This window comes from Thamnophis sirtalis, unplaced genomic scaffold (assembly GCF_051295495.1).
Source record: "Thamnophis sirtalis isolate CommonGarterSnake01/CBP01778 unplaced genomic scaffold, rThaSir2_p1.2 scaffold_3, whole genome shotgun sequence".
NCBI classification, from domain to species: Eukaryota; Metazoa; Chordata; class Lepidosauria; order Squamata; family Natricidae; genus Thamnophis; species Thamnophis sirtalis.
Window position 1 is genome coordinate 133,992,256 of NW_028261383.1, and position 102,739 is coordinate 134,094,994.

The 102,739-nt window shown below is 40.5% G+C and overlaps 3 protein-coding genes and 1 pseudogene across 5 annotated transcripts; 1 reads left to right on the forward strand and 3 right to left on the reverse strand.

Annotated features, from left to right (window-relative positions):
- Window positions 1–4,676: 4,676 nt before the first annotated feature.
- FAAP100 (FA core complex associated protein 100) lies at window positions 4,677–37,825 on the reverse strand. Of its 3 annotated transcripts, none has more exons than XM_014072461.2 (10): window positions 37,706–37,825; window positions 37,136–37,316; window positions 29,347–29,465; window positions 25,844–26,763; window positions 19,059–19,212; window positions 16,943–17,733; window positions 15,083–15,219; window positions 12,572–12,688; window positions 11,090–11,176; window positions 4,677–5,587 (listed from the first exon to the last, which is right to left on the reverse strand). In XM_014072461.2, exons 2-10 carry the CDS (start codon window positions 37,298–37,300, stop codon window positions 5,462–5,464), a joined length of 2,616 nt encoding a protein of 871 aa, XP_013927936.2. In that variant the 5' UTR covers window positions 37,301–37,316; window positions 37,706–37,825; the 3' UTR covers window positions 4,677–5,461. The 3 variants fall into 3 exon arrangements, with proteins under 3 accessions (XP_013927936.2, XP_087566297.1, XP_013927937.2); XM_087710171.1 differs by lacking the exon at window positions 37,706–37,825 and adding an exon at window positions 37,540–37,663; XM_014072462.2 differs by lacking the exons at window positions 29,347–29,465; window positions 37,706–37,825 and having other exon boundaries at window positions 37,136–37,246.
- Window positions 37,826–41,817: 3,992 nt separating this feature from the next.
- LOC148048189 (uncharacterized) lies at window positions 41,818–46,891 on the reverse strand. Its single transcript, XM_087710172.1, has 3 exons — window positions 46,698–46,891; window positions 45,453–45,582; window positions 41,818–44,639 (listed from the first exon to the last, which is right to left on the reverse strand). The coding sequence occupies exons 1-3, from the start codon at window positions 46,795–46,797 to the stop codon at window positions 44,369–44,371; spliced, it is 501 nt and encodes a 166-aa protein (XP_087566298.1). The 5' UTR covers window positions 46,798–46,891; the 3' UTR covers window positions 41,818–44,368.
- Window positions 46,892–51,077: 4,186 nt separating this feature from the next.
- NPLOC4 (NPL4 homolog, ubiquitin recognition factor) lies at window positions 51,078–101,043 on the reverse strand. The gene is made up of 17 exons (XM_087710174.1): window positions 100,914–101,043; window positions 97,525–97,605; window positions 94,982–95,094; window positions 90,996–91,175; window positions 88,508–88,556; window positions 87,648–87,742; window positions 86,399–86,522; window positions 84,427–84,606; window positions 81,439–81,525; window positions 79,386–79,457; window positions 77,904–78,030; window positions 71,618–71,778; window positions 60,272–60,343; window positions 59,165–59,260; window positions 57,510–57,626; window positions 53,573–53,675; window positions 51,078–53,052 (listed from the first exon to the last, which is right to left on the reverse strand). Exons 1-17 carry the CDS (start codon window positions 100,926–100,928, stop codon window positions 52,895–52,897), a joined length of 1,830 nt encoding a protein of 609 aa, XP_087566300.1. The 5' UTR covers window positions 100,929–101,043; the 3' UTR covers window positions 51,078–52,894.
- Window positions 68,585–70,471, forward strand: LOC148048190 (cyclin-dependent kinase 11B pseudogene; annotated as a pseudogene).
- Window positions 101,044–102,739: the final 1,696 nt, after the last annotated feature.

Here is a 102,739-nt window from a genome sequence, read left to right on the forward strand (position 1 = left end):
TGTGCGGTGTCTTGGTGCCAGCATTTCATCTGGAGGGCAGCTGTGCTCCTGCGAGAGCTGCCATTTAAGTTTTCCACAGGGTCCCATAACAAGGCTCCATCATGGGGAATAAAATGGCCTCTCTCAAGTACCTGACAATAATTCAGGCAAGTAAGCAAAGCGGTCCCTGGAGCCAGGAAAAAAACCACCTGCCTTACAATGCAGCTGCCACTTTTGAGAGAGAAAGAGCAAGAGGGAGAGAAAGAGAATGAATGTGTGGAATAATTCATTGTCCTTTAGTCTCATTCAAAAGTCATATTGGGGGCAATGCTTCTATTGGGCCCAACGAGAAGGTTGCTGAAGTGGGTCAGTGCTAAGACACCGAGCTTATCAATCAGAAAGGTCAGCGGTTCGAATCCCTAGTACAGGTCTCCTGCCTGAGCAGGGGGTTGGACTAGATGACCTCCAAGGTACCTTCCAACTCTGTTACTGCTTACTGTTCACCTTCCTATCTTTCTGGGAAAATGTTACAAACACTTGATCGGGGAAAATGGGGTGGGGGGAGAACCTAGCCGATTTAGGATTTAAGGCAAGCCGGGCGTGCCGATTGGCTTCTCCAGCTTGAGGAATGTAGGCGGGGGCTGCAGACATTCAAATGATGGTCTAGCAGGTGATCGAGTACAAGACGCGGAAGGAAAAGTGGAAATCCTTTGTGCTGCAAAAGAAGGCGACGGCGAGATCTCCTCCTCCTCTTCCTCTCCCCCACCCCCGCTGTCCCCGGCCCTTATAAAGGCATTTTTTCTCCTGCCCTGAAGGGAAAGGAAACGGGCAGGGCAAGTTCGGACAGAGCCATATAAGGCAAACAGAGCGACAGACTTTAGACCCTAGATCCAGCTGCAGATTTTAGGAAATCGCACACGAGTAGCAATTACATGCAGTATCCGAATCTCGCTTATCTCGAACCGCCTCGCATCAAAGGCAAAAAGGACACAGCGTCCCTTAAAAAAAAAATCCAGCCTTTCCCCTGAGCAAACAGATCGAGGGACACAGGGGCGTCCAATCTGCCCTCTGGCCGGCAAAGCCAAGTTAGCGTTTAAATGGGGCGGGTGCGTGTGTGTGTGCAATCGGTGGGTGGAAAAAGTCACTCAGGTCGCTAAGCGTCGAATCGCGCAGGGCGAGGGGGTGGCCGCCTCTCTTGAACCCACGGCGAGCTGCTCTCCATGCCTGCGCTGCAGAGAGGACCAGCGACACCCACTGGGGACCGCGGCGCCGCCTGCCCTTGGCCGCTTTCTCGCCCCCTGTATCCACTCTGGGCAGCGGGGCGAGTCCCCGATCCAGAAAAGGGCATCGCTGGCAGACGGGGGACCTTTGCAAAGGGGAGTGCCACTGCCAGGCTGATCGTCTTCCGCCTGGGCGGGACCGGCTTCGTAAATCGCCGAAAGGATGAATGGGCGCTGGTGCTCCCCCTCCCGCCTGTGGGAGATGGGCAGGGAACGCCAGTTGAAGCTCGACGGCAAATGTCAATGAAAGGAAGAAAGAAGAAAAGCAGCCAACTCGGGCAAAAGTTACGACTGCTGAGCTAATGCAGGGTTAGGCCTCTGCCCATTTTTCTTTTTTGCCTGCGTGGGAAAGCTTGAAAGACCCGCCTAATTAGAGAGGAAAAATCGTGTAGGGACTCAAGATATAAATGGTTTAAACAACTTATTAAGCACTGCACGCTTTCATGTCGTTATGAAACCCCCTCCCTCCCCCCCATACAGTTGACATCTCTGTTAATTGCATTGGGAACAATACCCAAGTGATGTATTGATGCACCCATAGTAGGCATTCATCAAAAAGCCAGGACATCTCTCTGCAGCAGCCAGCCATCTTGACACCAGCAAAATGGTTGATCTGTGTATTATTCACAACCAATGCGGGGGCACTTGGGTGTTATCCAAGCTGCTGCAAACCAAGTGTATAAGTAGGTTCTGTCACTGTGTTGAGTCATATTGCTTAAAGTCAGTTGTAATTGTACTCTTGTAAACCATCCCTAGTTGGGGGGGGGGAGACACACATGCCTCTATGCAAGTGGGAGTTACTTAGCTTTAGTGTTGCAGATTTCATCAATGTGGGTCACTCTAGTTTGGAAATATAATAATAAAACTTGTCCTGTGAGCCCAGTTGTGAGAATTAATCCAAAAATCTTGGTGAAATAAGTCATGTTTAATGCAACGCGTGGACCGATCTGTATGTCCTTTGGGTTGGGCTTCAAACCAGACCCTTAATGTGACTTACAGGAAGGCACTATACATCCGTGTAACAAAAACACCCCTTCTTTTGTGAGTATGTTTTGAGCTGGGAGAGATTCTCATTTTTCAGGAAACAGGCATAATGTGTTTTGTGTTAGTCTTCATAGGAAAAAGATAGCAGAAGAAAGAAATGCATCTGTGCCACAGGGGAAATAACAGCTCTATCCCACTGTTAATTCTTCAGACACACAAAAGCAAGTGCTTGGTGTATTGCATTTGGACAGAAGGCGGCTTCAAAATTGCTCAGAGATCTTGGGCAAGGAGCAGCAGGTGAGCTTTTAAACTCCTGCTGATCCCAGCAGATTTGCTTGCTTGTGTGATGTTAGAGAGAGAGCACACTAGAATAAGGAAAAGACAGCTAAACGGTTTGGGTAGCTGTGATGTTGCTATCTCTGAGGAAAGAGAGCAGGGTTGAAAGAGACTGCCATAAAGTTACCAGATCCTGGGAGGATCAGCACAAGACATATTCGTGAGGATTAAACAGGGAATATACTGTGGATCTTGTGGCCCACTTGGCTAAGGACCTCTCAGTTTAGAGCCAAAATGCCATTTGCTCAGCTTCAGCCTCCATGGACCTCAGAGAAATCCCCTCCAAGCAACCCAGAGTTGATGGCATATTGACCTCTGCTGACGGCAAGAGGGTAGTGCAACTATATTCCTGATGCAGGACCAGCCCAGCGATTTTCAGCGGAATTATACACGATTATTCATAATGAGAAAACACAAGTGCATCTGCTCTACACATTTATCGCTCTAAAGGTATGTGTATAGTGGAGGGGAGGGCTATGGGATAAATCAGAACTCAGTTTGGTGAAAGTGTGACTGGCACTCTTGATGATAAACAAATAGGATACTTTCTAGGAAAGGAAATGAGGTGAGGAGTCATGTATTCTAACCAGGATCCTGAGATTATATTTTGAGTGCCAGGATAAATTCTGTGATGGACAGTCTGGAGACTTGATTTGTCTGGACTTGACTTCCTTTCTTTGAGCAAAACAATTCCAGCCGGGCCCTGGGAGTAGCTGCCTCTTCTTCTTCCTCGTCCTCCTCCTCGCAGTGACTAGGAATCTCTTGTTTCTCCTTAGGTTTTCCAGCTTCATTACCCACCAGCTATGATTTCTCCAAACAGAGATGGTCTCTCAAGCCAATTCCTGATCCTCGTGGAGCTGGGGGGAGGAGGGGGGCTGGACTCTCTCTGTACGTGTTCAGTGCTGAATGGCTGTTGGCCGGCATCCAATTAGGCTAGCACTGCAGGGAGGCTGAGACCCAGACCTGTCAAGTCTTCCACTCAGGACTTGCTGAGCAGGAGGCGAGGACACTGGAGCAGGGAATCGCAGTCCCCACAAGTGTTGTCACTAACTGAAACCTGAACTTTTCCAAAAGAGGGGCCCTGGGACCGTTTTCCATTTGGTTCCCTGCTTTTTCCCACTCCCCCCCCAATCCTTGCAAGTGCCGCTGGTGGAGCACTTCCATGATTACATGGGTTCAGGTGCAAGAGGAGCAGGGGTGTCTCCCTCCAATATATTAAGAGAAGTTAGAAAAGGCGGGACAGGGAAGCAGTAGCATATTTCCTCCTTTTGCTCAATATCTATTCCCAAGCCTTGAACAGCAAAGGTTCGTTTAACCTTCATTTTGGAAGGTTAATTACATAGATGCGTTATGAGTGTATTTATGGAGCCTGACACAGCTAGGTAAGCAGCTTCTGTGAAAAAAAAAATGGGGCTCCCTCAAGGAAGCTTCAGCTGCTGCTGTTTGGACAGCCCGGCCTTTGCCTCTATGGGGAAGGGGGGAGGTCAGGTGAGGGGCATCCTAAGATTCAAGAAACAGGGCTTTGGACAGCCTCCCAAATACAAAGCAGGCATTCCCCCTGTGGGTGGTAACAGCTCTCCCCCCACCCATTTTAAAATTTTCAGGCTGACCTGGTAACTACAAGGGAAAGGGCCGCATGGGGAGGGGAGGGCAGCCCCCATCTGCCTGGAAAGAGCTCCCGGGATTCGAGGTGAGGATTCTCACCCAGGGCAGAGGGCAGCCATGACATCAATTATTCCAGATTGGACAAGACGAAAGTGCACGGCAGCCTTCACCCCTGAGCGATGGTGTGTTTCCTAATGGCCTTTAGTGCCAGCCAGTGAGTGCCGGCGCTGGGGCTTTTCAATTATTCATCAGGAGGAGGCAGCTTTTAAAACAGATGCTGCATTAGCTCAGTGGGGAGGAAGCAGGCAAAGCCCCCAAGCTGCCAAGGGGCTGCCAGGGGGAGGGGAAGGGAGGGAAGACTGGACTTCCCAGCAAGGGAGGGCTATCGCAGGAGTTAACAGCTTGACAAAACGTTGGACATTTCCCCATCAATACAAGTCCCTTGAGAAGCAAAGAAGGGTTAGGACACACATACACACAAGTCTGCAGGAGTCTCTGCCTTGGAAATTGGCAAGCGAGTAGTTTATAGAAAGGAAACATATTGGAAAAAGGAGCAAAATGTCCCATTAGAAAAAGGGATGCCGTACTAAGAGCACCCCCTGAGTTACCTAGGTATGTGACAGCCTGTTTTTCCACAGTGTTTTCTGAACGTGACACAGCTAGAAGCATAGCCCTTGGATGGTGATAGTGGCGGCTGCTGCTGCTGCTGCTGCTGCTGGGAATGAACCCAAAGGCGTTGCATTTCCAACATCTCCCTTCCCCACCAATAACTCACCCGACTTGCCTGCCACAGCAACGCTAAGTGCCACCAAAAGCGAGAAAAGCTAAACTAACGACATCGAGGGTAATCCACAACACACCACCCTCAGCCACGGGAGCGTCTGGCTAGCCATCCAAATTACACACATGCACCTGGGCATCTCTGCACACACGTGCACACAAGGACTGGGCCACCTGCCTGCGTGTGAGAGCCGTCACAATGCAACCAGGCGCCCGTCCAGGGTGGGCATAAAATACGGAGCTTAGGGAGGGTGGGCAGGGGAGCTAGTTGTGTTCAAAGGGGAAAGAGGATTGGGGATTGCAGGGGAAAGCTTGGGCCCTGATCCTTCCGTCTCCAGAGGAGCCGCGGTCTGCCTGTTGGGACCCTCCACCCCTTCTCTGCCACGCCTCTGCTTCAGCCTCCTTTCCAGAAAGTGCACAGCCCGCTGCTCCCTTCATCCACCAGCTCTGGGCAGAGGCGGCAGTGGGATCCTCCGAGGGGTGCCGCTGCTTGACACTCACAGGACCACAAGGCTGGGGTTGCGTAGCTGCTGGTAAACATGAAGAAGCTTCTCCACTGTTGCATCTGAATCATTCCCCAGACACAAGTTATCCCGGAGGGACTGGGCTTCCTTTAACAGCATCTAACAAAAACAGAATAACAGAATTGGAAGGGACCATGGAGATCTTCAAGCCCAACCACCTGCTCAGGCAGGAAACCCATAATCCAATGTCATCAAGAGCAGCGCGTGGGAAAGTTCCTGATGTAATGGACGGAATAAATCAGGGGAAAAACCTTTACGTTTTGATAAAATGAAAGACTGAGCATTTCTGAAAGCACGGGAAAATTTAGGGGCAACGTGGGCTTCAAAACAAACAGTTCTCTGGAAGGCTAGAGCCTACATTTGACCTCTTTCCATCCATTCCATGCCAAAAAGATTCTTGTGGAGAATTATCATTTCTTGTGAACAGGACAGGACAGAACAATAGAGCTAGAACAGGCCACGCCCACCCCAGCTCCGTGAATGGGAAAAACATCATGAAATGTCACGTGATGACAATGTGACATGAGTTTGACACCAGTGATGTAATAGATCGGCTGGAAAATGTTGGTTTTATGCAAATGAACACTTTTTTATACATAGATAGCCCAGAAATCTGGAACTGGATCTGAACTGTGGACAAAATTTATGTATCCACAACATTCAGGAGGTATCAGGAAATGGGGCTTAATGAAAATGGTTGGAACAACTGTTCTTTCCATTTAACCATATTCTCCTCTAGAAGTAAAAGCACTCGTATGTATGTATGTATGTATGTATGTATGTATGTATGTATGTATGTATGTATGTATATATGTATCAACCTACCTACCTACCTACATACAGTGTGTGTGTGTGTGTGTGTGTGTGTGTGTGTGTGTGTATGTATGTATGTATGCTTTTTTTTTACAGCCCAGATTTTATTAGAGATGAAAATGGCCTTGTAGCTTCTTTTAAGTAAGGCAAGCAACACAGTGTAGAATAGAATAACAGAGTTGGAAGGGACCTTAGAGGTCTTCTAGTTCAACTCTCTGCTTAGGCAGGGAACCAACTTCAGACAAATGGTTATCCAACATCTTGAAAATTTCCAGAACTGGAGAATTCACAACTTCTGGAGGCAAGCTGTTCCACTGATTAATTGTTCTAACAGTCAGGAAATTTCTCCTTGGTTCTAAGTTGCTTCTCTCCTTGATTAGAACAGTGATTGATCAACAAGCTTCCCAGAAATGGCTGCCTTTGCCAGCAGGCTCATGCCCAACTAGAGAACATGCCATTCTAAGCCCTCCTTCCCCACACAGCCAGGCTTCTACAATGCACTTTATTTGGGCTGCCCTTCGAAGACACCTTGGAAGTGACAATGCAGTTTCTATTCTTCAGGCATTCTGTTAGTTACCCATAAAGCTTCTTATAACATTGTTCTATGCCCAGCAGGGGGCATGGTCTCCAAGTTTTTCCGGCCTGTCCTGTCAAGTCATCCAATGAGGGCTTATTCAAAATCTGGTAGCCCCATTACAGGTCTTTTGTGATGTATCGGGGGCGGGAGGCGCTACGGGTTCAACTGGGTTCGGGAGAACCCATGGCTAACGTTATGGCCAGTTCAGAGAACCTCCAAATCCCACCCTGGCTGGCCCTGCCCATCCCTCCACTCCCTTCCCCGGAGTCTCCACGTGACCTGTTTTGGGTCCATGCAGAGGCTCAGGGAGGTGGAAAAATGGGCCTCCGGAGCCTGGGGTAGGCAAACACACATACACCCGCCGTGGTGCAGGAGTCTGACTAGACCACGCCCACCGTGGCCACGCCCATCCAGCAATCTGGCAGAGAGCCCGTTGCTGAAATTTTTGAAGGCTACCCCTGGATGTATCCTACTCATTCTGCAACAAGTTGCCTCCGAAGATAGAACTGGCCCATTTGGGGCTAACATTTTGGAAGGCTGTGAAAATAATTTCATGCAGGTGGGCTTTCAAAGCTTAATGGTGGCTGGTCTGCCACTTTTTCTTCTTTTGTAGGTTTTGGCAGGGTGTGTGTGGGGAATTGTGTTTTTTGTTTTTGTTTTGGAGAGAAGAATGATACTGTTTTTTTATATGGCTACTTTTACGTTTTTATGCACTATCTAAATAGAATCTGGTGATAAAGATTGATTCATCATACCGATGGTCCTCACTTAATGATTGCTCCATTTAGTGACCACTTAAAATTATGACGGTGCCAAAAAATAACTTTGTAATTGGTCTTCGTTTATACAACCATCAAAGCATTTTGTGATGTGACAGCTGGCTTCCAACAAGCAGAGTCAACAGAGACGCCAGAAATAAAAAATAAAAATCATGGTTATGTGATGTCTTGCTTAATGCCCATGGTGGTTAGTGATGGAGTTGCTGGTCCCAACTGTGCTAGTTAAGTAATGACTGTACATATTCAATTCAAAAGAAGGATTTCCCATTAAATCTTTCTCCCTCCATAAGATTGCGTAGTTCTGCAGCTCTTCTGGGTTTCAGAATTGGCAGAATTTATAATGGTCAGGGCTTCTGGCCTTCATACAGGAAAATCCAAAGCACCTTCCCTCTCCCCCCCCCCCCCCCGAGCTGAGCTGAAAGCCTCGTTGGACAAACTAGGAGAGTCCAGAGTTTTGGCAGACCATCAGAGATGGTGGGGGAACCCAGACTCTGAGCTTATCGATTGGAAAGGTCATCAGTTCGGCGGTTCGAATCCCTAGTGCCATGTAACGGAATGAGCTCCCGTTACTTGTCCCAGCTTCTTTCAACCTAGCAGTTCAGAAGCATGTAAGAATGCAAGTAGAAAAATAGGAACCACCTTTGGTGGGAAGGTAACAGCGTTCCGTGCAGCTTTGGCGTTTAGTGATGCTGGCCACATGACCACGGAGATGTCTTCGGACAGCGCTGGCTCTTCAGCTTTGAAACAGATGAACATCACCCCTAGAATCAGGAACGACTAGCACATATGTGTGAGGGGAACCTTTACCTTTACCTCATCAGTTTATATTGGGGGTAGAGTGCTACAGTGTGTCCCCAAAAATAAGACAGGGTCTTATTTTCTTTTGACCCCCGAAATAGCGCATGTACTCAAAAGCCTGATTGGACTTATCATCAGGGGAGATCTTATTTTCAGGGAAACAGGGTATTTACTGGGTTTCTCTCCCTCCAGCTTTTCTGGATGAATATTAATTGGTTTAGAGTAAAAAGTTAAGAACATCTTCGAGCTGAGGACATTGATTCTAAAATCTGCTGCTAGGATTTAATGGCCTGGACAGAAATTAACTCAGTGGCTACACGTAGACCGCAGATGGCTCAGAATGAATACGTTATTCGCATAATTAATCTGTGAAATCTATTACAAGATGTGGTGAGGGTCACTAGGCTGGCAGTCTGTTACGCGAGAGGGTCAATTGATCGAAGGACAAATCTAAGGCTATTAGATCCAAAGAGTAGATACTGAGGAAAGCAGGCCTCAAAACGATCAACTGCAGAGGAATTTTAATCCAGTCAGCCATCGTCTTTCAGTCCAAACAACCTCACAGCTGTTGTTGTGAGGACAAAATACAGGTAGTCCCCAATTTACATTTAGTGACCAAAGTTACGGGAGCAGCGGAAAAAGTGATTTATGACCAGTCCTTGCACTCAAAATCCAGGTACTTGACAACCAGCATGTATTTACAATGGTTGCAGCATCCCAGGGCCACAGGACCATCATCAGCATTTCAACCTTTGCAATCATCTTCTGACAAGCAAAGTCAATCGGGGGAACTGGGTTTGCTTAATGGCCACGTGATTCACTTAATGACCACAGCAAAAATCTTGTAAAATGGTATGTGACTCATGTAATGACCTCCTCGCTTAGTGATGGGGGTCCCAGTCCGAATTGTTATCATAAACCAAGGACTGCCTCTATTTAGCAAGATGTAAATCTTTTGAGTTTGCATGGAGATAAAATGGTATTATCCATACATAATTATTATCCATACATAAGGTATTTTATCTATTATGTCCAGAGTCTCGCAAAGGGAAGTCTGGTAAACTGATCACCAACAACAGCAACAGCTACAAGAAGGGTGTAGCTCCCTCTCATGCCTGGGAGCCTTTCAGAGGCATTTTATTAGCTATTGTGGGGAACATAGTGCTGGATTAAAATGCACCTTGTCCTGAAGGAGAAGAGCTATTTGGATGCTCTACATGAGGGGTCAGCAACCCATGGCTCTGGAGCCGCATGTGGTTCTTTCATCCCTCTGCTGCAGCTCCCTGTGGCCAGTCGGTAAAAGGAAAAAGAATGCCATGCTAGGAGACGACTCTATGGTGGAGGAACCATACTTCCGGTTGGCAGATAAAAAAAGGACGTCGTGCTAGGAGGAGACTCTATGGTGGGATAACCGAACTTCCAGTTGGCTCCAGAATTAAAGGGGGGGGGGGGCTTCCAGTTAGGACCTTTGTGGCTCTTTAAGTGTTTAAGGTTGCTGACCCCTGCTCTATATAAACCCAGGGTGGTAGTGTGTATTTCCACAACTGGGGACTGGAAGAAAAGTGACAAGACAAAACTCAACCCTCAAGTGAAACCTTCAGTTGCCTGAAAGGCTCTGTTTCTGAAGTCACGGGTCATGCTTTATATGAACGTCTGCTTTTAGCTCTGAGCTAAGGCACGGAAGGAAAGAATGGTGTCACTAATCAAATTATGACACACAAAAACAGAATGAACACAGCTTATTCAAGACTGGGTGAGGCAGTCAAAAACCATGGAAGAAGCTGTAAATTCATTCCCTCATTGGCTCTGTCAAGTCAGATTTGGAAACTAAGATGTTCAGCCTCTCTAATTCCAATAGAGTCACTAAAAATAAATGTGGAAGTCCTTGCTTATTGACCATTCATTTAGCAATCATTCAAAGATGGAGTTGAACAAATGAAGAAATGGTAGTTACAACCAGCCCTTGAATTTGTAGCTGTCGTAGATCCCGCCACCCACAGTCACATAATCAAAATTCAGATATTTGGCAGCCTGCCTGCATTTACAACTGCAGTGTGCACTTCAACCCTCTCCAACTCCTATTTTCTGCCTCCCCCCTAAATCTCTTGGCTGCCCTGCACTCCACTATTGCCACCAACCCCTGATGATCTTCCTCCAGTGCCAAAAGGGTAGAGATGGAGGTGAGATAGATAGATGATAGAGATGATAGATAGATAGATGATAGATGATAGATGATAGATAGATAGATAGATAGATAGATAGATAGATAGATAGATAGATAGATAGATAGATAGATAGATAGATAGATAGATAGATATGGGGGAACTGAAACAGGTGAGCTAACAGGGCAAGAAAATGTTGTGGTCCTCTCCAAATGATTGCACAGTCCTTGCCTAACAACCAGAACTACCGGAACTGCCTTCACTAAGCAGTGTGGTCATAAGATGTTTCACCCAACACTTAGTGATAGAAATTTCAGTCACAGTAAGAGTCGTTAAGCAAGGATGACCTATATTATGAAATCATAGAGTTCAGCCAAAGACAGGTGGTTGAAGTTCTCCCACTACCAGCTTGAACGAAGCCTGCAATGCACCCTTGCTTCCTCCAGTGCCTGGAGTCTGGGTAGCTGCTTACCTCGTGGTTGGCTTGGATCTGTTGCAGATACTGTACTCGGATATCTGGGGGAGAAGAATCCTGGGCAGCTTGTTCCAAAATCAGGGCCTGTGTTAATCAGATCAAAAGAAACAGGACTGCTTAAACCCCTCCAGTTTGAAGCAATGGTTTTTTCCATATGGTCCCACCCAGGCTGTATGCTCTGAAGACAAGGGCCTTGTTTGTGTGCTACCCCCAAAGGAAGCCTGCCTGGAATTAAATAGGGAAAGCATTTACAGTCCTTGGTGGCGTTGTCAACACTCTAGAATTTCCTCCCCAAATCAGTCCATGCTTTGAGAAAAAATTTGAAGCATAGCCTTTTTTTCTTTCTTTCCTTTCCTAGTTGCCATGCTTTACTATTGACACCATTTATCTTTATGTATAGTTAAAGCATTTTTACTTCACTGTTTTGATGTTGTAATTTTATAATGCTCCTGGTCCTAATTGTTTTTTATTCATTCTCTTATTACTCATTGATGAATGAGCTGAATGAATGTAAATGAGTGAAATCAAGAAAATAAATGCCAGGGCAAGGTGGGAAATCCGACTAGGTCTTCAAATTCGACCCCCTGTGCTTTTCAAATGTGAAGTGCTGATGGCCTAGCAAACTCCTAAAGGATCAGGCCCAGCACCTCTGGGTTTCCTGGTCTCCCTCTTTGTCTGTAGGATACGCTGTCATTCCCACCTCCCCCAGGAAGCCTTAAGGAAACTCAAATGACACATCAAAGTTGATGTTTTCTTTATCACCCCCAAAAGCAAGATTTGTAAAGAGCAGTTCTTTAATAGGGTTTCACAGTAAGAACCCATAACACACTCCCAGCAGTAGAGAGACCTACATTAAAAAAAAACCACCTACTTCTGTTCCAGGGGTGAGCTCCTACCGGTTCAAACTGGTTTGGCTGAACTGGTAGTGATTTGGTGGCCTGGGTCGCTGGAACCGGGAACGACCAAGGCCTGTCACACCCCCAAACCGGTTCCTGGGGCAGCGCCATGGGGGCCACCATCTTGTTTTTCAGTTCTGCGCATGGGCAGAACAATTTTAATTGCATTGTGCATGAATGCGCAGCACGCACATGAGCGAATTGGCAGTAGTGCCTGCCAGAAACACCCCCCCCCCCTGTTTTGTTCCCTTGGCAACTTGATATTTCATTATTTTTTTTAATGCTGCCATCTCCTCATCAAGGCAGCTCTGGGTGGATGATGGGAGAAAACCCTCAAAAGCCTTTGTTTCTTAACATGAGGACCATGAAATATTCATTCCCTTCCTTACGAGAGAGAGAGGAACTGTAGGTGGCCTCAAAACTGTTTGACAAATCAGCCCAGATTTTGGGGTAGGGCAACAGGAAAAATACCATGTAACCCCACCTCCTGATAGACTGCAGCCCCTATCTTGTTTGTGCAGCCAAAGTTTTTCAGGATATAATAGGCAAAGTGTGCCTTCTTTCACTCTGCCACAGCACATACCTGAATGCGCCGAACCACAGCATGATGCAGCTGACACATATTTGCCAGTGGAGAGCCCTGGATGACAATCTCCACAGCTTGGATAGGACCTGCTGGGCTCAGGTCACTGACAGTTACCTGGGAGGAAAACAAGAATGTCACTGCCACCGGTTTCACAGTGAAACTGAGAGTAAGGAAGTGTCAATCATTTTTTTTTTAAATGGCTTTCATTTGACAGGGGGAAATAATCACTGTTCCACACCACTGACGCTCCAAGAGGAAAAAGAGGGAGGAAGAAAGTAGGGTTCCACCTTATATAAGAGCACAGAAGGTCAAGCAGCATTTTAAGCATGTTAACTATTATGGGCATTTTTTTTTCTTTCTTTCTTCCATGTTCTGAGCTATTTGGTCTGGAAGCACAATATCCCTTTCTCAAATTTATTTATTTATATGATTTATGCCCCCAATTTAAGCTAAGGTGGCATGCTTGGAGGGGCTGTGACTGGAATGAAAGGAGAGTCAATGGACTTCTCCCAAAGTGGTTTTTCCAGTTCATTGGAAAGGTTGCCTTGCATTTAAGCTCGCAGCATGCAGTTTGACCTGTAGCAAAAAATTAGAATGGAAATTTTATACAGGTAGTCCTGGACTCAGTTCATTTTGTGGACGTTTCAAGTGACAATGGCACGGGAAAAAGTGACTTCTGGCTGTTTTTCACACTTGCAACCACTGAAGCATCTCCATGGTCACATGGTCAAACTCTGGAGGTTTGGCAACTACCTCGTATTTATGACGGTTTCAGTGTCTTGGGGTCATGAGATCACTTTTTGTGACCTTCTGACAAGCAAAGTCAACAGGAAAGCCAGATTCCCTTAACAGCCATGTTACTAACTTAACAACTGCAGTGATCCACTTAACAATTATCACAAGGAAGGTTGTAAAATGGAGCAAAATTCACTTAACAACGGTCTTGCTTAGCAATGGAAATTTTGAGCTCTATCGTAGTTATAAGTCGAGGACTACCTGTATTTCAGGCAAACTCTACCCATTGCCAGGAGTTCGATCCTGACCAACTCAAGGTTGACTCAGCCTTCCATCCTGGTGAGGTCGGTAAAATGAGGATCCAGATTGTTGGGGGGACAATAGGCTTGCAGTGTAAACTGTCCAAGAGTGCTATTTGTCTGGAATGGTATAGGGCAGTGCTGGCGAACCTTTTCGATACTGAGTGCCGAAACAGGAGCGCGCATCCATGGGGGAGCACTGGAAACCGGAAGAGCAGTTCCCCGGTGAGCATGTGCGTGCCAGGAAGCTAAGCTTCTGGTTTCCGGCATGCACGCCAGGCAGCTGCTCTTCCAGTTTCCAGCACTCCCATACACACAAAGATCACACACATGCCGGAACCCGGAAGAGCAACGGGCAACAGCTGTTGTGCCTGGAGAGATAGCTTTGCATGCCACTTCTGGTACATGTACCATAGATTCACCATCACTGGTACAGGGTTTCCTGCAGGGGGTTGGACTAGAACAGGAGTCCCCAACCTCTGATCTGTGGCCCAGTACTGGGCCCTGGCCCGTTGGGAACCAGGCTGTACAAGTGATGTGTGCCCAGTGATCTGTACAAGTGATGTATGCCAGGCTGTACAAGTGTGTGTGCCAAGCTAGTGCCTCATGCAAGTGCCAGGTGAGTGCATGCACAAAGGTGCATTTGTGCAAGTAATGGGCATTGCATGCATGCAAAACTATCCCCCTCTCCCCCCACCTCCAGCTGTTGCCATTGCTGCCACCACTACTAGTCCACAGAACCAGAAAGATTGAGGACCGCTGGACTAGAAGACCTCCAAGATCCCTTCCAAACCTGTTATTCTATGTTCCATGTAGCAAGACAAGAGCCCATGTGGCCCATGAAAGGGGACAAGCAAGACGCAGAGAGCACTTGTAATCACTCAGGATTGCTAAATGGATCTTTGCAAACTGCATCATGCCTGGGGCCATGATGCTGATCGCCACACACTGAGTGAAATGCAGTTCTCCATCAGGAAGGTTCTCCTCTCCCCCACTTCCCTCTAATGCTGGCTCAATTGCAAGTTCCTAATTTATATTTGTTTAGCAAAATGTAAAGTGTATGTATGTATGTATGTATGTATGTATGTATGTATGTATGTATGTATGTATGTATGTTGGAGATGGTGACCCTTTGAGAGCTGTATGCAAGGAAATTTCATTTAACGCATGCCCATTAGTGTACATTTAAAGTGACAATAAAGTTATTCTGTCTAAGAAAATGAAAATAATGGAAAAAATGGGGAGGAAAAAGAGAAGAGGAAAAAGTGTAGGGGGAAAGGGGGAAAAAAGAAAAAAAACCATTATATCTCCATCTCTTTCTTTTTAGCGCAGTAGAATAATATAATAACAAACAGCCTCGACGTTTTACTTTGACATAAAATCTATATACAACCCGTTTCTATGACAACAAACCTATCTAACCAGCACAACCCAATGTCAAAGTTTCACAGCCCAATTACAACCCCTGCCTTGCCTCTCGGATGCTCAGCTGCACTTTGCCTCCGTCTGGCGCCAACCCTTGCATGATCGCCACCTCCTGGCTCCGAAGGGCATCCGCTTCAGCATTTTCAGCCAGCAGCCATCGCAGCACAACACAGCACAGCGACACTTCTGGGCAAAGATAACAAAAGAGGAAGGGAAAGAAGGGCAATCTTTGTGACCTGAAAAGCAGGAGGGTACCTGGGGATACCCAAATGACATTCCTCGATTCTCCTGCTGGTTTTCCAAACATACTTGGAGTCTGTAAGTCTAGGACGCTATTTTCAAAAGGCAACTGGACTTTGTTTTTTCCTTGAAGACTTTTTGCTTCTCACCCAAAGAAGCTTCTTCATTCTGACTGAATGGTGGAGGATGGAAGGATTTATATTCCTTGCATTCAAAGAGCAAGCATTCCTTCTGAGAGTCCTTGAGGTCACTTGGGAGGTTTATCTGTGCCCTCAGGGTCACCTGAATAGTGCAAAGGGGTGTTCCACTCTCAGAAAGACTGCTATTGATCAGATGACTGCAAGGAATATGAATCCTTCCATGCTCCATCATTCAATCAGAACTGAAGAAGCTTCTTGGATGAGAAGCCAAACATCTTCAAGGAAAAACAAAGTCCAGTTATCTTTTGAAAAAAGCACCTTTGGGACAACTGTGACCTGGATGACTGAGAATCTCCAAAGACATATGTAACATCATAATAAAGATTGAACTGATTGCCTTTTATCCTTTTGAGTGTAACGACCCACCTTTACGAATCTGAGGTTGTGATGGTGTAAATAAAAGAATCCCAAGGGACTTTTTAGAAAAAGATACACAATAATTTTATGCTTTCTGTTTTAATCGTAGCCTCCCCCTCCCCAACTTGTCTATGAATGAGATGGGCAGTCTCCAATTTTTTAATATATATTTTAACACAGAGATCTAAAAACCTATACTGCCGACAGATATTAGATCTCTGTTCCAGCGAGATGGACAAAGGAAATATCTACAATTCCTGTCTATTACTGCTTGCAATTCTTGCCAAATATTCCAAATCTCTCCGTCTTCCTCCCTGCAACACCACTTTGTTGAGAACCATTATGCAAATGTATACCCAGCATCATAGAAATATAAAATTTTAAGTATCCTTAGAAAACATTTTATTGCCCATTTTGGCAAAGTATCCACTCTAGCCTGGGCTGAAATTAATTCTCAGGATTAGACGGAGATGAGGATTTGCTCATGGGCATGGCGCACTACTTGCATTGTTTTTAATTTGCCAAGAGGAAAGATATCCAGCTTCCATCACTGGGTTTGGCTGCAACGCTGTCCCCCGCTAACTCAAAGGATCTGGGAGTCATTTGCAGGCTTTTTGATGGCGGAAAACTCATTAAAACTCAATGGTGGCCTATTGCTGGCTTTCAGTCTATTAATTTGACACTCTCTGAGTCTGGAAGAGATTATGTAAGACAGCAATGGGAAACCTGGACTTTGCAGATGCTACAGGACTGCAATTCCCAGCATCCCTCGTCACTGCCGTGTTGGCTGGCTATGTAGCAACATCTGCGGAGCCATGGAGCTCCAACTCTTGTTTTAGAATTCTGCTGTGTGTGTGTGAAAAACAAAACACAATTACAGGAAGTTCCATCATCACATAATTGGGCCAAGAACATTATTAACTGGTCCATTGACAAGCGAGGCCTCCCAAGTCTCTCACAACAGCTGCCTTGCAAATAAGAAACCCTGTTATTTTCAGGGCAAACAGGCCATGGGAGCTGTCAATGCAAGTGGGCCTTGGAGGTGCTAAACCTAATGAAAGGCAAGGAGAGGACAAAAGACAGGTTTAAAAGTATTCACAGGTAACACCCACCTTCACAAAAGTCCTTCAAGGATGTTCTCAGCAGTTCAGAGGATACCTTGATTGAAGCTACAGTTGGAGCCAAGTAATTTTCATCGATGATACTCAACCCCTTTGGGACAAGCGCATCGTTCTCTTCCATGCTCTTGAGAGATAACTTCAAGAAGTTTTCAACTGGATCCCCAGGAACAGAAATGGCCACAGCAGGTGGGCTAGCTTCAGACATTCCCTTGTTGTCATCCAAGCGAAGGCACTGCAGGAGGTCAATGGTATCTTCCCTCAAGGGCAGGCAGATGCCTTCTCTGTCCAGAGCAAGGCCAGGGGAATCATCTGAAAAGAGGTCATCCAGAAGCTCGGTGGAGTCAGAAACGGTGCCTAAGATCTCCTGCAAACTGTAGTAGAGGGAGCAGGAGACCGTGAAAGGCAGATTCAGTTTGGAGCCTTCGGCAGGGCTGACTGGAAGGGTCACCTCCGTCTTGTTCCCTGGAAGAAGCTGATCTATAGGGAAAGTATAGGTGGTGGCTGAATCTGAAGTGGTTTCCTCAAAGTCACAGGAGTTGGCGAAAAGCTGGACGCAGAAGGTCCAGCCCCGCTCCAGGCTGCATTCGCTTGAGTTTTCCAAGATGCAGGAGATTGTCAAGGTGTCCTGAACCAGCATGTGGCTCCAATGAGCAGCGATGGTGCAAGTGATGGGCTTGGGACCATTCTGGCTCGAAAGCAAAGCTGCACTCACGTTCATCACTTGGTTCAGGCATGTTAAAGCTTGGTTTTTTTGGTCCACGGCTTTTTTTAGGGAGGACACTCTGCAGGTATCGGAAGAGAAAGAAACACTGAACAATACTGATGGTAAAAAAAACTGCCTAAGAGATTCATATGCGAAAGACAGCTATGCAATGGAAAACCTATATGTCAGAAGATGTTGGAAACTGCTGGCCCTTTGCATGGCTTTGTTTGAAGGCTCAACCAAGTGACCGGAGGGCATGCAAGTAAGCTTTGTTGGCACTGGACTCACTTCCATCCCTCGCTGCAGCCTCCAGGCCAGTTCTCAAGGAGAGCATCCAATGAAAGCTGCAGAGCATATACAGGTAGTCCTCGACTTACAACAGTTGATTTAGTGACAGTTCAAAGTTACAATGGCACTGAAAAAAGTGACTTTTGATCATTTCCCACACTTATGACCGTTGCAGCATCCCCATGATCATGTGATTTACATTCCGATGCTTGACAACTGATTCATATTCAATGTCCCAGAGTCCTAGGATCACTTTTTGTGACCTTCTGACAAGCAAAGTCAAAGGGGAAGCCAGATTCACTTAACAACCATGCTACTAACTTAACAACTGCGGTGAGTCATTTAACAAATGTGGTAAGAAAATTTGTAAAAGGGGGCAAAACCTAACAAATTTCTCACTTTGCAACATAAACTTTGGGCTCAATTGTAGTTGTAAGTTGAGTACCACTCTTCCAGAAGCCCTTATGCTTGGGTGAAATCCACTTACCTTTGCTACCAGTTCGGTAGCAATGTGAGTGTGTGAACTTTACTTGCACACGCCACCTCCGTGCATGCACAGAGCGTCAAAAAGGTAAGGTAAGTGAACAGTGGTGGGGGGGAAATCCACTGTGCCGCGAGATTTATATTAGCTAGAAAGCAGAAAATCCTGCTTTCTAGCTAATATAAATTGTGCATCATAGCTGATCATCACAAAAACCAGTTTGCCTGAACCGGTTTCATTTATTTTATTACTGGTTCGGACAAACCCGTAGCATTTTTACTACTGGTTCAGGCGAACCAGTCTGAACTGGTAGCATTTCACCCCTGCCCTTAAGCCTCCACTTCTTCAAGTTCCACTGCCACCCCAAACAGAGTCTCCTGCATAGCTGTCACCTTCACCCATCAAGCCACTAGTGCCATGTTTCCTGCCTTGCCCATTAACTGAGCATATTGCTTCTCACCCTTCCATCCCCACTGCAGGATTTAGCATCAAATCTTCATGCCAGAAAAAACTGCTGAGGCAGGACAAATCCAGGTAGCATTAGCAAATGGTGAGCTTCCCAAGCCACACAGATAAAAATGCCACATTTGTACTCCACACACAGAGATGCTATTCACAGTGAGGTCAACTCTTACCTTTCAGAGACATGGCCTATCCCAGACAGCAGCTCTTTGATCCTCTGCCCAGCTTTGTCAGCGTTCATCTTGAGCGGCTGTGTATCATCTGGGCTGCACAAGCCACAGGTCATGAGACGGCCTTTGGCGGAGAGAGCCAGAAGTTCAGATTCTCCTGTGCATGGGGAGTAGAAGAGGAGGAGACAAGCAGAGGAGAGAGTTAACACCATGGGGAAGATTTCAGTCTGCCTCCCCAGCAATAGATCAGAGGAGCAGACCTAGAAGTGTGAAGGTTACATAGAGCCCTAAGGAGCCTTCACCAAGTGGCTCCCATATTACCATGTTTAGTGTGTCACCGGAGGACAAAATGATTAAACTCAATGGAAGGATAATTGTATAAAATTTAATTTTAAATTAATTCAAAAGTAAATCAAATCAGATTTAGTTTTTGTCCCAACCCACCTACTACAGAATCTCTTGCCGTCTTTCCTACAGGCTTCACCTTGTAGGGGAAGATGGGAGGCCTAGAAATTTAATAAATAAATATATGTCACACAAATGTTACTGCTTTTAAAACCTGTTTACTCCTTGTATTCGTGTATTCTAGTGTAGTGATTTTAAGGTGCTGGCCTAGAAATCAGGAGACTGTGAGTTCTAGTTCTGCCTTTGGCATGAAAGTCGCACTCTCTCTCAGCCCAACCTACCTCATAGGATGGTTGTTGTGGGAAAAATAAGAGGACAGAGTATTATGAATGCCTTAAGTTACTTATAAAGTAATAAAGGTGGGATAAAAAAATGAATCAATACAAAAAAAATCCTTGTTTTATAACCATATATTTAGTGACTGTCAGAAGTTACAATGGTGCTGCAAAGTGATTTGTGACCATTTTTCACACTTATGACTGTTGCAGTCACATGATCGAAATCAGATGTTTGACAACTGGCTCATGTTTATGACGGTTGCAGTGTCCTAGGGTCATGTGGTCACCTCTGAAAAGCAAAATGAATAGGGAAACCAGATTCACCTAGCAGCCATGTGACTAACTTAAGAACTGCAGTGATTCATTTAACAAAGATGGCAAGGATGGTCATAAAATGGGGCAAAACTCGCTCAACAGCTGTCTTGCTTAGCAAGAGGAATTTTGAGCTCAATTGTTGCTGGAACGAGGAAATAAACATTCAAACCATGAGGGATCTGTACTTCCCCATACAATATTCAAAACAAAAATATTTTCTTCAGCTTTTCCAAACAAACAAACATGCTGGCTGGGGAATTCTGGGAGTTGAAGTTCACACGTCTTAAAGCTGCCAAGTTTGAAAAACACTGTCCTAGAAACGTCTGACTATAAATGCTCTGGAACAACTATGCTGGTTTGGAGGGGATGGTTACACGGCCTTAGAGAGGGAAGGAATGGGCAATGTAACCAGCATTTGGAACACAGCTTTCAGGATGCAACAAAAAGCTGAAATTCCACAGTCTCTGTCTGTGCACATGCCTTTCAATATCCCTGCCGCACCAGATATTCAAAAGTCTTTCCTTTTCACAAAAGAGAGAAGAGAAGCAGGCATGTTGCCAATTAAACCACAGCTCCGCCACATTTATTACAATAAAACAGCAGGTGGCTGCAGCACAGTGTTTTATCTGGAAACCTGCCCACCTATACAGGAAAAAGATAAAAAGTAAGTTGGAAAGGGGACTGAGAATAGAAAGTATTTTGCATCAGAGGGAGGAAGTCGAACAGGGGCAAAGGAGATCATAGGAGAATTAAAGAGGTAATGGGGAATAAAAAGTTTATTGGCTATGTTGTACGTATATGGATAGTGGCATAGCCTGGATTTGGGTTGCCTATGGAAAACTCTTCTCAACCTGCAGGAAGAACTGCAAGGAGGACATTGCTGTCCTGGAAAGAGCTAATATCAATTTCTGTGCACAGAAATTAACTTCAGTCACAGCCACACTTGAAGCCATAGTAGACTCCCACCACCCCAGGTGGCAGAGAAAATCGGTGGCCCCAGGAGAGGCTTGAAGAGTGAAAAAGAAACACAGCAAACTCAGGGCTGACCAAAGAAAAGGCAGCAGAAGAAAAAGATGGCTGCTTCTCCTCCTCCTCCTCCTTCATCATTTCTCACTCAAAAGCATGATCCCAGCCGTTTGCTGCCAGGCAGGCACCCTGCCCTTTCCATAGGCCAATGCTTCATATAGAAACTGGGAAACTGAGAGTTCAAGACACGAAAGCCAGCTGGGTGACCTTGGGCCACGCTCTTTTTCAGCCCAAGCCACCTCACAGGGTTGTTGTGGGGAAATTAGGAGGAAGAAGGAACATTAGATATTTTCGCTGGCTTGAGTTGTTTATAAACACAATAAAGATGGGATATAAATTAGAAAGATACCACAGATAGACGGACAGACCATCTTCCCTCACAAAAGATCAAAGTGTGGGATGATACTGAAAGTTGGGGGGAGAACAACAAAATCAGGCAAGCGGCAAGAAGAAAGCCTCCTTTCAGGAAGAGAGAGAAGGGCAACTGAATATCTAGGTAAGTTCCCTTCCGGAATCCTTATCCTAGCCAAACGCTTCATTTTACTTGCTAATGACCCTTTCCAAATAGAACAATTTCATCCTAAAATGCAAGGAATTAGGGTTCAGAAACTGAAGAAAGAGCCCCTGGGGAAAGGAAGAGGTACAGTGACAACTGACCTCCCACAACAAGATCTGGGATTGCCCTGAAAATTGGACTTCCTGAATAGAGTCTTTTAAAATAAAACTTGCTGCTGGATCTCATTAGCATGTAAAGAAGGTTGAAGGAGAAAAAGTCTATTAGCAGCTCAGGAATTAAAGCAGCACTAAAAATAAAGCTTATAGTGGGCCAGATAGTCAGCTTCTCATATGCTGTATAATTCTAAATCTCCTCCTTGCTGCTTTCAGAAACGGCTTCACCACCACTACAATTTGTCCATACAAACAAAACATTCCCAGTTTCCTTGCTTGCTTCTTTCTTATCCATTTCCTTTTTTTTTCTCTCTCCAAAATAAATAGCGCAGCAACTTTAGACAAGGCCTTTCCACCATACCTGCCAAATACCCCGGTTATGGCAAGGAAGGGTGCAAAGTCATTTGCTTCCTAAAACCATTTTGGTAGCTGCAGCAACCCCCACCACCACTTTCCCTCTCCTTCGTGTTCAAGGGGGAGATAAATGTCCTCCACCAATCCTTGCTAGAAAGGAAGTCTGTTTCCTGCATGCAGGATCTGAATGCCTTTGCCATGGCGAGAAAGCACAATGCAGATGTTTTGCACAAGAAAGGAAGAAAAGGGGGCGAACAGCGAACTGCTTAGCTTCCCCAGGTTACAGCATTTCAGAGCCATTTTGCTGAAAGGAGGCAGAGCTCTTGAACTAGAGTTCCACCCTCCTGTTTTCTTGATGGGGCTGAGTTGGTGCAAGCTTTTCCCTGTGCAAAAGCCCGAAACAAGAAAGTATCACATGGTAGTATATAATGACCATACAGCCTTTCCCCAAAGCTACAAGGGCTGAACTCCTTCACCTCAAATCAAGACATCCCTGTCTGACTGGACAAGTATGATAGGAACAAGCCACAGAAAATGGTCTTAACAAGGAGAGGGAGTAGGAAAAGGGACAAAGAGTTCAATTTGGTCCAGTGATTAAGACACCAGGGTGGAAACTAGAAGATGGCGAGTTCTAGTCTGGCCTTAGGCTTGAAAACCAGTTGTGTGACTCTTTCTCAGCCCAATTCACCTCATGGGTGGGTTGTTGTGGGGAAAATAGGAGAAGGAAGGAGTATTAAGTATCTTCACACTTTGAGTTGTTTATAAAGATAATGAAGTCAGGATATAAAACAAATGAACTTTTTAGCAGGGCTAGGGCTAGGCAATCTAAGGCCACAGAGCCGTATCTAGTTATAAATTCAGTTTTGCTGCCCCTCAGATGACGGTTTCTGAAACACGGTAGAATGCCTTCCCGCCGTTTTGAAGTGGAACGCTGCACCTGAGTCTCAATCAGAATAGAAGCTGAGGCTCTCTTAGCCTTGAGTGGATGACGGGCAGATTTGAAATTTAGTGAACATCCTGCGAGTTGGGCAACCTGCCCGTTCACAAAATAGCTGCACGGGGAAGTAACTGGTTACAAAGCACCAATTTACCAGTATGCCAGCTCTTCCTCCTGCAGACTGCACTCTATGAACCCTTACTTACTTCTGTCATTTTTATGGGTAGCTAGATAAGAGGCTACAGCCACGTATAGTTTTATTTTTATTTTTATTTTAAAAAAAAGTCCTTTTGGAGCCTGGAGACGTTTCTGGAAATGATTGTGCTGTATTCTGGAGCCTGTGATATCACATTACAGCATGCCAGCTTCCCTTTAAAAAAACCAACCCCCCCCCTCCCTAAATCAGTTTTCCATTAATCCCCTTTGTTTATTAAAAAATGAAAAGCTTATAAAGAATATGAAGTCTTAAGGCAAATGAGAAAATGCCCGCAGGCACACTGGCATCCTTGGGGAATATGCTGGAGGTGCGCTACCTCTAAGACCTGAAAGAGTGTGATCATCATTTTAAAAAAAGGAGGCGGGACAGAGAAAACCTTGAGAACTTTTAGTCCTCTAAGAGGAGGAAAAACTGGAGAATCTTATTTGCATAGACAACATAAAGGTAATCCTCGACTTACAACCATTTGTTCAGTGACCATTTGAAGTTTACAATGACACTGCAAAAAGTGACTTCTGACCGGTTTTTACACTTACAAATGTAGCAGCATCCCCATGGTCTGTGATCAAAATTTGGTCTCTTGGCAATCGACATGTATTTTATGACAACTGCACACTCTCCCACAATTATGTGGTTCACCATTTGTAAACTTCCCAGCCGGTTTCCAACAAGCAACGTCAACGGGGAAAGCCAGATTCACTTAACAACCGTATGATTCACTTAATAACTGCAGTGATTCATTTAACAATGGTAGCAAAAAAGGCTGTCCAGTGGGGCACAACTGACTTGATAAGTATCGTGCTTCGCAATGCAAATTATGGACACCATTGTGGTCGTACGTTGAGGACTACCTGTAATTGCCCCCTTTATATGATCATGAGCTGTAGCTACCACCAAATGACCGTGGGGATAAATGACCACACATTGGTACTGATAACTTCTCTCCCCTGCTGCAATTTATCTACTGTGTCAAACATTGGGATGTAATTGTATCATGGCAACATTTGTGCGATGACCTTCTTGGCCAGATAAGACCTCACTTTGGTGCCACTGTGTTTTGCTGTGGAAGCTGCTCAAGGTGGCCTTGGACACGAACATTGCCCAATCTCGGACAAAATCTTAAAATGACTGCCAAGGTCCTTCAGCAATACCACAGGCTGAAGGGTGGATTGACTAGGGATCTCTGCCTCCTGACTGAAGTCTGCAGCTCAGGGATTATTTGACGCATGTTGGAACAAAGGAGCACACAACTTTCTTCTTTCATGTAGCCACCTCACAAGCCCAATGCAGTAACACACTTGGTTGCTATCCTGGCCAACCTAGGGAGAGACAAAAGGTGTTTTTTTTCTTTTTCCTAAAGGTCATTTTGGGCCTAAGAAAAGATCAGCGTTAAAAAAAATCCTCTCTTGAGCTTTTCTGGATGTGATCCTCGTTTGTTCTGAGCTAATACAGGTAGTTCTCGACCAACTGAAGTTACCATGGCACTGGAAAAAGTGACATGACTGTTTTTCACACTTTTCACAGCCAGATTCACTTAACAAGCATTTTACTAACTTAACAGCTGCAGGGATTCATTTAACCACCGTGGCAAGAAAGATCGTAAAATGGGACAAAACTCACAATCATTGTCTTGCTTACCAATGGAAATATGGGACTCAATTGTGGCCATAGATTGAGGACTATCTGTACCATGGACTAATTCATTTTCAGCAAAAGAAGTGTAAATATGAATCAGCACTCGAGCCTGGGTCAAGATACAGTCTGTCCACACCATTATTTCCTCCTGTCTTATTTGCTTCTCTTCATAATTTACTGCAGGTAGTTCTACAGTTACAACCATAATGGGGCCTTCTTGTTATGCTTGTAAATTGTAATGATCGTAAAACTATTTGTGACTGATGCAATTTTACAGGTTTTTTTCCCCCAGTGGTCATTAAGCAAACATGGCAGTCCTAAGTGTAAATGCTGTGGTCATCAAGCGAACCCCTTGTTTGCTATGGCACAGTTTTGCCAAAAACTGGAAGTGGTGGTTTTCAGCAAAACCATCGTAAAGCATGGTCACGTGACTGCAGGACACTGCAAACAGCCATGAAGGCTGTTTTCCATATTGCCAAACGCCCGAAGTCCTGCCTCATAACCATGGGGGATGGGTGGGTGCAACTGTCAGAACTTACCATTAGGTCCTAAGTCCCTTTCCAGGTTATAATTTTGAATGGTTGCTAAGTGACTGGTCAAGGCCTACCTGTACTAATAGGTTCAATAGGATGTATCCAGACATGAACTTCATGCACCCTGTTTCCCTGAAAATAAGACCTCCCCAGATAATAAGGCCAATTGGGCTTTTGAGCGCATGCACTAAAATAAACCCTCCCCTGAAAATAAGCCCGCCCCAAAAATGTTGCAACACAGCAGCAGCCATGAGGTGACCACTCTCGCTGCCTCCTGCACCTCAAAAATTATAAGACCTCCCTGAAAATAAGGCCAAAGGATCAAAAGAAAATAAGACCCTGTCTTATTTTCGGGGAAACACAGTAGATAGGGTTACTCTACCGTTCCAGATTGTAGACCTGTTCTGATGGTCTAATACCTTCTGACTCCCGGGAAGATAAGGAAAGCGCCACGACACTGCAGATACTCAAGCTGGCAGGCGACACAGCTGAAGGAAGGGTCCCTGCTGGAGCCTCCACTTTTTCAGCCTCAGGTGTGTTGCTGTCCAAGTCAACTGCATAGATGTCAGAATGGGTGCTGTAGTACATGCAGCTTCCCCCACTGCAGGCTGCACACAGAACTGGCCCTTGCAGATAATACTCCCGCAGCTCTGGGACTTTGACTTCTTCTCCTTGAGAGGCCTTGATGGCGACCATTTTGCCATAGTGTCCCAAAGCCACAACACAGTCACAACCCAAGCCTGGATGCTCCTCTGCATCGGGAGATTTCTGTTCAGTCCTCAGGGCCCCAATGAAAACCACTGGCTCCTCCAGATGATGAAGGATCTTGATGGGCGAGTCTTCCCAGCCGTGGTCTCCAGGCGGGTTCAGGGCCTTCAAAGGCACTGAACACAACTGCCCATCGGGGAAGCCACAGAGGATCATGGGAGAATCCAGCATGGCAGCATCTACACCGAAAAGGAGGCTGAAGAGGGGCTCCTCCAGCACAAACCCCCCAGAATGGCGAAGCCCCTCCCAATGGTCACTGGCGCCAGGAGCAGATGCACAACACAGTACCGGGAGGAAGTGGGCTAAAGACATGTCACCATCGTTGTTTGTGCTGGTGGTGATGTCCACGTGGCTGACTGGCTGATGTGGCAATTTCTCCTGGGCTTCAGGGCCTGGGAGCTTGTGGAGATTCATGCACCACTTCTCTCGGACTTGGGAAAGGGTGACCAAGACATCATTGAGCAGAGTGAAGGTGCAAAGTGTGGCATCAGGGAGAGCGCAGGCATCACAGCCCATGGGGAAGATGCTGGAAAAGTAGTCGCTTTCCTCCCCATCCGTCTGCTTCACTAACCTTCAAAGCAAACAAGAAAAACCTCTCAGAGTAGCCAAAGGGAGAAAACCCGGAAATAGCGCTGGCAAATCACAAGGTTTAGCATCTGCTTCGCTGAGCTGGAGTCAAGAATGGGGAGAGCTGGATTAAGATGGACAGAATGACAGCTCTGGAGGGAAGTTCCAGCCCTTTAATTCTTTTTTATCTTATTTTTTGCCTATAAGAATTCTTTTTTAAGCTGCTTGGAACCTGGAAAAGAATGGCAAAAGAATGAATGGCAGAGAAACACACACAAACAGCCAAGGGACAACCTAGATATGAGAGCCAAGAATAGGGCTCCCCGCAGATGTCTAATGTATTCCTATAGGCTACATTAGAGGAGATGTGCTATCTGGGTCAATGGGACTGGAAGGGAGATTTGAATGCTCCCCTTGACCCAGTCTCCATTAAAAGCCGCAAGGTGTGAAGCTGCTGTTTGCACGTGCTGTATGACTGTATTAACAGTTTTGCTAGATAAGGAAAGGCAACCTCAGGAAGGTGTTGAGCTTCAGGGTTTAATTATCATGGTCTAGACAACCAATTTCCTGATGTTTCACCAGATGTTTTGAATGGTTATCCTGCCTCTGAAGATGCTAATCACAGTTTCCAGCAAATCATCAGGAAATCTGTTGTCTAGACCAGTGTTTCTTAAACTTTCTTGTTCTTAGAATTTTGTCCTGTGCTTAAAAGTTAGAGAGAATCTCAAAACAGTTTGTAATTTTTATGGATTTTATCTATCAATATTTACTGTATTAAAAATTAAATCGGACACATTCATGAAATATATATTCATCGAATCATGTAAAAATAACAATGTTGTTGATATTGATGTCATTTTTTCATGGAGAAAATATCTATTTTTTAACAAAGAAAAAAAATGAGAAGAGTGACATTGCTTTAAAGTTTTGCAAATAACTTTAATATTTGGCAAATAATTTTGATTTCGCAGAGCCTGAGAGAGTCTTGGTGGATCTCCAGAGGTCCTCAGAGCACTTTTTAACAAATACTGGTCTAGACAATGGTTGCTAAAACTTGATGCTCAACACTGCCCAACAGATACTACCCATGCAAGCATGGTGGGGGAAGGAAAAGACAAACCTTGATTTCCACAATGCCAAGATTCTAGTCCAGGAGCTATGCTGGCTGGAGAATTCTGGGAGTTGAAGTCCACAAGTCTTAAAGTTGCCAAGTTTGAAGACCTCTGTTCTAATCAATGTTCAGGATTCCATGTTTTGATAACTTCCCCATGTGTCTAGGGGAAACTTCCTAACAGTGAGAACAATTAACCTGTGAAACAGCTTGCCGTCAAAAGCTGTAGGTGCTTCATCACTGGAGGTTTTTAAGAAGAGGCTGGACAGTCACTAGGGTTTCCTGCAGGGGATTGGACTAGAAGACCTCCAAAGTCCCTTCAGGCTCTATTCTGATTAACTGATTGACAGAAATCTAGGTCTATAACATTGGGCAAGATGGGTTTGTTGCTCATTCTTGGGGATCTGGGCTTCAGGATATGGGTGATATCCCTTGTTTAAGATCACATTTTCGTTAATAAAAACATCCCCTAAATACAGGACTGACACAGAGAAACGTGTAAAAGATCTTTTGCCATAAATATACAGCTTTTACTAAACTTCTACCCAGAGAGCTGCTTTTGGTGACACATGTCTAGTCATACCAAGATGTGTTTATTACACTGTGCTTCTTGGCTCTTGAACATGGTTTGGAAATTGCTTTTGGCCCAGAATCTAGTAACAGAGATGGATGAGTGGTATGTCTTGAAAATGTCACATTCCTTCCCACCCCCATGTATTGCAACTTCAACAATCTTCTGTTCTTCTAATGTAAGATATCCTTGCCTTTGTTCCTCATGCCCATGCCTCCCAGCCCTCTGGAAACACCCTGCATTCTCCAAAGAATCCAAGTTCTCCCTCCTGCTACTCTAGAGATGCCACTTATTTCCTTCATATCCCGCTTTTGCATACATACCCCATCCTCATACTCTATTATAAGCATCAGAAGTTAGATGCCATCGACAGCAAGATCATTCCCAAAGCTCCCAATCAGACATGTCTACAAGTCATAGAAATTCAGCCCATTAACTGGCATTATCTGACCTACATGGGTTCAACAGAGGTTCTATTGGCCACATCTGGACAACATATCAGACATATCCTATCCTATATCCCACATCCTATAACCTATATCCTATTCTATGTTATATCCCATCTTATCCTATCCTTACAGGACCCGGATTGTTGTTGGGGGCAATATGCTGACTCTGTAAACCGCTTAGAGAGGGCTGAAAGCCCTATGAAGCGGTATATAAGTCTAACTATTGCTATTGCTACATCTAGTTACGGATGCTCTATTACTGGGGATTTTCAAGAAAAGACTGGACAGCCATTTATCTGGAATGGTATAGGGCATCCTGCTTGAGCAGAAGACCCTCAAGGCCCCTTCCAACCCTATTATTCTATGTCCTAGTCTATGTGATCATTCTTCAATTCAAGAATTTTAGGCAAGTGAGGAAGCATGAAACACTTAATGCAATCACATTCCATCCCTCACCTGCTTTGATAGTCCAAGGACACACAATAAATGCCAACTCCAGCACAGAGAATATACAGCTGATGGTGGAGGGGCAAGAGTTCCACATGCCAGACTTGATCAGGAAACCTGTAGACAGCCTAGGAAGAAAACAGGAAGGAGGATCGCAAAAAGCCTTCAGGAAGGTAAAATAATGCATTAGCAGACATCTTTACAGCCCATTTTCTGGTTTATAGACTCACATTAGCCCTCACAGGAAGACTGGGCACATAAATACATATCCAGCTGGTCATCAGTAGCACTAGAATGAGCAGGGAAGACCTTCCCTAATAAAATCTGCTTTGGTTCCAGATAAACCAAAGTGCGCATTATTTACTATCAAACTAGAAACAGTCCTCTTTAGTTGCTAAGCAACAGGGTTGTCAAGGAAAACATAACATAACCACAATGAACTCCCTCCCTCACTTCTGCCAGTCATTAAGTGAGACACCACATGACTATGACTTGCAATTTTACTGCTGGCTCCATAATTGGACTCTGCTTGTCAGGAGGAGAACTGCTATGAAGTGTGCAAATGACAAGCACATGACTGTGGGATGCTCTGACACTAGCCAGAGCACCCCGGTCAACCACCCGCCCCCAGTTGCAAAGTACTCTAATCTTGATCATGTGACCATGGGGATGCTGTGAGAGGCATAAATGTGAGAACCGTTACTTTTTCAACAGTCATAATTTTGAATGGTCACTAAATAAGGCAATCATTAAAGGAGATCTACCTACAACCTTACTCTGGCATTTGACAATTATTTCATTACAGGAAGTAAGAGGCCTTTACACCATTAAATTTATCTATTATTATTATGTATTTAATCTTTGGTGAGATTCACAGCCTTTGGGGCTGGTTGGTAGCTCAACAGCTCAAGTCCTATCCAAGGACCTAGGAACCGTTAAGGTAACGTCGGAGGATATAAGCTGTTCCAAGTAGGGTGGTTTTTTGTAGAATCAGAATGTTCAAGTCCGATAAATTTAAAATTTCCAAATACCGAGGTAGCCCTTTAGGTATTGCTCCAAGGGCTCCAAATACAATCGGGACAACACACGATTTCTTTTTCCACAGTCGCTCAACTTCAATTTGCAAGTCCCGGTACTTTGTGATTTTTTCTTGCTGTTTATCTTCAATTCGTGCATCTCGAGGTATTAGTTTAGTTAGTTTAGTTTAGTTTAGTTTATTGGTCTTGTATGCTGCCCACTCCCGAAGGACTCCGGGCGGCTTACAATAAACAAGGGAAGGGGGATAAATAGACAAAACAACACTTTAAAATATACAACATTCATATTGCAATGTCAATGAACCATACTTTTTTCTTTTCAACTATTGTTATATCAGGTGTGTTGTGGGCCAAGTGCCTGTCAGTCTGGATTCTGAAGTCCCACAAGATCTTGACTTTCTCATTCTCTAAAACCTTCTCAACCTGATAGTCCCGGTGGTGGTGGTGGTGGTATTATTATTATTATTATTATTATTATTACAACAACAGAATTGTATCACAGTGGCCAGTTGTTTCACTGGATTTGGCATTGATTACTAGTCGGGCCCCACCCAGGGCTCTAGGACGTTGTAACGTATTTTCGTAATATGCGTGCGGATCCAAGCAGTGCAGCTTTTTGCATTTGACTGATGGTGATTTTGTCAATTTTTAACTGTTTTAAATGTAATTCCAGTGCTTTTGGAATAGCATCGAGTGTGCCAATTACCACTGGAATTGCCACTGCTGGTTTGTGCCATAATCGCTGAATTTTGATTTTTAAGTCCTGGTATTTCGCGATTTTTTCATATTCCTTCTCGTCGACCCTGCTATCACCTGGTATTGCAATGTCTGTGATTGTAACCTTATTTTTCTCAACTAGTGTGATGTCTGATGTATTATGCGCCAGTATTTTGTCTGTTTGTATATGAATTATTATTATTATTATTATTATTATTATTATTATTATTATTATCCATTACAATTATACAATTGTATCACAGCGGCCAGTTGTTTCGCCGGATTTGGCATTGGTTACTAGTCGGGCCCCACCCAGGGGCCTAGGACGTCGTAACGTATTTTCGTAATATGCGTGCAGATCCAAGCAGTGCGGCTTTTTGTATTTGACTGATGGTGATTTTGTCAATTTTTAACTGTTTTAAATGTAATTCCAGTGCTTTTGGAATAGCACCCAATGTGCCAATTACCACTGGAATTACCACTGCTGGTTTGTGCCATAGTCGTTGAATTTCAATTTTTAAGTCCTGGTATTTTGCGATTTTTTCATGTTCCTTCTCGGCGACCCTGCTATCCCCTGGTATTGCGATGTCTATGATTGTGACCTTATTTTTCTCAACCAGTGTGATGTCTGGTGTATTATGCGCCAGTATTTTGTCTGTTTGTATACGGAAATCCCACAAGATCTTGACCATCTGATTTTCGGTGACTTTTTCAGGCTGATGTTCCCACCAGTTTGTTGCTGTTTTAATATTATAATTTTTGCACAAATTCCAATGGATCATTTGTGCTACTGAATTGTGCCGCAATTTATAATCAGTCTGCGCAATTTTTTTACAGCAGCTGAGGATGTGATCAACAGTTTCATCAGCTTCTTTGCAAAGTCTGCATTTGGCATCATCAGAGGATTTTTCGATTTTGGCCTTAATGGCATTTGTGCGGATAGCTTGTTCTTGCGCAGACAGGATTAGTGACTCTGTTTCTTTCTTTAATGTACCTGTTGTTAACCATAACCAAGTTTGTTCACTGTCCACTTTATCTTTTTCTTCCCCCAGAAATTGGCCATGCAGTGATTGTGACCTTATTTTTCTCAACCAGTGTGATGTCTGGTGTATTATGCGCCAGTATTTTGTCTGTTTGTATACGGAAATCCCACAAGATCTTGACCATCTGATTTTCGGTGACTTTTTCAGGCTGATGTTCCCACCAGTTTGTTGCTGTTTTAATATTATAATTTTTGCACAGATTCCAGTGGATCATTTGTGCTACTGAATTGTGCCGCAATTTATAATCAGTCTGCGCAATTTTTTTACAGCAGCTGAGGATGTGATCAACAGTTTCATCAGCTTCTTTGCAAAGTCTGCATTTGGCATCATCAGAGGATTTTTCGATTTTGGCCTTAATGGCATTTGTGCGGATAGCTTGTTCTTGCGCAGACAGGATTAGTGTTGTTGTTGTTGTTGTTGTTGTTGTTGTTGTTGTTGTTGTTATTATTATTATTATTATTATTATTATTATTATACTTTATTCATTAAACATGAAACTCAGCCAACTGAACATTCAAAAATGCATCACGAATACCATTGACTGTTGATACGGTTTGTCGTCAGTATCCTAGGTATCAACCAAGTACCTTCTTAAAATATAAAATGTTCCGAGCAGCACAGTTTTTTGCAGTTCCGCTGGTGTTATTGCAGGAAGCTGCAATTTGTTGATGTATTTTATAAAATTCTTGGACATGGTACCAAGTGCCCCAATGACAATGGGTATCACTCAGAGGTGGGTTCCAACCAGTTCGCACCTATTCGGTAGAACTGGTTCGTCAAATCTACCGAACCGGTTAGAAAAGGTTCCACCAGTGGATCCCGGAAAGCAGGCCACACCTACAGAAGAGGTTCCAAAAATTTTTGAAACCCACCACTGGTATCAATGTTACATGTTTCATCTATAGCCGTGTAGTTTCGATGGCCAGGTCATGATATTTCATTATTTTTTCTAGTTCTTTTTCTTCGACTCTGGCATCTCCAGGAACTGCGATATCAATAAACTGTACACTACGACCCTCTACAACCGTGATATCTGGCGTGTTGTGTTCCAAATGACGATCTGTCTGTATTTGAAATTTGGAACAGAAAACGCTATATATCACAGTTGTAGAGGGCCGAAGCATACAGTTTATTGATATTGTTGTTGTTGTTGTTGTTGTTAGTATTGGTACTGCTTCTTGGTTAGTAAAGTAACATCCAGTAGGTAAAGTTTTTCTCCACCTATAGGTTAAAGGGGAGAAATTTCACCTCAATTTACCCCTCTCATGCCACTGTTGTCAAAAGCGTGAACTCAATGCCGATGAAAAGCTGGTAATGTTTACCCGTGGAGGCCACAAACTTCATGTGGGAAAAAGAGAAAACCAAAACAAGGGGGAAATTGAAAATCTGTCTCTCCAAAAGCCAAGCTGGATCACCACCTGTCTCAACTACCTCAATGCACAGGGCTGCCTTTAATTACCATCTGGAAGCTTCCGTTGGTAGAGAATGCAGCGGACCAAATGCTCACCAGAGACATCACTGGAGCCCGTAGCCTCTATTACTGCAGGCTCCGCTTTGGCTGCTCATTGGCTTCTGTGTGCAAACTAAAGTGCGGGTGTTAATCTACAAAGACCTTCGTGCTTGGCAACAGGTTACTGGCAGAACTGCAGCACCCTATCAAATTGGCCCGTGCTTTTGTCAGGAGAAACAAGCAACTACTCCCTGTTTCTGGGAGGCCTGGAGAGCTAAAATGAGAGGAAGGGAGAAATAGGTTCAGGCTGACAATAAAAGTACAGCTATTATTCCTGCTTGTACCTCTTGCCTGGACTACCTTGAAGGACTAACTGCCACTGAGGGTTGGATAGATTATGGTCGGATAGAAATCTACTAAAGAAATCAAGTAATGACTTGCTGCCATGTGCAGAATCAGACCCAGGAACCTCTGAGTATCATTTAAGACACCTCGGCACATCTAGTTTGAAGCCATTTTCTTTACATTCCTTGATTTAAAAGGAGTTTCATTCTCAGCTAGAGGAAAGCTTGAAGTAAAGCTTGTATGTTTTGTTTCTTTATCCAAGGATGTGCAGTTGTTACTATTTTCACCTAAAAGCATACCCTGCAACAAGAGGAGAAAGTTATTTTGCATGTCATTCCTCCTATGAAGCCATTAACTATTGCTGATGTGTTGCTGAACAAGTGGCATGTTATATCTAAGATGGGGGCTATCATTTCAGCAGTGAGAGAACAAGCAGCAGCACCCAATACACACACATCTGTCTGCAGTCAAAGCTGCAACAGTATTATAAGCATAGAGAACTGAGTACCATTTCTGTATGGAGAAAGCCCTGCAAAGTCTGTATTTTTATCGTTTGTTTTAGAACCTAATAATCTATATGCATATTAACCCATTTGTTACCCATCTCTCTATGTGAGTTGAAAGTGTGCAAGGTTCAGCTGGTTATTGTCAAAATAGGCTTCTTAGGTAAAATCAAAAGAATAAATTAAGGGATGCCTTTAATACAGCGTTTCTAAACCTCAGTAAGTTTCAAGTGTGCGATTTCAACTCCCAGAATTCCCCAGCCAGCTTACCAGCTGGGGAATTCTGGGAGTTGAAATCCAACGACCTTAAAATTGTTGAGGTTCAGAAACATTGCTTTAATATGTGAAGGTATGGTATAGATCTAGGAATCAACACTGGAAAATCTATGCAATCTAGGGAAAATACATTTCATATACCGGTATGTATCATTTGTGACAATATATCAAACAGAAAACATATCCTTCATTTTATAGTTCAACAAGACTACTCTACAGACAAAAGGCAGATTTGTAGGGCAGTTTTAAGGGAGGGAGAGAGAAGAATCACCACAGACTGATGTCAAGAATTGGATGCTACACGTAGGTGACTTATAAAGAACAACCAAGGTTGCTATGGTAAAAAAGATATTAAAAAACCAACAAGAAAAGTATAAATTAAAGATTTAGATGGTTAAGAGCATAGAGGACCATTTCACTTTGCTTCTTTCTACTACTATGCCACTCTTATTATTAAGCCTCCCACACACAGACATGCAAGCTATGTGTTTGCAGTGCATTCTACTCATCTGTTCTCTGCTCCTAAGAAGCAGACTAGTTTTTTTTAAATAAATTAACAGATTAGAAGCTCAAGGGACTGATGAAGGAAAAACGCAACGCCCTAGTTTCAGCTCTATTTCTGATCAAGTTTTACTTTTGTCAGGAGTAGCATAGGGACTAACTGTATGGACAAAGAGAATGCGGTAAATTTCATTTGCTCTGATCCAGAACTATGAAGGGCAAACTTCATTTTCTCCCACTGCCTGCTCTTCTCCTAAAAATTCATATGCAGGAAGACAACTTCCAGCACTTATTTGCAAAATGTTTTTGGTCCCAGATAGGAACCAAGCAATTGTAAACAGGTGTGTTTTGATAGCATCCTAAAAGTATGAACAATAAAAAAAATATGTGGGACACATATATTTGCCTTAATTCATGATAAAAAGAAATACTGGTCACAATCCAATCACTGAATGGATCCCATATTGTCAGGATACATTTTATGACTGGGATAGGTTAGCTAGTGCTTCACAGAAGTTCTGGACTATTTAGTTCTCCGAAATATGATAAATGAGAGACTTTGTAGCCCAAACTTCCAAAGGGCACCAAGTTATCACCCATTGTGCAAAAGGTACATTGCATTCAATTATTGCTTTTCTTTACACAGTTTCTTCTGGTGCAAGAATGTGCTTTCTGTCACTAATTCTCCTAAACAAAGCCAACAAAGCCACCGTACTACTTCTTTGAGTCTCCTGAAGGGAAAGAGCAAAGAAATTCAACATTCTATTAGGGATAGCATTATTGTGTTGCAATACTGCTCTACTTTTTCTCTTTTTAGTTCAAATGCTGTATTTAGAATTAGGATTAGTGACATAAGGTAGATCTGTATAGAATTTGCTTCGTGCTCATATGCTGTATAAACATGTTTATTTTTAGCATTTATGGGGTTGAATAAAACTCACAATAAAATACAAACTGGGAAACAGAGCTACCATGAAAATGAATGCATCTCTTCAGCTTTTACCCACCAAATTGAACTCAATTTACAGACTCTTTGGGGTACACCCATGCACCCTTCTTGCCAACAGTATGGAATGGTTTGCCAATGCATTCTTGTAGAACACATTTTCAAGTTCCCCATCTAGTCCACAGATCTGAAATTCCTAGAAGTTCCCCATCCCAGTACTAAACAGGGACGACCCTGCTTTGCTTCTGAGATCACTCAAGGTCAGCTTAATATCGCAACCTGTTGCAGACATACATCAGTGGGATTTAATCCATCCCAGCATCCGCTAATGCTTTGGACCACAATCCCCATCATATACTAAGTAAAGAGCAGCGGAATCGTACCTTCATTATATCTGGAAGCTGTCAGACTGGGGAAGGTAGCTTAAAGCTAGCGCTTAAAGGATGCAGTGTGAATTGCACCTGTCATTATCTCCAGTGCTTAGACAATGCACTGTTCTGTACACTGATGAGAGATATTAAATCAGGTTGAGATCAACTAGAATTCTATAATTATTATCATAGTGGTGTTTTCAAACTTTTAAAGATGCTGCTGCTGTCATAATCTTTAGAGCAGTGGTTCCCAATGTGGGGCCCATACCTCACAGGGGGGACAATTTGATTTTAATGGGGGCAATTTGAACCTTGTTTAAATCAAGTTAATGGCCTTTCAGGCTTCCTCTGCATGAGTAGAATTCACTTTTTGAGTAAAGTAAGAATTATATGTGGGGGCGGGGGATCAGGATTTTAGAGATGCTTAGGTGGGGCATGGCCAAAAAAATGTTGGGAACCACTGATCTATAGGCTCTGCCTCCTCCAGCCAGTGCCACCCCATCAGCCTAAAATTGCCTCCTCAGCATCTGATCTGATTTCCAGCGTCTGGTATCTCCCCCATGGCTCCCGTCCCTGTGAAAGAAGGACAAAGCGCCAGTCCAGACGTACCTTCATCAGCCGCCCTTCTTGGTCGTAGACATAGACGTACTCGGTGCCATTGGAGAGGTAGATCTGGTTCTCGTGGCACAGCACGCGGGGCTTCCCAGCTGCCAACCCCCCAACCGGGCAGCAAAACCCCGCCAAGTAATCCACTCTGTGCCCCACCTGGGCCATGACTGCCGCTGCCAGCCTGGGGAGAGGAATCAAGAGAGACGTGGTGGGGACGGAAGCGGAGAGAGCCCTTCAGGTGTCACCCTGCCTCGTCTGCGAAAAAGCACGTGGGAACCGAGCAAGTCAGCTTTGCGTGCAAAGGGGCCGCCCCACCCGGGCCATATTACTACTCCAGCCCCGGCGCCTCTGGTGGGAACGAAGGGAACAATAAACCCCGAAGGACACACACACAACACACACACCTTTTCACAATAGACAAGGCAAGGCTCGAGACGGGAAAGAGAATAGTCACAAATTGCAAATTAGCAAAGCAACTGGTCTCGCCTTCCACACACCCCTCCCCAAACCCGGCACAGGTCGCCCGCCCCCCCGCCACAAAACCAAAGGGGGCGGAGCTATCATTCTGACCCCGCCTCCTCCTTCTCTCCAAGGCAGCGGTCGGAACGCCACCAGTTACTAAGCGCGGGAAGAGGCGCTGCTTTACGGCTTCCTCTGTCTGTCTGCCTCTCCGGGCTCTCGACTGGAGCTGGCGGAAGCACAAGCGGCTGCGGAGACTGTTTACGACGCGCCGTAAAGGGAGGGTAGAAGGGAGGGAGGGCGAGCGAGCTTTTGAGCGCCTTTTCCCGCTGCTGGTGCGGCTCGCTGTTGCCATGGGGATGAGAAGACCGGGTCCCGCTACGGGAGCGGCTTGCGGGGGAATAAAGGAATATCAGGGCGCCCCAAGGAGAGGATGCTCGGCGGCGGGACTGGGGAGAGGGATACACGGAGCCAAGGCATGACGGATGCGGGGTCTTGCATTCGTATTTGAAGGGGAAAAGCTTAGAAAGCGTGTGTGGTTCCCAGTGATGGGAGGAGAAGGGGACACTGCAAAAAGAAAAAAGAGGGGCCCAAACACTATTGACTGGACTGGGGTCCTCCGGGCATGCCGGGAAGCTCCAGGTCGATCTTGCAATACGACTTCGGCAACAGAGTGGTCGATGCCTGGAATTCACTACCTGACTCTGTGGTTTCTTCCCCAAACCCCTAAAACTAACCTTAGACTGTCTACTACCGACCTCACCCCATTCCTAAGAGGTCTGTAAGGGGGCGTGTACCAACATGCCTACTGTCCCTGTCCTAATGTCCCTTTTATTCGTATCCTCTTCATGTATTCATAATCATGTTTATACTTATTTCTGTTATCTTATACATTCTTGACAAATAAATAAAGCCAAGCAGCTTGGGGCTGATCCCGTTGGATATGGGAGACCACCAGGAAATCAGAGGGCTGGTTTGGGAAGGGGAAAATACATGTGCGTGGATGGCAAAGAGGCTGCCTGGATGCATCCATAGAGCCAAACGAAATAGCTTGACTCCAAGGTGTCATTAATACGGCAACTCTTGAGAGTGGTTCCCAATTGACACTGAGGATGCCTGGGTTTTGTGGGGCTCTTAACACTACCCTATGAAATCAGATGCGTAGAGAAAAAGCAAGCACATCTGGACTCCAAGAGGAATCCCAGTCATTTCTCTTTGGAATTGAGTAAGGAGCTGCGGTGGCTCAGTGGTAGTCCTCAATAGTTCCTTTAGTGACCTTTCCAAATTACAATGGAACTGAAAAAAAGTGACTTATCACCATTTTTTACACAACCGTTGCGGCATCCTCATGGTCATATGATTAAAATTCAGATACTTGGCAACTGACTCATATTTAGGACAGTATCCCAATGTTATGTGATCACCTTTTGCAATCTTCTGACAAACAAAGTCAATGGGGAAACCAGATTCATTTAACAACTGTGTTACTAACTTAACATCTGCAGTGATTCACTTAACTGTGGCAAGAAAGGTTGTGAAATGGGGCAAAACTCACAACTGTCTTGCTTAGCAACAGAAATTTTGAGCTTGATTGTAGTTGTAAGTCAAGGACTACCTGTATTGCAGGTTAACTTCCCACAGCCTGGAGATCAGTCCTGATGGGGATCAAGGTTGACTCAGCCTTGCATCCTTCCCCAGTGTGTAAAATGAGGGCCCAGCTTGTTGATGGCAATATGTTTACATTGTAAACTGCCCAGAGAATGCTGTAAAGCATTATGGAGCAGGATATAAGTCTAAGTTCTATTGTTATTGATTTATCTGCAGATAGTAAATCAGAGGTTCAGCAAGTTCTGACCAATTCTGGAGAACCGGTAGTGGAAATTTTGAGCAGTTTGGAGAACTGGTAAATATCACCTCTGACTGGCCCCACCCTCATCTATTCTCTGCCTCCTGAGTCCCAGCTGATCGGGAGGAAATTGGGATTTTCCCCTGGAGTGGAGAAGGAATGGAGATTTTACAGTATTCTTCCCCTGCCACACCCACCAAGCTACGCCCACAGAACCAGTAGTAAAAAAATTTGGAATCCCACCACTCTACTAAGTGTATGTTATGGGTCAAATATTGGATTTTAATCATGAGTTCACAAGTTGACTTTGAATGGTTTCTTAAGTTTATCTTACAGGACTGCTGTGGCTTTAAATAAATAAAAATAAGTATAATCAGAAAAAAACAGCCCTCTCACCAAGTCAGTTACATTTTGCTCCCACACTAAAAATTGGAATATCAGTACAAAAAATGATCATTGGTTCAGTGCCTAACCAACAAAAGGTTCATGTAGGCTGGGCATTGTGGTGAGTACTATATTTGACAATGTGTTGCTTGCTGTTGATTCCACAGCCTTTTGTTCTATTAAAGTTTTGTAATAATGGTTCAGATGCAACCCCACATTTTAAAGCTAGAAGGCGAAAGTGGCAATCATCTGGCATATGCATGCAACAGTAGCTGTAGGTGCCAGTGTAAAAAAATAAAATAAAATCACAGTGCAGCTGAGACAGTAGATGGCAGTGTTGTTTGCAGTGATAACTATCCTTTCAAAATACCATGATGAGACTAGTAAAGGAATTATCAATTAAATGATTTGTTTCATCCTTCAGCCCAAATTCCAGCAACTGAAGTTAACATGATTTATTTCCTCTTATCTATTAACCCCAACTTGCCTTTATTATGCCTTAATGTTTTTTCACAAATGAAAACAAATATACATGTCTCAAGAAATGTTGCTTGGTCCAGTCTACGTCGGTCACAGAGATTTTTTAGTATTTTTAAAAAATTCCATCAAGCTTGATTGCTGATTCACCAACTAAAATGGATTTAAATATATTCTCTAGAAAACTGCAAAGTGTGATTATATGTGTAATAATTCTTGATTTTGGGGGGGTTGTAGATTTTGATAGGGACTTATGCAACTGTGAAAATCAAAGATATAATAACAAAGTTCAAAGAAGAGCCTACAAGTGGTTCTATTTAAATGTATGCATATCTAGAGTAAAAATGCACACAATGACATAGAATAGTTTATAGAAGCTAGAAATTTTTCAGAAAGATGCAAGAATGGTATTTTAATAGACACAAATTTGAAGGATAGTTTTGTGCCTTTGCAGTGTATTAAATTTAATCAGTAGCCATAATATGGGACATAAAACTCCCAGAAAAATGTTAAATTGAATTAAGGCTTGGAAATATTTTCAGAGAAGCCTCAATTGTTTGTTTTAATACATTTTGATGTAACCTGAGGAAACATCTCACTCCAATGGATTGGCCTGCTCCATTCAGATGGGCAGAAGGAGCAACGAGCAAACCCCATTGGCCAAAGAATTCCAATGAATGAGGTGCAAGAGAAGAGCCTTCTCTGCTGTGGCTCCTACCATCTGGAGCATCATATCTCTCAAGGTAGGATATGCTCCTATCTTCTTGGCCTTCCAAAAGGGCCTTGAACCGGTCTCTTTCTATTTTCCTGGGGTTCAGATATGGGTGCGTGCCCTTCTGGAGGTGGGATCAACAAATTAAATGAAACATCCCACCTTCATCCCATTTTATAACTCCCCATCTTAATTCTCTATTAATGTTACACTTACGGTTTTAATGTTTTATAATATTGTTTTATCATGTCAATAGCCACCCAGGGTTGTCGCAAGATGGGTGGTCTATAAATTTAACAAATAAATAAAATTTTAGCAATATGAATACATTTGTATAAAGTTGGAGCAAGGACTTCATTTTGGTTACTAAGATCCATACCAAAATAACTGCTAGATTAATTTACAGATTTATTTATACACTCAAATATTATGCTTTGGAAAAAATGCAGATTTTTAAAACACTTAAAAATGCAGATTCAAGAATGTCAGTCTCAAATGCTTAGCTTCTTTACATCAAAATATTTCTGGCATAGTCATTAAATGCTTTGTGTCTGTGGGTGTATATGAATGAGTCAACACAATTTGGCCTTCCAAAAGCTATAGCTTACAATATGTAAACTTTAGTGGGGTTTGTTAAAAATGCTATATGTTCTTTTTAATACACTGAATATAATGTATTAAATCCTGCTGAAAATTAAACTAGGTGTATATGATTTGTTTGCTTGTTTATAAATTTTATTGGCCATCCATTTTACCTCAAGAGTAACTCAATAAGTTGCAAGAATAGGGAAGAATGAATTACTTTGCTGAGTTTTTATTCACAAGCATAGCTCAAAACAAATAAGTAAAGACTCATGCAGCTTTTCCCACACATTTATCATATCTAAATAACATGAAAAGTTACAGCAAAACTTGGCTCGAACAATTTTTCCAGTAGTTTATTGTAAAGAGGTGTCCTGATTTGTTTTTTAGGCCTTATGGCACCCATATTTAACTTATCTTTAATCGTGGATTTAGAAAACTATGAATCTTACAATCCTAAACACATCTTCATTGAATATGATGTGGATGTTGATGGAATTGCTAAATCTGTATACCTACTACTTGAAAAGAGAAGTCTGGAAATAGTCAAACCATTAAGCCAATTAAAAAATCAACATAGTTCGCATTGTTTTTCCATTGCTAAAACATGAGAGCCTGCGCAAAGGCCTGGTAGCCAAGATACAGCCCTCAAGGCATATGCTTATCAGCCATACATAACATCAAGCCAGAATAGTCTGTCAGCTCCTAGGAGAACCAGAAAGATTACATAATATGCAGTTGCTTCTAATCTGTTTATATTTAGGTATGTGGAAATTAGGCTGGACTTTTCTCATTGGCTAAAACCAGCTTTGGCATAAAGATGGAGAAGAATTTGGATCCTTTGTGCTTAAATGCACTCAGATTCCTCTTTTGTAGCATCTGATCTGACTACAGTATAGTAGTGGGTTTTTTAAAAGGAACAGTCAAGAAATAAGGAAGGTCATTAATAAATTATAGCCAAAGGAGCCAATGTGCAGGGATTTAACTTCAGGAAATGAAGCTTCTTATGAAGATGCTTACATGTGTAGGAAGTTAGCACCCACCTCTTTCCTAGAAAAATGAAATATTTTAGGAAATATTAAAAAGGCAGAATATTTCCCCTAAAAAGAGAAGTAGAAACTCAGAGAGACAGAAACTCAGCCACCACCACCCCATCTTTGTCAATGGGCCATTACGGCCTGAGCCAGCCTATTCTACATAACAAAGATTTATCCCATTTCATTGCCCTTCATTGCACCACCCACCAAGTTTCAACCAAACTTAGCACACAGACAACCTACAAAGCTAGCTATGACAACCTACAAAGCCAGCAATCAATCAGGATACTCTTCCTGTGCCCTCGGAAGTTCAAAGCCCAACAGAGAGTATAAAATCCAGAGACTCTCAGCATCTTTTCCCTTTTTTCTGCTCAGGAACTCAATCCATGTGATCCTGTCCATCATTAAACCATCTTTCCAAACAGCCTCCATGTTTCCAGTGTCTTTTTCCCCACTTGGAACTGAACCCAGATGGACATTTCTTACAACACATGGACCAAGAGTTTTAGATTATGTGGCTGCCAGTGGAGCACAGGGTGCCCATTTTATCAAGCAGTTTTGGATACAGGAGTTTGTAATGCAATTATGGTCAATTTCTCATCTTGCAGTCCTGGACCGATGAGCAATTTAGTGTCTCCTAGTTACATATGTCCGCCTAGCAGTTCGAAAGCATGCAAGTGCAAGTACATTAATAGGTACCACTTTGGTGGGGATGTAATAGCATTCTGTGTGCCTTTGGTGTATATAGTCATGCTGGCTACATGACCATGGAAATTGTCTTCAGACAAGGCTGGCTCTCTTGGCCAAGAAACGGAGAGGATTACAGTGCCCTAGTGTTGGGCACAATTGACAGGGAAAACTTTACCTTTTTAGATAAATATGCAGATAAACAGTGGGCATTCTCTGATTGTTAGAAGAGATAGGAAGAGACTGTTCTCATAATTGATCCACGCACTCATGCACACAGTCATCCATACAGATAAATTGGAAGCTATGTAGAGAGTTGGTACTTTTCTTAATGCTGTATCCATAAGCAATTCTTTATTGACTGCCGGGTACCAGCCACCTTTAACAAACAGGAAATAGCTCTGCTTCATAAAGTATTTCTGGAGTCATACATGGAATGCTTCAGTGAGCATAACAAATAGCAGTGCAAATAGAAGGATGATGTATATGTTTACAAGGGGTGTGACATTCTACATCTTAAAAATCAATTCATTTCTACTGCCAAAAATAGGTGATGTAGATTGTAATGTAGTCTACAGTCATGCAAAGTATAATTCCCAGCATTTTGGTGGACTATCATACGTAATTATCATATAACTATTACATGGTGTGCAATAAGCATGTGAGAACTATGTAAAGCAGCCAGAATCATTCTTAACATATGTAAGAACTGGAGAATGTGATGCAAACTGGGTGCTGTATCCACTTTTACAACCAGTCAGGTGTGATTTCATCTGTCATTACGTTAAGCTGTGCATAACTTAAAACAATGACAGGGTCTTATAGTCTACTCTTAAGGAGACATGTATTTGATAAAACCATTCCTTGGCATTTATTCCAATAATACCTTGGGAATTGTGTCTCCAGCCAAGAAAGGATTCCTATCTTTGTCCTGAGTCTTTCACACTTAAGCCCTCATAGTAAGTTTTTTGAAGGGGAAAAGACAGGCAGACAAAAGGATGCGTTTGGTTTCCAAAATTGCAGTGAAGGTCCAACACCAGCTGGAGCACTTATTGCCTTCCCTCAGTCAAGGGCTCTATGATCCGCCTCCCATTCCGGATCAGGATTCTGCGGCGTTTGGCTGGCAGGAGGGCAACCTTTTTCTCTCCTAGTTGGGCAGCCCTGATGAAAGGCTTAGCAGGAGACAGGTTCTGCCTTTTGTTCATCTCATCTACAAAAGATTCCACCCCCTCGAAGCGTTTAGTCAGTTCTCCAAGATGTTCCTTGAGGGCATTAAATTCCTTGTATAGGTCATCCAGGGCATCAGAAAGAGGTTTGATTCTAAAAAGACAACAGGCAAGAAGGGTTATGGGTTAAATAACAAACACCCTATGCTAATTTAACGGAATTAGGCTTTCATTTTATTCTGGCAAGGTTCAACAATAGAGCTGGATCTATGCTGCCAAACTCGATTATGGCACGTAGGCGGCAATTTATTTACGCAGATGCAAGTCATCCGTGCAAAACTTTGCTCAAGCAAATGTCCATTTCTTGGGTAGGATACTTCCATAATACAGATGCAGTGATATTGACCCAGAAATATTTATTTTATTTAGCTGTATGGTCCACAACAATACATAGAATCATAGGGATGGAAGAGACCTTGAAGGTCTTCTAGTCCAACCCTCTGCCCAAGGCAGGAGAACAGTTTCATCAACTCAGTCTTATCAATCTGCAAATGGTAAATTATTTGTTTGTTGCTTAATTAGGGCTTGTTAACATGGGTTATTGTTGCTTTTTGTGCACTACCCAGGATCTTTCAAGATTGAGCCAGGTTTTTTTAAAATCAAAATATATCTCACACTATATATGGACATGCACACATTGGACAAAGCCAAAAAACGGGTTAAAAAATGACTGAGGATGTTGTGAAAATCCCATTGGTTTCAAAGGTAGGGCAAACATCCTAGGGCAGAGCATGTTCTATTTAATCTTAATCCTAATCCTATGAACAACTAGATTCCACTACCCTTGTTCTTCTAGATCAACTGCTGACACAAATTTATCAATTCTCCACTAGACTGGCATATTTTGAGGTGCTATGCTAAGTCAATTAGAAACCTATCCAGATCTCTGCCTGGCCCCAGCCCTCACCTTCCATAGTCAGGCAACACTCTTTGGTGATCATGGAGGAGAAGATTCCTGATTTGAGTCATAATGGCAAATTTCCAGTTGTCAAGAACCACAGTAAGATTAGAACATCCCCTTGTATTGACTTTATCAGCTGGAAGAGGAAAGAGAAAAGAAGACGAAACTGGAATGTGATATAACAAAGAAGTAGTTGTGTAAAATCATCATCGTCTTAAAAAAATAAGGAAAAATATAAACCTTCAAATACAGTTTGGTGAATGCATAAAAAGAAAGTACTAGTGGTTGGGTACATACCAAAAGATTTAGAAAAGCATTTGGACACCATATGAATCTCAACACATCAGTTACAAAATGTAACTTACATTATTTGGTACAGTGCCTATATTACAGTAGTATCACTAGCTAGATCCTTGAAAATAATCTGTCAGTCAAAATACTATGCCACATCCAGTTGGAACTATCTAGTAGATTATGTGGTAACAACAACAATTTAACTCCTCCTTTTCTTTCCCCTCTTCCTCCAGTACTGCACTTTTGTTCCTAAATGCTGTATTTCCACACCATTAACATGAAATGAGAATCTAGCAGGACTATTGAGGACAATAGCCAGACCTTCACCATACATTCATACCTTCTTCATGGGTAAAAGAAAGTGCTCAAAAACAATGTGGCAACTCACCCTTCTTACATTATTTCGGGTGGAGAGCAAATTTAGGAGGAATAAAGTTGCTTCAGCGTGACATCAAACACAAAGAGAGAATAAAGGGATCCTAATTTTTGAATGCATCTTTAGGGGTGGAAAAAAGACCTGCCTTTCTTTAAGAGTTCATTTTAGGACCTACAGTATTGTTTCCAAACAACTCCCTGAAAACATGTCCTGGGAGCTGCACAAGGAGAAATATGATTTATAGCTAAAGTTCAGGTGCTCACAGATACTTAAAACTATGAATAATCATGCACACAGAAAAGTTCAGAACTATATAAGAAATGTGGAAATTGGAAGAGGATTGGAATCTCAGGTTAGCAGCCTTTATGAAAAACAAATGGGCTTTGGGGCATCCACTATCCAAAGTAAGTGTGCCACCAAAATCATTCCCCCTTACACAACGGGGGTTCCAAGGCCCTTAGCAAAGAGGGGCCAGCCTATCCAAGTGCCCCTCTGGCCCAATTCACAATAAAGAAAACTTTCTGTTGCTTCAAGCAACAGCCCACTTTCTGAGGAAGGCCATGTTATTTAGGACCTGTTACCTTCTGATCGGTAGTCCCATTCGAGGGTGGCTTCCCGCCACTTCGGTATGGCTGCATAGCTGACGGCGACCAACAGCAGCAGCCAGAGAATCTGCTTCATGCTGCCTTGACAGCGGCAAGAGAAGGAAGACCGAATCAAAAGATCCTCTTTACATTCTCCGCAGAGACCTCACAGCCTCATTCCTGTTCTGCGTCCAACCCCACCCCTTTTTTTCCTTGATGGCTCCCATATGGTCGCTCGTCTAGCTGGGCTGGTCACCAGTTTGTCATATCAGTGAGCAGAGAAAAAAAGGGGCGTCTCTACTTCTGTAGCCGTAGAAACACAACACTCATTGCATCCATTCACCAGTCCAAGTCCAGCTGGATGGAAATATTGTCCAGGGGTTTGATGATGTCATGTTGGAATTTGGATATCATCTGACTTATGACTGTCCTCTCTGTAGAAGGACCCCATTTCCTCCATATGCCTCAATAGCTTTGAAACTTTGGGATCTTGCAAGTTAGAAAGAAGTGGAAGTGGGTGGACAGGAGAGAATAGAAGCTGTGGATCTGAGCAGGCAAATTGCTAAATCTTGCTAGTTCCTTATTGTTAGGATGGGGGTAGCTTAGGCTATGTCTTCATTGGATTGGACTTGTGTCAACCATGTAATCATGTTAATTCAGCAGTAGATAAGCACAATAAATAATATGGTTGCTATTAAGGATGCTATCATATTGTAACACACCAAACATGAAGGGGAGAGGAAGAAAGAGATACAGCTGAAATCTCCCAAGACTGTAAACATTCATTTTTTCATTTCATTCTCACTTCCATTCTTTCCCATGATTTCAGGCTAACAGACTGGGCTAGCTATAGCCAGAGTCAGAGAGTGGCTGCTGCAACTACTTGAAACTCCTTGTCACTTGGGGCCTGGGTGTTCTGCTTCTATTCCTCACCCAACCTCAGCTCTCGCCTCCTTTGTTCAGAATTGGTCCTTTTAGACCCGTCTCCTTTTGCATATAAATAGAGGCCGATTTGGGCCAATGGCTGGAACTAATGTCGGACTGCAGAAAAATAGAAAGGGACCAATTAAATCAAGGGTGAGCCAGGCAAGTAACGTGACCTAGACTGACATACGGTAGTCACGACTTTGCCATCTGAACCTAGATAACTATGGATCCTATTGTATATCCTATATGTGTTTATCTGTTCAAGACACTTTAATAGGAAGGAATTGAAAATGCGTTGAGAAGTTAATGCTGGCATGCAGGTTGTCACTTTCCAGAGGAATTAGATTCCAACTTTAACTTGCCAGCCAGCCTGTGATCAAGACTTTCAAAAAATATTTAATTTAAAAAAACACACACACACAACTGAATAAAAACTTTATTTATCTGCTGAAATCCTCAGATGGCAAGATATGGTGGTCATTCTTTCAAATCTAGTTTGTTTTTTCCCCTTCAAACCAAGTTCTGCCTCTCTTCAATTTATAACATTGTCCTGAAATTTTGCCATTCTTCAAATTACAAACAGATCCTTTTGGACTGCTATAGGAAACACTCCGATCTGCAATTTACATCTCTGAAGGGATGGAGGAGAGAAGTAAGAGATTTGTGGGACAAATACTCCAAAGTACATTTTAGGTCATTAGCGCTTAAGAGTAAAGAGGAAAATTCTGTTTATTCATACTTTCTTTGATGAATAGACAAGAAAAAGGAGCAGCTCAGGGAAAAAGCTATCCACTCCAACTCCGCTGTGCACAATTTACACAGAAACTGTTTACAAAGGCACAAAACTGCAATTCCCCAGCATGTGTTTTCTTGGGAAATATGGACAACTGGGAATTACAAAAGGTAAATGACTTATTTCTTTTGAAAGTTAGAGAGAAATATCTCGTCTTGTTGGCATTAACTTTGCTGCTCTCCTCCCTCCCCTTGCTCTTAATGATATCCAGACAATGATTTTTTTTAAGTGAGAAGAGCACATTCAGCGTGGTTCACATCAGATAGCCAGATGGGGACATACGTCACTCCCTTGTCGGTGTTTATGAGTCCAGATGGCACAATAGAGATAAGCCAAAGGAAAATGAATGGGAACAAAAAATCTATCTCCTGACCTACAGAGCACTGGTAGAGTTGGAAAAGACCACTTCATCCATTGAGCCACAGCTCAACTCAAGAGTTAAGAATCCAAATGAAAATATTCTTAACCAGATGGCTGTCTTGCAATCTGTGAAAGGAAGCCCATCATTTTTCTGGTTAATGAGTTCCATAGCCTAACAGCACTAAATTCAATCAAACTTTTTTTTACTGCAACTATTCTTTGGTAGTTAGAATAATAGATCTTGATCTTCTTGGAAGGGATGAAATTAAAAATGTTTTGTCCCTGTGAAAGAAAACTTCCATTATACCTTGGAAGTTTGTCTGGGCTATTTCAGGGAGGGATGGCCAAAACCAAAACCAGATGCAAATTAGGAAAATCTTAAGGACACATCCATTGGATTCCTCTCCCTCTATATAGAAACCCACATTTTTTCTCCTACAATCTGCATCTATCTGTCATACCAGTCCTAGTTCTCTAAAGCCATGTTGCTTTGGACCTTTTTTCTCCTACCCTAGTTCACATCTGAGAGGACCTTTGTGGTACAGGTCCATGCACAAGACATGCACATTTTGGGTCAGCTCACAGATACTACTGTAATTGATGCAAAGGATGCATGGAAGTCTTCACAAACTTACTTTTCGGCATATCATCTTTTGACATTTCTTCAGCATACCCCCATCCAAGACAAACATTTACAGCTCCTTCAAATTCTCTTCATTGGACTTAATGTTTCTAGTTCTTGCTCTTCTTGTGAAATACTTGTCTGATTTCTTTCAAAAACTCGTTTTTAGACCTTGATGCAATATTCAAGGTGTGATCTGACTAACACAGAATGAAGCATAGCCAATTATTTCCCAGAATTTGGAAAATATTTGATTGATGCAGGCTAAAATTGTATTTGTTTTCTTGGAGCCACACCGTAAGCTGGACAGAGGCCTTCACTATTAAGACAAATATTTCAATGTTTTTCTTGAAAGGTCTATTATATATGTGGCTTCATCTATCCTATATCTGTGTATTTTTTCCTTGTTTCCCCCTAAGTTGAGAATTTTGCATTTGCCTCTTAAATTGGTATATTTAGCTGTTTCTATAACCCATCAAAACAATTTTGAATGTTATTTCTCTCTTGTAAGGTATTAATATCTCAGCAATGTTATATCCTCCATCAGTTAATCCAAGTCATTAGAATCATAGAATTGTGGAGTTTGAAGGGACCACAAGGGTTAACTAGTCCAATCCTCTGCAATGTATAGGAAAACCAATTAGCTTCTTCCTCAAGTGGTGTCAGTCCAGCCCCTTCCTAACAATATCCAAAGATGGAGAACCCATAACCTTTCTTGTGCCCATTATTTCTGGTCCTAGTTTATGTGGCAGCGGAAAGTAGTTCCTTTCATACTTCTAAATCATGATCAAGAAGGAGGTCAGAAGTATGTTAATCTTCCTACCAGCCATCATACATAAATGGCTCAGGTTTAGCCATTTGTTATCAATGGCTGCAGCCATTAATATGTACAACCCATTTCATATTCAAATAAAACCTATATTCTTGACTTGCCAGATTGCTAAAAACATGGATCCCAAATTTTGTGTTTTAAGATGAGATTTGAAATAATAGCTGACTGAACACATATACAGCAAGCACTTTAGAAATTAGATGTTGTTGGGACTTGAAGTGAATCACCATGACATATATACCGTATTTTTCAGAGTATAAGACACACTGGAGTATAAGACGCAACAAGGTTTTGAAGAGGGGAAAAAAGTTTTTACACTCTGCAAACCTCCCCAAAACGGCTCGTTCCCCCCTGCCCCCAAAAGGCATGAATAGTCTTTAGGGAGCTTGCAGAGTGCTCCCGGGGGGAGGGGGGGGACAAATAAAAAACAGCCTGTTTTTTGTAAAAAAAAAAAAAAAGGCCTGGATAGCCTTTAGGAAGTTTGTAGAGTGCTTCTGGGGGCTGGGGTAAAATTGAGCAAAAAATGGGCAATTTTTCACTCATTTCTCCCCTCCCCAGCCTCCAGGAGCTCTTCAAAATGTTCCTAGAGGCTATACACGGCCATTTTGATGAAGGGGGTGGGTTTTTGAGAGGCACAAAATGCTGTATTCAGTATATAAGATGCACACAGATTTTCAGCCTCTTTTTTGAGGGAAAAAGGTACATCTTATACTTTGAAAAATACAGTATCAACGTTAGAACAATGCATGAATGGTGGTCAGGAGAAATGTTTGGGGCTCAAGGGATGCATAATTTCAAAACGAGTAGAGAGCAAAGTGGAGAAAGCAACAAAAGGACCCAAAGTCATCATTTTGGATGCTTTTAATAGGTTTTTATTTGCAGGGCTGTTATTCAGTTAAGTCCAGTCCAAACCAAACATACACCTCTGCAACCCAAAGAACCAAGAAGAACAGCAAGAGCGGCTACAGCCCATTGAGCTTGAGAAATCTAGTCAAAATGCAAACCCAGGAAACAAAAGTCACACGTCCTGCCAGCAATAACTAGGACCAGAGAGGGTGTTTATGAGCCCCAGCTACAACTGCCTTGAAAGGCAAAGACCGCATCCTTCACAGCTAGTGTTTGGAAGCCAGTCCTATGTGCCCAGAATGAAAATGGGAGCTGGGACGGAGGCACATTTTTTTGGTGGTGACGAAGACCTAGGAATATAAACTATGGAAGGGCAGAAATAAAGGCTGTATGTCCACATAACCAGAGAGTTGACATGAAGGGCGTCTTTCTCTCTAATATTGCAAGGTTCGTCAGAGTGATTATATAGGCTTGCTATGCAGACTACTTCTGCAAGTGGAATCAATTGTGACTTAACATAAAACAGTCCTAGCAGAGATACTGGGAATTTTGGATAATGGAAAAAAAAGAAAAGAAATCTCAGGACACTTTTGAATGGAGGAGCCCAGGTATCAGAAGAAATAAGGAATAGGAGGCACAGCTAATATATGATTATGAGAACAGTAGGCAGGGTTGTGTTCTAGAGGCAAGGCCATTTCTATTGCAGTCACTATGTTCTAGAGGCAAGGTAATTTTTACACAGGCATTTTAGTGAGGTAAGACAAACTCCCATTCCAATATATGCTCTATTTAATTTTGTTGTGCTGATCCCTGTGTACTCATTAATAGACATGAATAAAATGCCTAGATATTTTGCCCGATCATACCTTTGGATCCCAGGAAATTGCTTTAAATATAAAGGGAAAATAGTGCATGGAGACTTGGTACAAAAACTGCTTGTGAACTGTTGCTTTCCCAGTCCTGACACAGCTGGAATGAAGCTGCTGTAGGGTTCCAAACCTGGAAGCGACAGGATATGCTTCCCGTTGCCAAACCAGGATGAAAATCATCATCTCTCTTAGCTAACCATAGATGAGGAATTCTGGGAATTTTAATATGCTGCCATTAGGGATGTAGGGCAAGAAATGGAGGAAGTGGCAACCAGAAACATCCCTGCCTGGTTGGAAAAGATGTTCTTCCCCCACTCTCCAGTGCCGTGGTTTAACCTGGGGCTTTAAAGCCACAGTATGCCCTGCGATCACACGCCACTCAAGTTGAAGCTATAATGAGAGAGTGGACCAATGTGGCTCAGGCACCAGTGAGCCAGAAACTCTGGGGCTAAATGCAAAGCATGTCAAGAGAACAACATTACACAAGCTAGCCCTGGGGGACCAAGTCATCCCTTCAACACTACTGCCTAGCCTCACTGACAAGCTTAAGGCGGGGAAAGCTTGTGGCATGCAAGCTAACAGGGCGACAACGGCCACACCGCCATGAGCCCACAGAGCTGATCAGCCACCTGTGCGACTTCAGCTCAAGGGAAGCAGGACCTCTGGCTTTCTACAATACTGAGAGCAAAGAAAAGACAAGGCAGCACAGTGGGGCCATCTTATTTTTTTCCCACCGGGACATCCTGTTCCAACTGCAAGCTGCCACCTTGTAAATGGCAATTGAATACCTGTGATATGGGTCCTTTCCCCCCTTTCTTGTCTTGCCCCGCCCCACACAGTACATTGTCCCAGGAGGAAGAACAATCCTGCCGGGCTAAAGGTTTGCCTCTGTATTTCTGCCAGTTGGTCTGTAATGGCTGCCCCGATCGCCAAGCCAAAAAGGGCCTAGCTCCGTGGGAGGCTACACATCTCGCAATGATCTGTGCCTGGTTGGTTCATGAAGGTGCAGTGCTGACAGGCCCACATTGAAGAAGTTGTTGCATGTGTTGAAGTGCCCATGGCGCCATATTCTTGGAGTCCTGGCAACTGAACACCCACTGTGCCTGAAAAAATGAAATGGAATAATTAGGAGACGGAAAAAGCTCCAACAAGCAGAAAACATTTTTTGCCTAGAAACTTTACAAATTGCTAGATAATTTCTAGAGTAAATGCAATCTTCCCTTAGGAAAATTCCCATTTCTTGGCACAACACTGTCTAATTCTTTCCACAGATTTCTACAACTGTATCCTCTAAAAACTCTTCCTTTCTTTCCTGCATGAATTAAATCACCCCCCTCCTTCTCTCTCTCTCTCTCTCATCTATCTATCTATCTATCTATCTATCTATCTATCTATCTATCTATCTATCTATCTATCTATCTATCTATCTATCTATCCACACACACAAACACACACACGTAACTACTTGGCTACAAAGTGTAAAGTTTTGTTTACTTGTGTTGTATTCCCAAAGGTGGTTTCAAATCTAAATTCCAACGCTAGGCAATTTGACAAAGGTAAACAAAAGCTGTCCAGCATCTTTGGAGTGATGTGATTCAAAAAGAGAAAAGACATTAAACATACTGCAAAGCTGCTCAATGGTAGCCCACTGTTCAGATTTTTTCCAGGTCTGAGCGAGATCCTCATTCCGGGTTCTTACTGCCTCCAGCAACAAGCTGATACTATCCTAAAAGAGGAAATAAACCACATCACACCACCTACATTTTAAATAAAGGATTAATGCACCACATCCCACTAGCTGTAACTGTCAGTAATATTTAATATCTAAATATTCCATTACACAAAAACATTTTTGTCAAATGATTTACAATCTCCAAAATAGGTTGCACTCTGTCTCTTCTCCCACTTTCAGGACATCTAAAGGCATGGAGCAACAGTATAAAAATACATTTTGTTTCCTGAGACCCAAAAATGCCATTTCAGGTATCCCATTTCCATTCCAGTTTTAAAGGCCAATTATTCTTGAAAGTAGTAAGAAATGAAACTTCTACTGCTTTGTTTAGCAGAATCTAGACAGAGTCACTATGTTGCATGTGCGCTGTTAGCTCCACTTATTTTGTGCGCCATGATTGAGTGGCACAAAAAGAACAAGTCAACGTAGCTCAGACTCCTTTAAGAAAGGAAATGCCAGCATAAAACAAGACCCCATTTAGAATACTCGTATGAGCAAGAATGCATGAATGAAACATCATGCTCCACATTTCAGTTAGCAGCAACTGTTCTCCGACATTCACAAGTGACATTATGCAGGATTACATTAAAATGGATTTGCTGAAAGAAAAAACATTTATTGAGATTTGAACAGCAGGTGGCATTGCAGACAAGTTCTGAAATGAACTAGATAACAATCAGTGACGTGCAGTCAGGTGAGGTAAGTGAGGCACAGCCTCACCGCTCTCATTATGAAAAGAAAAAAAATGTAAAAGGGAAAAGGCGAGTGCTGAGGTGAGGCTAGCTAGCTGCTGCCTCACCGTGAATGACTGCCTAACTGTTTAAAAAAGCCTCTAAAAGCGCCCTCTACTATGAGGCAGGAGAACTGCATGCCTCATCTAGTCTGACTTTTTAGGAGTTTTATGATTGCTCAAGCAGAGTTAAGCAAGGCTTAAGAGCCTAAAAAGTCCTGAGGTAGGTGAGGCACGCAGTTCTCCTGCCTCATAGTAGAGGGCGCTCATTCTTCCTGTGACTCAACGGCATCGCAGCTACCCCTCTTCCCTTTTTCTTCCCTTCTCGCTTGCAATACAGTGACAATAAAGGGGGAGCGCAGAGATGTACCTTCATCTCTTCATTGATTCCCCTTTTTACGGGATTAGCCAGCTTCCTGCTTCTTTTATTTTCTGGAAGTCTCACTTCTTTCTCCATTTCTGCCATTTTTTATTTTATTTTATTGTTTGGTGTGCATGGCGCGCACGCGTGTGTGTATGTATCTACTTTGGTGGAGATGAAATGGCTGCTGGTATTATTGAGGAAAAAGCTTTTGTGGGAAGGTTGTGGAGAGGAAGGGAGGGAGGACGGGGGTGGCTTTTAGCACTGATTTGTTTCCCTCTCTTTTCTCTCTCTCTCATTCTCTCCCTTCAGCTCTCTTTCATTTCTCTCTCCCTCTCCTCCTTCTCTCTCTAATTTGTTTCCCTCAGACTTGCTTCCAATTTGTGCCTTCTGGCAAACTACAGTTTTCTTGGCAAGAGATCTAGCTTGCCATTGCTTTCCCCATAGGTCTGAGAAAGTTTCTTTCTTTCTTTCTTTCTTTCTTTCTTTCTTTCTTTCTTTCTTTCTTTCTTTCTTCTCTTTTCTTTCCTCTTCCTTTCTTCCCCCTGATTTGTTTCCCTCTTTTCTCTCTCTCTCATTCTCTCCCTTCAGCTCTCTTTCATTTCTCTCTCCCTCTCCCCCTTTTCTCTCTAATTTGTTTCCCTCTCTTTTCTCTCTCTCCCATTCTCTCCTTCCAGCTCTCTTTCATTTCTCTCTATCTCTCTCTCTTTCTCCCCTTTTCTCTTTCATCTCTTTCTTGCGCATGCAAGCAAAATACCCCAGGATCACAGTGGTGGGGACAGCAACTCCTTCCGCTGCACTGCGGAGAAGAGCCACGCTGTGCAGGAGTCTCCTTAGTGCTAGACTCAGGTCAGCACGAGCCGCGGTCCCCTTCATGTGGGCTCAGGAAAGAGGGGAATGGGACCACGGTTCGCGCTGACCTGAGTCTAGCGCTAAGGAGTCTCCTGCACAGCGTGGCTCTTCTCTGCAGCGCAGCAAAAGGAGTTGCTGTCCCCGCCACCATGATCCTGGGGTATTTTGCTTGCACGTGCAAGAAAGAGGTGAAAGAGAAAAGGGGAGAAAGAGAGAGAGATAGAGAGAAATGAAAGAGAACTGGAAGAAGAGAATGAGAGAGAGAGAAAAGAGAGGGAAACAAATCAGGGGGAAGAAAGGAAGAGAAAAGAAAGAAAGAAAGAAAAAAGAAAGAAAGAAACTTTCTCAGACCTATGGGGAAAGCAATGGCAAGCTAGATCTCTTGCCAAGAGATGTAGTTTGCCAGAAGGCACAAATTGGAAGCAAGTCTGATTTTTTAAAAAGAAAATAACAGAGATGGCAAAAAAATGCATTTGAAAATAAGATTATTTATAATTTTGGATAACGTATTATATTGTCAAACACAAAAGGTTTTTGATACTTAATTGTCATCATCATCATCTCTCTCTCTCTCTCCTCCCCCCCCCTCGGAGGGACTGTTGTGCCTTGTGAAAAACACAACAAGGAACTCCTCAGCTCCTTGCTCCCCCCCCATCTGTTTTTTTTTTGTTGTTGGCCACTGGTGGTCACCGCATATGGTCCTCGGCGATACGCTCTTGCCCACCACCCCTTCGAAAAGCGCAAGGACAGGACAAAACAGCACGGATCCTTTTATTAACCACCACCACCACCCCGTATTACAAAGGCATTTTAATAAGAAGATTGTGATGACGTCAGTGCCTCACCAGACATAAACCTCATCGCACATCACTGATAACAATATGCATTGTCATTTCATCCTTGTTTTTGAGTGAAGTGGGTTCAGGAAATAAAGCCTATTGGATTTGTTACATATCAGATCCTGATGTATATGAATAATCAGGAAATGAAACTGTTTGAAGGCTAGGATGGATACTCACCAGAGAAGCAATTACTACACCTGTAAGTGCTATTACACTGACCTAACAGCAAAGTTACAGGAACTGTTCTTTAAAAAGGATTAATGAAGCTTACTTCAAAAATGTTCTGATTTCTATCAAATTTAGAAAGGTACATCTTCAAGAAGTTCTGGCTTGGTTGCAAATTTAACCATTCTGCTGAAAAATAGAACTTCTTGTGCTTTCTACACTATAAACTACAGAGCTCAGTTTCTCTAAATCAAAGGCAGATGGGAAAGGCTACATCCAGGATCATGAAAACCTGATGGGAAGTTTCTAAAATGTAAAGAGGATAGACTTTGTGCATCCCATATTTCATCCTTAACACAACAATTGTATCATTACAATTACACCATTATCATTATAACATTCAGTAAACCTCGTTAATTGCCCACTGGCAGCTCAACTATTCCACACATCATTATAGTTCTTCAGGCTCTCTGGAAAATACAGGACATTATTACTTTTCCTGCCTTTTTAAAAAAAATTGTTGATTGTAAAGGCAGAGCATCATGTTTATCAGTGATCTAGCAAAAGTTAGAAAATTGAATTAGCCATAAGCACAGATTAAAAATAAACAAATGAGAAGGCAGAATTGATATTTTACAACAAGAATTTCTGATGCAGAAAATTTAACAACATGCCTAAGTGTCAAACTTGCTCCACCCAGGCTGAGCTACAATTGCTAACAACTCATTTCTCTAAACAGCTTAGAATTGACTGCCAAACTACCAATCTAAAAACCACTTCTAATGAGTCAAGGTATCCTGTTTTAAAGTCAATTATGCTTAACAGCCTTCTTAATGTAAGCTTTATGCTTTTCTCCAAAAAATAAAGTCATTACATACCCTTAAAGGCATCACTTCATTGGTGACCAAGAAGAGGAGAAGATGGAAATCAGAGATGATGTCAAGGAATACAGAAGAGGTATTCTGGGACAAATATGTAGCTAGAATGTGGAAGTCCTGCAAAGATTGACAAAAGCATTCTTTAGCCAACTGGAACATTCCATGCAATTTACCAGTATATGTAATATCCTGTCACAGGGCTGCAAAACAAACCTGTTATCTCAATAACTGTACTTCAAAAGTGGGCAGGACCTAAGCAGTCAGATGATTTTTTTTAATATGACCTTAATATTAACTTTATTATTTAAGTTTATACTTGTTTAAGCATTTAATTCTTTCTCTTTATTTGCAGCAACATTCTCAAACTAAAATACCTGCAGTTTTTTTTTCTTTTTAGCAAAAGTCTTACAATACTAAGAGTCTTTTCTCAGGATCATAGCACCCTCTGCTGATGAAACTCTTCCAGCAAGAATGAATAGACAGAAATAGCAGCCAGGAAGCAAATACATCAAATTTAAGAGATTATGCAAGAAGACAAAGAAGCTGGGAAATATAGAGGCAAACAAAGCAGAAGGGAGGCAGAGAGACAGTAGGAAAAACTGGGGGGGGGAGATGTGGAGGCAGCAAAGAAACAGCAGCTGGGCAGGAAATGTAGTACTGTAGAAGCAACAGTTAAGTAAAGGTTGGGAAGGGAAAACAGCATTGTGGGCTCTCTTAGATACCCCACCATGCCATACTTGGCCTGCAGGTTTTGCATTTGAGCTCTCCTGTTCTTCCTAGTTCAAAGAGCAATTTCACGTATTTTGTCCTATCTATGAAGACTGCCAATATTTGTGATGTAAAGAGAGCAAATGAGTGTCACTTTTTTTTTTGCCAAAGACCAATGAGATATTCCTTCCACATCAAGGAGAATTTAGATAAAGCTTCCTCTTCAGGAAAATTTACTGTATTTCTTTTCAAGTGATGATGGTAACAATAGTTCAGCAGAACCTATGAAGACAGTTGCAGTTCTACCACTTATAATTTTCATCCAATATCTGACCAATGGAGTAATGCCATTCTCAGCAATGGGGCAGATTATGTGAGCTTTCCCAGCTGTTAAAAGTTGATGACATGCCGAAATAAGCTAAATTGTTTTTAGATCCAATAGTTCTTCTCTATCTCCATGAACATAGGCTCAAAAGGAGACAGCAGGAATAGAAAAGGCAGCAGATTATTATATTTTCTTCCTTTCAAAGGACAAAATCTGCTTAGTGTTTCCTTTTTTCCAATTAAATATTGCAAAGATATTTTGTTTGGTAGCAAAAGTCAAGGGTACAGCTGAAGCATATAGCGTATACAAACAGGTGTGCTCAATAGAAGTCTTATTGAGACATAATTTGTAACCATGGTAGACATTTTGCTCATGGTAACATACATGCAAGCTTTTTCTGATTTCCAGATATAGCAAAAACTTCATTTTACATGACTATGTGAAATCTGTTCACATAGAATTTGTCAAATTTTGCACAAACCTAAAAAGGGGTGAATCAAAACTGTTTACCATTTGCAACTAAGTCAATTTTATGCATGATGTCTGCTTTTAAATATAAAAAAACCAAATAAATGCAATTGTATAGATACTTCCCTTCATCCAAACTGCTATTTACACTTACCTGAGTTTCTCCCAGTACATCACGATTCTCAATAGGGAATTGACTTTGAGAAATAGAAAATGTGTAAACTGGATCTTTTGGAAACGTGGTAGTAATCTTCAAAACAGTAAAAATAACAACAGTTGAAATTCAAATGACAAATGATGTCAACAGGCACTGCAAGAGACAGGGCAAAAACCCTATCTATGACAGAGACAGGCCTCAGATAATGCCTTTAAAATAAAGACTCAGGTAGAAAAATTGAACGGAGAGATGAAATGAAGTTTCTTATGGGTCTTCCAGTCCCTTAAAAAAAAAACTCTCGTATGTCTTTGGCTTTTTCAGTGTTTTGCATGAGGTAATTAAGAATCAGTTCACCTCTGACAAAAGGACCATATTGCCCAAGACCTCTGAAACTATCAAAGATTCAAATTCCTACTGCTTTCTAGACTAGAGGGAGTAAGACAGCTTATTTTTTAAAAAAAAATATAGGTAAGACAAAAAGTTCTTGTCTTTGCTATCAAAAGCAATGGCTTTTGCAGCCCTATTCCTCTAACAGAAAGGATTCTACACTTATTTTGTTGCCCCAGGTATGCTAATATTACAGATTATTGAGTGTTAAAAATGAAAAGGTGTTATATATCACCTGATATTGCATAGGATAGATGTTAACCAACAAATCAAAAGACACATTATGAATACACCTTGAGTTGTAAAAATAAAGGTAGGATAGAGATCTAAATAAATAGTTATATCACACATACATTGCTTAATCATTTCTCTGAAAGATACAGCACACACTTGTTCTCTTATAGATGTAATCACTAACATCTCTATGAAGATGGCACTTCCCACTTATTTAACATGCAAACATAATTTTGTAGGAGCAGTGAGATCCTTTGAGCAGTATGTTAATATAGAAACTAAACACTCTTCTGAGATTTTACACAACCAAAAGAAAATTGCAATCAGAAAGCTATAAGCTACTTGTTAGCACTTGCCTTTTTAGTAAGGAACTAATATGACAAGAGTCCCCCAATTTAACTTATGGAGAGAATTCTGCATATATCTATTCAATGTTTCTATTTACTTTAGACAAAGTAAAAAGTAAGCAAAACTGATACTTACATCTATGATTAGGTACTCAACAGGGAGAGGACGAGCTAGCTGAGTGATCTCATTGCCAAACTTGTCTATATCCTAAAACAAAAGCCATCCCAAATTGTTAGGCGACAACTAACCAAGAATTACAAAAAGAACAATAGTTTATTGAAGGGAAGAAAGAAATTAAACACAGAAAACTAGGGGCCCATTGGTCAATTCCTACCATGTTACCCCGAAAATAACATAGGGTCTTATGACCCCTGAAATAAGCACTTGGCCTAATTTTTGGGGAGGTCTTATTATTTTTGAGGTGCAGGAGGCAGCAAGCGTGGTCACCTCATGGCTGCTGCTGTGTTACAATATTTTCAGGGAGGGCTTATTTTCAGGGGAGGCCTTATTTTAGAGCATGCACTCAAAAGCCCAATTGGCCTTATTATCTGGGGAGATCTTATTTTCAGGGAAACAGGGTAGTATGTCATCTAAGCACCAGCAAACTGATAAGATTCTAACATTCAAGGATCTTTCATACTGTTTCATCTCACTGTACCTCATTAAGTAAAATATGAATTCACATGTTTAAATTTATAAAATAAATCCAAAATATTTAGGCGTTCTTGTTATAAAAACAGACCATGTAAAAGAAGCAGTCTTCTAGTATTTTAAAATATTTATCCCATTTTTTTCCTCTGAAAAGCAGTTATAAAACTGATTATACCATTAACTGCATGGTTTATTTAAAATGAGTACATACATACATACATACATACATACATACATATTTCTTGATACATTCCTGATGTACAGGTAAATGAAGTTAGAATAGCACTGTAGCAACCTAGTACTGTAGTCTATGACTTGAATTTATTTTCTTGACGTGTTGAATTCAGAAATGCTATGGGTACACCAAAAGTTCTAGAACTATTCCCAGCTTTTGCTCCATCATTACAGGTACTTATGACTTATGTACCTTGACTTATGATTGGTTGCATAACAACCATTTGAAATTATGATGGATTTGAAAAAAAGATCACCCATCCTTGAAGTAACATGATCACATTTTGGGTGCTTGGTACCTGGCTTGCATTCACAACTACTGCAGAGTACAATAGTCACATGATCATGTTTTGTGACTCTTTTGCTGTTTTGTGCCCATTTGACAAAATGGGGTTGTACTTATGACCATGCAATTCATTTAATGACCAAGTGATTTGCTTAACGATCATCATAAAAACAGTAAAAAAAATACAAGGATCACTGTCTTCTTAAGATTACTTCCCCTTACTTTTTGCTGTTCCTATGTTGCTCACTAGAAAGGTAATTTTTCACTTGTCTCAAGTTTGACACAATGTTGTTTGTTATTATGTTAAATGCCTTGGTTTTTCTAACATTCTTTACAAGCTTCATCTACCATTGAGGGAATATATGCACAGAAGCAATGCATCTTATGAACCTGAATGACTATCCCACACAGCTTTGAATCTGTTCTCTTTCTTCCCTTGAAAATTTTGCTGCTAACTACAAATTTCCTTTATTTTCTTAAATTATTGTCGTGGCCAGTGGTGAAATTCAATTTTTTTAACTACCAGTTCTATGGGCGTGGCTTGGTGGGTGTGACATGGCTTGGTGGGCGAGACAGGGGAAGGATACTGCAAAATCCCCATTCCCTCCCCATCAGCTGGGACTCGGGAGGCAGAGAAGAGATGGCCAGTCAGAGGTGGTATTTACCGGTTCTCCAAACTACTCAAAATTTCTGCTACCAGTTCTTCAGAACTGGTCAGAACCTGCTGAATACCACCTCTGGTCGTGGCCCAAAAAAGGCAACATTTGAGCTTATTTTACAAGTTCAGTAAAGGAAAGGAGATGGCTGGCATTTATTTACTAATGGCAAAGTGGCAAAAGACCTTACTTGCATCAAACACACGTTACTTCAGAAATAAATATGCTAAAAACAGGTATTTTTCATTAAATTTTCTAAACCAGAATTTAAATGATATTAATAACCTACTCAAATACAAATCAATTACACATTTATAATCCCCAACCGTAATTTTTTTCTTTTCTTATGCTTCGAAAATGTAGCCAGGAAGCAGGTTCCAAGGGTACTTGGACAAGGTTATCCATGTAATTTACTTGATGTACTACCAAGAAACCCTGGGAGGAAGAAGATAAACTTCACATAGGTGCACAAGTGTGCACACGCACCCCTATAACCAAAGAAAAATGGAGAGCTGGAGAGAAATGTGAAATCCTACGATGGGCACTGCTGATGAACAATGCACAAGCTAAACAGAACATAAGGCAGTAGCTAAGATGTAGTCAGTCAAACTTGTAATTCTCACAACAGCAGATTCAAATTTTATTTATGTCTTGGTCCCTGCCTTTCCACCTCATGGAAAAGGTTTCAGTTTCACAAAAGCAATTCAACTCTTTTCTAATTATTACTTGCCAAACAACTATAAATATGCCAACACGTCAACTTTAATCATTTTAGCTGATTAACAAGACTGTTTGTCACCCTTAGTCTTTACACAAAAAAGCAGCTGTTAACCCATAGCTGGAAACACAGAGTATCACTGACCTCTTCTTCTTACTTCACTGCATGATCAGTTAGGCATCTAGTGAAAAATGTAACTCAGTGGGCTTTCCAAGCATAATGTAAAAAAAAAAAAATCTCACAGATGTTTTATTGCTCAAACAAGGTTAGTATAATGCTTCATATAATGACATTTCCAATAATTACTGCAAGGGCTAGTGCTTTTAGATATTTTAAACTTCAGCAGGAAAATTTGGAGGGGAAAAAGTTTACACAGCAGACATACATATACACAGCTTCTTTTCATGGGCCTATCTCAAAAGCATTTATTGTGAAATCTGGTGTACTTCCATAGCGCAATTAATCTCTATAGTGTTGCACAAGGTTTTGTCCCATACACACCAATGATATAAAGCATAATGTTTTAGACAAAAGTTGTCTTTCTTTTAAGAATGCTCCCTGAATTACTGAGAATATCAAGCCAGCAGCTATGAGCAATTATCCAACAGGAATGCTTTTTCCACATAAAGGCAAAAAACAAATTCAGTGAAACCAATCTATAGATTTACTTATGCAAGGGAGAATTTGCCATGCCACCCATATAATTTGCCACTATGGAATAGATCTTTAAATCCAATCAAGTTCTAAAATGCAGAAACATTTTTCCAGCACCTGTTTACCTTCATATTTTACTTTGGGGGAATTTCACATAATATTTTTTTTAAGAGCAAGTTTCTGAAATCAAAGTGAAAAAAATGGTTGAATAGCTTTCAAACAAAATCTTTGTTCTCTCTGGTATAAAACAGTAATAGAAAACCTAGTAAATAAACCCAGAACCCTAAGATGAAGAAAGAACATATAATCCCTTGCTAATTATTTTAAGTATATTTTTGAAAGCCTTTTAGTACAATAAATGTCAAGTACAGCAACCACAAGGAAAATACTATTTTCTTTGCTAATTTGGCAGTAATTATGATGCTTCCCATTTATGAGCAGTATGTAATACCACATAAAGGACAGCATGAAGTTGCATCTCCATGTTAGTTAAATATATATTTACAATAAATAGGAGGAAGGAAAGATCTTGTTTCCAATTAGGTCTTTTTTAAAATACTTATTTGTCTTGAAAATAGAATCTTTCTCAGCTCCAAATAAGCAATGAACTGATTCATCAAAGTAGAAAAGCACTGTAGGAAAACTACTATTTCAATTATAGCACTTGGAGCAAACTGAATATGAGCCACTAAGTGTAGTGTGACTGCAATAAAAGGCAAATGCAATTTATGCTGCATCAAAAAAATGTATGCATTCCAGATTTTCATTATTCTACTTTAGTCTGACTCCACATCTAGTATTGCATTAAGTTCTGGATACATTTTAAGAAGGATTCAGAGAAACTGAAACAGATCCAGGGAAGGACAGTGAGGAAAACTAGGACAGGATAAGATACAATGCCTATAAAGAGAGCCCCAAGGAGTTGGAAATGTTTCAAATTAAACAGTTTTCAAGTATCTTAAAGGATGTCACACAAAATTCAAGACTGTGAGTTCTAATCCACCAACCTTACCCACCCACCCACCCACCCCTGCACTGCTTTATAGTAGCTATATGGATATAACTACCTATAGGGATAGGAAGGAGAAAAGAAGGAGATGGACATGCACTACAGAATTTGCTGAACCAGAAGAATCTTGAGCATCTTTAGTAATTCTTGCAACCAAGCTATGTATTTGACATATACCTATTCAAATGTAATGATCCATTCTACATACAAAGCATTCATCATTCAGTAAGACCAAGAGTATTATTTAAAATGAGAATGAAGAAAACTATTAAACCAAAAATATCCCACCACCACTGAAATCACATGATGGAACAAAACTTTATGTACATGACTTCATGTGGAAACTAAAATCTAGTCACTGGCATTTCTTCAGGCCAGCATACAATGGCCTGAAGAAATACAGGCTGAACCAATAGTAGAATTGCAAAAACCTTACCCAGTTTGTTTCTGAAAAGAGATAGGCCAGGCAAAGGTCTCCTTGCAAAAACAATGTCATCATCTGTCTTTCTTTATTAATCCTAAGTACTTAAACATCAGAGCATCAATAATAACCTTTGCTCACTGCAAAGATGAGTGATATCTTTTCACTAACGCCAAGATCACAGCTATTCTTTTGAAGTTGATAAGGAAACCGAGTCCTGCAAAAGCAGTAAACTTTAGCTACTTTGAGGGATTCAAAGGATCCATAAAATCCAGGTGCCCTTTGGATTTTGGGGGCATGATATATTTGATGGAATGTTGAGCCATCTCTGAAATAAGTCTGGGACTGGAACCCCAAGGTGCAGGAACCAACTTCAAGAGTACAACACAGCTGAACTCTCACAAGGGAGCCCAATAAAATGTCAATTAGAGAGTGGAAAGTTAAACTTCATAAATTAACTAAACTCCACTTCAGGAAGAAGGTATTCAAATACGTAGAAACACATAAATCAAAGATGGTTCATCATAAATTTCAAACTGAAATATATACAGAGTTTTAAATGAATTCCTCATTCAGGGCTTCCAATAACTTCATTCCTCTATGTTGTAACCAATGACAATGTATGTTAAAAGAAACACCAAACTCGTAAACTGTATGTTTGTTGTGCTATATATAGAGGATTTTGCCTATTATAGAGGATTCCTCTCCCACAACTCAAGGAAATCTCCAGTGATAACTTCAGGTTGGTAGAAGGAAACTTCTTTTTCATATTACTGAAAGTAGACTGTTTATTTAAACTGTTAATCTTGTATGAATCCTGATTTTAGACTAATTGATGAAAACTCTGTACATCACACAACTGAAAAAGTAAAGAAGGCTCAGCAGTCATGTAACTAACTAACTCAGGTGCTGCCGTTAAGTCTATGCTTACCGTATGCCTTGTAGTGTGACAGTTTAAAATTACAATGGTGGTAAAAATAATTTTGCAATCATTCCTCACAATTTACATCCGTTACAGGGTCCTACATTCATCTGATTGTCATTTGCATAATTCACAACTGCCGTTGCATCTTTGACTGTCCACAGCATCCCTATCATGTGATTGCCGTTTGTCAATTTCACAGCTGGTTTGGCACAAGCAGATTTAATATGGAAGATGGAAATAAAATCTTAAAAGTTGTGGTCACTTGATTTTCCTGTTTAATGACTGTGTGTCCAGTCTCGATTGTGGTTGCTAAGTGAGGACTACCTGTTGTACTATATAAATGTGGTTATAGTATCTCAGCCTATAGTATTTCAGGGGCTATTTCCTTGATCAACCGGTACAGAGAAAATAGCTATTTAGAATATTTATTCCCCTTTCATAATTCCCAATTTTCTACGTAAACTTTTATCTCTCTATGCTAACTGAGTCTGAATCAAAATTTAGTCAACCTTTCAGTCAAGATTTCAGTCAAAATTAAGCCAAGAATTGCTGCCAATTCTTCTTGGTCTTTAAAAAAGCCAAGATAAATGTGTGGCTAGGTGTTGCTAGGGAAAATGCCTCATTTTATAGAATCAGAACAAGCCTGGGGCTCCCACTTTTCCTATGTTTATCATATTTAAGGCACGGATTATTCATATATTCTCAGAAGAACTGGCAAGATCAGTAAAAGGCTGACTAGGGAGCAACAATCCCCAGCCTAGTTCCACAACACGCAAATGTGACTTAAAAAAGGTTTACTATTTTCACTTTAAAACTTCTCTTCACTCACTGAGGCGCTCCAGCTTATAATATTTTCAGCAATTTTTCTCAGCTATGTAACTTGAGCCCCAATATATGCTTTTTCGTAAGCAACAATACTAACTCAGCAACTCCATTTCAAACGTAAAGAAATAACAGACTCGGACCACATACCTCATGCAAGGCACAGGGTTTGTACAGGCACTGCTTCAAATCTATCTAGTTTTACATATATCACCTTTTTTTTCTGACCACAGGAGCTTTCAAACCATCTGTTCTTCTATCCAGTTAGACAACATAGGGGTTCAATAGCTTCTGCTGTATTTAAACTGCTGTTAACATTGAGAGATAAATGTATTCCACATTACACAAACATTGGCTTCTTGGGGCATATCCAATAAATTTCTAAAAGCTCTTTTATGGGAATGCTACCCATATATACTGCTCTCAGGCACAAATCTTTCATTATTTTATAGAAGAGCACTTGTGGTGTGCCTCGGAGAAATCTCCCAAGAGACAAAAATCTGAATCTCCCAGAAGACCTTCATCCCAATGAATAATCTAATCTAAGTACTTCAATTAGCTTCGTCCCATCTCTTATCTAAATCTTCAACCTGCAATCAAAATATGTCCTTAATCTCCAACAATAAATGGTTCAGCCTCATGTGCCCGATGAGAAGGTCAGAAATGTCTCCTGATTATTATTATTTATTTGCTGTTTAGGTTTATATTGAAGCAAAAGGTTTGTGATTAAGTTAGTATCTTAAAACAAGCATTAGTTCCCCTTCAAAATTTTCATTTTTGTGTTTTCTCTAAACTGGAGAAGCAGTTCTCGCATGTCTAAGTCCTAGGTTCAGCAGTGTACAAATTCTGCCCAATATGTATCCTTAGTGATATAAAGCTATAAAAAATATTCCCCTGAAGAATAGGAATTAAAAGTGTAAATTATCACTAGTCAAATCAATTAAGCAAGATAACATTTACTGAAAGAAAAAAACCCTTATTTTAAGATTTATATTTTATATCTATCAGAAATGCTTTAAAAACAAGAGCATTTTGGTGATCCCAAGAGAAGTCTGCATTCTCACAGCCTGGTCTGCACATAATATTAAAGATTTATCTTATAAACTAAAAGAATCAGTAATCCAAGGAATCCATGTTACAGACTAACATTACATCTTTATTTGATTAGTTTTTCCACTTCTTGACAAAAGCATAAATGAAATTAAGGACATTAATTCTCTTTCTGGAGTGATACTAGTTCTACTGCACTATTAAAAATATTTGTACATTAAAACCAGATGGATATTAATTATAGGCCATCAAGCAGTTGACTTTGGCTATACTTTGAAAAATATTAAGAAAGCATTGCTCTAATAAAAATATTTAGATTATCAAGCTTTTTTGTTTTTAAAGAATGGGTTAAATATTTCTTCCTTTAGAAAATACAGCACTGCAAAAAATTCTAAATAGGTATCATATGAACCATAAGAATTAAGACAGTTTTAAGAATTGTATTGCTGTGGTAAGAAAAAAAAAAGATGCAGCATGTCTGCATTAACAGACTAGGAATATTGCCTTTATCTCCATTAGGGTCCTGTCTTATGGATATATAAAAGCCTTTTCTTGGCATAACTTCCCTCTTCACAATGACCACCCACACCTCATTCTTAGCCTTGGAGGCTCTTTAAATCCTTGTTTTGCATTTTAGTATTTTGCACTTTGTTGCAATTCATGCTTCTCACCAGGTACCTTATAAGCATATTCCACACATACCACAAAACTATTCTGGCTGGCTGTGAGAAACCTGCAGCTTTTATTGCTGCATCATTTTGCTTCAGTGAACATCTCATCTAAGCATAATTGGGCCAGGGGAAAAACAATAACAACCAAACAAACATTAGTTGGGGATTTAAAGTCAGCCGAGGGACGGCAGCCACTACCAAACACAAGTGGCATTGTTAATTCTGAGAGCTTGCTAGGAGGCATGATGGAGAGCACCACATACTTCACGCTGAAGTTGAGCTGGCTCTGGAAAGTGATGGGACACTATTACAAAAGGAAAAATTGATCTTATACAAGAAAATATTGCAAACATGTATTTCCGTAGATATGGATGTATTATTTGTAAGCAGTGGGTGCAAGTATGCAGGCTCCAATGTTTCTTCAATCACGTAGCTAACTAGTCTGTCCTTCACTTCACCTCTCAACTTCCAGTTTCAGCGTTTTTGCTCTGGATCTGACATAGAATATTAGCAGCACAAAACTGCCAACCACCTCTCGACAGAGCTATCGCCCTCAAGACTGATGGCTCTCCAAGATTAAGAAGCCCAACTCTGATGTACTAATAATAACAGAGATAGTTTATGCTACTGTAGGGAGGAGACAAATCAGTAATGTCATCTTCGAAAGCTTGGAGGTGATTAGGTGGGATTCCAAAACCAGAAAAGAAGGAAGCCAGAAGAGCTGCTGAATTATAGAAAAAACAAAATGAAATGGCATCCTGTGGCTTTATTAGTTCTGGTTAGCACTGATAGGGTTAGTGGTTGTATATCAACATAGATTCTTTTTAAATTCTGAAAGGCTGGTATTATGTTTACTTCAACGTCATTCATGTAAGAGAAAGATCATGGGGGTAAAATACACCAGCTGAGGTATTTGACATAATATCTGAAATGCAAATTCAATGAATTAAAAATGTGAAATATTTTAATCCAACTAAAAAAGAAATAAAAACCAAAGATTTAATAGGCACTCATCTATTAATGGCTCTTGGAAATGCCAAGAAACAAAAGTACTCAAAACTACCGTATTTTCACCCATATAACCCGCCCACGCAAATAACCCACCCACACGAATAACCCACAGGTTGCCAAGATCGTGTAAAATATTTTCCGTATACCCCGCCCTCTTATATAACCCGCGACGAGTAAGCCATCGGCAAACATTACATTAGCGCTATTCCATCGGACCTCCCCATTAAAACCAATCGGAGGAGAAAGCCTGGGCGAGCTGGGGAGGGGTTGGAGGAATGGAGGAGAAGGGAACGTGCTGAGATCGGGGAAGGGACGGGAGGCGGCAACGGAGGAGAAAGCCTGGGCGAGCTGGGGAGGGGTTGGAAGAAGGGGAATATCTTCCCGATTCCCCCATCTCCTCACCCGTAGAACTGAAACGAGAGCTGCCCAAATATCTCCCGGCCCTTCAGGGCTGCCGTAGCGTGGAAGAATTCCAGTGCCTGAACCGGATCGAGGAAGGGACTTACGGCGTGGTGTACAGAGCCAAAGACAAAAAAACAGATGAAATTGTGGCCTTGAAGCGATTAAAAATGGAGAAGGAAAAAGAAGGTTTTCCTATTACTTCCTTAAGAGAGATCAACACCATCCTCAAAGCTCAGCACCCAAATATTGTCACTGTTAGGGAGATTGTCGTCGGTAGCAACATGGACAAGATCTACATCGTGATGAACTACGTTGAACATGACCTTAAAAGCTTGATGGAAACCATGAAGCAGCCTTTTCTGCCAGGGGAAGTGAAAACTTTGATGATTCAATTGCTCCGAGGCGTAAAACACCTCCACGACAACTGGATTCTGCACCGGGATTTGAAAACGTCTAACCTGCTCTTGAGTCACGCTGGGATTTTAAAAGTTGGAGATTTTGGACTAGCCAGAGAATACGGTTCTCCCTTAAAGCTGTACACCCCGGTTGTCGTGACGTTATGGTACCGAGCGCCCGAGCTCTTACTCGGAGCCAAGGAATATTCCACAGCCATCGACGTGGTCCGTGGGTTACATCTTTGGGGAGCTGTTAACCCAGAAGCCGCTTTTCCCGGGGAAGTCCGAAATCGACCAAATTAACAAAGTTTTTAAAGACTTGGGAACGCCGAGTGAAAAAATCTGGCTGGCTTATAACGAGCTGCCAGCGGTCAAAAAAATGATCAGCAGAGATCTGCTTTGGAGCGGAAAAATATACAAAAACAATTAATATCCTCAAATTTTAAAAAAGTAAACCATTGAGGGCAAAGGGCAGAAGAGCCAGAGAGTGAAAGAGAGATTTCTGGAAAGAAGGAGGATAGCTGGCAACAACAAAAACAAAAAAATGGCTTCTACGCAGCACTAACTATGAAGGTTTCTTGGTTCTGGGAAAGCCGGAATCAGTAATGGTGGTAGTCCCAAAACCACTGAAAAGAAGAACAAAAAGAGACATGCCTTTCTGACAGAAATGGCTTCCCCAAAAGACTAAAGAGAAAGCGCATCACGCCAAACAGAATATCAGCTAGTGTAATTAACTCCTTACTTAATTCTAAGTAAGAAAGAAATACAGAAACAGCACTGCAGACATTTCGCCAACATTACAGACCACAAACATATATTTATTTAGAAGAAAAGAACCTTTAGCATGCACAGCTGGGTGCACATAAAACAGGCTGATGTTTTATGACTAGCAGAATAATGGAGTGGGAAGGGATCTTGGAGGTCTTGCAGTCCAACCCTTACTCAAGCAGGAAACCCTATATCATTTCAGACAAATGGTTGCCTAGTCTCTTAAAAACCTTGTTACGCAGCCACAACTTTTTGAGGTAAGGTGTTCCATTGATTAATTGTTTTCATTGTCAATTAATTTCTCCCTAGTTCTAGGTTGCTTCTCTCCTTGATTAGTTTCTTCCCATTCTTATCCTGCCCTCTGGTGCTTTGGAGACTAGATTGGCACACACCCCTTCTTGGTGGCAGCCCCTTAGATATTGGAACACTGTTATCATGTCAACCCTAGTTCTTCCTTTCAACTTTACTACCATAAGGACTTTACCCTCCTTATAAGAAAGGATATGAAGTAGGGGAAAGCAAACTTGCTTTAATGAAGAACTGCTTGAAGTACTTTACATGAATGAAAGCAAAACTAAGAACTTGCCTTGCTTTGCTAACAAACAAAAAAAAAGCACAAGGTTGTAAGCTTTGAGTTGTACCAAAGCCCATTTACTCACGAAACTCCTGATCCAAGCTACTCCTTCCCTTCAGATCATAAGTAAATGAAGCCATCTATGGCTTGTAAGACACAAGATAAACTATGTATCTTTAATGGTCTTCACAGAAGTCATATGTTAACAGAGATGTGTAAGTTATGAATAGTTACCTTATAGAAGACATCAGGCACATATTGTTCACTGCTGGATTCCTTTGCATAGCCGAGTTCTGGAGCATCACGGCATGGCAACAAACATTCATCACGTACTAGAGCCATGCATTGATTGGATACTTGGTAGCCCTCAAAGTGGACTTGGTTGTCAGGACCCCCTGAAACAGAGATATTTTAAGAAGAGAAGTTTGACAGAGTTAGGTTAGAACACACTTCAAGCTGCTAGATGGGTTATCACTGATTTTATGAAGAACATGTTATTTCATTAAGAAATTCAGCCTCAATTCAGAGTTTATGGCCCAGACAGAACAGACTTTTTCTAGAATCTTGGCTTATAAGTTTTCAAATGAGGAATGATATCGCACTATCCAAAGGATTTACCATATACAGGGGACTGTTTTAAAGATACATTGTTCATTAGACAATAATGCACAGAACATCATATATCATATTTACATCATTCCTGAAAGATTAAATAAACTGATTACACACAAACACTGTGAAATAGATTTTTATAAAGGTAGCATTGAGCATTGTGTCCTCCCCAATTCTTATCCTACAACCTGTTCACAATACCTTATCTAAGATCAAACGGGCATTTATAAACATGTAGTCCTTGCTTAATGACAGTAATAGCAACTGGAATTTCACTAAGTAATGTGCCATAAAATGCAATGCCACTTGACTACATCACTTAGTGGATGCAATCCTGGCAGTCCCCATTGCTGTCATTTCTACTTTTATTCTTTATTCTTTATACTATTCTTTATTATTTATTTGCCACCCAACTCCCAAAATTTAATTGTAACTAGAATCCAACATATTCAAATACAAAGGTCCAAAAGAGCAAAGCACAACAAACAAACAAACCAAAACTAAACCCAAACTAAAAAGAGACTCTACAAGCATCTATATTCAAAGCCCGGGAGAACAATCATATTGCCAGTAATTTCCTGATAGGCATAAGGGCAGGAGCCACACAAATGTCTGGGGGCAGATCATGGCGCAGGACAGAAATTGCAACCAAGAATGCTGGCTTTCTGTAACAATGTATTTTTTAATTGATGAGACTCAGAGCACATCTCACTGCTGGACCAAACCAGATGGGCAGAAGCAACTGGAGATATTTGAGATAGCAGGCTCTATGCCAGGAAGGGTTTTAAGGTGATAACTAGCCTCTTGAATTGTCCCCAGAAGCAAACTGGCAACCAGTACAGCCTGCAAAGCAGCAGCATCATATTCCCAAAATGTGTTGCCCCTATCATTGCTTGCACCACCCTATTCTCAAGAGTGACTGCCTGACAGCACTAAACATAAAAATATTTAGTCTACATAAAAGTTTTAAATAATAAATAAAACCATGTAGTGATTTACCACCCCACCACCTTAATGATTCATGATTCTCTACAAGTTCTTCCTAACTGCTCAAAACTTTGGATAACAAGTTAAATCATTCCACTAAAAGGCAGAATTGTTTAGACTGACATAATTTCTCTATATTTACTTGTGTTTTAATTTTGGTGAGCTTTTGCTGAGTTAAGAAATCAAAGGCAGACTGCTTTTTGAAATATAATTCATTTCATATTACAAGTTTCCTCTACTATATCAATTTTGAGCCGGTGATTTTACATTCATGAAGCTTATATGTAAATGGGCATAATTGAGTGTCAAGTGGTAATCTACTTATAAGACGGGAATTGCTCCTGCTCCTCCTCTCTCTCCACTCCTAAAATCAAGTCCTATACTCAGATTTAAAGATGTCCAGAGGAAAGAACTCATCTTTTAATTCTGCTGACAGGAGCACTTCTGTCATAAACTCAATATGTGAATATCATAATGTTTTTGTTGTCTCCAAAAATGGCATCCTCTTTCTATTTGCAAGAGCTCGGTTTTCTTTAGAATCCTGTCTCTAAAATGTAAGCTGCTGCTACTTATCCTACTCAAATAAACAGTGCTGATTATGTCATCTGTACAAACACCAGCTGTAGACAGTTGCTCATTCTCCTCAACCTTATCCCCATCTGTCTATTGCTGAAAAAGTGAATGAATGGTCACATGCAGCCCAAATGAAGAGCAGCTTAGTAAAAAAAAGCATAGTAGTAATGAACTTTAATGTTTAATGCAATAAAGTAAGCACAGAGTCAAAAATTCTGGTGTTATCCAATTTGTCTACTGCCATTTTATACAAAGAGATCATTTGTAATATTCTTAAAAGATAATTTTGCATTGGACATATAAGACAAATATAACCTTTGGAGTAAATTACTCTATAGTGATGTGACTCTACAAAGTAACCTGCAAAACAGCACCAAGAGGTATTGAGAAATCTACAGAAGTCTGAAAATAACTTTTAAAAAAATCAAGATAAGCAAAATCTAAAATAACATAAAAGTATTTCTAACTCTGGGAAATATCACTTAATTGCAAATAATGGTGAAAGTGCAGTCGTGGCCCTGAGGTTTCTACTCAGCTGCTGACAAGCAAATAATCTAGTGACATGGATTACTATGTTTCAGGAAGCACATTATACAACAAACACATCACTGTTTAAAAAGAATCTTGTGAATTGGCCTTAGAGAAAACCAAGAATCACCAGGGGCAAAAAATCCACAAAAGTATCATATTATCATCCTCTTCTATCAAAACCTCATATTGTGGGGGAAGGATAGGAAGACTTGAGTTAGAGCAAGCAAGTCACAAAGAAGGTCAAATGTGACCTTCGTTACATCTTTCTATTATTTCTGTCCTGTTTTCTGACTATCTTTGAATGATCACATAGCATAGTGTTACTCATGTGGAAGCCATTATAATTCACCTCAATTTAGCAGCTGAAATATGCTAGTCATTCAAGATGTTTATGGAGATTGTCAGTCATCTAGGTGATGGTTGTCCCAAGAGTGCTTTTTCAAAAGGCAACTGGACTTTGTTTTTCCTTGAAGAAATGAAGAAGTTTCTTCAGTTCTGACCAGTTCTGACAGTGACTACTGAAGAAGCTTCTTGGATAAGAAGTGAAATGTCCTCAAAGAAAAACAAAGTGCAGTTGCCTTTTGAAAAAGTCCCCTCGGTATACTCATTTAAGATTTAAATAAAAATATTCTGCTATTGAATTCTCTTATTTAAAGAGAGCAACCAAAACAGAAGAACAAAGGTAATTAATGTAATCAATTAACAAATTGAAGCCCACTCAATGAATGTTTTACTGCATAAATTGTCAATGTGTATTACTATTGTTTCAATGGTATCACTACAAAATTAAATGAAATATTGAGTACCTGCAAACCATGACATTTTAAGAAGCTATGAAATTACTAATTAGACATGTATACTGTATTTTTCGGAGTATAAGATGCACCGGAGTATAAGACGCACCAAGATTTTGAAGAGGCAATTTTTTTAAAAAAGTAGGTAGGTAGATAGAGGGTTAGAGAGGGATAGAAAGAAAGAGAAATACAATAGGTAGGTAGGTAGAGTAGGTAGGTAGGTAAAGGGATAGAGAGAAATAGAGATAGATAGATAGATAGATAGATAGATAGATAGATAGATAGATAGATAGATAGATAGATAGATAGATACAGTAGGTAGGTAGGGAGAGAGAGTGTGCAGGTAGGTAGGTAGAGGGAGTGTGTAGGTAGGTAGGTAGAGGGCTAGAGAGATAGAAATAGAAAGAGAGAAATACAGTAGATAGGGAGGGAGAGAGAGAGAGAGTAGGTAGGTAGGTAGAGGGATAGAGAGAGAGAAATACAGTAGGTAGGTAGGTAAAGTGTGTGTGTGTGTAGGTAGATAAAGGGTAGAGAGAAATAGAAAGAGAAAGAGAAAGAGAGAGTGAGAAATACAGTAGACAGGTAGGGGAGGGAGAGAGTACGTAGGTAGGTAGGTAGAGGGATAGAGAGAGAGAGAGAGAGAGAGAGAAATACAGTAGGTAGGTAGGGAGAGAGCGAGCAGGTAGGTAGATGTTTCCAGGTATATTTATCCATGTGTTGGAGAAGGAAATCGCTGACAAATCTTAAGACTTTGTTTCTGCTGGCACAGCACTTGATCAATGTAATTATCATCAGTTAAAGAGCTTTCCATAAGGGAAAAAAAGTTTTTGCACTCTGCAAACCTCCAAAAAACGGTCCATTTTTTGTGAAAACAGGCCCGTTTTTTTCAAATAAAAGGCATGAATAGCCTTGGGGGGGGGGGGGCTTGCAGAGTGCTCCTGAGGGTATGCCTCCCCCCAAATGAGCAAAAAACAGCCCGTTTTTCACAAAAACGGGGGGTTTTTTTGTCAAAAAAATTGCATGCATAGCCTTATGGAGGCTTATAGAGTGCTGCTGGGGGAGGGGGAATGCCCTGTTTTTTGCTCATTTCTGCCTCCCCAGCCCCCAGGAGCTCTCTGAAAGCCTCCATAAGGATATGCACAGCCATTTTGGTGAAGGGGCGGGGCTTCGGGAAGCAAAAAATGCTGTATTCAGTGTATAAGACGCACCCAGATTTTCAGCCTCTTTTTTGAGGAAAAAAGGTGTGTCTTATACTCCAAAAATACAGTATGTGTCAGTGGTGGGTTTCAAAAAAATTTCAAACCTACTCTGTGGGTGTGGCCTCCTTTGTGGGAGTGGCTTGCCAGCCATGTGACCTGGTGGGAGTGGCTTGTTGGCCATGTGTTTTCTCTCTCTCTCTCTCTCTCCTTCCTTTTGTCTCTCTGTCCTTTTTTCCTTTTTTTCTTTCATCTCTCTCTCACTTTTTCTTTCTTTTTTATTTCTTCCTTCGTCTGTCTGTCTGTCTGTCTGTCTCTCTCTCTCTCTCTCTCTCTGTGTGTGTGTGTGTGTGTGTGTGTGTGTGTGTGTGTCACTGGTGGGTTTCAAAAAATTTTGGAACCTCTTCTGTAGGTGTGGCCTGCTTTCCGGGTCCACTGGTGGAACCTCTTCTAACCGGTTCGGTAGATTTGATGAACCGGTTCTACCGAACTGGTGCGAACTGGTAGGAACCCACCTCTGTGTGGAATTTTTTGTGAAGAAAAAAAGCTTTAGCCAAATAATAGGATTTGTCTATCCTTTTTTGCTCTGCAGTGCTAATTTTGAAAACATATTCTCGTGGATTCTTTGCTTTTTGAGGGAAGGGGGCAGAGGAAAACTGCATGTGATCGATCAAAATAAAAAGGGTAGGGATTACAGTTGGGTGAAGTTAACCTTTTCTTCTACAGAGGCAGGAGCACATTAGGATCCATGGTTGTAAGCTAGTCCTTGACTTACAACAGTTCATTTATGAAAATGTCATTGAATAAAGTGACTTATGACCATTTCCCACAATTACAACCCTATGGTCATATGATTAAAATTCAGATGCTTGGCAACTAGTTCATATTTATTGCTGTGTCTCAGGGTCATGTGATCACCTTTTGTGACCTGACAAGTGAAGTCAGTGGGGAAGCCAGATTCACTTAACAACTGGTTTACTAACTTCACAATTTCAGTGATTCACTAAACAACGGTAGCAAGAAATGTAAAATGGGACAAAACTCACTTAACAAATGTCTCACTTAACAACAGAAATGTTGGGCTCAATTGTGGCCACAAGTCGAGGACTGTCTGTATTTGAAAACAGCAAGAGACTAGATTGTGGAATTTAAAGCTAAAGATACTTGAATGAAAAATATTTAGCGAATAATAAATTTCAATATAATTACAGTACAGCTTGCCAGTTCAAACAAGATGAGTTATGGCAACATAAACTAGTAGAAGAGAAAAGAATCTGTGTTATAAGAAGGCAAAAAAAAAAAAGTTGAAAGTGACATCTGAAATCAATCACCAATTCATGTACCCTGGCAACTTTCCTATATTTACATATTTCTAAATAGTGTTAAGTTGCCAATATCCAAAATAGCCATGCTAAAATATAATAAAATGGTTGATTGAAATAATAGTTAAACGCAGCGGGAATAAAACTACTAAAATAGGCCATATGCAGCAGTAATATAAACAGATTAAAAAGGCCTACAGGAATAAAAATTTATTTGCCTCACACTAAAAATAACAGAATAGACAGCAGGTGGACCTCTTTATAAAACTAATTCCGTAGCTAAGGAACTTTTACTGTAAAACCCTGCTTCTGTTTTGCCATCCAACATGCCTAAGAATATACCCTGATATTTTTGTAAGCAGAAAAGTCAGAATGTAGAGCAAAATGCATTGTGTTTGATTTTGAACATTTCTGGTATCTGGAAAACCTTGCTTTTTACCTCAGGGACGAAGACAGACAAGAACTCTTCAGGGTAAGGAGAAAGACTACAGCATTTTATTGTTACCTGTAGCCACAACAGTCACAAACTTAGATCCAAAATGTCCATCTGGAGACAAGCGGCATATGTTTGGCTGCTGGTTCTGAAAATGCCCAGCTGTAATACATTCTTCTGCACTAAGGAAAAAGGCATCCTACAGAGGAAGAAAAGACAACACAACACAGGTGAGCATTTTTAAGGAAACCTAACAGGATTTATTTTTTTTAAGTATAAATTAATATCCAGCATAGAGTATCATCCTGGAAAAAGATTAGCCACTTATTAGGTGATCCTCATACCTGTGAATTTTCATTACTTTACCATGTTTTCTGATAAAATAGAAGAAGAATTGAGATTAGGGTATTTGGTTTTTCTTGATATAAGAAATTACAAGCAGAATCTGGGCTTTGTATAATAGATAATTTAAACAAGACATTAGGGAAATGAATTGGGAAATTAGATTTGAAAATAAAAGATAAATCATGTTATCTATTTGATTTCTAGTTGAAAACATTTAAGACCAATTTTAAACATTTATCTTTTATCAGTTGACATTTCAACATGTCTTTACCAGCATGCATATTTAAATGACCTAACAATTTTTTACAAAACAATGAAAAATATGGGCTTAAGGTTTTCATACTGCCTGACTTTCTAAGGGACCGATATACCTCTATACAAAAAAACAACAACAACCCTGCATTAAGTTTTGATCTCACCGGTATTCGGTAGTATCTCAGTGGTACGATGCTATCAGCTTTAGACTTAGTCTATATATTTCAATTTCATCAAGGTAGAAAAAGAGCAATAGAAATAGTTAAACTTTCCTGTTTCAGTTTTGTTTGCAAAATAATGTCCAGCTAAGATATTTATTAAAATATTATAGAAGATTCAACACTAAAAGGGTTGGAATTAGGAGGAAAAAATTGAAAACTGATTAGCATAAAAAGAACTGGAATAAATGTGGGAAACATTCAGTTATTAGATATTCAGCTTACTTTTAGGTGATATAGTTTCACAGCAAAAAATCTTTTTAAAAAAACCACTACAGGCAAGATGACTGCTAGGGAAGTTTTGTTTTAAAAAAGTCTCAGCAGGTGACAGGATTCAGCTCACCTTGTCCGTGTTCAGAAGCTAAGTGGCTTCAGGCCTTTGTTAGTGCTTTGATGGGAGAGATCTAGGGCTATAGACCAAAAGTTTAAAAAAAGCCACCTTGTAAAAAGGTAAACCATTTCCATATTTTTTTTGGCCAGGAAAACTACATGGAGCTGTACAGATTGCCAAGAACAAAGCCCAATTCAAATGAGACTTTAGCTTTTTTATTGAAGGGAAAGGGAAATATGTTGTGAGATATAGTATTAAAATGTGCTACATATTTCTTCTGTATAAAAATCCTGCATATCCATCACAGGATTTCTTTTGAACTCCTGTTCCTCATGAATTGTGCATCTAGATGATACAATATTTGCTGTAAAACCAGAAGCAAAATAAAGAGGAAAAAATTCTTACTTTGTTTCGGCTGTAGCGAACAGTCCCCTTCCGTGTGTCCTCTGAAACCAGATCTGTGAATATCCAGCCAACCTTAAAACACAATACATATACATTTATTTATTTATTTATTTATTTATTTATTTATTTATTTATTTATTTATTTATTTATTTATTGTTTTATTGTTTTATTTAAAAATGTTGCCCATCCTAGTTAGTACAATATGGCCTCCGTTATATAAATTCCTTGGGGAAAATATTCTTCACAGCTGTCTGGGGAAAAAAAATATTTATCTAGCATTGCAGAATTAATTTGAATACATTTTATAGTGCCGGCTGGTAAGACCTGCAGTTTTAGGCTCCCTTATGAATAGATCTGATGACTTCTACAGGGTTCCTACTTTTCAGACTCCTTGCAAAAAAAAAAAGGTATTTAGTCTTCTATGATTTAGACAGCAAAACCAACAGTTGTTCACAGAACTTTTCTCAATATTCAATTTTTATATTAATTAATCTAAAAAGCAAGATTAAATCTTTTCATTCAGGTCTAGGAGCTTAGGAGCTGTACATCTTTCATGACTGCCTGCTTATGGAATCTGACCAACAGGTAAGATCTGTGAGAGAAGGCACGTTATGGGTCCCACATTTGAGAAAATATTGTCAAGGGCGCCCTGTGTTATGGCCTCCTCTTCTACAGCACATTATCCCTAGAGCAGTAGCCCCCAATCTTTTGGGTACCAGGGACTGGTTCCATGGAGAGAAATCTTTCCACGGACCGGAGGGGGCGTGGTTTCACATGCTGCCTGCATCCCACGGATGGGGCTTCGCTCGTTTGTGTGGACCGGTTTCTGGCATGCCATGGCCTGATGCCAGTCCACGGAACGGGGTTTGGGGACCCCGCCCTACAGGTAAGGACAGTCCATCCCTATTAGTGCTTGAGGGAATGGTAAAAAATAGGGTTCTTCTGCACAGTTTCTGTGAGTGGAATAGAAGTGTGGCTGATCCAAAGTGAAAGTTTGATGAGTGCTGAGCTCATGGGTGTTTATTAGAATTATATTTTACTTCATTATTACCTTATATACCACTATTTTAATTCTAATTACTGAAAGAAGAAATTGTAAACTGCTAAAAGTCTGATCAACTGGAATGTCATTCAATCCAAATATATAAATAATGCTATGTGATAAAAAAAAAACTTTTCGATTTTAGCTCATTCCCACTTGTCTCACCTTTGGGTTCTTGTCCAATTGTTACTTTCTTATAATCACGCTGATTTGTTTTCTGTGAAAATATTGTTTTTTGACGTAGCCCCTCATGGCATTTTGTGAAAAAATTGTCAGCACTCTCAAAATTCCAAACATATTTACCAGCCCAAAAGGTTAGCAAATATGAGAAAACAAACTTACAGCCAAAAAGGAAAATTCCATGTATAAAGAAGTTTGCATAAATCCAACTTAATATTTTGTCATGTCATTTGTTGTCCCTGGATTAAAAATTCTCAAACTCCAGGAAATAAAATCTATTTTATTTCTCTGGAACAGGGATTAACAATATAAATTACCTCCACCTATATAAGAAAAAAAATTATTGATCTGAAAGCAGATGTGCCACAATTAAAAAGAATGACTGGCAGTCTTTAGATAAAGGTAATCAAAATGCAAGTCAAAATTAAACATATTAATATAGTTTAAAATTGAAATATAATGATGATTATATAATTTTAACAGTACGTAACTTTTAAAAACGTTTTTCTTTTATATTTTAGTATAATGGGGTAGTTTTATTTATTTATTTAATAAATTATTTATTTATTTAATGCAGACTTGTTATTCCTTTTTTCTTTTTTGGATTTCTCCCTTTTTTCCTCCATTAGGCAGATAGGGATTTTTTTGTTTGTCAGATATCTTATTATAAAATATTTCTTTTCTTTAAAATACACAATTGCAATACAATTACATTGCAATATGGTTTGTATAAATTGCATATTGACAAAATGATTTGGTACTTAGTAAGGTTTTCTTCCCTTGTATAAAGAAATTTCCTTCAGCATTTTGACTCCAATGTATTTCTATACCTTTCTTAGGCCAAGTTTTGCAGCAATCTCATCCACAACCTCTGCTTTTGGGTCTTCCAGGAGCTCTAGACTATTTTGTGTACCAATCTAAAAGAAAAAAAATCAAATGGCATTAGAGAACTAATTTTTAACAGGTAGCCATTTAGCATTTGAAAGGGAAAATAACATCATCCACAATGAGGAAGTATCAGAAGAATGAAAACAGACACGCTACTTTGTCCCATTTACAGAAGTTTTACTTATGAATTTAGCAGATCTGTACTTACATAATGTTTAGAACATGTATGCTTTCCTGATAAAATCAGACTTTACTTTTAAGAATCAGAATAAGAGTAACAGAGTTGGAAGGAACCTTGGAGGTCTTCTAGTCCAAAACCTCGCTCAAGCAGAAGACCCTATAGTATTTCAGACAAATGCTTAAAAACCTCTGGTGATGGAACGTCCAGAACTTCTGAAGTTCCACTGAGTAATTGTTCTGACGGGAATAGGTTGATTCTCTCCTTGATTAGTCTCTATCCATTGCTTCTTATCCTACCTTAATCTTAAGAATTGACGTAAGCATTAAGACACTGTCTGTAAGAATGAAGTGGAATCACTCCATAGAAAGATGGATAACCATGACTTATGAGACAGCAGATGAAGCATCAACAGAGAATTCCTCCACTGTGCTTCTTTCCAAGTGGGCTAACCAGAGTGATACAAAAAATATGCTGAATGCAAATCAACTTAAAGATTCCAGAGTTCCATGTCCCTCTCTATTTCCCTGTCCATGTCCCTTTTTAATTTCTCTTCTCCCTTTAAAATATTTACCATATTTTTCAGAGTATAACACAAACCTTTTTTCCTCAAAAAAGAGACTGAAAATCTGGGTGCGTCTTATACACCGAATACAGCAGTCTTGCTTCCCGAAACAGCCCGTTTTTTTGCTCAATTTTACCCCCCCCCCAGCCTCCAGGAGCACTCTATAAGCTTCCTAAAGGCTATCCATGCCCTTTTTTAAACTAAAAACAGGCCCGTTTTCTGCTCGTTTTTGCCCCCCCCCACCCCACCAGGAGCACTCTGCAAGCCCCCTAAAGGCTATTCATGCCTTTTTGGGGGGAAAAATAGGTCTGTTTTTGTGAAAAACGGGCCATTTTTGGGAGGTCTGCAGAGTGCAAAAACTTTTTTTTTAATTTGCCTCTTCAAAAGCTTAGTGTGTCTTAAAATCTGGTGCGTCTTATACTCCAAAAAATGTGGTAGTTCCTTCCTAACTATAAGCATCTTTTATAACACTTCTAGAATTCTGTACATAGGAAGAAACTCAAAGAGAATATATGCATAAGATATATCCAAAAGTCAACAAAAAGTTAAGTTACATTTCTCTTTTCTTATGTAATCTTATAAGCATTACTTAGCTTCTTCTCAAAGAAAAGCCCACTTTATTAGACCTTACTTTTGCTTTTTGCAAAACCCATAACCTATTTCTTAGAGGAAAGAAGCCCTTACATTAGGCAAGGTCATGGAACTTGATTTCATTTTAGAAGATGGAGAATAAAAGAAATGACCACAGTAATACTTTATTGTCTCCTTTTTTAAAAAAAAGGAATAGGAAAGGAAAACACTTCTATTCTCAAAAATACCTCCAGTATATACCTTTCCAATTCTATTTGGTCTTTCAGGAAGTAGGGCTACTGACACAGGGATATGGATTTGTTGTAAAATCCAACGTATGGCAGATAAGCCACATTTTCCCCCCCACTTACCCTAGTTCATGTAAAGTCATTTGGTGAGATGGATGGCAGAGAAATGTAACTTAGTTCTCTTTTTAATTTGACTTTTGCATATATCTTATGCCTATCAGCAAATTCCCTTTGAGTCTCTGCCTACATTCCAGAATTCAAAAAGAATTGTAACTGATGGGAATGGTAAGTAATTGGTTTGGTTCCAGATCATGATTCGAATGTGGAAACCTAGTTTGGGCAGAAGTCTACATTAACTTTTCCTGTTTAACACGATTGTTAACCATTATAATAAACTCTACAGTTATAACTACAGATATTGCTCCATCTGAATCACCTTTCAGCACTCAGTGAACAGTGCCATCTGGTGACTTAATATGATCATGCAGTTATGGAAAAAAAAATCCAAGGCACCCTAAGTTTACCAATTGGTTGGGCTGTATGAACCTTTGAGAGGTGGTCTTTACAAAACAGCCAAATACCCTGATCCTTCTACTCAAAATGCCAACATACTGTCCCCTTACCAACGCTGTTTTAAGGGCTTCTGCATGTATGTGCATACTCGGACAACACTTGGGTTAGGACAACACTCAAAGTACTTTATCAACAATAGCAATAGAAACATTGTTGATGAATATATCAAAGTAGCAACATCAGACTCTGCCATTGTTGTATAACTTGCTCAACAACTGATACTGGCCGACTTGCCAATGTGGGGGGGGGGCAATTCTAATTTATAAAAAGACATAGATACCTGTTGCTGACTCAGTTTGATGTACCTAAAGCTCTTTAACCTATCGTTCAGGTTTTCAGCTCAGCATGGTGTTAGATTAAAAATATCCATGCTTGCAATATAAATCATTATCTGTTACAGATCAATGCATACTTGGCAACCTGTCTTCCTCAACCATATAAAATTGTGCAGCAGAAATATTTTCAGCAGAAACAGAAGGAAGCATGCAGAGACTTTTTGTTTCCAGATTATAGGAAAGCAATTATTTACAAAGTGTACGTTAACAGAGAGCCTACAAACCTTTGTTTAATATAAACACATCTAAAGAGATTTAATTTTGCATAAGCGTACAAACGTTCAGGCTGAAATCAAGTTTGTTTCTTTTGAAAGCAAGACTGCTCGTAGCAAAATCCTTCTCCCCAAAATACGTCAATGAATTTTTCTACTTCAATTATCAGAAAATACAAGAGAAATGTTGTTTCCCATGCATTCTTCCAAATGGAACAAGTCAGGGGTTTTTAGAGTAGGATTTGATACCTGTGGAGGTTCATAGATGGCAGAAACCTCAGCTCGAATACCCAGAGGAATGTCTTTATGTTCTGTGTACCTCCCATATAGATATCCAAAATGTTGGTTTCCTGTTTTTCTCCAGAAGTCCAAGAAACGATCTGCAATTGTATGGTTCTCAAACATGATATTATCCACATGTCTATATTTCTGCCATTTGAAAAAAGAAACATAAAGCCATAATCAAACATTTCCCCTTATCAGAATCAGTAGAGTTTAATAGAGTCACAAAACTGTAGATATTAGCCTTTTAACTCAGGTTGCTTCATTTGGAGTTACAGAAAACCAACATTCTTTTTAGGAAAAGCATCCTGTTCGATCATGCCCACTTGGCTGCTTCCGCTAATAGAAGTAGCTGAACAATGACAGCTCTATCCATGAAGAAAAAAGCTTCAGCTTCTTTCTCTTCTTTTATGCTATGTTAGCTAGGGAGGTTCACGAATTGCAGAAACCTCAGTTTGGATTCTCAGAAGATATCTTTATATTCTGCATGCTTCACATATAAATATCCAGATTTTCTCTTTTTACTTCTTTTTAGCAGTCTGGCTTCAACTATACGATTCTCAAAGATATTACTTACAAATTTGTGAGCCATAGTTCAACAATATTAAAGAATTTAGTTTACTGTGATATCTGAAGGTGGCCAATTATTTTTTACACATTCATAGATCTTCACTTTTTCCAATATTTTTGGATCCATAGACACATTTTGTATTTTGAGTTATTGCTTTATACAACATGGCATAATGACTGACATACACCTTGAATGGCCTGCAAAATTCACTGTTGTAATAAAACATTTATTTAATACAAAGAGACATCATTGAGACCCAACAAGAACAAGATGTGGTTGTAACAATCCTTTATCCTGCAGCAATCCTTATTCAACTGGAGCGAGATCACAACTTTTGAATACCAGAGTTTCAAAAGGATTCCTTGCATAGTGAATTGTCATAATGCAACTTTAATTTATACAAGTAGCTGGAGTAAATTTCCAGACATCCAATTCTAACTTTCTCTATGGAACCCCAATTATGGTCTATGGGCACTTTGATATAACAATTAAAAAACAACGTGTCACTGTTCTCCTTTCAGTCACAACCCTAGGCAGTTCCTAGTACTTTATTCTTGTAGAATGATCCCAGCTTACAGGTTTTCTTTTTTGTTGATCTTGGTGGCTTAGAATTTTGCATGACCCGTCAAAACCGCGGAGGACAAAATCGCGCTCGACGAAAGCGCGCATGTGACGTCATCACAGCGCGCCAAAAAAAATTAAAAATTTAAATAAAATTAAAATTAAAGCAAGCCGATTCACATAAAGGTAAGGGTTAAGTTTAGGTTTAAGGTTAGGTTTAGGTTTAGAGCGTTAGGGTTACGTTTAGCGTTAGGTTAAGGGTTAGCGTTAGGTTTAGCGTTACGTTAACGGTTAGGTTTAGGGTTAGATTTAGGGTTAGGTTTAGGGTTAGGTTTGGGGGGGTTAGGGTAAGGTTTTCGCTTTATTTTTTCATTTTTCGATCACAGCGCGATGTTTTCGTCGCGCTGTGATGACGTCAAATGCGCGCTTTCATCGAGCGCGATTTTGTCCTCCGCGATTTTGTGGTGGAACCGAATTTTGTGGTATCTTTTTATACTACCCCTTTTATAGACATAGCTGCTCAGAATCAAAATGTAATTGAAATATATGGTGGGGGTCACTCATTTAACAGAATAACAGAGTTGGAATTTAAAATTGCTGTGATTTCTCATATATATTGCAAATTTTCCTCCATTTATAAGGAATCTATCACGTAAATATATTGCTTTATCTTCCTATATGAGTTGGTCACCAAGCAGCTGTCAAAACACTCTTCAAACTCTTCTGGCTATTCCTTCCTGAAACAAGCATCATAGGCAAGAGCTTTCTCTACTGCCTTGAAAAGCTAGCTTCCAATATTCATCTTACCTGCCTGTTGAGTGTGATAGCACTTGGCTGGCACTTGGTACAGATTCCTTCTGGCCATGGAGGATGCCCCTCACATCCAGATTTAATCTTGCAGCTAATGTTTTCAAGAGCAACAAACTTCCCCCTAAACAAAAGAAGAAACATGCTTAATATCTAAACAACAACAATAACAACCAATAAACATATAGCAGACATCCTGCCAGAAGTTACCACCAGACTCTAAAACTATATGCAGTCTGCATATAACTCCCTAATCCTGTAAACTGGGCGGGGGGGGGGGGGACGACAGTTCAATGTAGATACCAACCTGCCTCTTCTCTCATTTACAAAACTCATAACTGCTAACACAGTGTGATCAACATAGAAACTGTAAACATGAGAAACATCAGTTGAAGATAGCATAATAAATATAACAGCATAATAAAAATAAAGATATTTTAACATTTGCTACTTCTATGCATGGAATATGTTTTATGAGAAATCACCATAAGAAGAAATGTACATGAAAGATTAATGGAAATATTGTGCTTCTAGGACAGTTTTTTTTTTAATTCTGACCTCTGCTTCAAGAATGTCTTTGCTGCACCAATTTATAGGTCAGTTTAAGCTCAACAACCAAGGGGAAAAAATAAAATTCATCTCCCCCCATTATAATAAACTTATTTAAAAATGATTGTTACTACCGTGTTTCCCCAAAAATAAGACAGGATCTTATTTTCTTTTGACCCCTGAAGTAAGCGCTTGGCCTTATTTTCAGGGACATCTTATTATTTTTGAGGTGCAGGAGCCCGCTTAACCTTGGCCTGTGGATCAGCTGATCCAGAAGTTCTGTCTCGGTTTCTGGCACACTCTTGCCAGCCCTAGTGTCGCTGAGCCTGCTGTTCTTTTTGCAGCTGCCAGTAAGCGAAGGGGCACAGTAGCTAGGGTTTGTGGGAGTGGTCCCTGCGTGACCATTCTGTGTGGATGGCAAGTGTATGTGGGGTGCGTGGGGCATGTCCCCCCCCCAGGAAATGGCGGGGACCAGCTATGCATGCTTTAAAATATTTTAGGGGAGGGCGTATTTGGGGGGAGGACATATTTTAGCGCATGCACTCAAACGCCTGATTGGGCTTATTATCCAGGGAGGTCTTATTTTGGGGGAAGCAGGGTATTGAAGCCAATTTGTTTTTGCCCTATTGTTTTCTACTTTTTCAGATTTTGCCATTTTGTAATCTTTCTACTCCCCTGCAGTAGGTACAAAGTTTCTTACTTGTCTGCACCTCCAGTCAGTTTCCTGATATAGGCATGGAATGACATATGCTTCACAGGAGGTTCCAGATGGTTTAAATAATCTTCATCAAAAGGCTGCCAAGACCACATACACAAAGGAAAACCAGGTCAGACACCTGCTTGATAATACATTGATCACCGTACAAATGGATCTTTTAGTCTGAATATTCTGCTGGCATTCAATGTGGAAATAATTAGGCAATATTATGCTCTTTTTCCACAGCAGTTACTATTCTGACAGTAATAGAGGAGCCCCTTCCTCTCCCTCCCCTGCACGTTAAAATATTTTACTCTTGTACAAAATAGCTTTAGAAACACAACCTATCTCATGGAAGTAATATTCTTGTTTTTATAAGCTTACAGAGCTAAAAACAAAGCTAGAGAATTCTAGCAGAGGTTACCTAGCTAACTGAAGAATGTGTGCACAACTAAAAATGATTAAAATGTTATTATATAAGTCATTAGTAAAAACAGTACATGATATAAGCATATCCCTCTCCCCTCCAGTTGTAGCTTTTAAAAAGGAAAGAATCCACTTCCCATATAAGCGGAAAATACCAACTGCATATGCTTTCTTGAAACTTGTAACATGAACTAGTATATCCTGTTAAAACCACTACTGCAAAAAGCCAGAAGTCAAAAAACAGATAAATCAAAGTTCTGATTTGACAGGTATATCCAAGGGTCCAATTTTACTTCTTTAACCATTATCAGCACAGCTAGGATACATTAAAGTTTCAACAACATCCTCTCTATTGATGGCATTAAAGCAACTTTATACATCAAGAAAACTTTTACCTTGTAAAGTATTACTATAATAGCTTTCACTTATCTGCTTACCTCTAAAGGTACACAGTGTACACATTTGCCCAATGGACCATGCCGACATCTGTGTAAAGAGAACATTAGCAGCTAAATTTACTGGCAAAAACAGAAAAGCACTCTATTTTGTAAAGCTTTACAGATTAATACTTAATACAGATTCATAAATTAATATGAGCCCAACGGCCTGAAATTTCCATTGCTAAGCAAAGCAGTCATTAAGCACAACATGATATGACTACACCGATTAACAATAGCAGTTCCATGTTGCAGTTGTTAGGGCAGGACCCAGCGGTCCTTAGATGAAGACCTCATGTTTCTCTTGCCCTGCCTATTTACCCACCATGTCTGCCCTTATGGTCACCCCTGCTATCCCAGCTGATCTTCACCATCTTCTTCTGCTTCTGCTTGCTCCTGATAAGGTCTTCAGAGGGTCTCATACAGCCCTCTGTGTGAGGATGACTTGCAGAGGGCCAGGCCAGGCATACCTCGTCAACAGAAGGCAGCAAAGATCAGCTGGAGGTGGTAGAGAGGGGCAGCTGAATGCAGGGCAATATGAATGGAGAGGGAAGCAGAATGCATGATGGCCAAAAGGACAGAGATGGAGAGGAGACAGGTGAGTAAGTGAAGTTGAAGCACACCTTATGGTCCTCAATGTGAACAGTCTGTCAAGTATCTGAATTTTGATCATGTGACCATCGGAGCATTTCAATGGTTGTAATGTCAAGAACCTATTGTAAATACCATTCATTCAGCACTGTCATAACTTCAAACAGTTGCTGAATGAATAATCATTAAGCAAGGACTGCCCATACTCATCACAGATTAACAAAGGGTTAAGCACACTTTAGCTAAGAATTACTGTGCTGATTGCCAACTACACTGAAAATATTCCCTAATTTCACAAATGTAATTATGTTTCAAAGGTTTTATTTCTTTTAAAACACAAATATTTCATCATTCGTCAATCATTAAAACATCGAAGACAAATGTAATTATGGAGAGTACTGATAAGATACAATGCTATTTTTGTTAAAAATGGAATAGACAGATAGATACTGTTGCAGAAAAGATCCAGAGCACCATCTTCCATTTCCATCTATTTAAGGAGGCAATAGATTATTATTCAATATTTTAAAAATCTTCCATTTATTCAATATTTATTTTAACAGCAGGTCTTTCAGAACAACTTTCTTTCCCTGCCGTTGGCATTTTCTTCATAAAAGTTAAGTATGTTCTTAGTAACTTTCACTTTATATATATATATAAAGGCATACATTCAACAAAAGAGATTTTTTTTGCCTATGATGCTTTCATGACCACTTTTTTTTAAAACCACACAACTGCCAACAATACTTCACTATTCAAAGGTTTTTGATCTTCACTGAAGCAATCATTCCAATACATGGAAAGCTACATAAAGGGCCAGTGTAGACCTATCTAACCTTAGAAGAAATAACACATTATAGAAGTTTAAATCAGATACTTATAATAGTTACTATTAATAGAGGTCTACTCTAAAATGTATAGCTATACACCACAAGTAGCCTTCTGGTGGTCACAATGCCATTTCTTCAGACAGACACCAACTACTGCAATGTTCTCAGTGTACCCTGTGAGAATAATATATTTCGTGTCTCTTTAAAGATTCCAGCTAGGAACAAAATGATTATTGAAAGCAATTCTGAGCTTCTCAATATATGTGAGAAATACTAAAGCATGCACCATTTCTGAAGTTCTGAAGTTTTACAGGTGTAAAAGATTTAGAAGATAAAACCAAGCAAATTCATGTCTACTATTATTACATCTACAGTACAGATGTAAGGACATAGGGCGAATTGTGGCACTCCAAGATTTTAGATGGAAACAAATGGATTACTCAAGTACTAAGCTACAATATTATTTCATTATGTGCTTTTAACAAATGATTACTAAGATGCACTTCATTCTACAAAGCTCTAAATGATTTGAAGGTCAGGTAAGTCTAACAATTAATATAGATCAGACCTTTTCAATGGCTGTCAGTGTTTTTTGTGAACAACAGTAATGTATTTTATTTTTAAAGAATAGGATTACAAATCTGTCTGAAGTTACTTTCTATGAGAATTTCAGAGTGGATCTTTACTGAACACATAGCCATGTATTGATTACCATACAAAGACAAAACTTCTATCAAAATAGTATGACTTTCCTACAAAAGCCAGTACCATTTTCCCCCCATGGCCTGTTCTGAAGATCAATGCATCAATTTTCCAAGATTTCTAAAGAAAGAATCCATTTTTGAGTTGTTCCACATAAGCAGTGCTGAAACACGTAGCATTTTTGGCTATTATCAACCCATCTCAGAGAACTAAATTACTACCAAATTGTGGGAAAGTGCTTCAACATGAATTGACATGGGATTACTTTAGTTACCTTTGAGAATGGGGAACAGAGAAGGAAAACAGGAAATAAACAGCAAACTGTGAGGAATTTTGTGGAAATAAGAAAACACAATGATATTTACAATTGCTGGTCTCTGCTTCTATAAATTTTCCCGTCCTGTTTTATTAGGTATTGATCAATTTCATCTTCTACCACCTGGGGAACACCTAGTGGACGTGTTCCTTGAGAAATTGAGGTATCCATGTTCTCAGAGGAAGAGCCAGGTGTGCTTGATGGAAAAAGAAATAGCATATCTCCATGTCTGCAAAAACAAAAAAACAAAAAAACAAAAATGGTAGAACTGTTACAGACTTATCAATTTCAGAATGATATTCAACTGAATCAAACTATTTTAATTTGGAAATACTTAGGGGGATTTTAGGTGGACACTCTACAGGATTGGCAATTGTACAGATTATAGATTTCATTACACCATCTTTTCCCATTTACAGACAGGAGTAAGATTAAGCCGAAGCTTTCTCCAAAAAAATTGAGACAATCTTCTCTGAACTCTCCTTTCTTCTTCCAAGCTATCTGCACCATCTTCCGAACTATTCTGGATGGTGCCTCAACTTTATGAAACAGCTTTTCAGGAAGCTACAGACATAATCAAGTAAACAATCTCTCCATCCTTGCAACTAACTTTCCTGTGATCAGAATGTAGATCAAAAGAAAACTGGATCTAAACCCAAAGTGTACTGAGCCTACACTAGAATGATCTTATGATTATTTACTTGCAAGTAAGTTTCCCTGAATCAATTGAAGTTATTGTGAGATAAATGCACAGAGGATTGCAATTTAAGAACTTTCCAGTTTTTACATCATTTCTTTTTATCTCATGACAAATAATGATAGCTCTTTTGAAGCTGCATTTTTCTGAGATGTCATTTCCCAAAGAGGCATTTTTTTATAATAGTAGCAAAAGGACTACCACCTCCCCATCCTATTCAAGATAAGAATAGACCAAGGAAAGAACAAGTTCTAAACAGGTTCAGATTTCTGCCTTTTTCTGCCTACATGTGTCTCCCAGTACTCACATGGGGTGCATCCATGTGAATACTGGGAGACAGAGGCAGGGGCTGTTGGGTGCATGTAAACAAAGGGGGAAAGAAAGACATGGTGTGTGCGAGCTAAAAACACTGGGGGGGGGGGGGGGACTTGACTTTCCTTGTGAAAGGCCTGCAGGGAAGTTGTCAAATGGCAAACATGTGACTGCGGGATGCTGAAGCCAGTCATAGGTGCAAGCTGGTTGCCAAATGCTCAAATTTTGTTGCTATGACCATAGCCAGAATTCTGAGGACCAGCTGTAAACAACTCCGTTCAGTGCATTGCCACTTTAAATAGTGGTTGAACAAAGGGCTGTAACTCAAAGACTAGCTGCATTTACCTCAGATAGATTCTATAGGTCTTTATAATAAAATACATGCCGCATACGTATTTATGATAAAGACCCACCAAAGCCTTTTGAAGTTTCTGACTATAGAAATGATGTGACTGCGGCTAGTCTTTTCCCTCCCCTATCATAGTGGAGAAAATGAGGATGCTAAATGGGATCCATGCTCTTGCTGAAATGAGGAATAGACCCTACAAAGACTATGCAGATACATTTTACGATCATAGTATACCAGTTTGTGAAAAGCAACATTATTCCAAAAGAAAGCATAATTAAATAGACTGCTCCCTAGTTATAAAAATGACAACAGAATATGATATTTAAAGTGAAAAGCAAGAACAATTATGATTGTCCTTTCTTTACCCTGAAACTGGGGTGGATTCCGGTCGGCACTACTGCTGGTTCGCTCTTGTGCATGCTTTGTGCACGTGCGTCATGCGCATTAAACAATTAAAATTGTTATGCACATGCGCAGAATTGAAAAACAAGATGGTGGCGCTGGCAGTGCCAACCAAGGAATCAATTCGGGGACGTGGCAGGCCTGAGGCACTGCTGGTTCCAGTGACCCAGGCCGCCAAACCACTTGACTGAACCAGTCTGAACCAGTAGGAACCCACCACTACCCTGAAGCGTATAATGAATCAGCCAAGCGGTAAAGCAAATAGTCATCCTTTGAGAGATGGGTGGCTATATAAATTTGATAGACGGACAGACAGATGCCCTGTGAATGCCTGCATAACCTATTTGAGTTTAAAATTCTTTTCTACCAATATAGTGCTTGAAACATTCAAACACTTCAAACTATTAAAGAACAATTTACTTTCTGAGAAACAATTCATCCATCTAACCAAGCTGACTTATTTGTGTTATGTGAAATACATATGCAAGTATCCTGAAAAGATGATAATTTTGTTTTGGAGTCCAACCTGTTGTATATGGGGTTACTCTCTCTAGTTGTAAAACAAACAAATCTCAAGTAATCCACCACATGTCTGGGTACTTCACACTTTAGCAAGATGGCAAACCAATTGAATATGTCACAGCTGCACCAATGGAAATAAATAGGACTTTTGAGAAGGAGCCCTCTCCCTCCTGGTTCCGTCAGACAGAGAGGGTAAGGCATGCGCAACAAGATTCAAAGGTGTTTCTTTAAAGGAAAGTGAAGATACTGCTAAAGTGGTATGTGTCTTCCTAAAGAAGCTATATCTTGATCCAGCATGGTGGAAAACCACTGCTCAGCCTCCAAATGCTCCTTTCTGGAGAATATTATTAAAGATCATCCCTTCAGAATTGAGTCGTCAGTCAAGTTTCAGACTTAGATGTGGGAGAGTACTGGTGCTAATTGCTCTGGTGAAGACTTTCATTGGGACCTAGAAAGTTGGAGTGTGCCTCTCTTGATCCGTTTGGACCTCTCAATGGCTTCTGAAATCATCAACCATAGCAGTTTGCTAGGCCCTCGACAGGAGGCTTACTTTGCAGCAGCTCTCCTCTTATTTACTGTCCAGGTCCAATTAGCAGTGGAAGAGAAGGAGCAGTCAAGCCTATTGGTTGCTCCAGTATAGGTGTTCCAAAGCTTGGTTCTTTTTGCATTATTTTTTAACATCTGCAGTAAGTTTCTATGTCCATTTGCTAAGGCTGGGTCTGCCTACATATATTATTGGATCACATTTTGGGAGAGGTCACTGATCAGTTTGGGAAGAAATAACACCAATTCATTGATAGTAACTCAATTGTGTATCACTTTCTAACTTAAAGCCAAGAGGTTGTGAGGGTCTGGGTGGCTAAAAATAACCCTAAATCCTAGTGATATGTACTTACTAGTTATTGAGAAATACCAAGATGGCCTCATTATTGTCTTTGCACAGGGTTGTCTGCAGCTTCTGGGTATTTGTGGACTTCCTGCTTTTGCTGGAGCAACAGATGGACACTACAACTGGGAGATATTGCCCAGCAGGGGCTGATCAGCCAGTTACAACCCTACTCAGACCTGGAAACCCTGGTGAGAGTAATTCATGCTCTTTGGGTTTACATGTGCTCTAAGGAGGCTGCCTTTGATGATAATTCAGAAGTTGATAGTGCAGCAGCCAAAATGACAGTGTAATTATATTCTCTGCAATATAGATTGCTAATAGGTTTCTGAAACCAATTAAAATGCTGCTTTTAATCTACAAAACTCTATATGGGTTTGTTCCAGGATACTTTAGAAACCATTTCCTCCAGGCAGAATTTGCTAGTTCCTGAATTCACAGGAGGATGTTCAAGGTTCCACCCTTATGAGAATACAAAGAGTCATAGGGTAAAAAGAAAGGCTTTTTGTGGCCTCCAAATCCCAGAACACTTTGCCCTTGGAAGTATATCTGGTACTCTCCCTAACAGACTTTTGCAAAACAATGGGCATTTAGGGATTGATGGTGTTTACTTGTTTGATGATTGGGCAGCTCTGTGATGATGAGTTTTTATTTTCCTGTTTGTTAGTATTTTGACTGGATACATATAATGCAATATCAAAACTGTTTCAGCTGGATTGCATAACAATACATAAAAGAAATAGAACCTGGAAAATATTTAACAGATACACATATAAAGATATCACAATACAGTCTCTTGACTTGTCAAAACGTAACGGCAATCAACTCTAGTCCAAGTGTAGCCCCAATATTTTACTGAATACTTACTTGATCTTCAGTAAGTTGAGGGATTTATTGGGAGAGGATGTGATCTCACCAGTCCTGTTTCTATTGATGTACACAGAAAATCCATTATTTCTGAAGCCAAATTCTTTTGCAACCTATACAAACAAATTAATTTATTGGTAGAAATCAAGATAAAAAGCGTATTATTCTGACTGTAAATCTTACAAAAGTGTGAACATAATTTATCATATTTACATTATAACAGCTATTCAAAGAATCCCCAGTACATCTGAATTATTTGTTCACATTTAAATTAAGGCTCTATAAGGAAGGATTTTAGAAACAAAGCCTGATTGCTAATGTTAATGATTAACTATATTTAATCCATTTGTGGAGGAAAACATATTGCTTCAACCAGATTAATCAAATCACCAGTTGAAACTGGTAGAAAAAGGGGGTAAACAAATGTCACACCTTTCAACATTTTCTCTCTCTCTAGTTTAATACAGAAGTAAATTAGTAAGAACATTCACTGCTTCACAATATATCCAAATACACACAGTATAAAATCTCATTAGAGCTAGCCGGGTATTTGTAAGTTGGACATCCAAATAAGTGGCATTAAATTGAAATATGGCTATCAATATACTTTTGAAATTTGTTCTCTGCAGAAACTCAGCTGGCTCTTTTGCCTAAATGTATTCCTTCTATTTTAGGATTCAACAACTCCTAGACAGCATGGTCAGCCTGAGCAAAATTTATGCTTGCCACAATCCTATCCACACACAACAGGGATGAACTCTTTGAACAGAACATGGAGCTCAGGAACCAACATCATGGGTTAGGGGAAGTGCCTTTTCTACATCAGAAAAATATGGGCTCTTCCTCACTGTATACATTTTCAGATTCTCAGGGGTCAGCAAAAAGCTTCATGGTTTTCCTATTGCTTCTGATGTTTAGTGTAGAATCAGGAGGAACCTTACTAGTACAGCTGTACAGGTAGCCTTCAACTTACAGCATTTAATGACTGTTCGAAATTACAACATGGACCATTATTATTACGACCATTTTTCACATTAAAAACCGTTGCAGCATCGCCATGGTAAGATAATCAAAATTCAAATGTTTGGCAACTGGTTCATATTTATGACAGTTACAGTGTCCTGGGTCATGTGATCACCTTTTGCGAACTTCTGATAAGCAAAAGGGAGAGTCAGATTCAGTTAACAATCATGTTGCTAATTTACAATATAAATTGATTCACTTAAAATCTGTGGCAAGAAAGGTCGTAAAATGGGAAAAAATTCACTTAACAAATGTCTTGCTTAGCAACAAAAATGTTGGGCTAAATTATGGGTCCGACCATACAAGGACTACTCGTATTTCAATTTTAAGTTATAACTACACCATGATTTTAAACTATTTATTTTATTAAAATGAACATGGGCATTACTTTGAAAGTAGTGCTTAAAAGTTATGTATGTTTAAAAATACAATTACTTTTTCAATCAAAAATTATGATGTATGCTGTATTGGTTACTTACATTCTTAAATAAGCTGTCAATGTTTTTCTTTTTAGTATTTATTCATTTTGGTTGCAAAATCTGCTTATTTTCACCCTGCTTGCTGATTTAATATGGTGAAACCATCAGTGTATGATATGACAAGGGGTATGTCCTTCAGCCATTTTCAGAGAGCCTATTTTCAGCTCTGACTGTGTAACTGGCCTACAGATACCCAACTAGCTTCTGTGCCTAAGGGAGGATTAGAACCAAAGTCTCACTGCACCTAATCCAGTACCTTAACCAGTTATATGACACTGGCTCTCACTACACAAGTAGTCATAATTACAATAATTACAATATATAGGCCTATCTGTACATTTCTCAGAATTAGGAATTAAATTCTGCAGAATGTAATATAATCCTATTCCTACTACATATGCTTATAAGTGCAGATGGGCATTCTACATAACACTTATAGAATGTTAAAGGAATAAACTAATATGGCAATTCTGAATGCAATAATTGTTTCTCATTCTATTCACCTTACCTGCATTAATCCTAATGGTCTCTCAACATGGAGACCAACTTTTTTGCTCTGCAACATCTGACTGGCAGATGCTGTAATTCATCACACCAGATCTTTTCTCATCAAACAGTTTAAAACAATCCTTCAACAGAAATTCATTGCAACATGTCAGGGCAAGTTCAAAATAGAGCCAACACTATATTCTCTAGACATTCATACTACAATTTAACACTGCATTCAGATGTAGACACCATAATGTGACCCCTCTCCAACTTATTGTTTTGAAATTTTATCTGATGAAGTTATTCAGAGAGATATTTGGTAAGCCTGATTTGGCCTTATAAAGGCAGTGTCAATAGAGATTCTGGAATGTCTTTGCTCTCTTTGAATCCAGATAAAGCTTCAGTGAAAATTCAAAGTGAAAATGCATCACCAAAAGTTTCTGGGCAAAAACTAAACAGTATAGATGCTTGGACTGGCTTATTCAACCAATGTGAGATGAACTTGTATTACTATCTTAGGGTAGCCCAAAAAATATGCCAAAACCAGAATACCTTTTTCAGAAATGTTGCAGCAGTTTCTCGTTTTGTTGCAGTAATACGTTTCACTCCTTCTGGTGACTGGACACGGATTATCTATAAGGAATTTTACAGATTTAGGAAAAAGCTAAACAAAAATAACTTAATAATGTCCATCAAATTTTCATGATTAAGGCAAAAGTAAAGAGAGCATATATAGAAATCTGACTCTAGAATATGTAAGAGATGTAACATTTCATGAATGTTATTTTTAACATATAAAAATTTGTTTGTCAAAAATATAGTTAGCCAAAGTAATAAAATTAATAGCTGTACAATAGGATTGCACTTAACTATTAATTTCATTACTTCAGCTAGTGATAAATAATATTAGAAAAACATTGAATGAATTTTAAGTTTTTAAGTTACAAATTGCAGAGCTTTAATTCAGATCTATAAAGAAATTTCATGAGCTTTTTAGACTGGTAAAAGAATATTACACCACATTGCATCATTAATTGCATGCATGCTTCATTTTAAAGGAAAATTGCCATCCATCTTCATTAAAATGAAAAGTCACACCAATTCTGTGGGATACACAGGAAGAATAATGTCTATTTACTGAGGAAGTCAAGCTTACCTTTGATAAGAGACCAACTTGTTTTTGGCAACATTTAGCACTAAATACTATATTCAGTGGTGGGTTCCGGATTCCGTTCCAACCAGTACGGTTGGAATGGCCCTGGAGTTACCCACATGCACGTGTGTATGCACATGTGTGTGAAGTGCACATGCATTGTAGCATCAAATGATGCTTCCACAAACTTCCACAATGCTCCAGCTGCTCGGCGGAGCGTTGCACAGGCGCTATACGCACCATGCGTGTGCACGGAAGCGCCAAAAGCTTAAAACATAGGTAAGGAGCACGGGCGGGTGGGTGGGCACTCCAGAGCACCATACCGGAACTGTATCCGGTGCTCCGGGCAGGATCCGGTACACCCATACTGGGGCGTACTGCCTGCAACCAACCACTGACTATATTATATCTTCTTACAGAATTTAAAAACATACACAAGCTGCATTAATGTGCACAACCCTATATCCTACATTAGGCCACTGCTCAGAGTTCAAATCTATACTTGAAAGATGATGCAGTTTAAGGGCAGATTTTACAGATTAATTGGGACTCACTTCACTTCAATGAAAGAATTAAACATGGTGGAAATTCACACATGCCTATAAAATGTTTGAAATACTTTTTAATATGATAGCTTTCCAACACGTGGTTCTAGAAAAATGTATTAATTCAAAGAAGCAATTCTATATGGCTTTCTTGATAATTCTATTACAATAAGCATAGATAATTTCAGTTTGAATATGAATTGGATCTGACTACACTGCAGCACAGCACCATGGTGAAGCAATTCTGTCTTTAAAAGGTAAAGATGCTCTTGTATTGAGCTCAACTCCTTTGCCTCAACGTGCTGATTCCATACTTCCAGCTAGGATTCCACCTGGAGACACAGCTAAATGACTAATCCTAGGCCCATGCCAAACCATTCATTATCTCATTGAACAATGTCCAAATCTTAAAATCTTTTTAAAACTAGATAATGTATGTGCATACACATGTACACACTTACTTTCTATTGGGTACAAATTTCAAGAGGAAACTGTATTTTTAAAAATAGGAACATTTAAAAGATTGGTGTATAATTAAAAAAACACTTTAAAGAAAAGCTGATAGACTGCAATTTCCAGATGTGGATAAGCAGATATTTACCAACTGGTAATATTTTGATATTTTGGAACTATAGTAAGCAGTTAAATTACGGTTTTTCTTAAAATTTGGAGAAAAATAGCAAATAGTATTTATTTCAAAATTATATAATCTCCCATAGTTATACTTTGAAATGTACAATAATCCATTACATGTTCATGTAATTATACATACCATGGTTATTGGCAGTTTAAAATAAATTTTATTATTAAAATTAATAATGACAATTGAAAATTTAGTATAAACTTTGGTAAAAAAGAAATCAACCCAAATACAATGTAGCCAGTACTAAGACCAAAGAGATCAACAATCTATTAATATAAAACAAGGCAAATTGACCTAACTTTATTAAAACTTGTGCTGTCCAATTTTATGAAATATTATACAAACTTAGCTGCCAAAAGAGAATTTTAAAATTTGGATTAGTCTTGCTATACATAACATATTTTTCTATCTATTTCTTTATTATAATAAAATCTGATAGAAAGGAAAGATGGCAATGCAATATACTTTTAACCATGGTAGGACCTGCTTTCTCTTCAGTACGCCTTAACTAAACCTTTTCACTGATCATAAAGGACAGGGACGGGTTTTTCATCTTTGCCAATTCAGATAAGGAAAACATTGAAGATACTTCTTAAATGCTGTTAATATAAAGCAAGTATTAAAGTAATTCTAGCATAGCCAAAGCTTCACTTACTGAGGAGTTTCTTACTGTCAAAAACCCCAAACAAGTGATCCACTGGGATACACATGATTCATGCTGTCTAGCATGGAAAGCAATACAATAATTAAGGGAATGTGGGCAGGAAGTCATATATCCTATGGATGTAGCTATCTAAATTTATTGCAAGTAATGTTAATATTGAACCTAGATCCAAAATAATTAGTTTTAAAGGGGGGGGGGGAAGTTACAGAAACTTTTGTCAGCTTTTCCAAGTTTCTGTTGCCTTCTAAATGTATTAGACTACAACTCCTATGAACACATCATCTTGGGATTATAGGAAAAGTAGTCCAGTATTTCAAGAGAAAAAAATATTTAGAGATAGATTCTTATTCTATGTATCAGGGAGCTCAACCAATCTCATTGTACATATGTTATGCACTGACAATAAAGAATTATATTATTATTATCATGCGTTTGTAACGAAATCTCAGCTTTCAATTTTCGAACTCTGCATATATCCTGCCCTAAGGAGAAAGAGCCCAAAATGTTAAGTCAGTCATATATATAACGAAACTGGCTTGAAAGCCTGATGTGCTGAGTTCTCCCCCCTCTGGAAAGAAGCCCATATCTCAACACTCAATGAAGGTGGGGAGGGGGACCCCCATCTTCAGTTGTAACAGACCCGCGCTCCCCTCGTTCAGGGAGGTCCCCCTTGCTCTTCCACAACCCTGGCAAGGGAGAAGACGGGACAGGAAAATAAACCCCACCGCGGGCTGGTGCCTCCCATCTTCCCAAGGCAGAGCTGTCAGCCCCCAGCCGGGCAGACGCTGGGGAAGCCAAGTGGGGAGACACCCAACGCCCGCTTTACAATGACAAAAGACCGGAGGGGGGGAAACCCCTCCGGGGGGATGAGAGAAGAGGGAGACCCCCCTCCTTCCCCCTCCCCGGCTTCATCCCCCTCGGACGAGCCGAACTTACAATGGTCTCCGCCATATCCTTGCCGCCGTTCCGACCCTCGTCCTGCCCCGGCTCCGGCAGCTCCGCCCCTTACTCGCCCTCCCCGCTGCTCGTGCGCCGCCAATACTGCCGCGTCACCGTTTCCCGCCCGGCAGCGCAGGAGAAGCAACAAGGTTCCGGGTAGAAAAGGTCCGCCCCGAAGAAGACGCAGCCTTCCCCTCTCTTTCCTTTTTCTTTCCCATTCCCATTCGCTGGCTCCGCCTAGTGCAGTGTTTCCCAACCTTGGCCACTTGAAGATGTCTCAGACTTCAACTCTCAGAGACATCTTCAAGTGGCCAAGGTTGGGAAACACTGGCCTAGTGGCTTCTGGTCGCAAAGAAGCTTTTTTCAGGAGGCGACTGGACTTCCTTGTTTGTTTGTTTTTTCCTTTTCAACCATGGCTTGGATGACTCAGAATCTCTACAGATTTTTGGTCTGAGATATTTCCCCCCCACCGTGGGATTCAGCTCAGAGGCGCGTATCTATCTATCTATCTATCTATCTATCTATCTATCTATCTATCTATCTATCTATCTATCTATCTATCTATCTATCTATCTCTAATCAAGCATGAATTAGATAACATATGTATAAACATGATTTTGCATACATGAAACGGATACAAATACAAGGGATTATTAGGACAGGGACGGTAGGCACTCTGGTGCATTTATGCATGCCCCTTAAAGACCTGTTAGGAAGGGGATGAGGTCGATAGTAGACAGTCTAAGGCAGAGTTCTTTAAACTTGGCAACTTTAAGACTTGTGGACTTCAACTCCCGGAAGTCCACAAGTCTTAAAGCTGCCCAGTTTTGGGGGTTTGGGGAAGGAACAACATTATCTGGTAGTGGATTCCAGGCATTGACAATTCTGTTACTGAAGTCATATTTTCTGCAGTCAAGTTTGGAGCGGTTTACCATAAGTTTGCACCAGGTGGGTTTCTGCTGGCATTACTACCAGTTCAGCACCCAAATTTTTTTGCTGAATATCAAACTAAAAGGTTTTTTTTTTTGTTTTTTTTTTGCTTTGACCTGGTTTGGTGAATAAGCCACAACCAAGACAGACCATGTTTTGTCTGGGGATGGATGGAGATCAATCCTTCCTCATAAGATTGTCAGAATTATGTATGAGTTATCTTACTAAGCCACATTATATTTTCATTCTGTTGTGATGAATGAATTTAACCTTTGTAGCTTGCGACTGGTTTATGACTCATGTTTATGATTCATGTTGTAGTGTGTCAACAAACTATGATTAAGACAAAAGGTTAATGTGATGCATGAGTATGGCTACTTTAATTTCAGATCTAGATACTTTCAGCAGCCCTTGAAAATGAAGTTATGTTATACCTAGATAAATTGTTTTACATTTAGATTGTTTTCTGTGCATGCATAAAAGTGAAACTGCTATATTAATAAGGGAAATATAGTTATGTAGTCATCATTATTTTTTATTTGTGTATGGCTTGATATACATATTTAGGTAAGCCATAGTACATTTAATCAGAAGCATTTTATAAAACACAATCATAAGCCATTGTTTGCAAATCATTTTGGCTGAATTCACATTGCATATTAAGCCCAAAATAACCCACATGTGATAGGTGAATGTTAACTATTATTGGAAGGAGAAACACTGATCAAAGTGTGCATTTGCAATATATTGTCATTTTAAAAAAAAAAATGAATGTGGAACCAAACCATTTTTCAAACTATTCTTTGGAACATTACACTTTTAGCAATAGCACTTAGACTTATATACAGCTTCATAGTGCTTTTACAGCCCTCTCTAAGCAGTTTATAGAGTCA

Coding starts and splice junctions, on each gene's coding strand:
- FAAP100 (XM_014072461.2), bottom strand. CDS start 37,300: ATGGCCCAGGTGGGGCACAGAGTGGATTACTTGGCGGGGTTTTGCTGC. Junction 26,764..29,346: donor TCCTTGGACTATCAAAGCAG/GTGAGGGATGGA, acceptor TTTGCTTTGAAG/GTTAGTGAAGCAGACGGATG. Junction 5,588..11,089: donor AGATCCAAGCCAACCACGAG/GTAAGCAGCTAC, acceptor TGTTTTTGTTAG/ATGCTGTTAAAGGAAGCCCA.
- LOC148048189 (XM_087710172.1), bottom strand. CDS start 46,797: ATGAAGCAGATTCTCTGGCTGCTGCTGTTGGTCGCCGTCAGCTATGCA. Junction 45,583..46,697: donor ATGGGACTACCGATCAGAAG/GTAACAGGTCCT, acceptor TTCCTCTTCCAG/CTGATAAAGTCAATACAAGG. Junction 44,640..45,452: donor GTGTTGCCTGACTATGGAAG/GTGAGGGCTGGG, acceptor TTGTCTTTTTAG/AATCAAACCTCTTTCTGATG.
- NPLOC4 (XM_087710174.1), bottom strand. Junction 95,095..97,524: donor CTGCAACATTTCTGAAAAAG/GTATTCTGGTTT, acceptor TTGTTTGTATAG/GTTGCAAAAGAATTTGGCTT. Junction 88,557..90,995: donor AGAAGCAGAGACCAGCAATT/GTAAATATCATT, acceptor CTCTTTACACAG/ATGTCGGCATGGTCCATTGG.